We start from the raw sequence: 144179 nt of genomic DNA, 5'->3' as shown, positions 1-144179 counted from the left end.
AGATAATGTATACTGTAGGCATACCGTATTTGATATGAAAGAGGGTGACAAAAAACCGCATTGGCCTACTTTAGGAGATACACGGATGGACATATTTATTGGCAATAACAAACTTTAAATTGGACAGAGAAAAACAAATGTCCACTTAAACTTCTAAAAAACAAATGCAAATGAGACCGGATCACAAGTCTAGTCTCTAACCCCCCTCCATAAAATCAAGCCAAGGGATACCTCTGTGGCTGTTACGAGCCGTCGAAAATAGCAACGGCGGATATTCCAGTTGTTTTAAAGTGACAAGAAGCAATGGAACTTAACAAATAACAAAAGCCTGTGCGACTTCCTTTTGCAAGTGAAGGTGACATTGTGCATAGAATGACATGCAGTCCCACAACAGCGGCATAGCTACCGTGGGAACCGGACGGCTGCAATGCTGTGCGTTGTTCTCGCGCCTTGCTTTTCTCACACGACTCTTGGCGTGGAAACCACACCGTTATAGCTTCACTAGCCTGGGAATCCTACACATATAGATCGATCTGTGATACTCTAACCACCATGTCTTTTCAAAGTGAAGCAGTTTCAGTTTGTCCACAGGTTCCCACACATTCAACTGTACATTTGGTGCATGCACCCACTGTGATGACTCATTATGTTGTGTTCAGTTAAAGGGGCCTATATCTGATACACAGGCATAATTTCTCACTACCAGACTCGCTCAAGGAACATGTATATTGTCTACAAACAATAAAAAACTCATAACTTTATTGGCTATGTTAGTAATTCAGGGCAGGTGGGTCAGAGCGTTATATCTACCGTAGCTTTGATTGGACTGATCATGTCAACAACAAATTTGCCCACAAGAAGGACCGCCAATCCGCCTTCCTGTTCAAGTGAGCACAGCACAACAGTGAGTCCAAAAATGTATTGTATTCTGCTGCATAAATGATGTAATATGCCAGGGAGATATGTATACTGTAGCTAAGAAAGTAATACTAAGTGTATATTGTGTAGTAAGCTGTTAGTAACCCATGTGCCTCACCTAAATAATTTGGTCCCTTTCCCCCTCATAATGTAGCCTACTGTTCTGACTTGGTAGTGCACATGTAGCCTATAACCTGTTTTAGAGAAATGTAATCATTGAATATTGTAAGAGCATTCATTGTCTGCTTATATGCTATGCTTATATGCTATGGTTCTGACTTGGTGTACAGGGAGAATACTGTAAGAATGGCCCATGTTCTGAATTTTGTCGCTGTACATTTCAAAAGTGCTGAACAAATAGTTGTATTGACTACGTCCATCTTAGCTCGCTCATTAATGTCTTAATCAAAATGACGGATTGCCTCTTATCCGCTCATCGTCCCCTTATGCCATAGTTTGTACATCTCAATTGTCAGTAGGAACCACATTTGTTTAAGCAAGGCAGCCATATCAGCTATGTTTTTAAAAAGGCAGTAAATTAGTCTGAATGAACGGTTTCGCTGCCAGACAATAGCCAGGTGTAGCGGAGGTAAGGATTCACTCCATGGTGCTGATAAGAAAGCTCTGCTGTTGGGACAGCTTTATGTAGGCCCTGGCCCTAACAGTGGGCACCGTTTGTCACCATTATCATGCAATTAATGTATTGTTTAGTGTTGTGTTGTGTAGTGGCTTTGCTTGCGTGCATCTAAAACATTTTTGGGGAGTTTGCCCTACCAAGATTTACATGCTACAATCGCCACTGGATATTCTCATAATAACGATTCAGCTGACAATAAATTCACATAACAGAAAAGCCCTAGCTGAATTGTTTAATCATACAACATATGTGTTTACAAGTGTGTGTTACTCGTCACACTGCACACATTTCCATTTACTTGTTCCATTGCTGAGAGAAGCAGAGTGCATTTTGGTAGCACACATCACTAAGGTGCAACCCTTAAAGGCCTTCCTACACTGTATGTCAGATTCAGTCTTTTACGATTATTACATGTCACACTACGCGATGTTACCAAAATAAAATCTTGATATAAACCTGACCAGATTTCTTCAGTTCTGTCGTCACATTCTGCGATTGGCTTGCGAGGCTACGTCAGCGGACATAAGCTACGTAAACTGCAGCTGTGTATTTGATCTGCGGATAGCAGCGCAACCCTGCCAAGTGAGTTCGGAAAGACTGAAAGTATGCAACAATTTCTAAGATTTTACTGAGTTACAGTTCATATAAGCAAATCCGGTGTGACCACCATTTGCCTCATGGAGTGCAATATCTCCTTCACATAGAGTTGATCATGCTGTTGATTGTGGCCTGTGGAATGTTGTCCCACTCCTCTTCAATAGCTGTGCAAAGTTTATAGATATTGGCGGGAACTGGAACAAGCTGTCGTACACGTCGATCCAGAGCATCCCAAACATGCTCAATGGAAGACATGTCTGGTGGGTATACAGGCCATGGAAGAACTGGGACATTTTCAGCTTCCAGGAATTGTGTACAGATCCTTGCGACATGGGCCATGCATTATCATGTCGAAACATGAGATGATGGCGGCGTGTTCCAATGGGCCTCAGGATCTCGTCACAGTATCTCTGTGCATTCAAATTGCCATCAATAAATGCAATTGTGTTCGTTGTCCGTAGCTTATGCCTGCCCATACCATAACCCCACTGCCCCATGGGGGACTCTGTTCACAATATTGACATCAGCAAACCGCTCATCCACCCAACGCCATACATGTGGTGTGCAGTAGTGAGGCCTGTTGGACGTACTGCCAAATTCTATAAAACACTGTTGGAGGCAGCTTATGGTAGACAAATGAACCTTACATTCTCTGGCAACAGCTCTGGTGGACATTCCTGCTGTCGCAAGCCAAGTGCACTCTCTCTCAAAACTTCAGACATCTGTAGCATTGTGTTGTGTGACAAAACTGCACATTTTAGAGTGGGCTTTTATTGTCCCCAGCACAAGGTGCACCTGTGTAATGATCATGCTGTTTAATCACCTTCTTGATACGCCAAACCTGTCAGGTGGATGGATTTTCTTGGAAAGGAGAAATGCTCACTAACAGGGATGTAAACAAATGTGTGTACAACATGTGAGAGTAATACGTTTTTTGTGTGTATGGAACATTTCTGGGATCTTTTATTTCAGCTCATGAAACATGGGGCCAATACGTTACATGTTGCGTTTATATTTTTGTTCAGTGTATATTGGAAATAGTTTTCATATATAAGATTTATATGTTTGAACAGAATCAAATAGGCTTCCCAAAAATAACATGATCACTGTGATAAAATGTTTATTTAGATTGGAAATGTTGTGCATTTATCAAAATCCAGTCAGATGTGTCATGTTAATAAGATTATTAGGGAACTAGTTTTTCTTGCAAAGCATGTAAATGTTTAAATCAAACTATTATATTAATCTGACTATTCATGAAATTCATCTTATTGTGTGCGATCTCAGTGCTGGCCGTGTTCCTATTGTTAAGAAGCCTTTTGGTCCTAGACTCCGTTACCATTTGCCGTGCGGTAGCAGAGAGAACAGTTTATGACTTGGGTGACTGGAGTCTGACAATTTTTTGGGCCTTCCTCTGACACAGCTGCACAGAACATTTCAGGTCTCTCCAGAGATGTTCGATCGGGTTCAAGTCCGGGCTCTGGCTGGGCCACTCAAGGACATTCAGAGACTTGTCCCAAAGCCACCCCAGCGTTGTCTTGGCTGTGTGCTTAAGGTTGTTGTCCTGTTGGAAGGTGAACCTTCGCCCCAGTCTGAGGTCCTGAGCACTCTGGAGCAGGTTTTCATCAAGGATTTCTATCTACTTTGCTCCATTCATCTTTCCCTCAATCTTGACTAGTCTCCCAGTCCCTGCAGCTGAAAAACATCCCCACAGCATGATGCTGCCACCACCATGCTTCACCGTAAGGATGGTGCCAGGTTTCCTCCAGACGTGACACTTGGCATTCAGGCCAAAGAGTTCAATCTTGGTTTCATCAGACCAGAGAATGTTGTTTCCCATGGTCTGAGAGTCTTTAGGGGCCTTTTGGCAAACTCCAAGCGGGCTGTCATGTACCTTTTTACTGAGGAGTGGCTTCTGTCTGGCCACTCTACCATAAAGGCCTGATTAGTGGAGTGCTGCAGAGATGGTTGTCCTTCTAGAAGGCTCTCCAATCTCCACAGAGAAACTCTAGACCTTTGTCAAAGTGACCATCGGGTTCTTGGTCACCTCCCTGACCAAGACCCTTCTCCCTCGATTGCTAATTTTGACTAGGCGGCCAGCTCTAGGAAGAGTCTTGGTGGTTCCAAACTTCTTCCATTTAAGAATGATGGAGGCCACTGTGTTCTTGGGGACCTTCAATGCTGCAGACATCTTTTGGTACCCTTCCCCAGATCTGTTCCTCGACACAATCCTGTCTTGGAGCTCTACGGACAATTCCTTCAACTTCATGGCTTGATTTTTGCTCTGACATGCGTTGTCAACTGTGGGACAAGTCTCTGAAGGCATTTATTAGCCACTATAAATGCTAAATTACACAGTTTCTTCTGATAACAGTCTCCAGTATCAACATTTCCAAGCAAACAAAAACATCTGTAGACATGCTGAGCTAAAATAAAATAACAAGACCACAACACATGCAAATATGTCCCTTTCTGTGCTTTACACCTCCAGCAGAATAATACCCTTTCTGAGTGCATGTTATTTAGTTTCAATGGCATATAGTACGTTCTATGGATGGTCTTAAACTGCAGTCATTAATGTCTGAGATTATATGAACACGACTGGGCATTCTAACATATCTGTTATATCCATTCATCATCATCAATAGCGTCTCCATGTCTTCCTCACATTTTTGTTTTACATGTCATTGAGAAAAGGCTCTACCAACCCTTGATACAGTTTGGAAATCAACTTTGGAGGTTTGTCAGACTGCCTTAAAATAGCATCTGTCTTGTCCAGTGTTTGCTGGACAGAGAGAATAAAGTGTTGTATCTGTAAGAATTCACCTCACCTCTGTCACAGACTGGTCTTCCCATGGCTTCCTGACCCTGCTGAGACCCCTGTCACCATCTGTTCCTCCTAAAATGAGGCATGACAAAGAATTACCTCGGTGTACATTAATACATTATATTATCCAAGAATTGAATCAATGGTTCAATAATTGAAATGACCATTATTCCCAGATCCCAGACTGTAGCTTTAAGCTTAAGCTGATGTCCTATATCTACTGTAGGATTACCCATCAATTTAAGATGGAAAGTTGTTTCATTCACTGAATATACTACCAAATTCTCCTGTGCTCCGTAGACTGGTCTTCCCTGGCTGTCTGAGCCTGATGGGAATTTTCCCACTCCTAAAAGGTAGGCTATAAAAATAGCTCAAGAGTAAGTGCAAGTCTCTCCAACTATGCTCTCTTCAAACTACATCTAGCATATTGGCTAATATAGCCCAGTAATACAATGTAAGGACCATGTGAGAATCTCTGGTAATTTAACCTATTTCTTAAGGTATTTTTAAGCATTTTATATTGCCTATAGGGCACAAAATTGCTGAGACCATGACTGGCAAATTAGCTAAAATGAGCTAAAATAACATTGCAGGACTGCGGTTGGGTTTGGGACCAGTTCTTGCGGTAGCAGGTGAGAGTCGAAGAGAAAGCCAGCGAATGTGGGCGGGAGCGGGCTGAAGAAATTGGTCCCACGCAGACCTCTACTGGGCACCATGACAGTGAAGCTTGTAACATTTGAGCTGTTTATTACTGACCGTGTCAGTGTGAAAAGTATGGAATTAGCTAGGGAAACTGACAGATCAATAAAGTTACATTGCCATACTGACTAATACAACTCACACTGCACTGAAAAAATGTCAGAATATCAATATCAATGGCCGATGGCTTCATCATTTGATTCAGCCTAAGTGATTTCCACCCTGTAGCACTCACGTCTGTAGCCATGAAGTGCTTTGAAAGGCTGGTCATGGCTCACATCAACCCCATCATTCCGGAAACTCTAGACCCACTCCAATTCGCATACCGCCCCAACAGATCCACAGATGACGCAATCTCAATCGCACTCCACACCGCCCTTTCCCACCTGGACAAAAGGAACACCTATGTGAGAATGCTGTTCATTAACTACAGCTCAACGTTCAACACCATAGTGCCCACAAAGCTCATCACTAAGCTAAGGACCCTGGGACTAAACAACTCCCTCTGCAACTGGATCCTGGAATTCCTGATGGGCTGCCCCAAGGTGGTAATGGTAGGCAACAACACAACACATCTGCCGATCCTCAACACTGGGGCCCCTCAGGAGTGTGTTCTTAGTCCCCTCCTGTACTCCCTGTTCACCCACGACAGCTTAGCCAAGCATGACTCCAACACCATCATTAAGTTTGCTGAAGACACAACAGTGGTAGGCCTGATCACCGACAATGATGAGACAGTCTATAGGGAGGAGGTCAGAGACCTGGCAGTGTGGTGCCAGGACAACAACCTCTCCCTCAATGTGGGCAAGACAAAGGAGCTGATCATGGCCTACAGGGAAAGGAAGCCCGAGCAGGCCCCCATTAACATCGACGGGGCTGAAGTTGAGATTTTCAAGTTCCTTGGTGTCCACATCACCAATGAAATATCATGGTCCAAACACACCAAGACAGTTGTGAAGAGGGCAAGAGTCCCCAGATCCTCAAAAACTTCTACAGCTGCACCATCGAGAGCATCCTGACAGGTTGCATCACCACCTGGTATGGCAACTGCTCGGCATCTGACTGTAAGGCGCTACAGAGGGTAGTGCGTACAGCCCAGTACACCACTGGGGCCAAGCTTCCTGACATCCAGGACCTATATAAACTCAGCAAAAAAAGAAATGTCCTCTCACTGTCAACTACATTTATTTTCAGCAAACTTAACATATGTAAATATTTGTATGAACATAACAAGATTCAACATTTGAGACATAAACTGAACAAGTTCCAAAGACATGTGACTAACAGAAATGGAATAATGTGTCCCTGAACAAAGGGGGGGTCAAAATCAAAAGTAACAGTCAGTATCTGGTGTGGCCACCAGCTGCAATAAGTACTGCAATGCATCTCCTCCTCATGGATTGCACCAGACGTGGCAGTTCTTGCTGTGAGATGTTAACCCACTCTTCCACCAAGGCACCTGCCAGTTCCCGGACATTTCTGGGGGGAATGGCCCTAGCCCTCACCCTCCGATCCAGTGAAGAGCGGGCTCTTCACTGGCTATGGCAGAACACTGACATTCCTGTCTTGCAGGAAATCATGCACAAAACGAGCAGTTTGTCTGGTGGCATTGTCATGTCAGGATGAACTCCAAATCGATCCCACTCCAGAGTACAGGCATCGGTGTAACGGTCATTCCTTCAACGATAAACGCGAATCTAACCATCACCCCTGGTGAGACAAAACCGTGACTCGTCAGTGAAGAGCACTTTTTGCCAGTCCTGTCTGGTCCAGTGACGATGGGTTTGTGCCCATAGGCAACGTTGTTGCCAGTGATATCTGGTGAGGACCTGCCTTACAACAGGCCTACAAGCCCTCAGTCCAGCCTCTCTCAGCCTATTGCGGAAAGTCTGAGCACTGATGGAGGGATTGTGCGTTCCTGGTGTAACTCGGGCAGTTGTTATTGCCATCCTGTACCTGTCCCGCAGGTGTGATGTTCGGATGTACCGATCTTGTGCAGGTGTTGTTACACGTGGTCTGCCACTGCGAGGACGATCAGCTGTCCATCCTGTCTCCTTGTAGCGCTGTCTTAAGCGTCTCACAGTACGGACATTGCAATTTATTGCCCTGGCCACATTTGCAGTCCTCATGCCTCCTTGCAGAATTCCTAAGGCACGTTCATGCAGATGAGCAGGGACCCTGGGCATCTTTCTTTTGGTGTTTTTCAGAGTCAGTAGAAAGGCCTCATTAGTGTCCTAAGTTTTCATAATTGTGACCTTAATTGCCTACCGTAAGCTGTTAGTGTCTTAATGACCGTTCCACAGGTGCATGTTCATTAATTGTTTATGGTTCATTGAACAAGCATGGGAAACAGTGTATAAACCCTTTACAATGAAGATCTGTGAAGTTATTTGGATTTTTTATGAATTATCTTTGAAAGACAGGGTCCTGAAAAAGGGGCGTTTCTTTTTTTGCTGAGTTTAGTATGTATAAGATGGAAGTCGAAGCCTAAGTGTTGTTGTCCATTCGTTTACTCCAATTAGGGGAGAGACGGTAGGGTTAGGGGAAAATAATAAAGGAAAATATATTTGGAAAATATATATATATTTACCATAAAATAGATGGGGGGGTTGGAAATTATGCAGACAATTACATTGATGGAAGCCACAATCTTTCTGCAATATTAAAGCTGATCTACTCCCTAAAAAAATATATAATAATATATAATATTTCTTTTTTTTTAATATGTCCCCCCCCACTTCTAAAACTAAACTTGTGCCCCTGGTTCTGTCTCAACAAGAACTAAAAGCCTGCACAGACTGTACCAGTTTAGTCATCTTATGCCACGATTTTGCTGTCCCAGACAAAATGTTTACTTTGTGGGAAAATTCTTAGGTCATAAACGATTGTCGGACGTCTTGGCTCGTTCATGTTTGACAGGGTCTAGGTCTGCCGATTAAGTACCACTAAGTATGGCAGGTAGCCTAGTGACTTGCAACCGAAAGGTTGCAAGATCGAATCCCCGAGCTGACAAGGTAAAAATCTGTCCTTCTGCCCCTGAACAAGGCAGTTAACCCACTGTTCCTAGGCCGTCATTGAAAATAAGAATTTGTTTTTAACTGACTTGCCTAGTTAAATAAAGGTAAAAAAAAAAGTATGGTCGTAGGCTCCGACTAAGTTCTGGCAGTGTCTGAAATGATGAGCATTTATTGAGTAGTGTGGCTGGTGTTACGAGCCGATCGCGGTGACAGACCAATAGGAACACGGCCAGCACTGACATTGCACACAATAAGGTGATTTTCATGAATAGGCAGATTAATATAATAGTTTGATTTAAACATTTACATGCTTTGCAAGAAAAACTAGTTCCCTAATAATCTTGTTAACATGATACATCTGATGGGATTTTGATAAATGCACAACATTTCCAATCTAAATAAACATTCTATCACAGTGAATTATCTTTGAAAGACAGGGTCCTGAAAAAGTTTATTTTTTTGCTGAGTTTACTTGGCGGTGTCAGAGGAAGGCCCAAAAAATTGTCAAAGACTCCAGTCACCCAAGTCATAGACTGTTCTCTCTGCTACCACACGGCAAGCGGTACCAGAGTGGACTATTTACATTGACCCCCCCTCTGTTTTTACACTGCTGTTACTCCCTGTTTATTATCTATGCATAGTCACTTTAAAAATTACCTTGACTAACCTGTACCCCCGCACATTGACTCGGTACAGGTACTCCCTGTATATAGCCTTGTTATTGTTATGTAATTTTACTTTAGTTTATTTAGTAAATATTTTCTCAACTCTATTTCTTGAACTGCCATGTTGGTTGCGGGCTTGTAAGTATGCATTTCACAGTAAGGTCTACCTGTTGTATTCGGCGCATGTGACAAAAATAAAAGCTAATGTAAGCCAACTTTTGGCCAGCTCTCTCTCTCTCTCTAAAGGTACATCAACTGGCGAAAGATTGCCACGTTCATTTACTTCTGAAACGGGACAAAACAAAGGCTACATGACATTTCCATACAGACAACTGCTGTCAGATAGTAATAATAGCCACCTCATATCGCTATCTGACAGAGAACTAGAGGCTAGAGCTGACCTGGCTGTGGTAGCTACTCATTAGCGTAGCTTATTCATTCACCTCAGTCGAGAGGGGATGAAACATTAGCTAACGTTACATGTCAGTTACAATACTAGCTCAGCACTGCGAATAAACACTAGTTTCGTTTTTTTTCTTCTGTTAAGTTAAACAGCAGTTACCTTGCCAGCTACATCAGTCAATTAAAGAGTAGCCAGTTGCTGTTCTGCTACCCTTTACAACTCGGTGAAAGAGCACAACCCTACACACTGAACCATGCTCAACTCTCCCGTGCTGGTCCAGCCAGCATTCCTGAAGTTTTGCCTTCACACAGCCATTCAGCCCGCTCTGTGTAGTGTCCGCATGGTCCTAAATCCAGTCACATAAACACTCCAAACAGCCTACCCAACCGCTCGGTGGCATTCACATGGTCCCAAAGCACACTGTGCTGCATTTTGTATCACATTCCAATGCTAAAACTGGGGGGGAATTATATGCAATTTTAGAATGTGGGGGGGGACATGTCCCCCCCTTCCCCGGTAAAAGTTGTGCCCCTGGACAAAACGAATATCAAAATCAAATGCAGGCAATAATGGTAACCTTGACCTTAGTACTCCTAGTTTTGGAAAATGTGTTACATACGTTACTTTGGGGTGTCTGTGGCATGTAGGGCTATTTTAGCAATATTTAATGCCATGGTACCAAATAGGCAGCCCCCATTAGACAATACTAAACCATTGCCCATGGTCATAGAGCTCCCCAAACTAGCCAGGAGAGATCCTAAACACCGCGGGAACATCTGTCTGCTAATCAGAAAGTGGTGTCTGGCCAGGTGGAAAACGTTTGCAAAGAACCCTGCAGGAGCCTTTCCCTGGCCAAGCTCTCCCAAACTGTGGCATTTGCTCTCTTCTTACTTGGCATGTCTAGGGCCCAGTTGAAGTCTGGAAAATGTTAAAACGTTATTTTCTTTCCATGAAGCCAACTAAAGCACTCGAACAGTAATATTGGATACATGTTTGGATTAAAAAAGTAAGGTAATGTTTTTATCACGCCTTAAAAACGAGTAGTCTCATTGTTTTGCCCACCATATTCTCTAAAATGCTTTGACAAATAACTATTTGTTTTATTCAGAGTCAAATGTTATCTACTGGAATGAAATCTATTCAATCGTTATTTTAACGCACACCGCCATTCCAAAGTTATTAGTAGCATTTCCCCCAACACAAACCCGTGAGCGATCCGTGCGTAAAGTAGAATCAGGGGTCTCCAGAGGATGATCAATAAACAAAAAAAGTGAGAAGAATGTGTCAATGTGTCGGTGATTGTAGCGCACCTCTATCTCCCATATTGGAGGCCCTCCATCATTTCAAGAGGGTGTTGAGCCAGAGCAGCCAAAACAACAAAAGCAGCCTAGTGACCATTCCTCCTTCTCAGACTTCTAAACAGGCAGCATCTGAACAGCCTATAATAAGATGGGTGGGAAATAAATAAATATGTTTTTCAGATAAGAAAACACAAAAGCGTGAGCTGCTATGTGTACAAACTGAAGCCAGCCAGCCAGGCAGGCAGGCCGCCTTGTAGGCTTTTGGCGCCGAGGCCAGGGAGAATAGACAGGACGGGAGGAGCCCCTAGCCTCCACTGACTCACATCACAGGGATTCTGTGGCGCGGGCTGTGACGTTTCAACAGAGGGAGGGGCTTCGGGAATCCAATTCATTACAGCACCACGTGTTCAAGGAGCGTGGGAAAGAGGCGAGCTTTTCTTCCCAGCAAAGAAAGAGCGAGGATCAAATAACAGTGCAGCAAAAGCTCTGCGAGCAGGCAGCTACTATACGCAGCGCGGCCAGGGCTTGATAGAATCCTGCAACCGTACAAATAGCCTACTGCCAGGTGAGGCAGATTATTCCAAGAGGGCTGGAGAGCGCACGCCAACATAACAATATAATACTGTAGTGGGGCTAAATGCTTCAATACTGTATATATACTTTTATATTGTGTTATTGACTGTACGTTTGTTTATCCCATGTGTAACTATGTGTTGTTTGTGTCGCACTGCTTTGCTTTATCTTGGCCAGGTCGCAGTTGTAAATGAGAACTTGTTCTCAACTGGCCTACCTGGTTAAATAAAGGTGAAATAAATAAATAATACGAACCTACTATTCAGGGTTCATTGAAACATTCTTTAAAACATGTCAAAGTTAAAAATAGACAGACTGAATGGGACAGAGACCTCTGTCACAGTCAATTCGGTAAAGCCATGAGAACGCGCCATGCATGCACAGTTTTAGATTATATTCCGATCCAAACACCAGTTCTCTCTACAAAAGAACAAAACCCGATTTGACCTAAATTCTCTCTTTCAACGAGTCTACTTTCTCTCTACTGAATGAGGCTCAGCCAGACATACTGATCACATTTTTCGGGCCAAATTGCCAATGAACAATTATTGCTTCTGTGAAGTAGAGGAAATCGCCTTCTAAAATCTAACGAATAAACTATTGGCCAAACTGTTGCCCGCTTGAAGTGCATTGCATTAACTCCTCTTTCCCCGTGCAAATTGAGTTTATTTCATTATGAGACAACATATTGGATGCACTATTATTATTGCATCTTCAAATTCGGGATTTTAGCATCACCTTCATTGGTTTTATGATGCAACAGTACAAGAATGTTACCTTTTATTTTAGGGTATTTTCATACATATCTGTTTTTACCGTAGAAATGAAAACACTTAATGTAGCCTATATAGTCCCCAAATTCGAAGGTGTCATAAGTACATCATTTTTGTAACCTTTCATTTAAGTAGGCTAGTCAGTTAAGAACAACTACTTACTTACAACGACACATTTTTACCTTGTCAGCTCGGGGATTCGATCTAGCAACCATTTCAGTTACTGGTCCAACACGCTAACCACTCGGCTACCTGCCGCCCGTTCAGATCTAGTAAAGTAGTCAAAAGTTTTGCGTTTTGGTCCCATATTCCTATCACAGAATGACTACAACAAGCTTGTGACGAACTTGTTGGATGCATTTGCAGTTTGTTTTGGTTGTGTTTGGATTATGTTGTGTCCAATATAAATACATTGTAAATAATGAATTGTGTCATTTTGGAGTCACTTTTATAATAGAATATGTTTCTGAACACTTCTACATGAATGTGGATGCTGCCATGATTATGTAAAGCATGAATGATCTTGAATAATGATCAGTAACAGAGTTACAAAATCATGCCACCAAAACATGCTTACCTCACCATTACCAATAACTGGAGGTTAACATTTTTTTGGGGGTGGGGGGTATTCTAACAGAAGTATTGTTGTGTTGCAGTGGGGACACTAATGTGTGCAACACTCGTTCCTACCATGCAACTACAGTGCCCAGCATCTGTATTGATGATGAGATGGTGACCTTTAATAAACAATAGTTAAGCAGCTGAAATTCTTTAACTGTTCAATCTGTATAGTCTAAGATAAGAGACAGAACATATATGAAACAGGTATGATATTTATGCCTAACTTTATGCCTCTAACTTCTAACTCATCATTATTCATGATAAATTCATGATTATCTGTAATCATGGTAGTATCCACATGAATGTATGATTGTTCAGAAACATATTTGATTCTTACTTACAATAAAAGTGACTCCAAAATGACAATTTTTTATTTACCATTCATTTCTATTCAACACAACATCATTTGAAACACAACCAAAGCAAACTGAAAATGCATCCAACAAGTTTGTAGAGTCACAAGCTTGATGGAGTCATTGTGTGCTAGGAATATTGGACCAAAATACTAAACTTTTACTAAACACCTTAAAATGGTGGGATGCATAAAGTGCTTTCATTTATTAATGGTTAAACATTCTGTACTGTTGCCTCAAATAAAACATTTGATCTCAAATCCAAAATGGTGGAGTATAGAGCCAAATTAAACATTTTTGCTTCGCTGTCCATATAAATACGCAGGGGAGTGTAGATCTCTATGATGGCACCATCATCGATTAACAGTTGGTTTACAGAAAAGCACATTTTTACTTTACAGAAGTCAAAACAAGACTATTATGTCCTATAACATTAGTCAACAGAAGCAACAAAAGCCTATATTATCTTGACGCTTGGTTATATAAATTGTGTGAGTTGAGTTCTGTGTTCATTTGTTTAGCATGGAGGGATAAAGCAGCTCATACCGCTGTTCACCAGGGACTGTAAGAGAAAAGGGGGCCAGGGGAGGGTTTGGGTTACCAGGTGACCTTGCCCCGGGGCTTGTGGGAAGAAGGAAAAACCCCTGAGCAGTCAGTCACATTACACCACCAGTCACAGAGGTGGCACCATCACTATCCAAGTATGAGCAATGCCTCCAGTCATCTTAGTTGAGGGATTTTTTATTATAGATGAGCTATTAGTCAAAATCCTCCTGTTTAAATGAACAATAAGATAGGAACAGAAATGGCCAAAACGTTACGCAAAATGAAGAAAAATAAAACGACCTAAAACGTTCTTCTGATTTTTTTCGCTGCACTTCATTTCATTGGTTGTAGCGCTGTCCAATAAAACACAAGTGAAAGAAATCCTTACAATATAATCAACTGTGCAAAATAATAGGGGTGGGAATTGCCAGGGGCCTCACGGTACGATATTATCATGATACTTAGGTGCCAATGCGATATGTATTACCATTCTCACGATTCTATATGTATTGCGATTCAATAGCGCGATTTATAGCGATTTCATGTTCCAAACATATTGCTCCCTATATATCTGCTGCAGAGAGACAAGAGAGAGCCGGAGAAAACACGTTTTGATCAGTCAGGGAAATAAAAGTGCTGAAAACATGTTGGCTTACTATTTAAAAAGAAGATGGAGAACAAGCTATTGGATGAAAAATACCAGAGTTTTGGCGCAAGTACAGCCAACTAGTGCTCGCTAACACTACCTACAGTAGCAAATCGATTCTTGGAATCAAATATCGGGCCCCTGAGTGGCGCAGCAGTCTAAGGCACTGCATCTCAGTGCAAGAGGCATCACTACAGTACCTGGTTCAAATCCAGGCTGAATCACATCCTGATGTGATTAGGTAGTCCCATAGGGTGGTGCACAATTGGCCCGGGGTAGGCTGCCATTGTAAATAAGAATTTGTTCTTAACTGACTTGCCTAGTTAAATCAAACTATTATTATTATTTTTTTTAAATACATCAATATAATATCATCCAAAAATAATATTGTGAAATGTAGCTGTAGGGATTTTTCCCCCCATCACTCCAAAATAATATTGAACGCCATAGTGATGTTCTCTTTTTTTATAAAACAACTTATTTTATATAGTCAACAATAAAATGCAACATTTTCTGCATGAAGGCCACAGAATGCAGAACAGTATGACCCCCCTTGTCACTTAATGGAAAAGTAGTTCAAATCAAATGGGGTTTAAGATGATGTGATAAGAATATAATGATATTTCTTTAAACATATGCCAGTTAAAAAAACTTCCCAGACAGTAGACCACACTCTTAACCTGACCCATTCCCTACGTAAAAAGTATTTAAACTCATAATTTACATTTACATTTAAGTCATTTAGCAGACGCTCTTATCCAGAGCGACTTACAAATTGGTGCATTCACCTATAATATCCAGTAGAACAAACACTTTACAATAGTGCATCTAAATCCTTTAAAGGGGGGGGTTAGAAGGATTACTTTATCCTATCCCAGGTATTCCTTAAAGAGGTGGGGTTTCAGGTGTCTCCGGAAGGTGGTGATTGACTCCGCTGTCCTGGCATCGTGAGGGAGATTGTTCCACCATTGGGGTGCCAGAGCGGCAAACAGTTTTGACTGGGCTGAGCGGGAACTGTGCTTCCTCAGAGGTAGGGAGGCGAGCAGGCCAGAGGTGGATGAACGCAGTGCCCTTGTTTGGGTGTAGGGCCTGATCAGAGCCTGAAGGTACGGAGGTGCCGTTCCCCTCACAGCTCCGTAGGCAAGCACCATGGTCTTGTAGCGGATGCGAGCTTCAACTGGAAGCCAGTGGAGAGAGCGGAGGAGCGGGGTGACGTGAGAGAACTTGGGAAGGTTGAACACCAGACGGGCTGCGGCGTTCTGGATGAGTTGTAGGGGTTTGATGGCACAGGCAGGGAGCCCAGCCAACAGCGAATTGCAGTAATCCAGACGGGAGATGACAAGTGCCTGGATTAGGACCTGCGCCGCTTCCTGTGTGAGGCAGGGTCGTACTCTGCGAATGTTGTAGAGCATGAACCTACAGGATCGGGTCACCGCCTTGATGTTAGTGGAGAACGACAGGGTGTTGTCCAGGATCACGCCAAGGTTCTTAGCACTCTGGGAGGAGGACACAAGGGAGTTGTCAACTGTGATGGCGAGATCATGGAACGGGCAGTCCTTCCCCGGGAGGAAGAGCAGCTCCGTCTTGCCGAGGTTCAGCTTGAGGTGGTGATCCGTCATCCACACTGATATGTCTGCCAGACATGCAGAGATGCGATTCGCCACCTGGTTGTCAGAAGGGGGAAAGGAGAAGATTAATTGTGTGTCGTCTGCATAGCAATGATAGGAGAGACCGTGTGAGGATATGACAGAGCCAAGTGACTTGGTGTATAGCGAGAATAGGAGAGGGCCTAGAACAGAGCCCTGGGGGACACCAGTGGTGAGAGCACGTGGTGCGGAGACAGCTTCTCGCCACGCCACCTGGTAGGAGCGACCTGTCAGGTAGGACGCAATCCAAGCGTGGGCCGCGCCGGAGATGCCCAGCTCGGAGAGGGTGGAGAGGAGGATCTGATGGTTCACAGTATCAAAGGCAGCAGATAGGTCTAGAAGGATGAGAGCAGAGGAGAGAGAGTTAGCTTTAGCAGTGCGGAGAGCCTCCGTGACACAGAGAAGAGCAGTCTCAGTTGAATGCCCAGTCTTGAAACCTGACTGATTAGGATCAAGAAGGTCGTTCTGAGAGAGATAGCAGGAGAGCTGGCCAAGGACGGCACGTTCAAGAGTTTTGGAGAGAAAAGAAAGAAGGGATACTGGTCTGTAGTTGTTGACATCGGAGGGATCGAGTGTAGGTTTTTTCAGAAGGGGTGCAACTCTCGCTCTCTTGAAGACGGAAGGAACGTAGCCAGCGGTCAAGGATGAGTTGATGAGCGAGGTGAGGTAGGGGAGAAGGTCTCCGGAAATGGTCTGGAGAAGAGAGGAGGGGATAGGGTCAAGTGGGCAGGTTGTTGGGCGGCCGGCCGTCACAAGACGCGAGATTTCGTCTGGAGAGAGAGGGGAGAAAGAGGTCAAAGCACAGGGTAGGGCAGTGTGAGCAGGACCAGCGGTGTCGCTTGACTTAGCAAACGAGGATCGGATGTCGTCAACCTTCTTTTCAAAATGGTTGACGAAGTCATCCGCAGTGAGGGAGGAGGGGGGGGGGAGGGGGAGGAGGATTCAGGAGGGAGGAGAAGGTAGCAAAAAGCTTCCTAGGGTTAGAGGCAGATGCTTGGAATTTAGAGTGGTAGAAAGTGGCTTTAGCAGCAGAGACAGAAGAGGAAAATGTAGAGAGGAGGGAGTGAAAGGATGCGAGGTCCGCAGGGAGGCGAGTTTTCCTCCATTTCCGCTCGGCTGCCCGGAGCCCTGCCATAATAACATATGGCTTAAAAACTTTAATTATTTCCATTGTAATAACATAATAAAAGACTCTGTAGAACATTGGGACGTACGAAACAGTCCAACGGAATATTTTTTTGGGGGGGAAATGGAAAAGCAGCAAATTAGGTGTGAAGACAGTCATCAGCAGAGTAGGCCTACTTCAGTCAGTGGCCATTTTGATTCCTACAAGATGGACTGAGAGAGGTCAGGGATCAGAGGTTAGGGGTCAAGCCTTGTTCGATGATGGAGTAGTATCCTCAGTATCCTCAGTGATATACAGCACTTCTTGGAACTGTGACACGGCCCTGCTGAAGTGGGACCATTCCCAGAAGACCTTGCCTCGGCCAGTGCAGATAAAGAAGAAGGGTACCCTAGGAAGCAGGCCAGGGGGCACGGTGTGGAGCTGTAACGCTCCTGAGTGGCGCAGCGGTCTAAGGCAATGCCTCTCAGTGCAAGAGGTGTCACTACAGTCCCTGGTTTGTATCCAGGCTGTATCACATCCAGTCGTGATTGGGAGTCCCATAGGGCAGTGCACAATTGGCCCAGCATCACCCGGGGTAGGCCGTCATTGTAAATAAGAATTTGTTCTTAACTGACTTGCCTGGTTAAATAAATTTCATTTAAAAAAAACACCGCTCACCAAGTGAAGGTGAGTGTGGAAGGTGGAGGGGTCCATGTCTGAACGTGTGGGCCCCTGTGGTCCAGGAAGGGGGCTGGGGTGGTAGACAGGGTGGGAGGGTTGTCCCAGGTCTCACCTTCTGGTGGAACAGGGGCCTGCTGCTACTGTTGTAGAAACCCTGCAGAGAGGAACAGAAAACTCAGCAACTCCATTTACTTTCAAAATGAACATCTCTTCCATTTGAAACCAGAAGGTGTCTGAGGAAGGGACAGGGAATGTACTTCTCTCCTTAAGCATGCGTGTCATGTCTTTCTCGGTAGCTTCAGGTACTGGTCACTGTTACCTTGAAAACTGAAGAATACACAAAATGTAATATTTACCTACTGTATTCACAAGAGACACGCACGCGCCCACACACACACACTCACTCACACACACACACACGCACCCCCCCCCCCATCTTACAGATCCGGGAGACAGAGAGGAACTGTGGAGATACCGTTCGTGCCTGGGTAGCACTCACACTTCTATGGTGCTTTTGTGTTCTCTAGTATAACATTTGATATGGCTGAGCCCTCATCTGTAGCCCCCCTGACAGCAAACTGGTGCTAAGAGCCCTGTCAATACCCCTGGACTCCACCCCTGTAAACAACACGCCACTTTGGAGAGGGCCGTAAATCAACAGACAGTGTAGCAAAACGGATTGCAAAGGAAAAATTAAAGCAAGTGGGTTTTTTTTGGTATAAGTTCAGGTAGTTCCTCCCCGTTTCAGTTCTTTGAACTCAGTTTGGTGTATAATGAATATGACCCAGCTCAGTCCTCTGTGGCCATATTTAAAATGGATGAAAATGGACCCGGTAGCCATCTACACGGGCTATGTTAGACCCTGCCTAGACAATGCCGCACCAGCTTGGCACAGCTCCTTAACTCAAACCCTCTCTGACCAACTCAAACGTATACAGAAGCGTGCTTTGCGGAATCGTCCTCGGGCACAGCATATCCTGGATAAAAGGATGCTCGTGTCTTCACTAATACTGCCCTCACTCCACGAACCCCTTTCAGAGACTGGCTACCCAATTGTCGAGGACAAGTGTTAGGGAGATCCACCTGAAGTTACCCACCTTCTCTCTATCGCACAGGCCAGGACTGAGATATATATAAAGGAACCCATAACCTACCTATGCAAATGAATCAACAAAACTCGTTGAGTGTCCTTAAGGTATTAAACTATAGTCGTGCATTTTACATGGGATTTTACAACTTGAATGTGTTATTGTGTGTCTTACTGTGTATTGTAATATCCATGCGTTTTAGTGTCTTTGACCGCCATGTGGATTTCAGTGAAAGCTTGAACTTAACTATAATAGTGCAGTTTTAATGAATACCTTAGTGTTACAACAGTACTATTCTAAGTGAATAAAACAATTATAGAGGCCTGTGTTTAATGTGTATATGAGATGGGTTTCATCCTTTTCTTGACTGAACATGATCCCTTTCTGTCTGTTACTAAGCAATGTGAGTGTAGTCTGAGGTGTAGTCTGTGGAGGTGTGGGACGTGTGTGTTGGAGTGTCACAGGTGCTAACCTCTGGTTGTCTGAATGGAGACATTGCTCTCATGCCCCTCTGTATTCTACCTAGGCTGATCTCTAACACACACACACACACACACACACACACACACACACACACACATCGCTCAGACAGATAGGCAGGCACGCAGACACACACATCACAGTGCTTCAGCCAGGAAAACAGTGACTATTTACTCAGTTCAAAGTTTCCCATGGTCGAGCAAGTCAAAACCTGCACCGGTAACTCTCCCAGCTTATGCAAGTACTCACACACTCCTTTCTTTCTTTCCATCGGCGTTTGTTACACAGACAGAGACACACACACACACAGTCCTCTCACACACACAGACAGAGAGACTCACGGGCACAAAGTTCTCACACAAATACAGACAGACACAACGTTCTCACAGAAATGCACACAGACACGCCGGCCTCACCACACACACGGACAGAGATACGCACAGACACAAGGTTCTCACACAAATACAGTACAGATAGACACACCATCCTCACCACCAGGGTTGGGGAGTAAGGGATTACATGTAATCCGTTACATGTAAGGGATTACAAAAAAAAAAGGTAACTGTAATCCGTTACGTTACCAGCAAAAATTTTGTAATCAGATTACAGATACTTTTGAAAAACTGGATGATTACTTCGAGGATTACTTTTCAATTCAGAAAGGATATTTGCGAAAAAGAATCTTTGACACTTCTCTATTTTCTTAATGACATTCAAATTACCATTGAAAAAAGGCGCAAGTTTAAGTTTGTTCCGCCTGAGTGAGTCTGACCACAAGTCAGAGACCACTATGATGACACACCAAATGTGTTTGATGGATCGCGGGGAAAGAGCAGGAATGGACTTTTGTAGGCTACAGGCCAAGCTATGTCTTCCAATGGTGCGACTGCTGTTGGCATCCAAAGATTATCCAAGTTGAATAAATGCTTGGAGGTAAGGATGACAGCAGTGGTGTAGTCTGCAGCAATACGGATATCACTTATTATTGATATCTACATAGCACATTGATGGGAATCGCACTGCTGCTCTCATTTAGCTATTTTCTCTTCACGGATTGTTCTTGTTGTGGATGGTTGTTCACAAATCTAAATGTATATTTAAACCCAATAATGGTTGAATTCAAGAAGTTTAAGCTGCTTATCAATCATTGTTTTTGAATCCAGTGGACAGCCAGAGAAAAATGCGCTCTTGCAACAGCTGCATAGTGCGGATCCAAGCCTATGGAATAAAATGAAGGTTTTTCTTGCTCAATCTAATTCATAATGATAAAAATAAAATCCATAGGCCTAATGGACACATGCTCAAACTCGCACACTTTTGATAGACTTAAAAGGGGCAATCTGTAGTTGCTACAACTATTTTTGGACTTAAAAATGATCAGTGGTGTAAAGTAGTTATGTAAAAATACTTTAAAGTACTACTTAAGTAGTTTTATGGGGTATCTGTGCTTTACTACTCATATTTTTGGTAACTTTGACTTTTACTTCACTACATTCCTAAATAATATAATGTACTTTTTACTCCATACATTTTCCCTGACACCCAAAAGTACTCGTTACATTTTGAATTCTTAGCAGCACAGGGAAATGGTCCAATTCACATACTTATCAAGAGAACATCCCTGGTCATCCCTACTTCCTCTGACCTAGCGGACTCGCTAAAGACAGATGTTTTATTTGTAAATGATGTTTGAGTGTTGTATTGTACCCCTGGATATCCTTCAATAAAAACTTTTTTTTTTAATTGTGCGGTCTGGTTTGCTTAATATAAGGAATTTGAAATGATTAATACTTTTACTTTTGCTACTTAAGTACATTTGAGCAATTCCATTTACTTTTGATACTTAAGTATATTTAAAACCAAATACTTTTAGAGTTTTCCTCAAGTAGTATTTTACTGGGTGACTTTCACTTTTACTCAAGTATGAGAATTGAGTACTTTTTCCACCGCTGTAAATTATATATATTAATGTAAAGATACAATTTAATCATATTATTATATGTGTCCAAAAGTGATGGGTTAGTAGAAGCCTACATAAAGTAAAATGTAACATCCATGTATGGCCAGCGATGTAAACTTTAACATTGATTTATCCTGTCCTGCAATAGATGTCGTTCAATTGGTAACATACATTTTTGTCTTCTTCTAATGCCGCTTAAGGGAGAAATTAACTAAAAGTAACTGAATGTAATCAGATTAGGTTACTGAGTTTGGGTAATCCAACAATTACATTACTGATTACAATTTTGGACAGGTAACTAATAACTGTAACGGATTACATTTAGAAAGTAACCTACCCAACCCTGCTGACCACACACACACCGTTCTCTCTCTCTTTGCCACACACACACACACACACACACACACACACACACACACACACACACACACACACACACACACACACACACACACACACACACACACACACACACACACACACACACACACACACACACACAGACACACAGACACACAGACACACACACACAACATGACAAAAGCCACTCCTCCAGCCAAAAACAATCTATAACATGAAATGACACCTTGATGTCATTTCATTGATGCAGTATAACAACTTTTTATTTTGTTATACTGCATCAATGAGTCTTCTTTCTAAAAGTATATGAATAGCATATGAATCATTGTTCAAAACAGTAGAGGCAATGTCTTGTCTAGAGAGAGCAAATTAAGTTGCCTATGTAAAAAAAGGGGAGACACTCTAGACCCAAACTGTTACAGACCTATATCCATCCTACCCTGCCTTTCTAAGGTCTTCGAAAGCCAAGTTAATAAACAGATCACTGACCATTTCAAATCCCACCGTACCTTCTCCTCTGTTCAATCCGGTTTCAGAGCTGGTCACGGGTGCACCTCAGCCACGCTCAAGGTACTAAACGATATCATAACCGCCATCGATAAAAGACAGTACTGTGCAGCCGTCTTCATCGACCTGGCCAAGGCTTTCGACTCTGTCAATCACCGCATTCTTATCGGCAGACTCAACAGCCTTGGTTTCTCAAATGACTGCCTCGCCTGGTTCACCAACTACTTCTCAGATAGAGTCCAGTGTGTCAAATCGGAGGGCCTGTTGTCCGGACCTCTGGCAGTCTCTATGGGGGTACCACAGGGTTCAATTCTCGGGACGACTATTTTCTCTGTATATATCAACAATGTCGCTCTTGCTGCGGGTGATTCCCAGATCCACCTCTACGCAGACGACACCATTCTGTATACATGTGGCCCTTCTTTGGACACTGTGCTAACAAACCTCCAAACGAGCCTCAATGTCATACAACACTCCTTCCGTGGCCTCCAACTGCTCTTAAACGCTAGTAAAACTAAATGCATGCTCTTCAACCGATCGCTGCCCGCACCCGCCCGCCCGCCTAGCATCAGTAATCTGGACGGTTCTGAATTAGAATATGTGGACAACTACAAATACTTAGGTGTCTGGCTAGACTGTAAACTCTCCTTCCAGACTCACATTATACATCTCCAATCCAAAATTAAATCTAGAATCGGCTTCCTATTTCACAACAAAGCCTCCTTCACTCACTCACGCCGCCAAACATACCCTCGTAAAACTGACTATCCTCAACTTCGGCGATGTCATTTACAAAATAGCCTCCAACACTTTACTCAGCAAATTGGATGCAGTCTATCACAGTGCCATCTGTTTTGTCACCAAAGCCCCATATACCACCCACCACTGCGACCAGTATGCTCTCGTCGGCTGACCCTCGCTACATATTCGGCGCTAGACCCACTGGCTCCAGGTCATCTATAAGTCTTTGCTAGGTAAAGCTCCGCCTTATCTCAGCTCACTGGTCACGATAGCAGCACCCACCCATAGCATGCGCTCCCAGCAGGTATATCTCACTGGTCATCCCCAAAGCCAACATCCCCTTTGGCCGCCTTTCCTTACAGTTCTCTGCTGCCAATGACTGGAACGAATTGCAAAAATTGCTGAAGTTGGAGACTTATATTTCCCTCACTAACTTTAAGCATCAGCTTTCTGAGCAGCTAACCGATCGCTGCAGTTGTACACAGCCCATCTGTAAATAGCCCATCCCATCTACCTACCTCATCCCCATATTGTTTTTATTTACTTTTTTGCTCTTTTGCACACCAGTATTTCTACTTGCACATCCTCATCTGCACATCTATCACTCCAGTGTTAATTTGTTAAATTGTAATTACTTCGCTACTACGACCTATTTATTGCCTTACCTCCTCACGCCATTTGCACACACTGTCTAAAGACTTTTTCTATTGTGTTATTGATTGTACGTTTGTTTATCCCATGTGTAAGTCTGTGTTGTTTGTGTCACACTGCTTTGCTTTATCTTGGCCAGGTCACAGTTGTAAATGAGAACTTGTTCTCAACTGGCCTATCTGGTTAAATAAAGGTGAAATAAAAATAAATAAAATAAAATAAAAAATACTAACTACTTAAAAATTATGAAAGTAAGCAAAAATAAACGTAGATTGGTATAAGTTATCCATAGATAGACACAACATTTACAATGTGTAAAGATTTTTATGAGTGTAAGAGACTTGTAAGCTATCTCTTTCCACTCTTTTTACAGTGTCCCGGTATCTCACACTTTGGGACAATGCCAAAGAGAATTCTCCTTGTCGTGACAACAAAGGCTATCAGAATGTGATACTGTGTTTCAAAGGAGAAGAGGTGGCGGAGAAAAGAGAGAAAAGAGGGGGATAGTGAGTGAAGTGAGAGAGGAAAGGAGGGGGTGGGGGGAGAAACTTTCCCCCGATTGAGGAACACACACACAAACACACACAGGCTCAGTCCCACTCTCCTCTCCTCTCCTGGTTGTGCCCATGGGAAAATCCTGGACTGCACACAGGAGGTGGGACTGGCTGGCTGTTGGGTCACATGACCTGAGCCACTAGCCAATAGAGCGCCAGTGACCCAGGCCGCTAGCCAATGGAGCGTTAGTGATTTGATTCAATCTGCAGCTGAGCAGAATGGAGTGAGTCAGGTAAAGATCTGCTAGGGAGGGAGGGAGGTGTAACAGCGTGGGAACTGGGGGTTAGAGAAAGAGAGCGAGACACTCTCCAGGACCAGCTCTCTCTCTCTCTCTGCTACCTAACCTCTCTGCTATGTGGTAGTTGGTATGCTAGGATCTATGGCCAACACATAGATACAGATGCAAAAAAAGCACATTATATGTTAGTTTCATTGAAACTAAAATAATAGTCATGGACAGTGGTAATACATGTGGGTGGATTGTGGTGTATAAACATTATCTGTGCCTAAAATGATTAAATTAACCAAAATAAATATTGTACAGTCCTCTAGGGCAATTCAGGTGGATGTTACAGGGCCTTCTTACTGAAGAATGTGTTTGTTTCATATGATTGTGTTTTGTGTTTGCTTTTCATGTACTGTGTAACTGATGTGCATATAGATATGTTATCGTGTAATTGATGTGTATATAGATATGTATAGTGTAATTGTTGTTAATTGATTTGTTCGTGCAGGGCTCATCTGCGAAAGAGACTGTGGTCTCAGCATGATTATCTGCTTAAATAAAGGTTCAATGAAATAAAAAATGTGGGTTTTCTTGCACATGACATGAAAATCAAACATGTTTATGCAAGCAATGTGTAAACTGAAATGGGAAACAAACAAAACCTTTGAAACCATAAAAAATTCTGCTCTAACTATGACAATCACTTCTTTAGGGGGGTAATGAGTACATTTAGCTGCTTTGCAGTAGAAAGCTCATTGGGTTTGAACTCTCCACTTTCACATCACAGGGCCTGCAGCTCTTTAATTAGTGCATCTGCCTGGGTTAATGTCTAGGCCTGACCTGCGAACTCCGTGAGCCTGAACTCAACTGAACTTGGAACAGCTAGGAGCCTGTTCTGACTAGATATCTAGGCCATTATCAACCTCTGACTAACGTCACAGACAGTCAGACAGGCAGGCAGGTCGCTGTGTCCTCTGACTAACGTCACAGACAGTCAGACAGGCAGGCAGGTCGCTGTGTCCTCTGACTAATGTCACAGACAGTCAGACAGGCAGGCAGGTCGCTGTGTCCTCTGACTAACGTCACAGACAGTCAGACAGGCAGGCAGGTCGCTGTGTCCTCTGACTAACGTCACAGACAGACAGGCAGGCAGGTCGCTGTGTCCTCTGACTAACGTCATAGACAGTCAGACAGGCAGGCAGGTCGCTGTGTCCTCTGACTAACGTCACAGACAGTCAGACAGGCAGGCAGGTCGGCGTGTCCTCTGACTAACGTCACAGACAGTCAGACAGGCAGGCAGGTCGCTGTGTCCTCTGACTAACGTCACAGACAGTCAGACAGGCAGGCAGGCAGGTCGGCGTGTTCTCTGACTAACGTCACAGACAGTCAGACAGGCAGGCAGGCAGGTCGGCGTGTTCTCTGACTAACGTCACAGACAGTCAGACAGGCAGGCAGGTCGGCATGTCAGTCATATATGTTTTTCCCCTTTCTGTTTTCCACTGACATACAGCAATGTGAAGAGAATCTATGTAATTAAGGGTTAAGTTGATAATGTTTGGTTATGTTGAGTATGTAGCCTAGATAATGTTAGGTTGCGGTTGCCTGTTGATTGCTAGTAGGGTTTCTTCAAACGTGTTTTTCCCTTTCCGTTTTCCTCCAACTGTGTGAAGTCAGATAATGTTGGGTTATGTGTTAGATAATGTTAAGTTACGTACCTAGATAATGTTGGGTTATGCTGGGTTATGTAGAAGATAATGTTGGGTTATGTCGCCTAGATAATGTTGGGTTGTGCTGTTGGGTTGTGCTGCGTTTCTTCTTGGCAGGGATGTGATCAGGACAACATAGGAAATCAGGAAAATCTGGATTTTGGCTAGGGGAATGGTCAGTTTCAATTATATATCAATGGAGGATGTCAGAAAAACAGGAATTCCTTGTAATCAAGAAGAATCACCTCTCTGTTCTTGTCAGGGCAGCACTGTGCTAAGGCTACTAGCTTATGGTAGGTGGTTAGAGATAGAATGTAGAAAGCCGGCCTCAGAGAGAGTTACATTTTGGCAGTAAAAATAAATAAATAGAGCAGCACGTCAATCTAATTAACATAAACATTCCCATCAAAATCTGTCTCTTTAAGCTAGAAATATCAGGGGGGTTTTCTATGGGCTGCGTCTTAATCTACTGCATCCGCCTATACCAGCCTTCTGCATCTGTGGTTGAAAGCGATGTTTGTCAAACCAGGAGACATCCCGAAAATCGATCTTCTCACGAAAACATCTGTAGCGTCCAAACGGTTTGGCCTACGAAAACATGATCAGGCACGATGGTGTTCCCTGTTTTTTTTTTTTCCCCCAACCCCCTCAAGCCCCACGGAACTCATCTGAAGTTGGTTCCGCCAGTGTGCCAGCCTCTGTCTATAGCCTCTGAACCAGGTTACAAACTAATATGGAAAGGGGAGACTCTTACGAACACGACGTTGTTCTCGGTTTTTTTCAACGACGCCCACAAGTGTAACGGGGGACTCATCTGAAGGTAGCCCGGTACCTCTTTAAAAAAATACATGGAAGTAGTTTTGTGCACCCCCAAAAAAGGGGGTTAAATATGTGTAAATATATATATTCCCGAGCTGTCCTACAGGACAGACACTTCAAAATCTTATGCCTTATGGCTTATTTTTTGACTGCCTGTTTTGACATTTATGAATGTGTTAATTAATGTGTTTCTATGTCGCTATAGCAGTAAAGGCCAAATTCAATATTTTATCAAATTTGAATATGTATATTTTTCTGATAACTACAGGAGTCCTAAAATTCCAAATCAAATAGCTAAATGATCCATAGTATGAGCATCTTAAAACAATTATTAGGTTGAAGTTAAAGTGCAAAAAAAAGGCCAGTCAACTAGGCAACAGAACAATTGATTGAGAGGAATATTTTTGTCCGTGGCTTAGCCCTCGGCTCCCGGCCAATAGGGGCTTTGTTTGGTAGTGGCTCGGGAACAGCCAGGGGCTACACACACACACACACACACACACACACACACACACACACACCCATTGATTGTGTTGAGAACTCTCTTCAATTACTGGCCAATGAGAGAGGATGCATGTTCCCTTCGCACTATGAGTTCATTCCATTTTCCCTTTCACCTCTCTTTCATTCTGTCCTCTCTTTCCTTCTTTCTTTCGTTCCGTGGCCAGGCCAGACAGGTGAGGCTAACTAACTCCAAATAGCTCAGGAAATGATGTTGAAAAGGTCCTTGGACAAAGGTCCATTGGAGTAAGGCGTTTTGAAGAGGATAGAAACAGTGACTCCCCCATAAACCGGAAGCAACTGTTTTTGGAATATAGATTGAGGGACAAATAGTAGCTAGCAGATTGAAACATGCTGCAACTGGAGCCTAGCATACTAGATGAGGCTTATTACTGTGTTATTAGTGTGCAATTAGTGTGTTACTGTGTTATGACCAACACAGATACTGCTGTAATGACCAATAGAACCACATCTCATCAAACACACTCCCATCGCCATAAAGCGTCAGAGCAGAAGTTCTGATCTAGGATCAGTTCCCATTCAATATGATGCAAGAGACCAAACTGATCCTAAATCAGCACTCCTACTATGAGACGCGTGACACACATACAGCCACAAGGGGTATTTATTCAGCGAGATAAACATTTTCACAATGTCGCAGATAGAAACGGAATGAATAGAGCCAACAGGACTCCTTGCTATTCTGTACCACGACAGACAACCATATCATAACCGTTCCACAAAGCTTCCGTTCCCAAAAGCTACTGTCTGTTATGGCTCCGTCATGGGAGCGCCACCAGATTCCGTTGTGCAACCCCTGCTACCGCAGCCGCATATTTCACACCTTCCTTTTCACACAAGCACACACAAGCATGCACGGAATGTTATTGTAATGCTCCGTGATTCATCACCAACTGTAAATATTGACAGTGGCTGCCTCTCTGCCTGTTCAGCCCCTGAGGAGCCTCTCCCTGAGAAAGATGTGGGCCAGGACTGGGAAGGAGAAGGGAAGGGCATGTGGGTGGTTCAAGGAGAAGGACTGGCAGGGTAGGGCAAGCCAGTTGGGAGACTGAGGCAAGGCGATGTGGGACGGGATGGGGAAGGAGAATGGTGCGTGGGTGGTGCCAGGACGGTGTGATGCCAGGGCTGGGACACTGGGGTGAGGTGCTGGGCATTGCAGGGTAGGGTTTAGGGAGACTGGGATAGAGGTAAAAGGTGTGTGGAGACACAGTAGGATTGGGGCAGGCTCCAGGTAGGTCTACAGTTACAGTCTACTACACCTTTCCTCTAAACACATGATCAGTTCGGAACTTTCTTTCCAAGCATTGCCACTGACAGCCAAACATTCCAATTCCCTGTGATGTGGTTCGTTCCGTGGATGCTCTCTCTGCTCTGTCTCTCTCTGTGTTTTTGTCTACCACCAAGCCTGTATGTGGAATGTAGCTGGAGCTGTGCCAAGGCTGTGGATGCGGGACTAAGCATGTATATTGCTGTAGCGGTGCCAGCTAACATTCCCCGTCAGTCTCACCAGTGATCTCCATAACCCCACAACAAATTCCAAGATAGCGCGAGACACTTTTTTCTGGTACACTATATAAACCAACTTCTGTGTCAACTTCTGAACTAAGCTGGTTCAGTCTTCTTGTCAGTACAATACGTTCATTGGATGTCAATTCATGATTTTAGGAAAACTATTGCTTTTCAATTAGGATTGTCTTAGCAATTTATGAATAGAATTTCAACATACACAAATGGACTTATTTTGAAAATGGTTTTGGTGCCAAACATTTAGCTTTTTAGTCCTCCAGATGTTACTTCCGTCATTTAGGCTTTGGTTGCCAACATCGATTTGTCACAGATTTCTACATTTCGATCTCACGCCTCCTCACGGACAACAATGTACGTGTCTTTCGCGCACCGTTTGGCCGACACTAGGTGTTTACTGGGCATGAAACCGCAGAAGTGTATGATTGAGCTGATGGATAATAAGCACAAATAGGGCTTTCATACCCTAGGGGGAAAAAAATGTATCCATGGGAAAAGTTGTTGGAGCACGCAGGCTGAGATAATAGCAAAGGTTCTATCAGTGTGCGAAATCAATGGATGACACATGACCACTGACAGAGGTAACCATGTGGTCCAGACTAGTCTATAGATAGGACATCTAGCTGGGTTAATAATGTGTGTTTAATCTGAGAACACGCACACACCCACGCTGGGGCGGATAACAGGAAATTAATAGGTCAAACACACACACACACAAGCGTGCGCACATACAGGGTGGGGGAGATAAAGGGAAATTAAAGAGCTGGCAGGATGGCAGGGTTAAGTGGTAATGATGCAGGATAAGGCATCCGTGTGTGTGTGTGTGTGTGTGTGTGTGTGTGTGTGTGTGTGTGTGTGTGTGTGTGTGTGTGTGTGTGTGTGTGTGTGTGTGTGTGTGTGTGTGTGTGTGTGTGTGTGTGTGTGTGTGTGTGTGAGAGAGAGAGAGAGAGACGCAGAGGGACATCAAAGCTCTCAGAGTGTCAGTGTCAACAAGAGACGCAGCGGCCTGAGGAGGTAGAACACTGTGGAGGAAGACAAGAAAGAAAGAAAGAAAGAAGGTTTCAAAAAGGAAGGCGGGAACAAAAGCACAAGGAAAGAAGAGAATGGGGGAGGGGGGAGGGGGGTTAAGAAAAGCAGAGAGGAGGGGGGGGGTTAAGGAGTTGGGGTGGTATGGAAGGAGTAGGGGGAGGAGGGGGGTCACCTCTGCTGCTCTGCTGGTGTGAAAGCAATGAGGTTAAGCCTAAAGAAAGAGCAGAGAGAGTTCCTGTGTCATAGACCCCACTCCCTCCCTCCCTCCCCCGACCGGCCCCAGCTAAATTCCCCAGGGCCAGCGGCAGTCCCTTTCATTCTCCTGTGACACAGTAATTATAAGTGTGGGAACTGAATCTGTCCCTTTTTCAGTGCCCCCTCACCCACTAACCAGCTTTCCCCCCTCCTCTTCCGCCTCGCTCCACCCCACCTCAGACCTCTATTGCAGAGACGGTGCACCCCCCCCACCCACCTCCCCAGCGGTCTCCTCATAGTCCTACACTGCACTGATATTCATGGGAGCTGCACCCCCACTTGCCCCACTTGCCCCACAACCTCCCCTCTTCCATCCCTCCCCCCTCCTCCTCTCCAGCGACAGAGCAGAGGCCGCTACGCTATCTCTCTCACAGCAGCCAGCGCAACGCTGCCGTCTCACCCGCTCTCTGTCACCACCCCCCACCTTGCTCCCACTCCTCGTTCCTCGTCTCCAGCCGTCCCCCCAACCCTCCTCTTCCCCTCCTACCCCCTTCGCTCGCTATCTTCACGCTGATAACCATGGAAACAACACTGTGGGAACCGGCCACAAGTTCACAAAAATAGACAGGGGACGATGGAGGGAAATGAAGGGAAGAGAAAACAAAGAAGAAAATCTGTCCAGGGGGGAGGGGCTTATCTATCAATTAATCAATCAAATGTATTTATAAAGCCCTTTACATCAGTCAACGTCACAAAGTGCTATACAGAAACCCAGCCTGAAACCCCAAACAGCAAGCAATACAGATGTAGAAGCACGGTGGCTAGGAAATGCTCCCTAAAAAGGCAGGAACCTGGGAAGAAACCTAGAGAGGAACCAGGCTCTGAGGGGTGGCCAGACCTCTTCTGGCTGTGTTGGGTGGAGATTATAAGAGTACATGGCCATTTAAGGCCAGATTGTTCTAGGGACAATAGACGGACAGGTACGCGGGTGTCCAATCACCTCGACCCTCATCTCACCCCGACAGACGCTGTGTAATCTCTCACATCAATGGAGCTAATGCTTCGATTCCAATCAGTCGAATCCCTGTCACCCCGGTGATCACACAGACACACTGCCTCTGGGAAGCAGTGGACGACCAAGAGGCCTGGCCCGGGGCTGTCCTACCTCATTAGAATTGGGATGGGAATCATGGGGTCCCCCAGTCCCACACCACAGTAGCAGCGCACTATAGAGTAGCTAACTAGCCTCTGGTAGCCCCCACACTACATACTACAGTACCAGTGGACTACATAGATTAACTAGCTTGGGAAGCAGTGGACTACCCAGAGGTCAGGCCTGTCTATTCCCATTACAATGGAGATGAATGGGGTCCCTTAGTCCCACACCACAGCAGCTAGCTGTGGCCTATGCATAAGCTATAGCTTCTGATCAAGTTCATTCAGGTAGCAATAACAACAAGCACAGCTTATATAGTCGATGTGGGCATTGGGCGGGATAGTGGCACAACACCAGATTTGTTGGTTGGATCCATGCATGGGCCATACTGAACGAGACAGCTCTGGATAAAATCGTCTGTCCAATGACCATATTTACACATACCGTACTGCCACTGCCAGGCCCTCAATCCACCCTCATCGATCCCACACCTGTGCTGGAGGTACGGGATTCCTCTTTTGTCTTTCTCCTACGCCACAAGAGTTCAACCGCTGACGTAGCCTACAGTTTCTGTTCCTGTGAGAAAACCGCTTTTGTTGTGAGGAGAGGAGGGGGAAAAGACGAAGACGCAAGAAACGCATCATCTTTTCTTTTTTACACTGACCGACCCAACTGGGCCTGGCTGACTATTTTTCCATTCCCTTTTTATCCAGTCCCTGTCTTTCAGTACTGGTCCGGGTCTCTCTCTCTCTTTCTCTCCCAGCCCCAGCAGCCCTTTCCCAGGCCAAACTCTTTTGACCTCCTGGGCCTTCTACCTCGGCCATCCCCTGGGGGTGTCTCGTTTCGACCCTTCCCACCCCGGACTGCCCAGCACTCCCAAAGCAAACAGACTCCCAACCCTGATAACATCACGCAGGCAGCATTGCAGGCTGGATGGAAGACCGAGTGGATGACCGGAGGAAACGCTGCCAGGCTCAGGCTGAAGCTGACCTCCAGTCCAACACGCACGCGTACGAGCGTGCGGGCAAACACACACTCGCACATGGATGCACACATACACAAACACGCCCACATAGAGGCCCGCAGCCACATAGACCAACAATATATCACAAGTGATCACTTACAAAAAGTCACACACAAGGGAGCACACAGCCAAACGTACTTACACAAACAGCAATATGTCAAAAACACAATAATTCTAGTCATTCTGACATGCACGTACGCACACGCACACACACACGCACGCGCACGCGCACGCTGGTTCGGTCGGTGCTGGGGGTCTCCTCAGGGATCAGCCTGGAGTCTAAACCCTGGTGCTGCTTACGCAACTAACATTCCCCTGCACTGTATGTGTGTGTGTGTGTGTGTGTGTGAGACATCCACATCTACTCTTAATGCCCCTCTTACACTATGACCGAAGAGCAACTTCTTCAAATGCCTGTGTCATGTTTATACAAGATATATTACCATAGACCATGGAGCTAGGGATCAGAGCACAAGAGCGGGAGACCTAACACATTCACACAGTTCAGAAAAACATGCTATATAGGGGGGGGGGGGGATATCTGCAAGAACACCAGAAGGGTAGCTAGCAATAATAAACCATCAAGAATGAAAAACAGAGCCTACATTGTCTGGTTTGTAAGGTTAAAAGAGTAGTTCAGCCGTTTCACTTCTCATGGTGTGAACTAGTAGAGCCAAATGACTAGACACACTAGTTGAGATGCATCTTTAACATTGAGTCAAGGAGACTAAACATGTCTACGCAAGGTCGCACACACACACACACAGGCGGGCACACACACTGACACACCTCTACTAATAAGTTCCACCACTTCTCCAACTCCGTAATGGGAAAGTGTCTTTCTAGGCACAATGCATCTGGTATCACTTCTGCTAAAGCTGAGTTTCAGTAAGAGGAAAAGCAGTGCAGCATGATTCACTGACCAGAGACAGACGATCACATTTCACCATCACCAGGGAAACCATGTAACCATGACCACTGAGACCGAGCGGGACAAAATTCTTCCTAGTTTCTACAATTAAAAAGTACAAACACTATATTTTAAACAAAAAATACGGTATGGCAGTATTTGACGGTATTTTATGTTTCTGATTATTGCACGATCATATAAAAGGCAACAAATATATTCTGATTTGAATGTGATTCAAAGGGGCTTTCTCCATTCTGATGGTTTGGTACTCAACCAAACTACAACAAAACTGACAGTGAAGTAGTCCAATTAGTAGAACTTTTCATTTAATTTAGCCCTGCATCAAAATATGGTTCTAGACGGTATTGTACACACACACACACGCACACGCACACGCACACACACACGCACACACACACACACACACACACACTGCTCTGCTCTACCTCAATTACCTTGTATCCCTGCTTATCGACTCTGTACTGTTACCCATTGGTGGAAAAAGTACTCAATTGTCATACTTGAGTAAAAGTAAAGATACCTTAATAGAAAATGACTGGAGTAAAAGTGAAAGTCACCCAGTAAAATACTTAAGTATCAAAAGTAAATGTTAAAGTATGAATCATTTCTTATTCCTTATATCAAGCCAACCAGACGGCACCGTTTTCTTGTTTTTGAAATGTATGTAAAGCCAAGGGCACACTCCAACACTCAGACGTCATCCACAAATAAAACATTTGTCTTTAGTGAGTCATCCAGATCAGAGGCAGTGGGGATGACCAGTGATGTTCTCTTGATAAGTCTGTGAATTGGACCATTTCCCTGTGCTGCTAAGAATTCAAAATGTAACGAGTACTTTTAGGTGTCAGGGAAAGTGGATGGAGTAAAAAGTACATACTTTTCTTTAGGAATGTAGTGAAGTAAAAGTCAAAGTTGTCAAAGTTGTAAAGTACAGATACTCAAAAAAACGACTTAAGTAGTACCTTAAAGTATTTTTTACATAAGTACTTTACACCACTGCTGTTACCCACGTACACTGAGTGCACATCATTATGAACACCTGCTCTTTCCATGACATAGACTGACCAGGTGAATCCAGATGAAAGCTATGATCCCTTATTGATGTCATTTGTTAAATCCACTTCAAACAGTTTCCTGTGTGTATCAAGAACGGTCCACCATGCAAAGGACATCCAGCCAACTTGACACAACTGTGGGAAGTATTGGAGTCCACATGGGCCAGCATCGCTGTGGAACGCTTTCGACACCTTATAGAGTCCATGCCCCCACAAATTGAGGCTGTCCTGAGGGCAAAAGTGGGTGCAACTCAATATTAGAAAGGTGTTCCTAATGTTTGTACACTCAGTGTATATAGCCAAGTTGTCATTATCATTATATAGCCAAGTTATCATATAAATGGCAGCAGTCTTTATCGTCCTGTGTGATTCAGTTGGTAGGAACATTTTAACATCTTGACCATGTTCTGTTATAATATCCACCCGGCACAGCCAGAAGAGGACTGGCCACCCCTCATAGCCTGGTTCCTCTCTAGGTTTCTTCCTAGGTTTTTGGCCTTTCTAGGGAGTTTTTCCTAGGGAGTTTTTCCTAGCCACCGTGCCTCTTTCACATGCATTGCTTGCTGTTTGGGGTTTTAGGCTGGGTTTCTGTACAGCACTTTGAGATTTCAGCTGATATACGAAGGGCTATATAAATAAATTTGATTTGATTTGATTAGGAGCATGTTGCTGACAATGCCATGGTTGTGGGTTAGACTCCTGCAGGGATCATATACATACACGGAAAAAATGGATGCACTCACTGAAGTGTGAGTAGCTTTGGATAGTTTGGATACAGTGTAAGTGGCATATTATTATTATTACTATAACAATAGTAAAGAATGCCAGGCATCTCTAAAGGCTTGGTTGGTGGATTTTGCAGGATGTTAAACTGTGCGTTTGGTCATTGTGTGTCACATACACACACACACACACACACGGTCAGACACACTCAGTCACACAACTAGCTAGCATAGACTACATTACTGTCTGAGTGGAAGTGATCATGGTGCTCCCTCTGCACACACACACACACACACACACTGCTCTGCTCTCCCTGTGTGGCGGGCGCAAAAAAGTGGACCCTCTCGCGCCCCTCATCCACCCCCCTCCCTCTCTCCCCTCCCCTCCAGAGCGGTTTCTACACTGGAGAACATAAACAACTCTGTCTGCCCAGGGCCAGTTCTCATGACATCACCACACAGAAGGAATGCTCTCTCTCTCTCTGCTCTGTTCTGCTCTGTTCTGCTCTGTCAAAACCCTCAACCACCAGTTCAGGAGAAAAGTATGAAGAGCCAGGTCTAGCTCTCTCTCTCTCTCATATTTTCTCCCTCTCTGTCTCTCTCCATGTCACCCATTCTTGTGTGTGGTCTCTCATTCTGTCCTTATTTTTTGACCAGTTGAAGGGGAAAGGAAGAAGAGCCAGGTCTACTTCTCTATCCCTCCTATTCTCTCCTTCACGTTCTCTCTCTAACCCACTCTTGCTTGTCGTCCCTCTCCTTATTTTTCACTCTCTATCCATTTCCCATCTAACCCATACATTCTTGCTTGCTATGTCTCTCCCTCTCTCTCGATCTGTCCTTATTTTGCTACTGGCCTCATACAGTCTAGTTAATACATTACAATGTGACTACAACACAGAACACAAGGAACACACACACACACACACACGCACACACAGAACAGTAAATCAGAACACACAGTGTAGATTAGAGAGGAGGGACCAGTCTAAAAATGAAGACTCAACCGGTGGAACACTGAAAATAAGATAAAAGATAGAAGATGTGGGGGTGGGTGTAGTATGGGGGAAATTACGCACTACTTCATTGTATTGGTGTTTGGAGGAAAGCCCCATTGAGGGTCTCTCTCTCTCTCACACACACACACACACACACACACACACACACACACACACACACACATATATATATATATATATATATATATATATATATATATATATATATATATATATATATCTCGGCGAAAGCAGGGGCAGGAAGCAGCTTGGCTCCCAGACAATGGAACACATCAAACCAGCCAGCCCAGGCCCTTTCGCAGGCAGGCTGGCAGTCACACACACACACAAATGCCAGCCAGCCAATCAAAACACATCGTACAAAAGCACGAACAGAGCAAGACAAACAGGACATTCCAGCAGCCGGGTGCTCCGGATTCCTCGCCACGGCTAATCTGAATCGGAGGGACAGAGGGAGACAGAGAGAGAGAGAGAAGGAGCTGGAGGACCCAGTTTGGGGAGGATGGAGGGTAGGGGAGAGGGAGAGGAGGGGTGTGAACAGGAAGCGGCGTCCAGATTATTAACTCTAAAATGATCCCCCGGAACTTTAATGAAGTGACCTTGAGCAAGCCCCCCCTCGGGGTCCGTCCTTTCAGACCAGATGCTTGCTGACAGACAGCTCATCTTATGGCTCATCCAGGGATATCAACATCAGCCTATTGTCTTATAGGATAGACAGCCATGAAAATCTACTTGAACGTGGGACAGAGAAGACCCTCATGATAAGCTGCACAGGTTCAATAACTTTAGCCTGTCTCTCTAAGGGATTTTCCACACTCCTTTGCCACACACACTAGAAGCAGGGACACACATAGATTATCGGTAGACACAAACTCTCTCTCTCTCACACACACACACACCTCTTGATTTTCCCACTGACTCACACACAAGGTCTTTCACACAAACACACCGTCCAGACACACTCTCTGTCCTTCTCTCTCTTGACTTTCACACACTCTCTCTCTGTCTCTCGCTCTCTCTCTCATTCGACTTTCACACACACCAGGCAGAGACACATCAATCATCTGTGGTGCCCCAGGCTTTCCTCAGTTCCCAGACAGCCTGTCAGTCAGTGTGTGTGTGTGTGTTTGTGCATGTGTGTGTGGCTTCGCTCCGAGCCCGGTCTGTAACAGGAGACATGGACCCTTCGCCACACACAGTGGGAAATATTTAGGATGGTTTCCCTCGGAATGTCTTGGCGTGTCTGAGGAATGTCTCTCCCCCTCTAACACCCCCCCCCCCCCCAACCGCAGAGACAGAACACTGATCCTAGCCCTGTTTTTCCACACCAGACAGATTCTGAGAAAACAGAAGTGCAGATAGGACTACCGCCTCAGCATTAATAAAGACGGAAGAGCATGGTGTTTGCAACGTCAGGGTTGTGGGTTCAATTCCCACGGGGGACCAGTATGTTAAAAAAAAATGTATGCATTCACTACTGTAAGTCGCTCTGGATAAGAGCGTCTGCTAAATGACTAAAATGTAAAAAAAAATGTAAATGAAACACACATACAGAAAATAAATTCCTGGAAATTGTTACACTGTGAAAAAGTCTGTGTGTGTGTCCAGTTTCTGACACACAGAAACAGACACCCACCTAGAGAAGGGTAACTTAAAACGTGTCTCCCCCTCTCACATTCTTATTTTTTTCGACTTTTTTTTTCTCAGCCTGTTGCCCCCCTTTGTAGATCAAAGCTCATAGCACAGAGTTCTCCAATCGCCACTCATTCCCTTTCTCTCTCTCTCTTCCTTCCTCCCCCCTCTCCCTATCTCTCTCTTCCCCCCCCCCTCTCTCTCTTTTCTCACTCTCACGGTGTTCCAGTTCCTGTCGCTCTTGTTTTCACTTCCCCACTCTCACTCTACGGCTCGTGGGAACCTCAGTTCTGCAATGCTGTGCGATCTGTCTAGGACTGGGGCTAGGCAGGCGAGCTGATGTTTATCTCACTGACCATCTTCACCGTGGCTGCATCCCAAAGGGCACCCTTTTCCCTACATAGTGCACTACTTTTGACCACAGCACATAGGAATCTGATTAAAAGTAGTGCACTATGAAGGGAATCGGGTGGTACTTGTGACGCAGCCCATCTCACCGCGCCAACAAACAAAAAAAGGCCGGGGCAGACATCTGATGCATGCACTCGACGAAATTGTGCTTTGAAAATATAGATTGGGATGGGCATGGCAGGGCCAGAGTGCCGCGTCCAAAATGGCACCCTATCCCCTATAGGCCCCGGTCAAAAGTAGTGCACTATAAAAGGGAATAGGGTCCCATTTGGGACACACTCGGAGCAGTGGTGGAAAGGGAGTTAGGGAGTGGCGGACTGTGAACCTAACTCTACCACCTATCCCCTCCATGGAATTCACGGAGCGGAAAGATATCAGAGATGAAGTGACATGGGCAAGTCAAGGTTCAATTCTACGCATATCTGAAATGATAAATAGGTCACTGTATAGTTCACCAGAGCAGACGTGAAACCTTAACGCATACAGTATGGATATTACTCATTTAGGGTAAGAACTGTACAGCTCAACCCATGCCTGGAAGGGAGTCCTCAGTCCTCTTCGATGTTACTGAAGGAATCACTGATGATTTCCATGACTCCCCCACCTTGGGAAACTTAGTTGTCATTGTGGTCTGGCACAGATATATACAGAGACCAAAGGCAGGCAGACTGAAACAATGATCTGATCTAAGCTAACATTGTCTTCCCATCACTGCATTCATCTCACAGAAACTGTAACAGATAGCTATCCCCTTTCCCCCATATAATGGCTGTCACATTGGTTGTTTCACAAAATGCTGCAGTCAGAGTTGAGAAGGCAATGATCTCTGGGTTTGTAAGACTGTGGTAAAGGTCAGCTTTTAGAGAAGCAAAATGGAATCCAATCTACAGTATATTGGTATCACTGGTATTTGAATCGCTCTCTCTCACAGACACTCACTCACACAAAAATCAAATCAAATGTATTTGTCACATACACATGGTTAGCAGGTGTTAATGCAAGTGTAGCGAAATGCTTGTGCTTCTAGTTCCGACCATGCAGGAAAGTAGACCAGCGTTTCTTAAAGTATGGGTCGCAACCCAAAGTGGACCTGTTAATGGTGGGTCGCGACGTAAATGTATAATTCTTTCATTAATTACTGGAATTGATTTGGCCAAGTGCAACTGCACTCTCGGTTCACTGTACTCTCTGCTTATCAGCAGTCTCTGCTCAGTTTGGCAGCAGTGCGAGTGGGAGATGCCCATGTGCTTCGCTGTTTACCGGATCTTTTTATCTGCAGTTTTCTTGAAGATCACTCCGCGTGTAACGGTTGTCGTCGGGAATAGAGGACCAAAACGCAGCAGGAATGTGGATACTCATCTTGTATTTATTTTTAAATAAAGAGAACACCAAAATAACAAAAAACGAAGAACTCACGAACAACAAAACAGTCTTGTCAGGCTCACACAGGCAAAACAAGAAACAATCTCCCACAACAGCAAACCAAACAATTACCCATATATAGGACTCTCAGAGGCAACGAGAAAGCACCTGCCTCCAATTGAGAGTCCAACCCCCCATCAACCTAAACATAGAAATACAACAAACCAGAAAGAACATAGAAATACAAAACATAGACCAAAACCCAGAAATAATAAATCAAACACCCTACTGCATACACCACCACCCCGAAACACATAAACAAAATACCCTCTGCCACGTCCTGACCAAACTACAATAGCAAATAATCCCTAAACTGGTCAGGATGTGACATTACCCCCCCCTAAAGGTGCTAACCCCGGATGCACCTTACACAAAAAAAAACATAATTCCCAAAAACAAACAAAAATCCCCCTAAACTAAAGGCAGGGAAGGGAGGGTGGCTGCCGTCACCGACGGCACTTGTGCTACACCCCCCCTCCCCAACCCACCTATACAGGAGATGGTTCTGGCTTCGGCCTACTGTCCTCCAGAATGCAGACAGACTTGCTCAGTTTCGGACCGTAGGCAGACTCCCATCGTTCCGGATCGTAGGCAGACCTCTTCCGTTCCACACTGTAGGCAGACTCATTCGATACACAGTTAATCATATTTAGCTCCGGATTGTCAACAGACTTACTCAGTTCCGGGTTGCTGATCAACTCCCTTGGTCCCGGGTCACAGGCTGACCCCCTCGGTTCCGGGTTGCAGGCTGACCCCTTTGGTTCCGGGTCGCAGGCAGACCCCTTCGGTTCCGGGTCGCAGGCAGACTCCCTCGGTTCCGGGTCGCAGGCAGACTCCCTCGGTTCCGGGTCGCAGGCAGACTCCCTCGGTTCCGGGTTGCAGGCAGACTCCCTCGGTTCCGGACTAGACACTGTTGCCGGATACTCTGGACTGCACACTGGTGCCGGATACTCTGGACTGCACACTGGTGCCGGATACTCTGGACTGCACACTGGTGCCGGATACTCTGGACTGCACACTGGTGCCGGATACTCTGGACTGCACACTGGTGCTGGATACTCTGGACTGCACACTGTTGCCGGATACACTGGACTGCACACTGTTGCCGGATACTCTGGACTGCACACTGTTGCCGGATACTCTGGACTGCACACTGTTGCCGGATACTCTGGACTGCACACTGTTGCCGAACTCTCGAGGCTGGGCTGACGCACTGGAAGCCTGATGCGTGGTACTGGTACTGGATGTGCCAGTCTGGGGACACGCACCTCAGGGCTAGTGCGGGGAGCGGGAACAGGCCGAGTCGGACTGGGTTGACGCACTGGAAGCCTGAGGCGTGGTGCTGGTACTGGAGGTTTCAGCCTGGGAACACGCACCTCAGGGCTAGTGCGGGGAGCGGGAACAGGACGAGTCGGACTGGGCTGACGCACTGGACCGTAGAGGCGTATTGGTGGTCTCGAGCGCAGAACTGGCATCGCTCTTACTGGCTGGATGCCCACTTACCCCTGGCAAATGCGGGGCGCTGGTACTGCACGTACTGGCCTAAAAATACTTGGCCTCACCACAGTACCCATTACCCCAAAGCACGGGATCTGTCCAGTCACTGGTTGCCCAAAAAAGGTACAGGGTTTGGCCTGGGGCTCACTCCTCGCCCAGCCAAACTACCCATGTGCCCCCCCCCAAAAAAATCTTGGGGCTGCCTCTCGGGTTCCCTTAAATCCTCCACAGCCCTGGAAATGCCTCTCCTCAACTCTGCCCATGTCTCCTTTTCCTGACAGTCCATATCATATTCCCATCGCTCCCTTCTCCGCTGCTTGGTCCTTTTGTGGTGGGAGATTTTGTAACGGTTGTCGTCGGGAATAGAGGACCAAAACGCAGCAGGAATGTGGATGCTCATCTTGTATTTATTTTTAAATAAAGAGAACACCAAAATAACAAAAACAAAGAACTCACAAACAACAAAACAGTCTTGTCACACTCACACAGGCAAAACAAGAAACAATCTCCCACAACACCAAACCAAACAATTACCCATATATAGGACTCTCAATCATAGGCAACGAGAAAGCACCTGACTCCAATTGAGAGTCCAACCCCCATCAACCTAAACATAGAAATATAACAAACCAGAAAGAACATAGAAATACAAAACATTGAACATAGACCAAAACCTGGAAATAATAAATCAAACATCCTACTACATACACCACCACCCCGAAACACATAAACAAAATACCCTCTGCCACGTATTGACCAAACTACAATAGCAAATAATCCCTAAACTGGTCAGGACGTGACACCGCGACCCACACGCTGCAGCGCTGTCGTTCAAGCCATTGATTTGTTATTCCCACTCGCCATCACTCACCGCTGTCACGAAATGGACTCATGCTAGCCACAAGTTCTAACTGAGCTCAATCTTCATGAAACGCAAATACAGTGATTACTTTTTGTATCTTTCATACAAACTTTGAGAAATAATAAGGAGCGCCCACAATGTGTTTTGTGCGTAAGTAATGAGTCTCTCAAAACGAACAAATTAATAAAACGACACGTCCTGACCAAACATCTACAGCATGATGGTAAACCCAGGGAGTTCTTTCAGAACAGGGCAGAATGCTTCAGGAAACAGTGCTTCGACAGTGGAAAAGTAAGTCAACTAACAAGGCATTATTGTCATTTTATAACAGGTGATGATAAGCAGAAATAAGGGAGAACTATCTCTCATAGTAGTAGATGTGAGTTTCTCTTTCAAACAATCCCCTGGCCTTGTAACGTTACACAGCTAATAGCTAACATTAGCCAAAGCAAGCTAACTAGCAACCCTAAGAAACAGTACAGATGAAGAATTATCAGGCCTCCTGTACATTTTACTGTAGAAATTGTTGAAAACAAGTCTAGGTTGGAACTGTTGTTGTTACAAGTAATCCTTTTTACTCTGAACTGGAATAAACTGATTGAAGCAAGATGCTTTTTGAGACAACACACACAGTTCTGGGTTGTTCATCTACAACTGGAAGCGGTCTCCTGCCTGACTGAGAAAGCAGTAGATGTTCTGATCCAGTTTGGCACCACATACCTATGCAATTCAGGGTTCTCAAGTACAGAAACAGTGTCAATGCTGAGTATGACCTCAGTGTTGTACTGTCAAAAACGGAGCTAAGAATAGACATGCTTGTAGAAAACTTCAACCAGCCACACACCTCTCATTAGGACTACCTGTTTAAATAAAGGTGAAATAAATAAAAAGGACTGTGTGTATGTGTGTGTTCTGTGTTAGGTGATGTCATAAGCGTCGTAAGGGACAGACCAAGGCGCAGCGGGTATAGTGCTCATCTTCTTTCTTTATTTAGCGTGAACACTCAAACCAAATAAACAAAAGACCAAACAGTTCCGTAAGGCACACGGCTATACAGGAAACAACCACCCACAAACCCAAAGGAAAAAAGGGCTGCCTAAGTATGGCTTCCAATCAGAGACAACAAAAGACACCTGCCTCTGATTGGAAACCATACTCGGCCACACATAGAAAACGAACATAGAAAATTAAAACTAGAACAAATCCCCTCTAAATAAACCAACCCCAAAACACACAAAAACAACACCCCTGCCACGCCCTGACCATACTACAATGACAAATGACCCCTTTTACTGGTCAGGACGTGACAGGTGATCGACTAGTTTATTCCAGTTCAGAATAAAAACAGATGTATTTTAAGAGCAACAGTTCCAACCTAGACTTTCTATCAACAATCATTTCTACAGTAAAATGTACAGTAGGCCAGATCATTTTTTATCTGTACTGTTACTTACGGTTGCACGATCAAAAAGCCTGTGTGTGTGTGTGTGTGTTCCGTTGTACATCTGTGTGATGTGATCAATCCGTTCATTCCAGTTCAGAATGAAATTATTTATTGTATTTTAACAGCAACAGTTTCAACCTAGACAGGTACAGTTGAAGTCGGAAGTTTACATACACTTATGTTGGAGTCATTAAAACTCGTTTTTCAACCACTCCACAAATTTCTTGTTAACAAACTATAGTTTTGGCAAGTCGGTTAGGACATCTACTTTGTGCATGACACAACAAATTTTTCCAACAATTGCTTACAGACAGATTATTTCACTTATAATTCACTGTACCACAATTCCAGTGGGTCAGAAGTTTCCATACACTAAGTTGACTGTGCCTTTAAACAGCTTGGAAAATTCCAGAAAAAGATGTCATGGCTTTAGGAGCTTCTGATAGGCTAAATGACATCATTTGAGTCAATTGGAGGTGTACCTGTGGATGTATTTCAAGGCCTACCTTCAAACTCAGTGCCTCTTTGCTGGGAAAATCAAAATAAATCAGCCAAGACCTCAGAAAAAATTTTGGAGACCTCCACAAGTTTGGTTCATCCTTGAGAGCAATTTCCAAACGCCTGAAGGTACCATGTTCATCTCTACAAACAATAGTACGCAAGTATAAACAAGCTTGGTCGCAAATGGGTCTTCCAAATGAACAATGACCCCAAGCATATTTCCAAAGTTGTGGCAAAATGGCTTAAGGACAATAAAGTCAGATATTGGAGTGGCCATCACAAAGCCCTGACCTCAATCCTATAGAAAATTTGTGGGCAGGGTTGAAAAAGTGTGTGCGAGCAAAGAGGCCTACAAACCTGACTCAGTTACACCAGCTCTGTCAGGAGGAATGGGCCAAAATTCACCTAACTTATTGTGGTAAGCTTGTGGAAGGCTACCCGAAACGTTTGACCCAAGTTAAACAATTTAAAGGCAATGCTACCAAATACTAATTGAGTGTATGTAAACTTCTGACCCACTGGGAATGTGATGAAAGAAGTAAAAGCTGAAATAAATAATTCTCTCTACTATTATTTTGACATTTCACATTCTAAAATGAAGTGGTGATCCTAACTGACCTAAGACAGGGAATTTTTACTAGGATTAAATGTCAGGAATTGTGAAAAACTGAGTTTTATTGTATTTGGCTAAGGTGTATGTAAACTTCCGACTTCAACTGTATGTAAGAGTGTTTTTAATGGGGAAAAATAAACATGAAAATATATTTATGGGTATTTCGTTTTACTGTGGATATAGATACTTTTGTACCTGTTTCCTCCGGCATCTTCACAAGGTCCATAAGGGCAGTGAAATGTACCGATATTTACATATAGTTGCATATTTTTCTAAGCTTGGGTCCCAGGAAAACACAGAATTTCTAATTTGGGTCCCAGGCTGAAAAAGTTTAAGAACCCCTGAAGTAGACACTCACTCTTTCTCACACACACTCAGACACCCAACATGAAATAGCCAAAAGAGAGTGGGAAGGAGAAAGAGATATAGAAGGAGCTAGACAGACAAAGAAAAAGGAGATTACTGAGATAACAGTCTTTTCTCAGGCCGTGGGTCGGCAGTGGAGGGGTTAATCATTGGCCGTGTGTATCAATGGGCCACACAGGGGGTTTAGAGGGGGTCCAGCACCAGGAATGTCCTCAAGTGTCTCCCAGTGAGAGAGAGAGGCTTTCAGGGGGAGGGAGGTCTGGAGCGGGGTCTGAGTTGAGACGGCTGGTCAAGAAAGACACCCATCCACTGTGTGTGTGTGTGTGGGGGGGGGGGGGGGGGGGGGGGGGGGGGGGACAGGGGAGCGGGAAGACAGGGCTCAGTAGGGTTTTGGTGGGGGGTTTGAGTTGAGCTGGGCCTGGTCAAGAGAAAGACACCCATCCACAGCTAATCAAAGGACTTTACAATCAGATAACAAAGGGGTTAACTTCGCCTGGGTGGGCTTCCAACACACCACCAGCCCCAGGGATGCAGCGAGAGCTCTCACAAACACACACCCTTCCCAATATCAGCCCCTCTCCCCCTTTGTATCACGCATTCCTTCACATGACTTGACCTCACTCATCTTAACTTCACTCATTGTTTCACCCCATGACAGTATATATGGTATTTCACCACTGTTTTATATAGTTGAATATCTATTTATCAAGACGATAAAGCTGCTCACTTAGCTTAGTTTATGACAGTGGTTTTGCTATGCAGCTTCTTAGGGGTTAAATTGGATAACCGATGGTGGCAGATCTGTTTCCAAAATGTATTGCTTTTTTTCATGATAGCAAGAATCTGACCACAAAACAACTCTCAGACTAAACTAAGGTCAACTCTCTTCCCAAACGAGCCAGTTACCATATAAGGGGAACAAGCAGTGTGGTCAAAGACAGAACCATTTGAGACAAACAGTCTCTGCCTGGGACAAATGGTGGATGAAGGTATGGGGGGGGGGGTATTTGTGCAGTAGTCAGTAAGTGTCCACCAGCTCAGAAGGCACAGGTGGTTAAAGACAAGTTGACACATTTGAGAGGGAAGGATGAAATCTGTTCTGTCGTCTGACTGACTGAATCCCATTGGCGGAGATTTCTGAGCCATCAGAGCTAAAGGCTCGGACACACAAACAGCGTTTGACGGCCGAGAGTACTTAGCACCTCTGAACAGAGTGTGGGCCGTAATTTAGGAAGCCGAGTGCAAACCAATTTTACATGTAGAATCTTTATTTTGTAAAGTGGATTTCCCCACGCTTAATACACATAAAGTAGAAAACAACAACAATTTATCAACAATTACCACATTTCCAAAGTAAAGCGGTCTAAGGCACTGCATTTCAGTGCAAGTGGCATCACTACAGTCCCTGGTTCAAATCCAGCTCTTCCATTTCATCCTCTCTTTTCTCTATCAATCTCTTTTGGTACGTTCTATCAGCATATTTCACCTTCTTGCTCTGCTCTACATCCATCTCCCTCTCCCCCATCCTCCTCTCTGCCTTCTTCTCCTCTCTGTGGCTGGGCTGTCCGTCCTGTCGGTTCCCAGCAGTCTCCTCCTGTTTACAGCACACAGTAAATATCCCATTGTTCCAGTGATTACCACAGTAGGCACTTCAAACATTATGATTCACAGGATACTGGTCTCCAGCGCAACTATATCTCTCTGCTACTTCCTGATACACTCAGCTCCATTCCACCATTCCAGGACATTACATTTGTCTTAAAGATACTGTACTGGACATCTCCTTGAAGGACAAATGACTGACAAATAATTCTGCTAACACGTCATCCCTAAGAACATGTCTGACTAACAGACATGTGTTATTCATTATATACCATTTAAAAAAAAAAATTGAAATCATGACTAATTAATTAAACATAACTAAACTGAATTACCATGAGCTTTCATGCCTTATTCCATACATATCACCATAGCAACCAATGTTTTTTCTGAGAGAGATTCACACTCTTCATTTTCACATCCTTCTTTAACCCTTAACATGCTTTGGAATCGGCCTATATGGATAGGACTAATTGAAATGTTTCTTACAGAAGAAATATGAAAAGCATATGCATAACCATGGTAGAAATTGAAAGCGAACAGTTTGGAGATTATGGGAAAATGATTACACCAAAGGTGACGACCAAACTACAGTTCAGCTGACACGAGACTGAATCCAAACATTACACTGTTGGTTTTCTGTACATTTTACCCGTACCATACTTTGACGCATTTGTTGATAACGAAATCAAAATACTCTGGAGACATTCAGTAACATGATCAGAATATTCCTGGAGAATGTGGGGTAGGTGAAACATAAGACCAAAAAAAAATCACAAGGGTTTGAGTGAAAGGACTAACTAAGTGGCCACACACCTCTCCAAAGTGTGCAAAGTTCCTAAGTAATTGTTATGCGCTTTTATGACTCAAAGAACAGTCTTCAACTATAATGTGCTTTTTTAAACTCTCCTAGCTGTGCCGTTGAGGAACTAGAGCAAGGACACTTGTAGTTGTTCTGTTTGGAACACAGCCCTGCATCCCCATCATCACACAATTACTGTTGTTGTTTACGCAATCCAAAAACGGCCCATTATAAATCGCTATCTGGGTCAGGTGGGCATCACTTGAAAGCTTGCTCTGTTGCCAATATGACTAGATAAGTTATAAAATACGATATTACAGGAACAGATCAGAATTTTGGTGAGCATAGAAAGGAGTCACGAGTGCGTGTGACGCAGAGAAGTTTCTTCACAACAGACAAACAACAAATCCTGTTCAGAACCCAGCGTATGACGCCATGTCATCTTGCAACTGTATACCAAACATACTGATCATAAACGTTGACACTGTAAATGACCTGAGTTTTATGACATGGGAAATAGGAAGTGCTCACTTGGACTCTCGAGTGTTGGGCTTGCTTGTATTTATTGGAATCCTCAACGTCTCATTTTTCAAAAATTCCTGGTCTTCTTAATTTACAGCATGGAGGGATGGGGGCAACTTTGTGTCGCGTGAGGTGCTCAAGTTCAGAGCGGCTGTCGGTGAAAACCCTTACAGCGCTGTGAAGCGCAGAGACAGAGCTCTGACGTCATGTATGGCATGTTACTGTGTGTGTGTGTGTGTGTGTGTGTGTGTGTGTGTGTGTGTGTGTGTGTGTGTGTGTGTGTGTGTGTGGTGTCTATATGCATGTATGTGTGTGTTTTGTGTGTGTGTGTTTTGTATGTGTGTGTGTGTGTGTGTGTGTGTTTTGTGTGTGTGTGTGTGTGTGTGTGTGTGTGTGTGTGTGTGTGTGTGTGTGTGTGTGTTTTGTGTGTGTGTGTGTGTGTGTGTGTGTGTGTGTGTGTGTGTGTGTGTGTGTGTGTGTGTGTGTGTGTGTGTGTGTGTGTGTGTGTGTGTGTGTGTGTGTTGGAGTGTCAGTGTAGTATGTGTGAGTGTGTGGGTAGAGTCTAGTGGGTGTGCATAGAGCCAGTTCAAGAGAGTCAGTGCAGTAAAAGGGGGTCAATGGAAATAGTCTGAGTAGCCATTTGATTAACGCTTCAGCAGTCTAATGGCTTGGGGGTAGAAGCTGTTCAGCAGCCTTTTTCTTCCAGACTTGCCGCTTGCAGTGCGGTAGCAGAGAGAACAGGCTATGACTTGGGTGGCTTGGGCTAACTGAAGAACAGAAAATGAATATGTTGAAACTCTGTGTGTGTGTGTGCGTGCGTGCGTGCGTGTGTGTGAGCAAGCGTGTGTATTTGTGTCCACAAGTATGTTACTGTTTGTATGAGTTTGTTAGTGTGTGTGTGTGTGCGTATACATACACACACACACATATATATATATGTGTGTGTATGTATACGCACACATATATATATATATATATATATATATATATATATATATATATATATATATATATATATATATATATATATATATATATATATATATATAAACAGTGAGTGACATAGCTTTCACCTGGATTCACCTGGTCAGTCTATGATCCCTTATTGATGTCACTTGTTAAATTTTTACATTTACATTTACGTCATTTAGCAGACGCTCTTATCCAGAGCGACTTACAAATTGGTGCATTCACCTTATGATATCCAGTGGAACAACCACTTTACAATAGTATATATTTTTTTTTTGGGGGGGGGTTAGTGATTACTTTATCCTATCCCAGGTATTCCTTAAAGAGGTGGGGTTTCAGGTTAAATCCACTTCAATCAGTGTAGATGAAGGGGAGGAGACAGGTTATAGAAGGATTTTTAAGCCTTGAGACAATTGAGACATGTATTGTGTATGTGTGCCAGTCAGAGGGTGAATGGGCAAGACAAAGTGCCTTTGAACGGGGTATCGTAGTAAGTGCCAGGAGCACCGGTTTGTGTCAAGATGTGCGGTCTAAGACACTGCATCGCAGTGATGTCCTTGTCCCATCGTGCTCTAGCGACTCCTTGTGGCAGGGCGGGTGCAGATACGCTGACTTCGGTCGCCAGTTGTACGGTGTTTCCTGCGACACATTAGTGCGGCTGGCTTCCGGGTTAACCGAGCAGTGTGTCAAGAAGCAGTGCGAGGCCTCCCGGGTGGTGCAGTGGTCTAAGACACTGCATCGCAGTGTTAGCTGTGCCTTTAGAGATTCTGGGTTCGAGTTCAGCCTATGTCGCAGCCGGCCGCGACCAGGAGACCCATGGGGCAGCATACAATTGGCCCAGCGTCGTCCGGGTTATGGGAGGGTTTAGCCGGCAGGGATATCCTTGTCCCATCGCGCACAAGCGACTCCTGTGACTGGCCGGGCGCAGTGCACGCTGACACGGTCGCCAGGTGTATGGTGTTTCCTCCAACACATTGGTGCGGCTGGCTTCCGGGTTAAGTGGGCATTGTGTCAAGAAGCAGTGCGGCTTGGTTGGGTTGTGTTTCGGAGGACACACGGCTCTTGACCTTCGCCTCTCCCGAGTCCGTACGGGAGTTGCAGCAATGGGACAAGACTGTAACTACCAATTGGATACCATGAAATTGGGGAGAAAACGGGGTAAAAAAAGAAAGGAAGCAGTGCGGCATAGCAGGGTCGTGTTTCGGAGGACGCACGGCTCTCGACCTTTGCCTCTCCCAAGTCCGTACGGGAGTTGCAGCGATGGGACAAGACTGTAACTACCAATTGGATATCACGAAATTGGGGGAAAAAGTGGTCAAAAGTACCAACAATTATAAAAATAAAAGAGGGGGTGCAACTCAGTATTAGGAAGGTGTTCTTAATGTTTTATACACTCAGTGTATGTCTCTATCTGTGTGCCTCTATACTTCTATCCCTCTTGTGCAGCCACCCTGTGGTCGTCAGAATTCTATAGTAGCAGCACGATGACCCCAAGACAGTGCAGGTAGCGCCCCAGACCCTGCAGCATGTTGTCACACACCACACGCAGCTGCTGTGGGGGCATGGGATCCCTGGCTCTCCTCCCCAGGCTGGGGTCTCTTCTCTCGGCCTAGGGTTGGCATTGGACCTTGGGGTGAGGATGGGGCCACTGAGTCCTCCTGACGCCCCTGATAACATGGAGAGAGAAAGAAACCATATTAAACCTGACTAGAAACCCCCAGGTTGTTGTCTATCGGGGACAAAAGACATTCGGTAACACTTTACTTGAAAGGTACCTACATAAGGACTTCATAACACAGACATAAGCCTTACATAACACATTCATATGCCAAAGACTCATATTGCTTTGTTCCATGTTGTAGAATAAGACTATTGAAGTCCTTGGTTGTGTGAATTGTGTTGTAATTTAATTGTATTTGAAGCACCAAAGTGTAAATTTCCCCAGGCCTTCCTATCAAGGGAGTATTCAATTTGTAGCCAGAAAACTGCAGCCATGACAATCCTGGCTCACCCTAAACAAAAACAAAACAGTGGTGTCATGATGTGGAGGAGTAGTAGTTAACCTCTGACCCTCGGCGACTGGCCTGCTTCTTCTCTTCTTTCTTCTATTCTTTACTCTTCTTCATCTGAAGCGAGGAGATGGAGCGGAGGTCTTGTGGCAGCCCAAAGCATGCTGGATACTGGGGAGGGCTGAGTAGACGTCCTGTAAGCATCGACAGCTATAGAGAGATAGAGAAAAGAGAAAGAGGGGGTGGGTGAAAGAGAAAGTGAAATAAACAATAGTAAACAACAGTAAAAAAATTTAAATGAACAGTAAACATTACACTCACAAAAGTTTCAGAGGAATAGAAACATTTTAAATGTCATATTATGGCTATGGCTTTTGTTTGGCAAAAACAAAAAAAGAATCCACAGGGCCATGGGGTGAGACAGGGATGCAGCTTGAGCCCCACCCTCTTCAACATATATATCAACTGGCAAGTGCACTAGAACAGTCTGCAGCACTCTGCCTCACCCTACTAGAATCTGAAGTCAAATGTCTACTGTTCGCTGATGATCTGGTGCTTCTGTCCCCAAGGAAGGAGGGCCTAGTGCACAGATTCTGTCAGACGTGGGCCCTGACAGTAAATCTCAGTAAGATAAAATAATGGTGTTCCAAAAAAGGTCCAGTTGCCAGGACAACAAATACAAATTCCATCTAGACACTGTTTCCCTAGAGCACAAAAAGAACTATACCTACCTCAGCACCACAGGTCATTTCCACAAAGCTGTGAACGATATGAGACAATTATTATTTGTATGTATTTTTTTACCTTTATTTAACTAGACAAGGCAAGATCGGCCTTCTACGCCATCAAAAGGAAAATAAAATTCGACATCCCAATTAGGATCTGGCTAAAATTACTTGAAAGTTATAGAACCCATTGCTCTTCAGGGTTGTGAGGTCTGGGGTCCGCTTACCAACCAAGAATTCACAAACTGGGACAAACACCAAATCGAGACTCTGCATGCAGAATTCTGCAAAAATATCCTCCATGTACAACGTAAAACATCAAATAATGCATGCAGAGCAGAATTAGGCCGATTACCACTAATAATCAAAATCCAGAAAAAAGCTGTTAAATTCTACAACCACCTAAATAGAAGCGATTCCCAAACCTTCTGTAACAAAGCCATCGCCTGCAGAGAGATGAACCTAGAGAAGCAAGCTGGTACTGGGGCTCTGTTAACAAATGCAAACAGACCCCACAGGGCCCCAGCACAGCAACAGCAACACAATTAGACCCAACCAAGTCATGAGAAAACAAAAAGATAATTACTTGACACATTGGAAAGAATTTACAAAAAACAGAGCAAACTGGAATGCTATTTGGCCCAAAATAGAGAGTACAAGGGTGACAGAATACCTGATCACTGTAACTGACCCAAAATTAAGAAAAACGTTGACTATGTACAGACTAATTGAGCATAGTCTTAGGCAGAGGTTGCCGTAGGCAGACCTAACTCTCAGATGACAGACCCACATAGAATTTGAAAACAAATCCAATTTTAATAAACTCATATCTACTGGGTGAAATACCACAGCGTGTCATCACAGCAGCATGATTTGTGACCTGTTGCCACAAGAAAAAGGCAACCAGTGAAGAACAAATACCATTGTAAATGCAACCCATATTTATTTTAGTTTATTTAGTTTATTTTCGTTCCTTTGGAACTTTGAGTGTAATGTTTACTGTTTATTTTACTTTTGTTCATTATCTACTTCACTTGCTTAGGCAATGTAAACATGTGTTCCCATGCCAATAAAGGCATTAGAATTTAATTTAATTGAGAGAGAGAGAGAGAGAGAGAGAGAGAGAGAGAGAGAGAGAGAGAGAGAGCGAGAGCGAGAGCAAGAGAGAGAGAGAGACACTTACTGGTCTGAGGCCAAACCACACGACTAACAACATTGGACACTCTATCCCATCCTGGAATATCCAAGGCCTGAAGTCATCTGCATTTGGCGTAAAGAGCATGAACTTGGACTTCAAAGAAATTATCACGTTTCAGGAGAAGACTCAGATGCAGACATTGCCAAAGTAACAAAAGTTTCTTACTAGAATAGGTGGCAGGCAAAACAACAGGTCAAGGGCAGGCAGAGGTCAGTAATTCAGATCAGAGTCAAACAGTACAGAACGGTAGGCAGTCTCAGGGTCAGGGCAGGGCAGGCAGATGTCAATAATCCAGGTTGGTGTAACCAAGGTACAGAACGGCAGGCAGTCTCAGGGTCAGGGCAGGCAGAGGTCAATAATCCAGGGTGGTGTGACAAGGTACAGAACGGCAGGCAGGCTCAGGGTCAGGGCAGGCAGAAATGGTCAAAACTGGGAAAACTAGAAAACAGGAACTAGAAAAAGACAGGAGCAAGGGGGAAAATGCTGGTAGGCTTGACAAACAAAATGAACTGGCAACAGACAAACTGTAACGACACAAGGTGAGACCCAAATGCAGACACAGAAGGCAGATGGTTCAAGTCTCTGATATTTATTGAAAAATGAGGGGCAGGCAAGAGGCAGGTCTGGGACAGGCAAGAGTTCATAACCAGGCCAGAGTCCAAACGATACAGGGCGGCAGGCAGTCTCGAGGTCAGGGGCAAGCAGAATGGTCAGGCAGGCAGGCTCAGTGTCAGGGAAGGCAAAAGGTCAGAACCAGGAGGATAAAAAAAGAGAGACTAGGTAAAAACAGGAGCTTGGAAAACCGCTGGTTGACTTGGCAAGACAAGGCGAACTGGCAACAGACAAACAGAGAACACAGGTATAAATACACTGAGGATAATGGGGAAGATGGGCAACACCTGGGAGGGGGGAAGACAAGCACAAAGACAGGTGAAACAGATCAGGGAGTTACATAAATCAGAAATACATACATTGTCATCCTACAACAAACATGGTACAGAGGAGATGGACCCACTGGTTGTCCTATAGGTTACAGAGAGCTGGTGGTCCCATCTACCAAACTACCTGGTGTGAAACAGGGAAGGGACTCAAGGGGTATGCTAATTTGGTATAGAGCAGACCTAACTCACTCTATTAAATTAATCAAAACAGGAACATTTTACATTTGGCTAGAAATTCCAAAGGAAATTATGTCAACAGAGAAAAATGTCCTCTTGTTTGCTACCTATATCCCCCCACTAGAATCCCCATACTTTCATGAAGACAGCTTCTCCATCCTGGAGGGGGAAATCAATCATTTCCAGGCCCAGGGACATATACTAGTCTGTGGCAACCTAAATGCCAGAACTGGACAAGAACCTGACACCTTTAGCACACAGGGGGACAAACACCTACCTGGAGGTGACAGCATTCCCTCCCCCATATGCCCCCCTAGGCACAACTACGACTAAATAATCAACAAAAACGGGTCACAACTCCTGCAGCTCTTTTGCACGCTGGGTATGTACATAGTCAATGGTAGGCTTCGAGGGGACTCCTATGGCAGGTACACTTATAGCTCATCTCTTGGCAGTAGGACTGTAGACTACTATATCACTGACCTCAACCCAGAGTCTCTCAGAGCGTTCACAGTCAGCCCACTGACACCCCTATCAGATCACAGCAAAATCACAGTCTACTTGAACAGAGCAATACTTAATCATGAGGCATCAAAGCCAAAGGAACTGAATAATATTAAGAAATGCTATAGATGGAAGGAAAGTAGTGTGGAAACCTACTAAAAAACTTTTGGGCAACAACATATTCTATCCCTTTTAGACAACTTCCTGGACAAAACTTTCCACTGTAACAGTGAAGGTATAAACTTGGCAGTAGAAAACCTAAAAAGTATATTTGACTTCTCAGCTACCCTACCAAATCTAAAAATGTCAAGCAGAAAACCCAAGAAAATTAACAACAATGGCAAATGGTTTGATGAAGAATGCAAAAACCTAAGAAAGAAATTGAGAAACCTATCCAACCAAAAACATAGAGACCCAGAAAACCTGAGCCTTCAATATGGTGAATCACTAAAACAATACAGAAATACACTACGGAAAAAGAAGGAACAGCACATCCGAAATCAGCTCAATGTAATTGAAGAATCCATAGACTCTAACCACTTCTGGGAAAATCGGAAAACACTAAACAAACAACAACACGAAGAGTTATCTATCCAAAATGGAGATGTATGGATAAACCACTTCTCCAATCTTTTTGGTCCTATAACAAAGAACAAACAGCAAAAACATATACATTATCAAATACAAATCATAGAATCAACTATTAAAGACTACCAGAACCCAATGGATTCTCCAATTACATTAAATTAACTGCAGGACAAAATACAAACCCTCCAACCCAAAAAGGCCTGTAATGTTGATTGTATCCTCAATGAAATGATAAAATATACAGACCACAAATTCCAATTGGCTATACTCTTTAACATCATCCTTGGTGCTGGCATCTTCCCCAATTTTTGGAACCAAGGACTGATCATCCCAATCCACAAAAGTGGAGACAACCGTGGGATATGAGTCAACAGCAACCTTGGGAAAATCTGCATTATCATTAACAGCAGACTCGTACATTTCCTCAGTGAAAACAATGTACTGAGCAAATGTCACATTGGCTCTTTACCAAATGACTGTATGACAGACCACGTATTCACCCTGCACACACTAATAGACAAACAAACAAACCAAAACAAAGGTAAAGTCTTCTCATGCTTTGTTGATTTCATAAAAGCTTTCGACTCAATTTGGCACGAGGGTCTGCAATACAAATTGATGGAATGTGGTGTTAGGGGAAAAACATATGACATAATAAAATCCATGTACACAAACAACAAGTGTGCAGTTAAAATTGGCAAAAAACACACACATTTCTTTCCACAGGGCTGTGGAGTGAGACAGGTATGCAGCTTAAGCCTCACCCTCTTCAACATATAAATCAACAAATTGTCGAGGGCACTAGAACAGTCTGCAGCACCTGGCCACACCCTACTAGAACTTGAAGTCAAATGTCTACTGTTTGCTGATGATCTGCTGTTTCTGTCCCCAACCAAGGAGGGCCTACAGCAGCACCTAGATCTTCTGCATAGATTCTGTCAGACGTGGGCTCTGACAGTAAATCTCAGTAAGACAAAAATAATGGTGTTCCAAATAAGGTCCAGTTGCCAGGACCACAAATACAATTCCATCTAGACACCATTGCCCTAGAGCACACAAAAAACTATACATACCTCGGCCTAAACATCAGCGCCACAGGTAACTTCCACAAAGCTGTGAATGAGCTGAGACAAGGCAAGATGGGCCTTTTATGCCATCAAAAGGAATATAAAATTTGACTTCTCAATTAGGATCTGGCTACAAATACTTGAATCATTTATAGAACCCATTGCCCTTCATGGTTGCGAGGTCTGGGGTCCGCTCACCAACCAAGAATTAAAAAAATGGAACAAACACCAAATCGAGATTCAGCATCGAGAATTTGGCTAAAATATCCTCCATGTACAACGTAAAACACCAAATAATGCATGCAGAGTAGAATTAGGCCGATACCCGCTAATTATTAGAATCCAGAAAAGAGACGTTCAATTCCACAACCACCTAAAAGGAAGCGATTCCCAAACCTTCCACAACAAAGCCATCACCTACAGAGAGATGAACCTGGAGAAGAGTCCCCTAAGCAAGCTGGTCCTTCACAAACACAAACAGACCCCACAGAGCCCCATCAACACAATTAGACCCAACCAAATCATGAGAAAACAAAAAGATAATTACTTGACACATTGGAAAGAATTTACAAAAAAACTGAGCAAACTAGAATGCTATTTGGCCCCAAACAGTGAGTGCACAGTGACAGAATACTTGACCACTGTGACTGATCCAATCTTAATGAAAGCTTTGACTATGTACAGACTCAGTGAGCATAGCCTTGCTACTGAGAAAGGCCGCCGTAGGCAGACCTGGCTCTCAAGAGAAGACAGGCTATGCGCACACTGCCCACAAAATGAGGTGGAAACTAAGCTGCACTTCCTAACCTCCTGCCAAATGTATGACCATATTAGAGACACATATTATCCTCAGATTACACAGATACACAAAAAATTTGAAAACAAACCCAATTTTGATAAACTCCCATATCTACTAGGGGAAATACCATAAAAGGGCAACCAGTGAAGAACAAACACCATTGTAAATACAGCCCATATTTATGTTTATTTATTTTCCCTTTTGTACTTTAACTATTTGCACATAATATGAAATGTGTAATGTCTTTATTCTTTTGGAACTTTTGCGAGTGTAATTTTGACTGTTCATTTTTATTGTTTATTCACTTTTGTTTATTATCTAGTTTACTCGCAATTGCAATGTTAACATATGTTTCCCATGCCAATAAAGCCCTTAAATTGAATGAAATTGAGAGAGGGGAGAAAAGAAAGAGGGCTAGAAGGAAGGCGTGAGAAGGCGTGAGAGAAAAACACCACGAAAAAATACAAGATTTAGAGATAAGACAGACACAAAGATAAGACAGAGAACATCAAAAGAGAGAGATAGAGAGATAAAGGGACAGACGATACTATCTCTTCAGAGACAGACAACGTTTCAGTGTCCACACTAGGATACTACTGAAGTATGAGGTCATATACTGTATCGGGCATGCATTCTAAGAGGTATGATAGCAATAATGGACATTGGAACAAGGCTCCAGTTCAGTTAAGTTCACATTCTTGGCCTTTGCAGGAATTATTCTCACATTCTCCAGCACTGAGAGAATGCTAAAGAAGATGACAAAAGGCTGCTCACCTGCGTAGCGGGGCTGGCTGTACCGGAGCAGTCTTCTCTCCCAATTGGTGTGGGTGTGTGTGCCTACGTGTGTACCTGCGTAGCAAAGCTAGTGTGTGTGTGCCTGCGTAGCAAAGCTAGTGTGTGTGTATGTGTGTGTGCCTGCCTGCATGTGTGCGTGTGTGTGTGTCTATACAATGCATTCTGAAAGTATTCAGACCCCTTCCCTTTTTCCACATTTTGTTACATTATAACCTTGTTCTAAAATGTATTAAACAAAATGTTTGCTCATCAAAAAACACATAATACCCCATAATGACAAAGCGAAAACAGGTTTTTAGAAATGTTTGCAACTTTATTAAAAATAAAAACAGAAATACCTTATTTACATAAGTATTCAGACCCTTTGCTATGAGATACGACATTCAAATCAAATCAAATCAAATGTATTTATAAAGCCCTTCTTACATCAGCTGATATAAGACATTGAGCTCAGGTACAGCCTGTTTCCATTGATCATCTTCGAGATGTTTCTACAACTTGATTGGAGTCCACCTGTGGTAAATTCAATTCATTGGACATGATTTGGAAAGGCACACACCTGGCTATATAAGGTCCCACAGTTGACAGTGCATATCATAGCAAAAACCAAGTCATGAGGTTGAAGGAATTGTCCGTAGAGCTCTGAGACAGGATTGTGTCGAGGGAGAGATCTGTGGAAGGGTACGAAAAAATGTCTGCAGCATAAAAGGGCCCCACGAACACAGCGGCCTCCATCATTCTTAAATGGTAGAAGTTTGGAACCACAGAGACTCTTTCTAGAGCTGGCAGCCCGAACAAACTGAGCAATCGGGGGAGAAAAGCCTTGGGCAGGGAGGTGACCAAGAACCCAATGGTCACTCTGACAGAGCTCCAGAGTTCCTCTGTGGAGATGGGAGAACCTTCCAGAAGGACAATCATCTCTGCAGCACTCCACCAATCGGGCCTTTAAGGTAGAGTGGCCAGATGGAAGCCACTCCTCAGTAAAAGGCACATGACAGCCAGCTTGGAGTTTGCCTAAAGGCACCGAAAGGACTCGCAGACCATGAGAAACAAGATTCTCTGGTCTGATGAAACCAAGATTGAACTCTTTGCCCTGAATACCAAGTGTCACGTCTGGAGGAAAACCTGGCACCATCCCTACGGTAAAGCATGGTGGTGGCAGCATCACGCTGTAGGGATGTTTTTCATTGGCAGGGACTGGGAGACGTGTCAGGATCGAGTGAAAGACGAATGGAGCAAAGTACAGAGAGATTCTTGATGAAAACCTGCTCCAGAGCGGACCTCAGACTGGGGCGAAGGTTCACCTTCCAACAGGACAACGACTCTAAGCACACAGCTAAGACAACAAAGGAGTGGCTTCGGGACAAGTCTCTAAATGTCCTTGAGTGGCCCAGCCAGAGCCCTGCAGAGAAGAATGGGATAAACTCCCCAAGTACAGGTGTGCCAAGCTTGTAGTGTCACACCCAAGAAGACTCAAGGTAGTAATCGCTGCCAAAATGTCAAAAAGCCTGTTTTTGCTTTGTCATTATGGGGTATTGTGTGTCGCTTGATGAGGATTAAAAAAAACAATTAAATCCATTTTAGAATAAGGCTGTAACGTAACAAAATGTGGAAAAAGTCAAGGGGTCTGAATACCTTCTGAATGCACTGTACCTACCTTATCGTAGCTGACTCATCGTATGCGGTCGTCTCTCCCAGTTACACAGCTGTTCCATCTCATCCAGGGATTTCCCCAGGACCTGCTGGACCAGTAGACTGAGACCCTTATCTGTTGGGCCCTCCCCAACCAGCATCCAACCAGCACCCCACGAGATCCCCCGCTGTCACCACAACTGCTAACACTATGCTGGATCTGGGGATCACACACATAGGATACAGGCAAATGTTTCGAATATTGTAATAACATTGGTAATAACAGGGCCCATTTTTACTTAATCTTATGACCACAAAGTAAATCCATTCTGCCACCTCTGGTATCTTGGCCCTCCCACCACCCCTACGGGACGTCAGCTCCCGCTCAGCCCAGTCCAAGCTCTTCTCTGTCCTGGCACCCCAATGGTGTAAACAGCTTCCCCCTGAAGCTAGGACAGCAGAAAACATCTGAAACCCTACCTCTTCAAAGAGTATCTTAAATAAACCCAGAGCAGTGCAGCTGAATAACCTTTTGAGGATCTGAGGACCGATGCCAAATCTTTTCGGTCTCCTGAGGGGGAATAGGCTTTGTCGTACCCTCTTCATGACTGTCTTGGTGTGTTTGGACCATGATAGTTTGTTGGTGATTTGGACACCAAGGAACTTGGAAGCTCTCAACCTGCTCCACTGCAGCCCTGTCGATGAGAATGGGGGTGTACTCGGTCCTCCTTTTCCTCTAGTCTATGATAATCTCCTTTGTCTTGACTACGTTGAGGGAGAGGTTGTTGTCCTGGCACCACACTGCCAGGTCTCTGACCTCCTCCCTATAGGCTGTCTCATTGTTGTCGGTGATCAGGCCTACCACCGTTGTGTCGTCAGCAAACTTAATGACGTGTTGGAGTCGTGCCTTGCCACGCAGTCGTGGGTGAACAGGGAGTACAGGGGGGGACTGAGCACGCACCCCTGAGGGGCCCCGTGTTGAGGATCAGCGTGGCGGATGTGTTGTTACCTACCCTTACCACCTGCGGGCGGCCCATCAGGAAGTCCAGGGTCCAGTTGCAGAGGGAGGTGTTTAGTCCCAGGGTCTTTAGCTTAGTGATGAGCTTTGAGGGCACTATGGTGTTGAACGCTGAGCTGTAGTCAATGAATAGCATTCTCATATCGGTGTTCCTTTTGTCCAGGTGGATAAAATGGCACCGGTTGGCCTATAGGTGGCGTTGTTTTAAGCAGTCTCATTTAAACCCTCATATCCGTTTGACCAAGAGCAGGGCTTGACATGAACCTTTTTGGGGGACTGATTTTTGACTTGTCCAAAAGCTCATCATTCGTCCCTCCAAAAATTATAATATGGTCTGTAACACCATTTTTTACATCCTTGTATGATGCAAGGTACCACTTTACAAAATAAAATGTATTGCTATATTATTTACCATAGAGAATCAGACAAAAATGTAGGCTACATTTTGGTTTCTTTGCATATTCAAGCCTGTCTCAAAATATAACACTGCCCCTTTAAGGCTCTTTTGGAGGATGGTTGGCCACCCTTGGTAGCCTATAAAATATTGCAACATTACAAATACAACCAAACTTTTTTATGTCTTTAGAAAATAATTGCCTCCAGGGATCGATATTAAGGGCGTTCCGTCATCCCTGGGACAATAAAAAAGAGACTCTGGGGCCGTTCTGGGACGACAGATCCAAAATTCATACAACCACTGCACATTAAATCATTTAAAAAAGCAATGAGGCTGATGCAACAGATCAGACTGTTGCATCAATGCGCACATGGCTGTAGGCTATGTGTCACGTCTACTCCCGCTCCCCCGCTCCAGCGCTCAATGTCCCCAGTCTACTAACCACCGGTCCTGGCAACCCATAATTATGCACACCTGGCAACCATCATTACGCACACTTGCGCTACATCATGAGGCACACCTGGACTTCATCACTCCCTGATTACATCCCCTTTATCTAGCACCCAGTTATATCCCCCATTAGGTAGTATTGTTTCCTGTTTTCTTGTTTAGACTATACTCCTGGTTTATATTCACTCCATGTTTGTTCCTATTAAACTCACCGACTGCACCTGCTTCCTGACTCCCTGAGTCTCCGTTACAGAATACTACCTCACAGAATGGAAGCAGCAGCCAACCGAGACATCTCCCAGATGGTCGGCGAACCGGGGGACCTACTTCGCCAACACCACAACCAGCTGGCGCAACTGGGGACGGCTATGGATGAGGTCCTCTGCGTTATTCAACATCTAGATCTTCCTCAAAGGACGTCACCCCCAACGAGGATCTTCTACCATGAGTCAACCCAGCGAGCCATCTCCGCAACCCATTCAGCAGTCTTCCCAGGTCAGCGATGCCCGTTTGTCCCTTCCGGACAAATATGACGGGACTACATCCAAATGCTGTGGCTTCCTCCTCCACTGCTCCCTCTATTTTTCTCATCAAACGGGAGCCCCGATCACCGAGAGGTTTAAGGTTGCCATGGTTATTTCCCTGCTGACCAGGCGGGCGTGGGCTACGGCCGTCTGAGAGAGAGGAGAGGAAGAGCTGGGTTCCTATGGGAGGCTCATGACTCTGTTCATCCGTTTCCTGGGGTAGGTGTGAGTATTCCATCATCACTCTCCATCAAACCCTTTTTAATACCGATTTCACTAGCTGGCTGTCCCTCGTGTTGTTTCTACAGCTCTAGTGGACTCTGGTTCCGCGGGGAATTTTATTGACCAGGCCCTTGCCTCCTCCCTGAACATAACATCATACCCGCTCTCCTCTCCGTTTCCGGTTCAAGCACTGGATAACCAACCACTGGGATCTGGGACAATGACACACATCACAGCACCACTCACCATCACCGTGGCACCCCAGCACCAAGAAAACCTTTCCTCATCATCCAGGCACCCGTACACAAACTCCACTCCACGACCCCACCATTTCCTGGTCAAGGATGGAAATCACGGCCTGGGCACCCGGATGTCAGAAGACCTGCTTTCCCTTACCCTGTGGTTCCACGTCGGTTGAGTGTCGTGTGGTTGCCCTCCATGTCTTTATTAAATGTTTTTGTTAAAATAACATGTCTTTGACGATTTTTGAAACACGCATTGTCGTCTCCATGCTGTCCGCGCCTATACCGTGGGTCTCCCATCCTCCTCCATTTTTCAAGTCACCAGCCTCCACTGACACACACACAGGGCCTGACTGTGAAGTTGATGACAGACACACTGTAAATGCATCTCGTTCTCACCGCCTCCAGCTCTTTTCTGGTCCAGAGGACAGAGTTGTTCTTTCAGTGCCGTGGGGTCAGCACCTGTAGGTCACACGTGATATGGGGTTACACGGACCCCTACTGACCTCTCACCCCAACCTGTCAATGGCTATGGGGTTACCAGCCTAATCCTTCACCCAATGCTAGAAAACTCACCCATCCTATTGTGTTTCTCACTTTCCTTTCCCCCCCATTTTCACACACACTAGATATACCTAAATCCTGATGCATGGCAAACTGAACAAATAACATACACACACATTAGCCTATTCCTCACTAACTACTCCGTCACAATGTGTGTCACCACACCTTAATGTTTGTATCACTGCTAAGAATAGCTGGGTTATCATTAACTCAAAAGACTGAGATGGGATAGGATTAACAGCAGTTGTTGAGGGTTACTGATTGATGTTTGGACTAGTTCTGCTTCGCTTTTGGTTTGATTTAAAGCCCTAATACCCACTGAGAAGAAGGGGCACATTTTTGGAAGGCTGGGGTGAGTTTAAAAAAAGGCCTGTTAACAAAAGGGAGACAAGGGCCGGGTATGTTCCTAAACATTCCCAAATGCTCCTGCCTATCTCGCTCTGTCTTTCTCACTCTCTCTCTCTTTCATACTGTGTGGGCTCTGACTCCCCCCTCCACCCCACCCCGTCTCCCTCCTTCCCAGGCCGAGTATTCCTATTCCCCTCTCCCCACCGCTATCTGTTTGTCTCGGATATCCCAAGGAAAGGGCAACGCGGTGGTCAGGGTGTAAAACATCCAGCCTTCCTGACGGACAGCCTGGGAAAGCAGACCAAAGGGCTTCTCTCTCCCTCTCTCGCCACACTTTAGCTCTCAGGTCCTCACAGATCGGAGCTGGCTAATGCATGCCGAACAGCGGAGAGACAGAGCAGTGTTTATTGTAACATAGCTCAGAACAGGTCTGGGAAGCACAGGTATTAATTGCACTAAGGAAAAACACTTTTCACTGACTCCCCAGAGCAAAGCACAGCACAATGCATGGCGGTAGAGCACTGCATACTTCACAGAAATCTTCTTTCTATGTTGCTAATCGACCAGTTATACTCCCCCCCCCCATTCATCCCAGTCCCACAGAAGAAAATAAGGGGGTGGGCTAAGGAATGTGGAACATGTAGCTTCCCAATTGCATGGGTGAGCTACTGTGTGACAGGTAAGCAGAGCTGTATATGGAAGACTCCACCTGGGAGTGAGTTTGTTTGTGTGTAGAGGTCGACCGATTAATCGGAATGGCCGATTAACTAGGGCCGATTTCAAGTTTTCATAATAATCGGCATTTTTGGACACCGATTGTGGCCGATTACATTGCACTCCACGAGGACTACCTGTTACGCGAGTGCAGCAAGAAGCCAAGGTAAGTTGCTAGCTAGCATTAAACTTACCTTATAAAAAAACAATCAATCTTAACATAATCACTAGTTAACTACACATGGTTGATGATATTACTAGTTTATCTAGCTTGTCCTGCGTTGCATATAATCGATGCGGTGCCTGTTAATTTCTCATCGAATCACAGCCTACTTCGCCAAACAGGTAATAATTTAACAAGCGCATTCGCGAAAAAAAGCACTGTCGTTGCACCAATGTGTACCAAACCATAATCATCAATGCCTTTCTTTGAAATCAATACACAAGTATATATTTTTAAACCTGCATATTTAGTTAATATTGCCTGCTAACATGAATTTGTTTTAACTAGGGAAATTGTGTCACTTCTCTTACGTTCCGTGCAAGCAGTCAGGGTAGATGCAGCAGTTTAGGCTGCCTGGCTTGTTGCGAACTGTGTGAAGACCATTTATTCCTAACAAAGACCGTAATTAATTTGCCAGAATTGTACATAATTATGACATAACATTGAAGGTTGTGCAATGTAACAGCAATATTTAGACTTAGGGATGCCACCCGTTAGATAAAATACGGAACGGTTTTTCTCTAAATGATAATTTCCGGATTTTACCATATGTTATGTTATAATTAAGTCTATGATTTGATATTTGATAGAGCCGTCTGACTGAGCGGTGGTAGGCAGCAGCAGGCTCGTAAGCATTCATTCAAACAGCACTTTCGTGCATTTGCCAGCAGCTCTTCGCTGTGCTTCAAGCATTGAGCTGTTTATGACTTCAAGCCTATCAACTCCCGAGATTAGGCTGGTGTAACCGATGTGAAATGGCTAGCTAGTTAGCGGGGTGCGCGCTAATAGTGTTTCAATCGGTGACATAACTCGCTCTAAGACCTTGAAGTAGTTGTTTCCCTTGCTCTGCAAGGGCCGCGGCTTTTGTGGAGCGATGGGTAACGATGCTTCGAGGGTGGCTGTTGTCGATGTGTTCCTGGTTCGAGCCCAGGTGGGAGTGAGGAGAGGGACGGAAGCTATACTGTTAAACTGTCAATACTCAAGTGCCTATAAGAACATCCAATAGTCAAATGTATATGAAATACAAATGGCATAGAGAGAAATAGTCCTATAATTCCTATAATAACTACAGCCTAAAACTTCTTGCCTGGGAATATTGAAGACTCATGTTAAAAGGAACCACCAGCTTTCATATGTTCTCATGTTCTGAGCAAGGAACTTAAACGTTAGCTTTTTTACATGGCACATATTGCACTTTTACTTTCTTCTCCAACACTTTGTTTTTGCATTATTTAAACCAAATTGAACATGTTTAATTATTTATTTGAGGCTAAATTGATTTTATTGATGTATTATATTAAGTTAAAATAAAAGTTTTCATTCAGTATTGCTGTAATTGTCATTATTACAAAAAATAAAATAAAAAATTGGCTGATTAATCGGCATCGGCTTTTTTTGGTCCTCCAATAATCGGTATCGGCGTTGAAAAATCCTAATCAGTCGACCTCTATTTGTGCGTGTCATTCCACTCATAGACCTTTACACCTGTCATGACTATCCTTTCTGTCTCTCCAACATACAAATACATACCAGAACATTGTGTATTTGAGCCTGGTGTCTGACTCTGAACTGATATGTGTAGGTCCCAGACAAGTGTTTGTTTGGCTTTACTAGTACTCACCTACTGGTTGCATAGCCTGGCTCATTCCTCTCCAGTGGGTGGAGCTGCGTTGTCAGCCTGAGGGGTCTCACGCCCCTGAGGGGGAGGAGGGGATACAAAGTCGGGAGGGGGAGACAGTAGTGGGGGGAGACAAGCACGTCAAATTAGAGTTGAATTAGAGTTGTGAAAAAACCCATACCAGTAGTTCGGTTCAGCAAAAGACGGGAACGCTTGCTCTGGTCTGTGGAATACAAACATCCAAGGCAACTGGGGACACACCTTGACTGGCATTTCAGGCAATATTAACCACACCTTATTAGTGGGAATTGTCATAATAATGAGTAGACACTTCCTGACTCCAAGGACTTTTATTTCGTTATGGACTTCAGTTTGGTTATGCATCCCAATCATTTTCACATTTCTGATTGTTTTTTTCATTTAAATCGCATAGTTGCTAGTACAATTCCAGAGCCTCTCAAGAGCTGCATTCACAGTGCAGACCCCTTCACTTTTTCCACATTTTGTTAAGCTACAGCCTTATTATAAAATTGATTAATTCATCAATCTACACACAATACCCCATAATGAAAAAGCAAAAAACTGGTTTTTAGAAATGCTTGCAAATGTATACAAAAAATAACATTTACATAAGTATTCAGAGCCTTTTACTCAGCACTTTGTTAAAGCACCTTTGGCAGCGACTACAGCCTCGAGTCTTCTTGGGTACGACGCTACAAGCTTGGCACACCTGTATTTGTGGAGTTTCTCCCATTCTTCTCTGCAGATCCTCTCAAGCTCTGTCAGGTTGGATGGGGAGCGTCGCTGCACAGCTATTTTCAGGTCTCTCCAGAGATGTCCGATTGTGTTCAAGTCCAGGCTCTGGCTGGGCCACTCAAGGACGTTTAGAGACTTGTCCCGAAGCAACTCCTGTGTTGTCATGGCTGTGTGCTTAGGGTCGTTGTCCTGTTGGAAGGTGAACCTTCACCCCAGTCTGAGGTCCTGAGCGCTCTGGAGAAGGTTTTCATCAAGGATCTTTCTGTACTTTGATCCGTTCATCTTTCCTTCGATCCTGACTAGTCTCCCAGTTCCTGCCGCTGAAAAACATCCCCACAGCATGATGCTGCCACAACAAAGCTTCACCGTAAGGATGGTATTGGCCAGATGACGAGGGTGCTGGTTTCCTCCAGACGTGACACTTGGCATTCAGGCCAAAGAGATCAATCTTAGTTTCATCAGACCAGAGAATATTGTTTCTCATGGTCTGAGAGTCCTTTAGGTGCCTTTAAGCAAACTCAAGCGGGCTGTCATCTGCATTTTACTGAGGAGTGGCTTCCGTCTGGCCACTCTACCATAAAGGCTTGATTGGTTGAATGCTGCAGAGATGGTTGTCCTTCTGGAAGGTTCTCCCATCTCCACATAGGAACTCTGGAGCTCTGTCAGAGTGACCATCGGGTTCTTGGTCACCTCCCTGACCAAGGCCCTTCTCCCCCATTTGCTCAGTTTGGCTGGGCGGCCAGCTCTAGGAAGAGTGTTGGTGGTTCCAAACTTCTTCTATTTAAGAATGATGGAGGCCACTGGGTTCTTGGAGACCTTCAATGCTGCAGAAATGTTTTGGTACCCTTCCCCAGATCTGTGCCTCGACACAATCCTTTCTCTGAGCTCTACAGACAATTTCTTTTACCTCATGGCTTGGTTTTTGCTCTGACATACACTGTCAACCATGGGACCTTATATAGACAGGTGTGTGCCTTTCCAAATCATGTCCAGTCAATTGAATTGACCACAGGTGAATTCCAATCAAGTTGTAGAAACATCTCAAGGATGATCAATGGAAACAGGATGCACCTGAGCTCAATTTAGAGTTTCATAGCAAAGGGTCTGAATACTTATATAAACAAGGTATTCCTGTTTTTTATTTTTAATACATTTGTAAAAAAGAAATGTAACCTGTTTTTGCTTTGTCATTATGGGGTATTGTGTGTAGATTGATGAGGGAAAAAAGGCTGTATAGTAACAAAATGTGGAAAAAGTGAAGAGGTCTGAATACTTTTCGAAAGCACTGTACATGGCTCTGTATAAAATTAAAACACTGACAGACTCATAAAACTCCAAACTTTTATTTATTAACTTAACTCTCATCTTACATATTTCAGAATTTCACTCTTGAGCAAGTTATTAACCGGCGCTGAAGCCTGAAGGTCTAACTCTCTCTCACGCATACACACACGCACACACCCTCCCTGTGGGAACAGCAGCCCAAGAAAGGGCAGGCTGCCAGCTGGCTATGAGACATGCTTTTGAGGCTGAGGATGTTTTTTTAGGTCTGGAGTCTGGACTGTTTCTCTCCCTGGTCCCTGTGGGAGGTTCTTGGCTCTCACTGCTCACTTCTACAGCAGTGGGGGATTCTGCAGGGCGCTCTGCTGTACTCTGCTACCACCTATTGGCGACTATTGAGCAGTACAGCATGGCGAGGCCCTCCTAGGTGAGGTAATAAAGTGTATAATGATGCAGTGCCTTCAGAAAGTATTCATACCCCTTGACTTACTCCACATGTTCTTGTGTTACAGCCTGAATTCAACAACAAAACATCTCACCCATCTACACACACACACAATACCCAATAATGAAAAAGTGAAAACATTTACATTTTTGCTCATAAAAAATAAATACAAAATGAAATACAGAAATATCTAATTTACATATGTTTTCACACCCCTGAGTAAATACTTTATAGAAGCACGTTTGGCGGCGATTACAGCATTGAGTCATCTTGGGTATGTCTGTATCAGCTTTGCACATCTGGATTTGGGGATTTTCTCCCATTCTTCCATGCATATTTTTTCAAGCTCTGTTAAATGAAATGGGGAGCGGTGGTGAACCGCAATCTTCAAGTCTTTCCACAGATTTTCAATGGAATTCAAGTCTGGGCCCCTCAATGACTTTCACATTCTTGTTCTGGAGCCATTCCAGCGTTGCTTTGGCTGTGTGCTTGGGGTCATTGTCCTGTTGGAACTTACATTTTTGCCCAAGTCTATGGTCTTTTGCACTCCGAAGCAGGTTCTCGTCAAGGATTTGCCTGTATTTGGCTCCATTCATTGTTCCCTCTGTCCCGACCAACCCTATTCATTGACGCTAACTGCTTTAGAGCCTATTGACGAAAGTATCTTCTTTGCGGTGGGCTTTTTGTTAAGAGCTCTGGCACTCGGTCTGAAAGTTAAGATGCATCGAATATAAGCGAGAAATAATAATACATTAAAAAAAAAATTAAATTGACACAGCTCGTTAGGGTTAGTGTCCCCACGCGCCACGTCGCCATGGTTACAGCGCTTGTTTGCGGAATACAAGAGACGACAACATATGCTAATTAGCTATCTAGCATACTCCAAACACGTGTGTGTAAACCTAACCCCAGAGAGGAAGAGAGGCCCGACTCTGCGGAAAATCTGTCTCCCTCCAGCAGGTGGCATTTTTTCGTTTTGCCAACCAAGCAATGACTTTTTTTTATGGAGGTCAATGAGAGTGTCTCGAATTTAGTCAACAAAAAAATTAATGGCTTATTTGCTACGTGAGGTTTATTTGATTGAATATAATTTTCGTAATGCTTAAGTTGTTACAACTGTACTGATATTAGTAGGACATGTGACATCCCGGCAACATTGAGAAAAAAACACTTTATTTGTGAGTTGTCTCGAGATGGCTATGCATATTCATGACATCAGGCAAGTAGCATAGTATTTGTCAACAACATTCATCAAATATTTAAAAATCGATTGTAATAATGAGATGTATCCACCAATCCAAAGAAAGGATTTGCGGGCGCTAGATAGCATGCCGTTCTGCTTTGTGGACAATGACTCCCATTGTTAGGGTGGAGAGACATGTAATCTTGTCAGTATATTCATAATCTTCGGTAACTCAGGAAGTGTAGTTTCGTCGGATGGAGGCACCCTAGCTGTATGGATCTGTGCAAAACTGCTACAGTAAGTATCTTTTTTATTTGAAGGATTCTTTCTCGCTGATGAATGTTTCGGAAGCAATTATTATTGACGTTTCTAAATATTAAAACAGCGTTGGGATTGTGGTTCACATGAAGTAGTCATGGGCAAAGCTAACGGCTGAAACTGTAAGAAGGTAGAATGCCACCTAGAGTTTGAGAGCTATCCCCGAACATGTCTAGCTAGATAACTTGTGACCTGCAGCAGGCTGGGCTATCTAACTAGCTACTAGGTAGCGTGTATAGCCTTTATTTCATGCGTGAATGTTAGATCTGACTTGTTTTTACATGGGTTGAACTATTTCCGTTAGGGAACGCTTTCTCTGTGAATTGCGCGTGTGCAATAACTCAATTCTCCTTTGCGCTCTACAAAATGTAGTCCACACTGTTCATAACAGACTATAGTCTTAGGAACAGAACTGTATTGAGATCAAATGTTTGGTATATTGGCTATATACAACCACACCCCTCGGACATTATGTCTTAATTAGGCATTGTTGAATACTGGGTTCTTATTGGCTTGAAGAGCATTCTAGATCGTGGATTATTTCCCTATAACGCACAGTATTTTTGCACTGTAGCATTCAATGGCTATAGGTCATTCTTACACGTTCTATGTTTGAGCTGCTTTTGAACGCAAAAGTCAAATTGAAAACATTATTGGCATTGTTGAATTCGATTTTCATAACGGCAAGCGAGGACTGATTATGGTTTGGTTAGCCTAACTAGCAAGTCTGTTTGTTTGGTTACCACGGCAACTACTGTAGCGATCTAGTAAACGTGCTAGATACTTCAGTGGATGTTTAACACATTTTTATAGCAGCAACTGTGTTAAATTATAGCCATGGTATAAAGGGGATAATCAACTCGGGGCTCCATGCATTCTCTGAAAAATAATGCAATTCCGTGGAAGGTCAATTCCACTCCAATAGCGCGTCATGGAACAAACCTTCCACGTTGTTCATTATTTTCCATGGAACGCATAGCCCCTCGTTGATTATCCCTTACACAATGTATAGTAATCGTGGTCATCAAATACACATTTTAAAAACACCAAAACAGATTTACCACGTGATCAAAGTTCCACAACACGTGGACTTGAATAAAAACATGGAGGATGAAGTCGATTAAAGAGGCTGCTGTATTTTTGTGCTCTGATTTACCCAAATATCACAGCTGTTGGTTTGGCTAGCTCATTGCCTGTCTTGGGAAGAATTAAGGCAATATATTTTCTCTAGTGGCAGGTTCTAGAGCTCAGTGACGGTGTTTTGGGCGGCTCGAGGAGCAGCAGCAGCAGCGATGGAGAGGTTCGGGACAATAAACTTCCCCATGTTAGCAGACGAAGAAGAGAGCTGCAGTGCCTCTGCTGTACCAAGTAACGGTAGCTTTTACAGCACATCACTGCAGGTATGGTGGGGCTAAAGGCCAATACACTTTTACCAATTGATTATTACTAGACGGGTAGCAACGGATCTAACGTTACGTTAGTCATCCAGGAAATAAAGCCTTAGCACGCTAGTTTAGCCCCCCCGTCTCAATTGTTGCTAGTTAGCTTGCTGCTAGCTATTGGACACCCTTGCCGAATGATATCTGATAATAATAGCTGCAGTATGCTGTTAGCTAGTTAACAAGTCAATTTCATTACATAAAGTCAACAATGGAAACGAGTCTGAGTTAGTATTGAGTCCATCTGTAATGACTGCTCTCACAGTACTGTGTCTAGTTAGCTAGCTCTGTCGCTCTGGACCAGTGCAACTGACGTTAGCTAGCTAGCTTGCCTAGTAAATCAGACTGTGTGTGTGATAGCTAACGTTACCTCTGTAGATTTCCACTCTGGGATTCGAAAGAGGCCACTAGCTAGCTCTAGCAGAGTCTGCTAGCTCAGCAGAACGACATATTGCCCGTTTTCGCCAGTTCTTAACTCAGCCAAGATGCTTACCAATATTACACGGCTAATTGGTGCGTAGAACACTAACTAACGTTACGCCATACACTTCTCAAATCTAATTTTATTGGTCACATACACGTTTAGCAGATGTTAGTAGTACTTGCTGTGTTGTTGCTTTAGCTAGGTAGCTAGTTACTGCTTGACTGGCTATCTCAGGTACCATGAATGATATAAGCACCCATAACTAGTATGTGTGTCATCTCTATTCCCTGAAGTATCCATACAGTGTTGTCTTGACAGCTGTAGCTAGTGGGTGGTACATATTGTTGTTATTATTAGCATGTTATACAAAGCTACACAACCTGTGTTTTTACATGTCCGTTTGCACATCCATTGTACACACATCACCCTAACAGAGTTACTGCATTGCATCATCAGGAGGAGGAGATTTCAGCTGCAATGGAGGACAGGCAGTATTGGGAGCCCGGACCCACTTTTCATTCCGACCAGAGCTCGTTTTCATAAAGCATCTCCGACTAGGACTGCTGCTCAAGGTTCAGTTTTGCCTTTAAAATCATAATGAGTAAGATTACAGGGAGGACCATATCTCATATACGCACTCCTACTCTGAGACACTTTTTGAATACAGGCCCTGATGATTGTAGCTTTAATATTCTGCTGCAGAATGTAATGTAACAGATTTTCTGATATCAGTCATAATAAGCTACTTTATTTTTCTCCTCTGTGACCGTTGTGGTGTAGAGTTCATCGCATCTCTGTCCAAGAGCCAGCAGCAGAATATAATATAAAGATAATTGGATATCAATCACATTTATTTATAAAGACCTTTTAACATCAGCCGACGTCACCAAGTGCTATGCAGAAACCCAGCCGAAAACCCCAAACAGCATGAAATGCAGATGTGGAAGCACGGTGGCTAGGAAAAGCTCCCTAGAAAGGCAGGAACCTGGGAAGAAACCGAGAGGAATCGGGCTCTGAGGGGTGGCCAGTCCTCTTCTGGCTGTGCCGGGTGGAGATTATAACAGTACATGGCCAAGAGGGTCAAATAATACTAATCACAGTGGTTGTAGAGGGTGCAACAGATCAGCACCTCGGGCGTAAATGTCAGTTGGCTTTTCAAAGAGTTGAAAACAGCAGGTCAGGGACAGGTAGCACATCCTGTGAACAGGTTAAGGTTCCATAGCCGCAGGCAGTACAGTTGAAACTGGAGCAGCAGCACGACCACTTGGACTAGGGACAGCAAGGAGTCATCAGGCCAGGTAGTCCTGAGGCATGGTCCTAGTGCTCAGGTCCTCCGGTGAGTGAGAGTGAGAGTGAGAGAGTGAGAGAGTGAGAGAGAGAGAGTGAGAGAGTGAGAGAGAGAGAGAGAGAGAGAGAGAGAGAGAGAGAGAGAGAGAGAGAGAGAGAGAGAGAGAGAGAGGAGAGAGAGAGAGAGAGAGAGAGAGAGAGAGAGAGAGAGAGAGAGAGAGAGAGAGAGAGAGAGAGAGAGAGAGAGAGAGAGAGAGAGAGAGAGAGAGAGAAAATATATACTTAAATTCACACCGGATAAGACAGGAGAAATACTCCAGATATAACAGACTGATCCTAGCCCCCCGACACAAACTATTGCAGAATAAATACTGGAGGCTGAGACGGGAAGTGTCGGGAGACACTGTGGCCCCGTCCGACGATACCCCCGAACACGGCCAACCAGGCATGATATAACCCCACCCACTTTGCCAAAGCACAGCCCCCCCCGACCCACACTACTAGAGGAATATCATCTGACTACCAAAATACTACGCTGAGACAAGGTTGAGTATAACCCACGAAGATCTCCCCCCCCCGGCACGAATCCAAGGGAACCCAGACAGGAAGATCACGTCGGTGACTCAACCCACTCAAGTGACGCACCCCTCCTAGGGACGGCATGGAAGAGCACCAGTAAGCCAGTGACTCAGCCCCTGTAATAGGGTCAGAGGCAGAGAATCCCATTGAAGAAAGGGCAACCGGCCAGGCAGAGACAGCAAGGGTGGTTTGTCGCTCCAGTGCCTTTCCGTTCACCTTCACACCCCTGGGTCAGACTACACTCAATCATAGGACCTACTGAAGAGATGAGTCTTCAGTAAAGACTTAAAGGTCGAGACCGAGTCTGCGTCTCACATGGATAGGCAGACCATTCTATAAAAATGGAGCTCTATAGGAGAAAGCCCTCCCTCCAGCTGTTTGCTTAGAAATTCTAGGGACAATAAGGAGGCCTGCGTTTTGTGACCGTAGCGTACGTGTAGGTATATGTAACAGGACCAAATCGGAATGATAGGTAGGAGCAAGCCCATGTAATGCTTTGTAGATTCGCAGTAAAACCTTGAAATCAGCCCTAGCCTTAACAGGAAGCCAGTGTTGAGAAGCTAGCACTAGCATATTTGTTTGTGTTCTAGTCAAGATATCAATTGTTAATGAACTCTTCTCTCCTCTGTGACCCCAGGGTGCAGCTGCATGTCCATGGCATCTCTGTGCCAGAGCCAGCAGCAGTGGGTTAAGGCCTCCATCAGTTGTTCATAACAAACTACTATTTTTCCTCTCTGTGACCAGGGGGGTATTGTTGAAGAGTGCATGGCGTCTGCATCAGAAGACAGTATGGCGTCCCTGTGCCAGAGCCAGCAGCAGTGTGTGAAAGCCTCCATCGTGTCCAGCTGGCAGCTGGTGGAGGCTCAGGACCAGCTGTGTGGGCTGGAGCTGCACGGCTCCGAGAGTGTTGAGCAGGAGCATGCCCGCGCCATTGCCAGCCAATCAGAGCTCTCCCAGACGGAACAAGAGTGGCGCCGGAAGGAGAACATGCTGGGAGGCAGCAGAAGCCCTGTGCTCAGTGCTGACAGCAGCCAGGATGTGTTTGACAAGGTAACTACACCTAAACCTACACACACTCATTGAAACACAAGATAAAAATACAAAGTTGGATGTCCCTGACAATAATAAAAGGGATGCAAACTTGCCACTTCTCAGCGGCATTCGCTGTTTTGATCTCAAAATCGGTAATCTGTGTGAATCGTGTAGATGCGTCTGGGTGTTGAGGGCACCACACTTTTCTGGCTACGATCATACACTACATGACCAAATGTATGTGGAAATCTGCTTCTAATTCCAAAATCATGGGCGTAAATATAGAGTTGGTTCCCTCTTTGCTGCTATAACAGTCTCCACTCTTCTGGGAAGGCTTTCCACTAGATGTTGGAACATTGATGTGGGGATTTGCTTCCATTCAGCCACGAGCATTAGTGAGGTCGGGCACTGATGTTGAGCGGTTAGGCCAGGCTCGCAGTCGGCGTTCCAATTCATCCCAAAGATGTTCGATAGGATTGAGGTCAGGGCTCTGTGCAGACCAGTGAAGTTCTTCCACACCAATCTCAACAAACCATTTCTGTATGGACCTTTCTTTGTGCACAGGGGCATTGTCATTCTGAAACAGGAAAGGGCCTTCTCCAAACTATTGTCACAAAGTTGGAAGCACAGAATCGTCTAGAATATCATTGTATGCTGTAGCGTTAAGATTTCCCTTCACTGGAACTAAGGGGACTAGCCTGAACCATGGAAAAACAGCCCCAGACCATTATTTCTCCTCCACCAAACTTTACAGTTGGCACTGTAAACTATGTTTACTATGCATTCGGGCAGGTAGCGTTCTCCTGGCATCTGTCAAACCCAGATTTGTCCGTCGGACTGCCAGATGGTGAAATGTGATTCATCACTCCAAAGAATGTGTTTCCACCTCTCCAGGCGATGCTTGGCATTGCACATGGTGATCTTAGGCTTGTGTGCATCTGCTCGGCCATGGAAACCCATTTCATGAAGCTCCAGACAAAAAGTTAATGTGCTGACGTTGCTTCCAGAGGCAGTTTGGAACTGTTGCAACCGAGGACAGATGATTTTTATGCGCTACGTGCTTCAGCATTCTGCGGTCCCGTTCTGTGAGCTTGTGTGGTCTACCACTTTGTGGCTGAGCCGTTGTTGCTCCTAGACGTTTCCACTTCACAATAACAGCACTTACAGTTGACCGGGGAAGATTTAGCAGGGCAGAAATGTGTCAAACTGATTTGTTTGAAAGGTGGCATCCTATGACGTTGCGACGTTGAAAGTCACAGAGCTCTTTAGTAAGGTCATTCTATTGCCAATGTTTGTCTATGGAGATTGCATGGCGGTGTGCTCGATTTTATACAACTGTCAGCAACGGGTGTGGCTGAAATAGCAGAATCCACTCATTTGAAGGGGTGTCCACATACTTTTCTAATATATAGTGTACCTCACAAACCGGACCCACTACATTTTCCTCAATGGCCACACCTCAGCTGCAATTATACAGGGTGTCCCCCAGGGCTCTGTGCTGGGTCCCTTACTCTTCATCATCTACATCCTCCTCCTTAATCAGATCCTCCATCACTTCAACCTTGACTTCCACTGCTATGTTGATGACACCCAGATCTACCTCGGCACCAAATCCCTCCTCAACCCACCTCTTACCCAGATTGAATCCTGCCTCCCTGCAATAAAAACATGGATGCAACAAAACTTGAAGATCAGCAGTGATAAAACGGAACTCCTCATAGGCACCAAATCCACCCTCACCAAAGCTGGCAACCTCAACATTGACAACACCCCTGTATGTCTCTCCCTCCCTCCATGCACGCAGCCTTGGCGTCATCCTGGACTCCTCCCTGTCCTTTGACCACCACACAAGAGTGTTAAATCCTCATTTTTCCACCGCCGCAACATTGACAAAGTCAGGTCCTCCCTTTTCCGTCCTGCCGCTGAAACCCTCATACATGAATTAATCTCCTCCCATCTTGACTACTGCAACACGCTCCTCTTCGGCATCAACTCAAGCTCCCTTCATAATCTCCAAATGGTTCAAAACTCTGAAGCCTCTCCTCACCCACATTAAGTTCTGGCAGCACATCGCCCCTGTCTGTCCTCTGTGAACTCTACTGTCTCCCTGTCTCCCAATGCATTGATTACAAGATCCTCCTTCTGACCGACAAAGCCCTTCACCACCCCACCCTTACCTCTCAGACCTTCTCCCCTACCAACCCACACGCTCACTTCGTTCCACCACAGCAGGCCACCTTGTCATCCCCAGTCGAAGTTACAGAGCTTAGGCGACCGGGCCTTCTCCAGGGTTGCTCCTAGGCTCTGGAACTCCCTCCCTCCAGCCATCTGTGACTGAGTCCATCACTATCTTTCAGTCCCTCCTAAAGCCCTGCCTCTTTGACAAGGCCTACCTTTAAGCCCAAAAATACTAAATAGCAGGTTGGCTTAGAATACTGACAACTGCGAATGCAAACAAAACAGTGGCAGCAAGTAGTCCTAGTAAACAAAATATCAGATCGATGAAGGCATGACACGATCTATATTTAGGCTTGTTACATTAACAGTAAACAAATGCAGTAAACAAAAGGTAAATGGAGATCCAAATAACAAACAAAGCCTACTACAGTGAGATGCTGTCTTGCCAAACAAATAGGCCTATAGGCTCGCTTCAAGCATGGAAAACCATGCCGCTCATGAGTACAGCAACACGTTGTGATATGGCACAATACACTTCTGTGGATCAAATTCGACCGACTTAATCAACTAAGCAATGCCTTAATCAACTAAGCAATGCCAGCCTACCCCAAACACGTTTCCAGAGTATTGAGATTGTCCAAATATGTATTATCTACTTGTTATTCTCTGAAAATATGCAACAATAATTTTTTTTCCTTTTTGGACCCTCGCAGGTTTGCATCTCTGATAAAGCTACCTACCTGATTAGTACACATGTAATCTTTCTCCGCGTACTGTGAGGGCGAGTCTCAATTGTATCTCCTTGATTTCTTGTGTGCTCACTTCTTGACACTTTATCAAAACACATTGAAGGAGAAGGTTCTGAGGAGGATGTGAGGAATAGAGTGTTATGGACTCGGTGTTTCTCTTCTTTCTTTTTTACCCCCTATAGAGTATTATTAATTCAAGAAGTAAAAAGGTTGAATTGGAGGATGATGACCAGAGCAAAACCTTTGTACAGAAGTATGAACAAGAATTTAGACATTTCGGTGAGTGAAATGTTTCATCTATAGCTTATCATTGTTCAATATTGCGTTATGCAGATCCATGCATTGCTGGTGTTGTCTCTCTAGTGGGAGCTGGGGGAGGATGTGGTATTGGTCTGATGGTCTGTTGTGACTGGTCAGGCATGTTGCGGAGGTGGGATGACAGCCAGCGGTTCCTGTCTGACCTGCCTCACCTCGTCTGTGAGGAGACTGCCAACTACCTGATCCTCTGGTGCTTCAGACTACAGGCTGAAGAGGTCAGAACAATCACACACGCACACTGTCCTGTTCTGTGTACAATATTTGATACAATATATGTTACCTAACAGCCAATATCACCCTTATGTTTCCTCTTCAGAGATAATGCATAAGCGTTTTTTGTTTGTTTTTACAATTAGCATTTATTTTCAGCATAAGATTTGTATAAATGCCTTAATTGTATGAGGTTTTATCAATAAGGCCCACCAGAGGGGGCTATTCCGTATGTATTCACAGTGAGTTAAGCAGGAGGTCCTGCCTCAAACGCCCCCATCAGTGGAGTGGATCAGGGTTGGAGTTCCGGCTGTCCTCCATTCGTTCTGCCATCTTAATTGCTGCTGTCTTAGTAGGAATGTCTAGCGCCGTTATCGTGGTGTTTTCACCCTACCTCGACAGCTACTCACTGTAATAATGGGGGGGGGGGCAACATGTCAGGAAATTAGGTTGCACTCACTGTCTGCATACAGTCAGTTGTTCCTAATGTATAATAAGCATTCCCTTCTTTTGTCCTCAAGCTCACACGCAGAGTATCTGGATAAGAACTCTATTTGAGACTGCTGATGTGCTTTTCACTCCACTCCCCATAGTGCTATGGGCCTCGGTCAAAAGTAGTGCGCTGTTTAAGGGAATAGGGTGTCACAGAGTCTGGTGAAAGGCCTCATCTCCCCCTACCCTCACCCCCTGCGCTCAAGGGCATATCAACAGATTTTTAACCTAGTCAACTCGTGGATTTGAACCAGCGACCTTTCGGTTTCTGGCCTAACACTGTTATTAACAAGCTAGACTACCTGCCGCCCAATGTTAGAGGTTGTTGTAACAGTGAAAGGTTTCCATCCTGTCCACTTTCCCCTGCCAGAAGAGGCCTTTTAAAAATATATATTTTTACAGTTCAGGTTTACAAACATTTACTTTATAGTATAGCCTACACAGACTGTATTTGTGTTATACAGATTAATTCACTTTTTTTTTCTCTTTCATTGTTTTTATTCAACCACAGAAAGAGGCGTTGATGGAGCAGGTAGCTCACCAGGCTGTTGCTATGCAGTTTATCCTGGAGATGGCCAGCACCTCCCAGCAGGACCCCAGAGGCTGCTTCCGTCAGTTCTTCCACAAAGCCAAAGTAAGCCTCTATCTATCCCGGGCACTGTTTTTGATAGTGATGGAACTTAGGCATACGGGTATTTTTATTTGATTTTATTTAAAAAAATAATAATTTAACGATGCATCGTAAAAAATAACGGCCAAAGAAGTCGCACCAGTTACCCAAAAGACCGCGCAGTACACTCGTTACGAAGTGAAACTTAACTGTGTCGTTACAGGAGCTTTTCTGTGCTGAAAATTATTATAGAATATCGGCGTAAGAGTTTGCTATAGCTATTAAATGGCTATTCAAAGTCATCTTTTAAATTTTTATTTTTTTTTACACAATATAGTTTTCCCCATCAAGAGAAGAAATGTTTTGTAGCTTATTATGTATTTGTTTGTATTATATGTTTGCCTTGTGTTATGTATTTTGTGTATTCTTGTGCTATTTTGTATGCAATATTTATGTAAATTCAGCATTTCTTCCATTTGTGTAAATTGTGAGCCAGAATGAATATAGGCACGTTCGCTATAGAAAATATCAATGTGACCTAAAAATAGGATATGATGACAATGGTTTTGATAATTGCTCAACAAATCATTGTAGCTTAAAATGGCAGGCAAGAATTGAGCTTCAAGTAGGCCTACAGATATTCCACAATTTAAACAATTCAAATAATTAAACCTGAAGTAGCAAGTTAAGCTTTGTCAAATGCGTGAGCTTTTAGTTAATAGTAGCCTATAGGCATAACAGATACGAATATTGAAGCGGCTCAGATGTAGCCTAATGGCTTAATACTAGGTAGGTATATCGATTGCGCATACAGTACCAGTCATAAGTTTGGACAACTACTCATTCAAGGGTTTTACTTTATTACTATAATCCACATTGTAAAATAATAGTGAAGACATCCAAACTATGAAATAACACATGGAATCATGTAGTAACCCAAAAGATTGTTAAACAAATCAGAATATATTTTAGATTCTTCAAAGTAGCCACCCTTTGCATTAATGACAGCTTTGCACACGCATTTTCTCAACCAGTTTCACCTGGAATGCTTTTCCAACAGTCTTGAAGGAGTTCCCACATATGCTGAGCACGTGTTGGCTGCTTTTCTTTCATTCTGCAGTTCAACTCATCCCAAACCATCTCAATTTGGTTGAGGTCAGGTGATTGTGGAGGCCAGGTCATCTGATGCAGCACTCCATCACTCTCCTTCTTGGTCAAATAGCCCTTACACAGCCTGGAGGTGTGTTGGGTCATTGTCCTGTTGAAAAACAAATGATAGTCCCACTAAGTGCAAACCAGATGGGATGGTGAATCGCTGTGGTAGCCCTGCTGGTTAAGTGCCTTGAATTCTAAATAAATCACTGACAGTGTTACCAGCAAAGCACCATCACACCTCCTCCTCCATGCTTCACGGTGGGAACCACACATGCGGGGATCATCCGTTCACCTACTCTGCGTCTTACAAAGACATGGCAGTTGAAACCAAAAATCTGCAATTTGGACTCATCAGACCAAAGGACAGATTTCCACCGGTCTAATGTCCATTGCTCATGTTTCTTGGCCCAAGCAAGTCTCTTCTTATTGGTGTCCTTTAGTAGTGGTTTCTTTGCAGCAATTCGACCATGAAGGCCTGATTCACACAGTCTCCTCTGAACAGTTGATGTTGAGATCTGTCTGTTACTTGAACTCTGAAGCATTTATTTGGGCTGCAATCTGAGGCTGGTAACTCTAATGAACTTATCCTCTGCTGCAGAGGTAACTCTGGGTCTTCCTTTCCTGTGGCGGTCCTCATTAGAGCCAGTTTCATCATCGCGCTTTGTTTTTTGCTACTTCACTTGAAGAAACTTTCAAAGTTACGTTTTTTGGATTGACTGACCTTCATTTGTTATTTCATAGTTTTGATGTCTTCACTATTATTCTACAATGTAGAAAATAGTAAAAATAAATAATAACCCTTGAATGAGTAGGTGTGTCCAAACTTTTGACTGGTACTGTACATCAGGGATGGGCAACTGGTGGCCCACTTTTTGTAGGTCCTTTTTTAAATTATTTTTTATTTTATATTTTGGAAGGGGGGGGGGACTTAGTCGGGTTCTCAACATACATACTGTTGGGATTTAGAATAATAGAATACACAAGGTGCCATTTTGAAATTTGGTTGTGCATCAGCAGTCACTCAATTAGCTCATGTCGGCATTTTGTTGTTGTTGGGATTGGTAAATTAGTCTAGCTGCTAGAAATAAACTTGTAGTAAGCATGGTCGAATTACCGACTGGCATGGGGCCCATTGATCATCAGTTATCATATTAAAAACTGCAAATGTTTGCCTCCACCTTATGGCAAAATGTGTAGAATTAGCTGTAAAACTGCTAATTGTTCTCTCCACCTCCATGGCAGAATTAGTAGAAATGCATGAAATTAGTTATAACATCTTCTCTGCCCCATGGCAAAAGGTGTAGAATTGCAGGAAATGAACTTTTAAAGCACAAGACTGTTCTCTTCGATGTCACAAAGGGGGGCCGCTAAAATATTTTGCTTAGGAACACCTGCTCTTTCCATGACAGACTGACCAGGTGAAAGCGATGATTCCTTATTGATGTCACCTGTTAAATCGACTTCAATCCGTGTAGATGAAGGGGAGGAGACGGTTTTGGGGAAACGTCTTGTAAATCAGCCTTGGTCTGTCTGCTGAGTCACTGTCGAGTCGTCATTATACCACAAAGTCATTTTAAGAAAAACTGTTTACCTACCATCTAACCAGTTGTTATTGATAAGCTAGGCTAAGGAATTATTCAACTTTTTGTATTGTAATTCAATGACCAAACTTGTTTTTCATGGTTTTTTGTTATTATGTAACTAACATGTAAAAACAAATTGCTGAAGGAAGGTGTACGGACAGTGATGTAATGTGGTCAGATGACCACTAGAGTGACAGGAGTCAAGACAAAGATTCCTACAACACAAGGCAATGATATACAGCTACATGATTTCATACCAACACTCTATTGCATTCATGTGAAGACATTGTAAGCATTTCTGTATGATTTCCAGTCTGACATGTTGATATGATTGTAAGTTCCTTCTGTAAACAGTATGGTTTCATGCCAAAATATGTTTCTCATCTGTAAACATTTATAACTGACACTCTTTTAATATATGCCGTTTTAGAAGACATTTGTTGCATCTGTTATGATTCCAAGTTCCTCTTGTCAACAGAGGATGATCAAGTGAATATACTTTAATGCTGTTGCCATTTCTTTCTATGCAAGGCAGGACAAGAGTACTTGGATGTATTTCATACTGAGCTAGAGGCCTTTAAGCAGAGAGTAAAAGAGCACACTGTCAAGTGCAAAGGAGAGACACTCCCCAACTTTACAGAGCACAAGAGCAGCACAGCACGCTGTCGTCCGGACCCCAAAGAAGTTCTAGAATCTTTACCCCCTGTAAGTATTCCAAGCGACATCATTTACATGTGTGGGAAGTTTGAGATTTTATTTAGTAGACCTTAATTCAAATGTATTTTTGAAGCTGTACATTCTGATATGTACTACTATGTGAATATATACGGTACTATAGGTATGATTCTATTCCTATCATTCTGGAACAGGAACTGAAGTCAGGGTTCCAGCTGCAAGACATGCAGATTCTCCAGAATGTTCTCAGCACCATGAATCCACAGGTATTGGCTACACTTCTCACTACAGTTTCCACAGTTTCCACAGAGTCAGACATGTACTGTAGGCCTGTCAGATCTGTTTATTCAGCCACGCTATTTGTTGATTAAAAAAACATTTTCTCACGTAAACATTGATTGAGATAACCGATGGAAATATCCCAAGATACCGTAACTCAAATTCGTGTTCAAGCTGTGCTCTCTGTTTTTGAAACCGAAGGTAAATTAACAGTCGGTGTGTTGGTTTAGAACAGAATGACTTTCTGGAGAGTGAGAGAGGGGGAGGGAGTGAGAGTTAAAGAATGAGATCACCCCCAACTGGCCACCTAAAGTCTGATTTCCTGCCAAATCAACAAATGTCCTCTCCTCCGCAAATTATACTTAGTTAGCAGCAAGCGCTTAGTTGGAAGTCTAGATGTGGGCCAATTTAACTCCTGTTACATAAGCATTATAATCTGCTTGAGCCGCACAGTGCGTTAACCCGTGTGCATCCTAAATGGCACACTTTTCCCTATATAGTGCACGTCAAAAGTAGTGCACTATAGGGGAATAGGGTGTTATTTGTAGATTCACTCAGAGCAGACGGGTCTACTCCCCAACCCTCTCCCCCACATGCTCACTAAACACTGGGCCTGTATTCCCAAAGAGTCTCAGAGTAGGAGTACTGCTGATATAGGATCAGTTTAGCCTCTTGGATCATAATGAATGAGATTACATGGACAGAGGGTTGGACCTGATACTTGAACAGCACGTCTATTCTGAGATGCTTGTTAAATACGGGCCCTGGAGAGTTGTTCACTGGAGTTAGACAAGGCAGACTCCTTTTTAGATTGAGTGCTGCTGAAAGGTGTTACTACAGTGAACTTGGCGATAGGGAGTTATCAATGTTCGTTATCAGATGCCCCACAGAGCAGGTGGATTAGGGTCGCAAACTACACTTCCCAGGGAGCAACGTTTTTGGAACGGGCAACATTTAGCACTAACCCATAGAAATGAACTAGTCATATTGTAGAAGTGTGTCTGCTTTCTTCTTTAGACGAGTTATGCCTACCTGTACTGCAATAATTTTCATGATTATTTTTGAATTCTCTCGGGAGTTGAAGTTGCCCTTTTACGTTCTGTCTCTGTTTGGACCACTAGGTGGCAGAGTACCATGTGAAGCGCTGTCTGGAGGCTGGCTTGTGGACCAACAGAGAAGGGAGGTGGTCCAAGGAGGAGGCTACTTTAGAAACAGACGATCTGCGCATGATGGAGACATAACGAATGTGGAGCAAGCGCCCTCCATCTCCCCATCATCTCCCCATCAGTTCATGACACTCAATAGAAATATTACAAAATGGAGGGAAAAGGGCTTTGCTCCCAGAGACTTATTTTTGTATGCCGCGCTGGAATGTGTCCTGCACTTTTATATTTTGTTCAACACCAAAAAGTATTTAAGGGAAGACGATTGGTAGGTATTTTGAAGCACTTACTGTACCTTTTGCTTATGTCATATCTTGGAGTTTAAAACGGTTTTCATCTACAGTAGGTTTGACTGGACCCGGCCCAGTCCTTCCCTAGCAGGAGGGGGAAAACCTGAGCATTAGAATAAAACATGCTCTCGTTGTAAATAAAAGTACACATTGTTTTTTTTAATTGAAGAAACAAAAGGCCTGTTCCTGGACTCATGGTTCTGCAGTGGACATCTCTGACATGCTGTCTAAAACTGCTATGACACCTAGCACATGTGGTCAGAACTGTCCTAGAAACGTTCATAGAAACTGCTCAGTGCACCTTTATACTCCTGCGTGTCCAGTTCGTCATCATTAGGCCAAACATGGATACTACCACGGTGTAGCTATGACGACATAACTATGCAAAGTGATCAGTTGACTGCTGTGCCGAATTCTTACTTTTGTTTTTGTTACTGCTTGTCACTCCACCTCAACCAACGCTCCAAAAATGTGTCTTGTCTTTCTATGTCCATCACAGAAGAATAAGCTTCTCAACATAAGTGTGTGGCTGCTAAACCTGCTCACGGACTTGATTGTGGAATAGAAACAAATCGTGAAACTTTCTGGCTGACGTAGCGTGATTAACATCCTGTGTTAGGCTCTGTTTGAAATAGGACAGCTTTAAAACAACTGTTCAGGGGAAATGCTTTTCATACTTTTAGGCCTACCAGCCATATTAGGTACTTAGACTTTTGCAGAGCGTCCAAGGTCAACATTAAATGGAAAGCTGTTTGTTGCGTTTCACAATTGTTTTTTATTATATTAGTTTATTTTACATTTTTAAACCGTTTGCCTGAATACAGTCTCTTCCAGCAAGTGAGACTTGATAATAAATAATACTTGTTATGAAATGAAGTTTAAGGTTCATAAAAGTATATTCATACATGTATGCACATTTAAATAAAGTAATTATTCCTTTGATCATCAAAGTACAGATAATGTGCTACAAAAATTCTGCATATAATATGGTGGTAAAACATCCAGCATACATTTTCAGTATAGATTAATCAGATTACAAATCTCAACTCCCAAGGCAAGGCCACAGTCAGAGAAAATATACAAATATCGTAATTAAAACTAGGCATCGGCTAATTACAGCTTTTTTGAGAATATACGTCTCTGTGATAACTTATGAGCCTGGCATCCAAATAGATTTTATGACGTTTCACTTCGCGGGAGTGCAACGTTCACTCTGTTTTAACCAGGCTAACAACTTCAAATGACAGCTATTCTAAACTACTGCATTTCTGGTGACAACTGTTTCACTGAAATCAGTGTCATTGGCATTGTCTTTTTTTTAATCGTGAATTAATTGCATGGTGATTAACTTTTTTTGTATCATTTAAAAGCGACACGATATGTCAACAACAGGCACTTGACCCTAAAGATGAATTCAAGACAACTTCACCTAATATAATGGCACTTTTCCCTTTACCCCATTTATAGTTGTCCTGTACACAGACAGACCAAGGACTGGTATGAATTGGATACAAAACCACATCACCTGGCAACAAGCTACAATACAGATCTGTTTGTGCTGTCCTGCCAACGTCTATGGCCATTGTTTGGCATGATTATAGAAGTTGCCCAGAGCACAAACAGATCTGGGACCAGGCTACATATGGAATGAACAGAGATAGAATGTGACATTTAGTTGAATGAGTGGTCCTCATCCACATATGCTGTAGTAGTAAATGACATGGTCTTATATAGGCACTGAGATACTGTTACATTTTGGACCAAAGAGTTGAGTCCCATTTAAAGTTGTGGTAAACTGATCCATTCTTTTCCCGGGAGTGTATTCTATGCTTTCCCAACAACCTTTTTAATTTTGTGGGGAGAGTTTTTTGGACAGGAAGGCCTGAATGTGAGGCCAGATCTGGTTGGTTTCCGTTCCTGAGAATGTCTCCAACACCCCTTTACTCCTGTTGTCAGAAACAGACATTAGTACCTCATGACAGTCATGAAAGTTATCACAATAAACATAAGCAGTGAAACAGGTCATGTTCAGTAGGTTAAAAAAAATAAAACGTTTTGAAATGGGGAGGTACTACTACTACTACATTTTTCTCCAATAAGAACACATTTCCGCTAAATGTTTTGCTGCCGTATGCTCTACTGAATGCAACCCAGTTCTTAACTACATAATACTTTCAAGGTTGCCAACATAGATCATTCACTGTTTAACAAAGGGAAAGCCATCACTGTCTGGTCTCATTTCTGAACCTGAATCCTGTGTTACAGTCCCAAGATATTTCAGTTCTCAGACTGGCCTCTGAAGTAGGGTTTATTCAGCTTTATCAATTTACCAGTGACGAAGAGCCCCAACATCTATGTTATCAATAACTTGGACGCTATCACATCCTGTTTTCCTTTTTTTAATTGGCCAGTGAAATATGCAGATGTGATTTTTCATCTTGACCTTCACACATGCACTTAGCTATGCATCTCAATTCAAATTTCTAGCTAATTGAGATGAATGTCAGTTTGTTATGCCACCTTATGTCCCAGCTTTGAAAGGGCAGATATACAGTAAGCCTTAATGCCTATGATGACCCGAGAAGGGCCACTGCAATGTTATTATGCAGTTAAAGCTTATATAATTTAATAAGTAATATAACGGTATATCAAATGTGTTGTACTAGACTGGTATGTTTGGAAGAGAAACAAATAGTGTGTATATATACAGTTGAAGTCGGAAGTTTACATACACTTAGGTTGGCGTCCATTAAAATTTGTTTTCCAACCACTCCACAAATTTCTTGTTAACAAACTATAGTTTTGGCAAGTCGGTTAGGACATCTACTTTGTGCATGACACGTACATTTTCTAACAATTGTTTACAGACCCATTATTTCACCTATAATTCACTATCACAATTCCAATGGATCAGAAGTTTACATAACCTAACCTTGCCTTTAAACAGCTTGAAAATTCCAGAAAATTGTGTCATGGCTTTAGAAGCTTCTGATAGGCTAATTGACCTCATTTGAGTCTATTGGAGCTGAACCTGTGGATGTATTTCAAGGCCTACCTTCAAACTCAGTGCCTCTTTGCTTGACATCATGGGAAAATCAAAAGAAATCAGCCAAGACCTCCACAAGTTTGGTTCATCCTTGGGAGCAATTTCCAAACGCCTGAAGGTACCACGTTCATCTGTACAAACAATAGTACGCAAGTATAAACACCATGGGACCACGTAGCCGTCATACCGCTCAGGAAGGAGGCGTGTTCTGTCTCCTAGAGATGAACATACTTTGGTGTGAAAAGTGCAAATCAATCCCAGAACAACAGCAAAGGACCTTGTGAAGATGCTGAAGGAAACGGGTACAAAAGTATCTATATCCACAGTAAAACGAGTCCTATATCGACATAACCTGAAAGGCCGTTCAGCAAGGAAGAAGCCACTGCTCCAAAACCGCCATAAAAAAGCCAGACTACGGTTTGCAACTGCCCATGGGGACAAAGATCGTACTTTTTGGAGTAATGTCCTCTGGTCTGATGAAACAAAAATATAACTGGCCATAATGACCATTGTTATGTTTGGAGGAAAAGGGGGGAGGCTTGCAAGCAGAAAAACACCCAACCGTGAAGCACGGTGGTGGCAGCATCATGTTGTGGGGGTGCTTTGCTGCAGGAGGGACTGGTGCACTTCACAAAATAGATGGCATCATGAGGGAGGAAAATTATGTGGATATATTGGAGCAACATCTCAAGACATCAGTCAGGAAGTTAAAGCTTGGTCGCAAATGGGTCTTCCAAATGGACAATGACCCCAAGCATACTTCCAAAGTTGTGGCAAAATGGTTTAAGAACAACAAAGTCAGATATTGGAGTGGCCATCACAAAGCCCTGACCTCAATCCTATAGAACATTTGTGGGCAGAACTGAAAAAGTGTGTGTGAGCAAAGAGGCCTACAAACCTGACTCAGTTACACCAGCTCTGTCAGGAGGAATGGGCCAAAATTCACCTAACTTATTGTGGTAATCTTGTGGAAGACTACCCTAAAAGTTTGACCCAAGTTAAACAATTTAAAGGCAATGCTACCAAATACTAATTGAGTGTACGTACATTTCTGACCCACTGGGAATGTGATGAAAGAAGTAAAAGCTGAAATAAATAATTCTCTCTACTATTATTTTGACATTTCGAATTCTTAAAATGAAGTGGTGATCCTAACTGACCTAAAACTGGGAATTTTTACTAGGATTAAATGTCAGGAATTGTGAAAAACTGAGTTTAAATATACTTGGCTAAGGTGTATGTAAACTTCTGACTTCAACTGTGTGTGTGTGTGTGTGTGTGTGTGTGTGTATGTATGTATGTATGTATATATCTCAGCAAAAAAAAGAAACGTCCCTTTTTCAGGACCCTGTCTTTCAAAGATAATTTGTAAAAATCCAAATCACTTCACAGATCTTCATTGTAAAGCGTTTAAACACTGTTTCCCATGCTTGTTCAATGAACCATAAACAAGTAATGAACATGCACCTGTGGAACATTGCAATGTCTGTACTGTGAGACGCCTAAGACAGTGCTACAGGCAGACAGGACGGACAGCTGATCGTCCTCGCAGTGGCAGACCACGTAACAACACCTGCACAGGATCGGTACATCCGAACAGGTACAGGATGGCAACATCAACTGCCCAAGTTACACCAGGAACGCACAATCCCTCCATCAGTGCTCAGACTGTCCACAATAGGCTGAGAGAGGCTGGACTGAGGGCTTGTAGGACTGTTGTAAGGCAGGTCTTCACCAGACATCACCGGCAACAACGTCGCCTATGGGCACAAACCCACCGTCGCTGGACCAGACCAGACTGGCAAAAAGTGCTCTTCGCTGATGAGTCGCGGTTCTGTCTCACCAGGGGTGATGGTCGGATTTGCGTTTGTCGTCGAAGGAATGAGCGTTACACCGAGGCCTGTACTCTTGAGCGGGATTGATTTGGAGGTGGAGGGTCCGTCATGGTCTGGGGCGGTGTCACAGCATCGTCGGACTGAGCTTGTTGTCATTGCAGGCAATCTCAACGCTGTGCGTTACAGGGAAGACATCCTCCTCCCTCATGTGGTACCCTTCCTGCAGGCTCATCCTGACATGACCCTCCAGCATGACAATGCCACCAGCCATACTGCTTGTTCTGTGCGTGATTTCCTGCAAGACAGGAATGTCAGTGTTCTGCCATGGCCAGCGAAGAGCCCTTGGATCGGAGGGTGAGGACTAGTGCCATTCTCCCCAGAAATGTCCGGGAACTTGCAGCTGCCTTGGTGGAAGAGTGGGGTAACATCTCACAGCAAGAACTGGCAAATCTGGTGCAGTCCATGAGGAGGAGATGTACGGCAGCACTTAATGCAGCTGATACACCAGATATTGACTGTTACTTCTGATTTTGACCCCCCTTTGTTCAGGGACACATTATTCAATTTCTGTTTGTCACATGTCTGTGGAACTTGTTCAGTTTATGTCTCAGTTGTTGAATCATGTTATGTTCATACAACATGTGTAAATATTTAAGTTTGCTGAAAATAAACGCAGTTAACAGTGAGAGGACGTTTCTTTTTTTGCTGAGTTTATATGGCTCAGGTTTTCGACGGCACCTGTAGTACTCCAGCACAGGTTGTGTCTGGTTCTCGTATGCCTTTAGCCTCCTGGTGACGGTCTCTGGTGTGTCATCATGTCTCTGAATCAGAGGCTCTCCGGTGACGTCATCAAGGCCCTGAAGGCAAACCAAAACATACCAAACAGTCCATGAGTGTGTATAGAAGAGGTATATTGGGCGATTTAGTAGCACAACATAATGCAGTGAAGGTCTGTATTAAAAAAAGATTCAATTATTTTAAGCTTATTTATTAACTTTAGAGGGGACAAGTGCAAGACAAACGATTCGGCCGTGATAAGCCATTGTCAATGTGTCCAATGTACTGCCATAGTATGTAAATTGTAAACCTGTGTTTTGTAAACCCAAGCCTGTGTTGCCTATTATGATACATGCAGGGAGGGGGAATACCTGTATGCCTATAGTTAGTAGCAAAACATGACCTATGATGACCTTGCTTTACCTTGAGAGCTCTCAAAAAAATTGTCACATACTTTAAACTCCTCATTGTGACCATGACGACAAAAACACTCGAACAAGTGATCACATTGTACAAGATTTCTCCCACTCCTCAAAGATGTGAATAGACCCTTGAGAGAGCACACTTTTAAAATAAAAAGTGCTTTGAAACACCAAAACTAGTGGCAACTGAGCTGCCACCAAGGCAAAGGAGACAAAACCTTAACTTTGGAGTATTGAAAGACATCATCCTGAGATGTTTTGAAACATGACGCAGTGTGTCGGTACACCACTTAATCAAGTATTGTGCAACACCTTGCTAGGGACTGGGAGCACTACCGGAAAATGTTGAAAACACTATTTTGGTGTTTCAAGTTCTGTTTAATGCTGAATTAGATACCTTCTTCTGGGGTATTTTCATTGATTTATGTATCTGAGCATTTGCCAGTTGAACCAATTTTGGCAGGATCTGTTGAGCACAATGCTCAATCCACCAGCAGTAACTGGATGTTTAGCAGCAAGCATTGCAGGATACTGTATTTGCCTCTACCATTAAATGTTGGAAATGTGGGAGTGGGTCATCTTCTTATTGAACTTCGTTTTGCCTGACGGTTTTGATATCCATTCATCATGATCCATTACACATCATGGCACAAGTTGCTAATATAGAAGTATACTTTTCTTATTTCATACATGCATATGTAAAGGACGTCACGTTGTTTGCTTAGCGAGTACCCCTTCCTCCCGATTTGGCCCATACCTGGCGCGAACTCGGGACCTCTGCTTTGCTAGCACCTGACCGCCCTAATAAAGCTTCTTACCAGTCACACAAAAAGATAGCTATACGCTTCATGCTGAAGAGTAAGTTTCACACATCCCCATGTGCTAAACATATAACATTGTGTAAAATATATATTTAAAAAAAATGTACTACCCACAATCCTCTAAAAACATATAGGAAGTGGAAGGAAATTAAAACCAGACCTCTAATTAGTTCAATCACAAAATGTTCTCTTTGGTTATCCTCACATAAAATATACTTTCAGTACAATTTGAGAAACATATTAAGTTGGATTTATTCGTGACATTTTTGGTTAAATTAATAAATCATTAAAACAGATTGCGTTATTTATATTAAGTACATGTTGGTTGTTTTTTGAGTCAATTTCAATTCATCCCACAATTATTATTTTTCTTTGTGGTTGAGTGTGTAAAATTCCAATATCATAACACTTACAGTGCATTCAGAAAGTATTCAGACCCCTTCCCTTTTTCCACATTTTGTTACGTTTCAGCCTTATTCTTAAATGGATTAAATACATTTTTTCCTCATCAATCTACATACAATACAACATAACGATGAAGCGAAAACAGGTTTTTAGAAATGTTTGCAAATATGCAAAATAAAAAACTGAAATATCTTATTTACATAAGTATTCATACCCTTTGCTATGAGACTCGAAATTGAGCTCAGGTGCATCCTGTTTCCATTGATCATCCTTGAGATTTTTCTACAAGTTGATTGGAGTCGACCTGTGGTAAATTCAATTGAATGGACATGATTTAGAAAGGCACACACCTGTCTATATAAGGTCCCACAATTGACAGTGCATGTCAGAGAAAAAACCAAGCCACGATGCTGCGAGACAGGATTGTGTCGAGGCACGGATCTGGGGAAGAATGCGAATAAATGTCTGCAGCATTGAAGGTCCCCAAGAACACAGTGACCTCCATCATTCTTAAATGGAAGAACTTTAGAACCACCAAGACTCTTCCTAGAGCTGGCCACCCGGCCAAACTGAGCAATTGTGGGAGAAGGGCCTTGGTCAGGGAGGTGACCAAGAACCCGATGGTCACTCTGACAGAGCTCCACAGTTCTTCTGTGGAGATGGGAGAACCTTCCAGAAGGACAACCATCTCTGCAGCACTCCACCAATCAGGCCTTTATGGTAGAGTGGCCAGGCGGAAGCCACTCCTCAGTAAAAGGCACATGATAGCCCGCTTGGAGTTTGCCAAAAAGTACCTAAAGGACTCACAGACCATGAGAAACAAGATTCTATGGTCTGATGAAACCAAGACTGAACTCTTTAGCCTGAATGCCAAGCATCAAGTCTGAAGGAAACCTGCCACCATCCCTACGGTGAAGCATGGTGTTGGCAGCATCATGCTGTGGGGATGTTTTTCAGCGGCAGGGACTGGGAGACTAGTAAGGATCGAGCGAAAGACGAACGGAGAAAAGTACAGAGATCCTTGATGGAAACCTGCTCCAGAGCACTCAGGACTGCAGACTGGGGCAAAGGTTCACCTTCCAACAGGACAATGACCCTAAGCACACAGCCAGGACAACGCAGGAGTGGCTACGGGACAAGTCTCGGAATGTCCTTGAGTAGCCCAGCCTGAGCCTGGACTTGAACCCGATGAAACATCACTGGAGAAATCTGAAAATAGCTGTGTAGCGATGCTCCCCATCCAACCTGACAGCGCTTGAGAGGATCTGCAGAGAAGAATGGGAGAAACTCCCCACATACAGGTGTGCCAAGCTTGTAGCCAAGAAGATCGAGGCTGTAATTGCTGCCAAAGGTGCTTCAATAAAGTGCTGTCTAAAGGGTCTGAATACTTATGTAAATGTGATATTTCAGTTTCATTAGCTTTGTCATTATGGGGTATTGTATGTAGATTGATGACAAAAAAAACTAAAATAATACATTTTAGAATAAGGCTGTAACATAACAAAATTTGGAAAAAGTCAAGGGGTCTGAATACTTTGAATGCACTGTACATTGGGTTTACATTCAAACACCCTCTAAACACCAGATCTCAGGTTACATGCACTACGTTTCATGGTTTCATTACACAATCATGGTGTTTTGAGGCTTACTATCTTTACAATGTAGACTATGCACCTGCCTCCCAGACCAAGCAGCCTCAAAGTGCAAAGTTAAGAGGCTGTTATCTACTAAAGTTCCATCCTGTTTGCAAAACTCACGTGAAACAGTTGGTCTTGACGAAATGTATAGGCACACAAGCCTAAGATCACCATGCGCATTGCCAGGCATCGGCTGGAGTTGTGTAATGCCATTGGACTCTGGAGCAGTGGAAACACATTCTCTGGAGTGATGAATCACACTTCACCATCTGGCAGTCCGACAGATTAATCTGGGTTTGGCGGATGCCAGGAGAACGCTACCTGCCCCAATGCATAGTGCCAACTGTAAAGTTTGGTGGAGGAGGACTAATGGTGTGTGGCTGTTTTTCATGATTCGGGCTAGGCCCCTTAGTTCTAGTGAAGGGAAATCTTAACGCTACAGCATACAATGACATTCTAGACGATTTTATGCTTCCAACTTTGTGGCAACAGTTTAGGGAAGGCCCCTTTTCTTACTTTAGTTTGTTTAGCAAATATTTCTTTAGCTCTATTTCTTGATCTGTATTGTTGGTTAAGAGCTTGTACAATTGAAGTCGGAAGGTCCCATGGTGTTTATATTTGCGTACTATTGTTTGTACAGATGAACGTGGTACCTTCAGGCATTTGGAAATTGCTCCCAAGGATGAACCATGCTTGTGGAGGTCTACAATTCTTTTTCTGAGGTCTTGGCTGATTTCTTTTGATTTTCCCATGATGTCAAGCAAAGAGACACTGAGTTTGAAGGTAGGCCTTGAAATACATCCAATTGACTCAAATTATGTCAATTAGCCTATCAGAAGCTTCTAAAGCCATGACATCATTTTCTGGAATTTTCCAAGCTGTTAAAAGGCAGAGTCAATTTAGTGTATGTAAACTTCTGACCCACTGGAATTGTGATACAGTGAGTTATAAGTGAAATAATCTATCTGTAAACAATTGTTGGAATAATTAGTTGTGTCATGCACAAAGTAGATGTCCTAACCGACTTGCCAAACCTATAGTTTGTTAACAAGAAATTTGTGGAGTGGTTGAATAAACGAGTTTTAATGACTCCAACCTAAGTGTATGTAAACTTTTGACTTCAACTGTAAGTAAGCATTTCACGGTAAGGTCTATTCGGCATTTAACATGACAGCTGCATGTTCTAAATTCCTCCATTTAAATTGAGACCTCCCACTGTTTTCATTTCTTCACATTCACAACAGTAAGTAAGAAGCTTGCCACAGCCTTCTTGTAAATCATTTGTAAATAAATACCTTGTATTTTCCTGTTATGGTGAATTAAAGTTGGTTGTTTTAGCATGACAATGCCCCCGTGAACAAAGCGAGGTCCATACAGAAATGGTTGGTTGAGATCGGTGTGGAAGAACTTGACTGGCCTGCACGGAGCCCTGACCCCAACTTCATCAAACATCTTCGGGGTGAATTGGAACACTGACTGCGAGCCAGGCCTAATCTCCCACCATCAGTACCCAACCTCACTAATGTCCCCACAGCAATGTTCCAACATAGTGGAAAGCCTTCCCAGAAGAGTGGAGGCTGTTATAGCAGCAAATGGGGACAAACTCCATATTAACGCCCATGATTTTGTAATGAGATGTTCAACGAGCAGGTGTCCACATACTTTCCTTCATGTAGTGTAGCTAGCTAACATGCTAGCAAAATGTTATGATAGGCGTATCTGACAAGGTTTTGAGTAGCCAACTTTAATTCACCATAACAGGAAAATACAAGGTAATTTACAAATGATTTACAAGTAGGCTATGGCAATCTTCTTACTTACTGTTGTGAATGTGAAGAAATTAAAAGAGTGGAAGGTCTCAATTTAAATGGAGGAATTTAGAACACGCAGCTGTCATGTTAAATCAAATCAAATGAAATACAATTTTATTTGTCACCTGTGCTGAATAGACCTTACCGTGAAATGCTTACGTACAAGCCCTTAACCAACAATACAGTTCAAGAAATAGAGTTAAGAAAATATTTACTAAATAAACTAAAGTGAAAAAGTAACACAATAAAATAACAAAAACAAGGCTATATACAGGGGGTACCGGTACCGAGTCCATGTGCAGGTGTACATGTTAGTTGAGGCAATTTGTACATGTAGGTAAGGGTAAAGTGACAATGCATAAGTAAAAAATACTTTAAAGTACTACTTAAGTAGTTTTTGGGGGTATCTGTACTTTAGTATTTATATTTTTGACAACTTTTACTTCACTACATTCCTAAAGAAAATAATGTACTTTTTACTCCATACATTTTCCTTGACACCCAAAAGTACTTGAATGCTTAGCAGGACAGGAAAATGGTCTAATTCACACATTTATCAAGAGAACATCCCTGGTCATCCCCACCGCCTCTTTTCTGTCAGACTCACTAAACACAAATGCTTCGTTTGAAGTGTGCCCCTGGCTATCCATACATTTAAAAAACAAGCAAATTGTCCCGTCTGGTTTTCTTAATATAAGGAATTTTACATTTTACTTTTGATACTTAAGTATATTTTAAGAATTACAGTTACTTTGACACTTAAGAATACTTAAAACCAAACACTTTTAGACTCTTACTCAAGTAGTATTTTACTGGGTGACTTTCACTTTTACCTGAGTCATGTTCTATTAAGGTATCTTTACTTTTACTCAAGTATGACAATTTGTTACTTTTTCCACAATTGAGTAGCAGCAGTGTAAAAACAAAGGGGGGGGGGGGTCAGTGTAAATAGTCCAGGTGGCCATTTGATTAATTGTTCAGCAGTCTTATGGCTTGGGGGTAGAAGCTGTTCAACCTAGACTTGGCGATCCAGTACCACTCGCCGTGTGGTAGCAGAGAGAACAGTCTATGACTTGGTGACCATTTTTGGGGCCTTCCTCTGACACCGCCTAGTATATAGGTCCTGGATGACAGGAAGCTTGGCCCCAGCGATGTACTGGGCTGTATGCACTACACTCTGTAGCGTCTTACGGTTGGATGCCGAGCAGTTGCCATACCAGGCGAGGATGCAACCAGTCAGGATGCTCTCGATGGTGAAGCTGTAGAACGTCTTGAGGATCTGGGGACCTTTGCCAAATATGTTCAGTCTCCTGAGGGGGAAAAGGAATTGTTGTGTTCTCTTCACAACTTTCTTGGTGTGTTTGGACCATGATAGTTTGTTGGTGATGTGGACACCAAGGAACTTGAAATGCTCGACCCGCTCCACTACAGCCCCATCTATGTGAATGGGGGCATGCTCGGCCCTCCTTTTCCTGTAGTCCACGATCATTACCTTTGTCTTGCTCACGTTGAGGAAGAAGTTGTTGTCCTGGCACTACACTGCCAGGTCTCTGATCTCCTCCCTATAGGCTGTCTCATCTAGGTGTCTCACCACTGTTGTGTCGTCAGCAAACTTAATGATGGTGTTGGAGTCGTGCTTGACCACGCAGTTGTGGGTGAACAGGGAGTACAGGAGACTAATCATGTACCCCTGAGGGGCCCCCGTGTTGAGGATCAGCGTGGCAGACGTGTTGTTGCCAACCCTTACCACCTGGGGGTGGCCTGTCAGGAAGTACAGGATCGAATTTCAGAGGGAGGTGTTTAATCCCAGGGTCCTTAGCTAAGTGATGAGCTTTGTGGGCACTATGGTGTTGAACGCTAAGCTGTAGTCAATGAACAGCATTCTCACATAGGTGTTCCTTTTGTCAAAGTGGGAAAGGGCAGTGTGAAGCGCAATCGAGATTGCGTCATCTGTGTTTCTGTTGGGGTGGTATGCAAATTGGACTGGGTCTAGGGTTTACGGGATGATGGTGTTGATGTGAGCCATGACCAGCCCTTCAAAGCACTTCATGGCTACCGACGTGAGTGCTACCAGGCGGTAGACATTTAAACAGAATACATTCGCTTTCTTAGGCACAGGGACTATGGTGGTCTGCTTGAAACATGTACACTACCGGTCAAAAGTTTTAGAACACTTTTCTTTATTTTTACTATTTCATACATGTAGAATAATAGTAGAAATAATGCATACGGAATCATGTAGTAACAAAAAAAGTATTAAACAAATAAAAATAGATTTGAGATTCTTCAAATTGCCACCCTTGCCTTGATGACATATTTGCACACACTTGGCATTCTCTCAACCAGCATCATGTTGTGTTGTGACAATGTAGGGGGATATACAGAAGATAGCCCTATTTGGTAAAAGACCAAGTCCATATTATGGCAAGAACAGCTCAAATAAGCAAAGAGAAACAACAGTCCATTATTACTTTAAGACATGAAGGTCAGTCAATACAGAACATTTCAAGAACTTTGAAAGTTTCTTCAAGTGCAATCGCAAAAACCATCAAGCGCTAACTGGCTCTCATGAGGACCGCCACAGGAATGGAAGACCCAGAGTTACCTCTGCTGCAGAGAATAAGTTCATTAGAGTTACCAGCCTCAGATTGCAGCCCAAATAAATGCTTCACAGAGTTCAAGTAACAGACACATCTCAACACATCAACATCGAAATCCGCCCGAGGGGTTTCAACAGGATCCTCCGTTGCGACGTCCCCTGAAGGTCCATCTGCTAGCCGCGGCCCGCTAACTGTCCAGAGCATATCAGACTGTTAGCTGAAGAGGACCATCAGCCAATTTCTTGGGCTACAATACCTATTTTGCCAATTGGCCTGGACCCTTTTACTGCCTACACGGAGCCCTGCCAATCCAACACGACTGGTCTGCCGACGTAACCGTCCGAGGGGGCTACAACAGACTTCTTCCGTTGCGACGTCCCCCCCAAGGCCCTTCTGCTAGCCTGCTAGCCCCAGCCCGCTAGCTGTCTGAATCGCCGTGTCTCCAGCTCACCTAGCCTCCCACTGGTCCCTATGATCACTAATGTCAATATGTCTTGTCCATTGCTGTTTTGGTTAGTGATTATTGTCTTATTTTACTGTAGAGACTCCAGCCCTGCTCAATATGCCATAGCTAGCCCGTTTGTTTCACCTCCCACACATTCGGTGACCTCACCTGGTCTAAATGATGTCTCTAGAGACAAAACCTCTCTCATCGTCACTCAATGCCTAGGTTTACCTCCACTTGTCTGTATATTATGCCTTGAATCTATTCTTCCACACCCAGAAACCTGTTCCTTTTATTCTCTGTTCCGAACGCACAAGACGACCAGTTCCTATAGCCTTTAGCCGTACCCTTATCCTACTCCTCCTCTGTTCCTCTGGTGATGTAGAGGTTAATCCAGACCCTGCAGCACCTAGCTCCACTCCCATTTCCCAGGCGCTCTCATTTGTTCTGTAACCGTAAAAGCCTTGGTTTCATGCATGTTAACATTAGAAGCCTCCTCCCTAAGTTTGTTTTACTCACTGCTTTAGCACACTCTGCCAACCCGGATGTCCTAGCCGTGTCTGAATCCTGGTTTAGGAAGACCACCAAAAATCCAGAAATTTCCATCCCTAACTATAACATTTTCCGACAAGATAGAACTGCCAAAGGGGGCGGAGTTGCAATCTACTGCAGAGACAGCCTGCAGTGTTCTGTCATACTATCCAGGTCTATGTCCAAACAATTCGAGGTTCTACTTCTAAAAATCCACCTTTCCAGAAGCAAGTCTCTCACCGTTGCCGCTTGTTATAGACCACCTTCTGCCCCCAGCTGTGCCCTGGACACCGTATGTGAATTGATTGCCCCCCATCTATCTTCAGAGCTCATACTGTTAGGTGACCTAAACTGGGACATGCTTAACACCCCGGCCGTCCTACAATCTAAGCTAGATGCCCTCAATCTCACACAAATGATCAATGAACCTACCAGGCATAAACCCCAAATCTGTAAACACGGTCACCGTCATAGATATCATCCTGACCAACCTGCCCTCTAAATACTCCTCTGCTGTCTTCAACCAGGATCTCAGCGATCACTGCCTCAATGCCTGCGTCCATAATGGGTCTGTGGTCAAATGACCACCCCTCATCACTGTCAAACGCTCCCTAATACCTGACCTGGGTATCCTGGAAGGATATTGACCTCATTCCGTCAGTAGAGGATACCTGGTTATTCTTTAAAAGTGCTGTTCTCACCATCTTAAATAAGCATGCCCCATTCAAAAAATGTTGAACCAGGAACAGATATAGCCCTTGGTTCACTCCAGACCGGACTGCCCTTGACCAGCACAAAAACATCCTGTGGCGTACTGCATTAGCATTGAATAGGCCCCGCGATATCCAACATTTCAGGGAAGTTAGGAACCAATATACACAGGCAGTTAGGAAAGCAAAGGCTAGCTTTTTCAAACAGAAATGTGCATCCTGTAGCACAAACTCCAAAAAGTTCAGGGACACTGTAAAGTCCATGGAGAATAAGAGCACCTCCTCCCAGCTGCTCACTGCACTGAGGATAGGAAACACTGCCACCACCGATAAACCGATCATTTCAATAAGCATTTTTCTATGGCTGGCCATGCTTTCCACCTGGCTACCCCTACCCCGGTCAACAGACCTGCACCCCCCACAGCAACTTTCCCAAACCTCCCCCATTTCTCCTTCACCCAAATCCAGATAGCTGATGTTTTGAAAGAGTTGCAAAATCTGGACCCCTACAAATCAGCATGGCTAGACAATCTGGACCCTCTCTTTCTGAAATTAAACACCGAAATTGTTGCAACCCCTAGTACTAGCCTGTTCAACCTCTCTTTCGTATCGTCTGAGATCCCCAAAGATTGGCGTGGTCATCCCCCGCTTCAAAGGGGAGACACTCTAGACCCAAACTGTTACAGACCTATATCTATCCTACCCTGCCTTTCTAAGGTCTTCGAAAGCCAAGTTAACAAACAGATCACCGACCATTTCGAATCCCACCGTACCTTCTTCGCTATGCAATCTGGTTTCCGAGCTGGTCATGGGTGCACCTCAGCCACGCTCAAGGTCCTAAACGATATCATAACCGCCATCGATAAGAGACAATACTGTGCAGCCATATTCATCGACCTGGCCAAGGCTTCCGACTCTTTCAAGCACCACATTCTTATCGGCAGACTCAACAGCCTTGGTTTCTCAAATGACTGCCTCGCCTGGTTCACCAACTAATTCTCAGACAGAGTTCAAATCGGAGGGCCTGTTGATCGGACCTCTGGCAGCCTCTATGGGGGTGCCACAGGGTTCAATTCTCGGGCCGACTCTTTTCTCTGTATACATCAATGATGTCGCTCTTGCTGCTGGTGATTCTCTGATCCACCTCTACGCAGACGACACCATTCTGAACACTTCTGACCCTTCTTTGGACACTGTGTTAACAAACCTCCAGACGAGCTTCAATGCCATACAACTCTCCTTCCGTGGCCTCCAACTGCTCCTAAATGCAAGTAAAACTAAATGCATGCTCTTCAACCGATCGCTGCCCACACCTGCCCGCCCGTCCAGCATCACTACTCTGGACGGTTCTGAATATGTGGACAATTACAAACATACCCTGCTGCCAAACATACCCTTGTAATATACTACCCACCACTGCGACCTGTATGCTCTCGTCGGCTGGCACTCGCTACATATTCGGCGCTAGACCCACTGGCTCCAGATCATCTATAAGTCTTTGCTAGATAAAGCCCTGCCTTATCTCAGCTCACTGGTCACCATAGCAGCACCCACCCATAGCACTCGCTCCAGCAGGTATATTTCACGTATCACCCCCAAAGCCTATTGCTCTTTGGCCTTCCCTTCCAGTTCTCTGCTGCCAATGACTGGAACTAATTCCAAAAATACCTGTTATGGTGTGGGGGTGCTTTGCTGGTGACACTGTCTGTGATTTATTTAGAATTCAAGGCAGACTTAACCAGCATGGCTACCACAGCATTCTGCAGCGATACGCCATCCCATCTGGTTTGAGCTTAGTGGGACTATCATTTGTTTTTCAACAGGACAATGACCCAACACACCTCCAGGCTGTGTAACGACTATTTTACCAAGAAGGAGAGTGATGGAGTGCTGCATCATTTACATTTTAGTCATTTAGCAGATGCTCTTATCCAGAGCGACTTATGTGAATGCATACATTTCATTATTTATTTTTTCCCGTACTGGTCCCCCGTGGGAATCGAACCCACAACCCTGGCGTTGCAAACACCATGCTCTACCAACTGAGCCACACGGGATGACCTGGCTTCCACAATCAACTGACCTCAACCAAATTGAGATAGTTTGGATGAGTCGGACCACAGAGTGAAGGAAAAGCAGCCAACAACTGCTTAGCATGTGGGAACTCCTTCAAGACTGTTGGAAAATCATTCCAGGTGAAGCTGGTTGAGAGAATGCCAAGAGTGTGCAAAGCTGTCATAAAGGCAAAGATCCTCAAATATAAAATATATTTAGTTTAACACTTTTTTGGTTACCTCATGATTCCATATGTGTTATTTCTTCATTTTGATGTCTTCACTATTATTCTACAATGTATAAAATAGCAAAATAAAGAAAACTCTTGAATGAGTAGGTGTTCTAAAACTTTTGACCGGTAGTGTAGGTATTACAGACTCAGTAAGGGAGAGTTTGAAAATGTCAGTGAAGACAGTTGCCAGTTGGTCCGCGCATGCTCTAAGTACACGTCCTGGAAATCCATCTGGCTCCGCGGCCTTGCTCACATCGGCTACAGAGAGCGTAATCACACAGTCATCCGGAACAGCTGATGCTCTCATGCATGCTTCAGTGTTGCTTGCCTCGAAGCGAGCATAAAAGGCATTTAGCCCGTCTGGTAGGCTCGCGTCCCTGGGCAGCTCGCGGCTGGGTTTCCCTTTGTAGTCCGTAACAGTTTGCAAGGCCTGCCACATCCGACGAGCGTCAGAGCCTGTGTAGGAGGATTCAAACTTATCCGTGTCGTTGTTCAGCCACGACTCAGTGAAACATAAGATATTATAGTTTTTAATGTCCCGTTGGTAGGAGCTCATCCAGTTAATTCTACAGTGATTGCATGTTGGCCAATAGAACGGATAGTAAAGGTGGATTACACACTCGCTGACGAATTCTCACAAGGCACCCTGATCTCTGCACCTTGTATATCCTTATTTTCTTCATACGAATGACGGGGATATGGGCCTTGTCTGGGTGCAACATTACAGTTGAAGTCGGAAGTTTACATAAACTTAGGTTGGAGTCATTAAAACTTGTTTTCCAACCCCTCCACAAATTTTTTGTTAACAAACTATAGTTTTGGCAAATCGGTTAGGACATCTACTTTGTGGATCACACAACAAATTTTTCCAACAATTGTTTACAGACATTATTTCACTGTATCACAATTCCAGTGGGTCAGAAGTTTACATACACTAATTTGACTGTGCCTTTTAAACAGCTTGGAAAAATCCAGAAAATTATGTCATGGCTTTAGAAGCTTCTGATAGGCTAAGAGATATAATTTGAGTCAATTGGGGGTGTACCTGTGGATGAATTTCAAGGCCTACCTTCCAAATCAGTGCCTGTTTGCTTGACATCATGGGAAAATCAAAAGAAATCATCCCAAGACCCAAGACCTCCAAAATAAAATTGTTGATCTCCTCAAGTCTGGTTCATCCTTGGGAGCAATTTCCAAATGCCTAAAGGTACCATGTTCATCTGTACAAACAATAGTACGCAAGTATAAACACCATGGGACCACGCAGCTCAGGAAGGAGACGTGTTCTGTCTCCTAGAGATTAATGTACTTTGGTGCGAAAAGTGCAAATCAATCCCAGAACAACGGCAAAGGACCTTGTGAAGATGCTGGAGGAAACAGGTACAAAAGTATCTATATCCACAGTAAAACGAGTCCTATATCGACATAACCTGAAAGGCCACTCAGCAAGGAAGAAGCCACTACTCAAAAACCACCATAAAAAAAATCCAGACTACGGTTTGCAACTGCACATGGGGACAAAGATTGTACTTTTTGGAGAAATGTCCTCTGATGAAACAAAAATAGAACTGTTTTGGCCATAATGACCATTGTTACGGTTGGAGGAAAAAGGGGGAGGCTTGCAAGCTGAAGAACACCATCCCAACCGTGAAGCAGGGGGGTGGCAGCATCATGTTGTGGGGGTGCTTTGCTGCAGGAGGGACTGGTGCACTTCACAAAATAGATGGCATCATGAGGAAGGACAATTATGTGCATATATTGAAGCAACATCTCAAGACATCAGTCAGAAAGTTAAAGCTTGGTCGCAAATGGGTCTTCCAAATGGACAATGACCCAAGCATACTTCCAAACTTGTGGCAAAATGGCTTAAGGACAACAAAGTCAAGGTATTGGAGGGGCCATCCCAAAGCCCTGACCTCAATCCTATAGAACATTTGTGGGCAGAACTGAAAAAGCAAGGAGGCCTGCAAATCTGACTCAGTTACACCAGCTCTGTCAGGAGGAATGTGCCAAAATTCACCCAACTTATTGTTGGAAGCTTGTGGAATGATACCCAAAACGTTTGACCCAAGTTAAACAATTTAAAGGCAATGCTACCAAATACTAATTGAGTGTATGTAAACTTCTGACCCACTGGGAATGTGATGAAAGAAATAAAAGCTGAAATAAATCATTCTCTACTATTGTTCTGACATTTCACATTCTTAAAATGAAGTGGTGATCCTAACTGACCTAAAACAGGGAATTTTTACTAGGATTAAATGTCAGGAATTGTGAAAAACTGAGTTTAAATGTATTTGGCTAAGGTGTATGTAAACTTCCGACTTCAAATGTATATATTTCGCGTCAGACTCATTAAAGAAAAAATATTTGTCCAGTTCGAGGTGAATATTCGCTGTTCTGATGTCCAGAAGCTATTTTTATGTCATAAGATGGTTGCGTGGTGGATTAGGACAATTAAGAGCTTTTAAAGAGCAGCTGTATATTCATATAAAGCTAGCTAACGACAAGAGCAACTGTGTGTTGGGAGAAATGGAACAAGACATAGCTGCCATATCAGTGTTGTTACTATCCTGTTACATGGTTATTACATGTGTAATATCATTCTAATTACAGTGTGATAAGGCCTGTGTAAAAGGTGGCCATACACATTTAGAGCAGAAGCTTCACTATAACTCAGTAGTATCTACATTTCAGTCATTTAGCAGATGCTCTTATGCCTTGCTCAAGGTCATAACGACAGATTCATCACCTTGTTGGCTCAGGGATTCGAACCAGCGCCCTTTCAGTTGCTGGCCCAATGCTCTAATGGCTAGGCTAGCTGCCACCCTTTATCTTGCTGTCAAATACATCTGTGGCTCATTGACCCAACTTACAGCGATCTTGGGTGGGTTGAAGTCTATGTTGTAGACACGTCCGCTGGGCAGATGGAGCCAGCGAGAAGTCAGTCTCTGTTTGATAGTCTGGTAAGGCACGTCCAGGTTGATGACTGTGTCCACACTGTACACGTTGTCCAGAGACTCTGCCTGAGACACAGTACGGGGGAACCCTGCCAGACAGGAGAGACCCAGTCATAACCTTAGAGATATACACCTAGTGTACAAAACATTAAGGACACCTGCTCTTTCCATGATAGACTAACCAGGTGAATCCAGGTGAAAGCTATAAGCCCTTATTGATGTCACTTGTTAAATCCACTTCAATCAGTGTAGATGACGGGGAGGAGACAGGTTAAAGAAGGATTTTTAAGCCTTGAGACAATTGAGACATGGATTGTGTATATGTGCCATTCAGAGGGTGAATGGGCAAGACAAGAGTTAAGTGCCTTTGAATGGGGTATGGCAGTAGGTTTGTGTCAAGAACTGTAACGCTGCTGGGTTTTTCCACACTCAACAGTTCCCCCTGTGTGTCCAAAAGGGTCCACCACCCAAAGACAACCAGCCAACTTGACACAACTGTGGTAAGCATTGGAGTCAACATGGGCCAGCATCCCTGTGGAATGCTTTTGACACCTTGTAGAGTCCATTCTTCCGACGAATGGAGGCTGTTCTGAGGGCAAAAGGGGGGGTGCAACTGAATATTAGGAAGGTGTCCTTAATGTTTTGTACACTCACTGTATAATACACTAGCGTGGCTGATGTTATAGATCTTCATAGTTCGAAAACCCTGACAGGAAAGGAGGAGAGTCAGGCTCTTTTCCAATACATTTTTCCACAATTCTTTGCATCATCTCTCCTCGCCTCCTTCTTAACCATATAGGGTGAGAAGCTCCAAAGTTCCTTCCCTCTGACCTTTTCGTCCAATGCGTAAGAGAAGGAGATGAGATGGAATCCGAGAAGAAAGGAGGCGAGGAATCATGCAAAGATTAATTGAGAGAAGATAGGTCACCTTATAACAGACTACGACCCTACCAGGAGCCTACCAGGCTTAACTGCTAAGGACCATGCATTTACATGTACCACACAACCAAGCTTAGAGTTCCGTTGGTGAGATGCTTTGTAAAAGGTCAAATCATTCTAACTCTTTATAGTACCCTAAACATGATACATGTATGACTGTACAATTTGTCATCATCTCCCACTTGGACCGCCATTTTGAAATGAAAAACCGCCTTGGGCCAGGCTGAACATAAATTGATCCGATAGTCCATGCCCCTTCATCACATACAATATCAGTTGTCATATTAGTGGCCTAAGGTTTTTAACCCATTGAGAGACATTTTTCTACATAGTGGCTTTTTCCCCACAAAAAGCATACATCTATTCATCTATAAAAACATTACAAAGTTGTAATAAATAGCATGAAAGCAATCAAGATCTGTTCAATGTAGATACATCTAAAGCTTATTCTTACTCATCTGAAGGTTTTTGGAGTGTATGCCTTTTTACCTAAGCCTGTGTTGGTGTAACCTAGTCCCCAGTGTGTGTGTGTGTGTGTGTGTGTGTGTGTGTGTGTGTGTGTGTGTGTGTGTGTGTGTGCACGTACGTGCCTAAAGACCAGTAGCCTAATGAATGCAGGTGCTACATACTTCCTGTTAAAGTGCCTTCAGAAAATATTCACACCCCTTTTTCCACATTACAGTCCAAATTTAAAATGGATTAAATAGAGATTTTTGTCACTGGCCTACACACACAATACCCCATAATGTCAAAGTGGAATTGTTTTTCAAAATTTTTACACATTAATTACAAATGAAAAGCTGAAATGTCTTGGGTCAATAAGTATTCAACACCTTGTTTTGACAAGCCTAAATAATAAAATAAAAATGTGCTTAACAAGTCACATAATAAGTTGCATGGACTCACTCTGTGTGCAATAATAGTCCTTAACATGATTTTTTAATGACTACCTCACCTCTGTACCCCACACATACAATTATCTGTAAGGTCCCTCAGTCGAGCAGTGCATTTCAAACACACATTCAACCACAAAGACCAGGGAGGTTTACCAATGTCTCGCAAAGGACACCTATTGGAAGATGGGTAAAGAAAAATAAAAAAAACAGACATTGAATATCCCTTTGAGAATGGTGAAGTTATTAATTACACTTTGGATGATGTATCCATTTTTAAATCCATTTTGCCAGTTTTACTGTGATGCAAACGTAGCTTGATTGAATCTTGTAGGCTAATATTTTCTTTATCATTATTTCTCTCTCTCATTAGTCCTCTCTAGCCACTTTGAACATGATCCTCCATTGACCCTACCTTCTCACAGGGGAGTGACCGCAACAGGTTGTAACGGTATTGTTTATTGTTGTTCTTAAAATTCTACATTGCGCCAAATTTGCACGCATGTTCATGTGTCACGCCCTGACCGGGTGAACTCAGGTGTTTTGGGTCAGGGTGGTTTATGTTGGGTGGTTTTCCTGTGTTTGTTTTCTGTTTTGCGTTGGAGCCTTGTGTTGGCTCTATTGGGGAGTATTTCTATGTTGGTTTCTGTCTTCCCAATCAGAGACAGCTGTTGCTAGTTGTCTCTGATTGGGATCTCATTTAAGTTCATTTTCCCCCACGCTGTTCGTGGGGAATTGTAGTTTGCACTGTGTTTCGTTTCTCCTGTGAAACTGTCACCATCTGTCGTGTTTATTGTTTTTTCGTGTACATCATGGAGCACGCAACCCGCTGCGTATTGGTCTGACAGTGATTTCGAGATATCTTCCGATGAGGGAGAATACGAGGAACGTGACAGAATTACCCACCAACAACGGACCAAGCAGCAGAGGAAGGAGCAGCACAAGGAGAGGCACCAGGAGAAAAGCTATCTGGAGTCATGGACTTGGGAGGAAATCCTGGATGGGAAAGGACCATGGGCTCAAGCTGGGGAGTATCGCCGCCCGCAGTGGGAGATCGAGGCGGCGAGAGCTGAGAGGCGCTGGTACGAGGCAAGGGAGCTCAACGGACACGGGAGGCAGCCCCACAATTTTTTTGGGGGGGGGCACACGGGGAGATTGGCAGAGTCAGGTGGTAGACCTAAGCCAACTCCCCGTGCTTACCGGAAGCAGCGTGGTACTGGTAGGACACCGTGTTATGCTGTGGAGCGCACGGTGTCCCCAGTGCGCGTTCAAAGCCCGGTGCGCTACATACCAGCCCCCCGCAAGTGCCATGCGAGTGCAGGCATCGAGCCAGGGCGGATGGTGCCAGCTCAGCGCGTCTGGTCTCCAGTGCGCCTCCTCGGTCCAGGTTATCCTGCGCCGGCGTTGCGCACTGTGTCTCCAGAGCGCTGGGAGGGTCCAGTTCGCCCAATGCCTGCTCTCCGCCTGTGCCGGGCCAAAGTGGGCTTTCAGCCTGGAGTGTGGGTAAAGAGTGTCCGTACCAGAACTCCAGTGCTCCCCCACAGCCCGGTTTATCCTGTGCCTCCTCCTCGGACCAGGCCTCCAGTGGGTCTCCCCATCCTGGTCCATCCTGTGCCACCTCCCAGGACCAGGCCTCCAGTGGGTCTCCCCATCCTGGTCCATCCTGTGCCACCTCCCAGGACTAGGCCTCCAGTGGGTCTCCCCATCCTGGTCCGTCCTGTGCCACCTCCCAGGACTAGGCCTCCAGTGGGTCTCAACTGTCCTGAACTGCCAGAGTGGCCAGGGACGCCCGCCAGCCCGGTGAGTCCTGTGCCTACGCCTAGGGCCAGGCCTCTGTCATGTCTCCCCAGCCTGGTGAATCCTGGGTCAGTGCCGTCGGAGCAGCCAGGGTCGCCCGCCAGCCGGGCGCAGCCAGGGTCGCCCGCCAGCCGGGCGCAACCATCGCCGGCCGCCAGCCGGGCGCAACAAGGGTCGCCCGCCAGCCGGGCGCAACCATCGCCGCCCGCCAGCCGGGCGCAACCATCGCCGCCCGCCAGCCGGGCGCAGCCAGGGTCGCCCGCCAGCCGGGCGCAGTCAGGGTCGCCCGCCAGCCGGGCGCAGTCAGCGTCGCCCACCAGACCTTCGGCGCGGCCAGGTGCGCCACCTAAGAGGGCGACGTCAAGGGTGGAGCAGAGGCCACGTCCCGCACCTGAGCCGCCGCCGTAAGAAGGCCCACCCGGACCCTCCCCTTCAGAGTCAGGTTTTGCGGCCGGAGTCCGCACCTTTGGGGGGGGGTACTGTAACGCCCTGGCCATAGAGGGGTTTTTTGTTCTTTATTTTGGTTAGGCCAGGGTGTTACATTGGGTGGGCGTTCTATGTTCCTTTTTCTATGTTTTGGTATTTCTTTGTTTTGGGCCGTGTGTGTGGCTCCCAATCAGGCACAGCTGAAGCTCGTTGCTGCTGATTGGGAGTCACACATAAGGAGCATGTTTTTCCTTTGGGTTTTGTGGGTAATTGTTTCTGTTTGAGTATTTTCCTAACAGGACTGTTTGCTGTCGTTTTGGTCTTTTTGTAGTGTTCTCTTGTTTATTTGAATTAAAATTCTAATGATGAGCACATCCTCTGCTGCACCTTGGTTCCCTCTTACAGACAGCTGTGACAGAATTCCCCACCGAACCAGGACCAAGCAGCGGGAGGAAAAGGAGCGCGAGAGATGGGCTCGCGAGGGAAAGGAGTTCTGGACCTGGGAGGAGATCATGTCGGGGAAAGGACCCTGGCGGACGGACTCCCAGGTCGAGGAGGAAAAGCCAGCCGGTAGACGGAGTCGCAGGCGGCGGTCGAGGAAGCCCGGAAAACAGCCCCAAGAAAATTTTGGGGGGGGGGCTAATGGGGTGGTCCGGTAGGGCAGAGGAAGAGCCCAGACCACTGCTCTCGTGGGGGATGACGGCGGAGGAAGAGACGAGGATGAGGCAGTTGAATGAGGACCTGCAGAGGGAAGATCTGGAGGAGGAGCCCTGGTATGCGGAGTTGCGCGCTGTGTCGCCAGTGCGCCCGCACAGCCCAGTGCGTCCGGTGGACAGACCCAGCACATGCCGTGCTAAGATGGGAATCCAGCCGGGACGAGTGGCTAAACCAGCTCCACGCTACAGGTCACCTATACGTGTTCACAGTCCTGTCTGGCCCGTCCCTGCTCCCCGCACCAAGCCCACGGTGCGTGTCCCCAGTCCTGTCCGGCCCGTTCCTGCTCCCCGCACCAGGTTAGTGGTGCGTGTCCCCAGTCCTGTCCGGCCCGTCCCTGCTCCCCGCACCAGGTTAGTGGTGCGTGTCCCCAGTCCTGTCCGGCCCGTTCCAGCTCCCCGCACCAAGTCAGAGGTGCGTGTTCCCAGTCCTGTCCGGCCCGTTCCTGCTCCCCGCACCAGGTTAGTGGTACGTGTCCCCAGTCCTGTCCGGCCCGTCCCTGCTCCCCGCACCAGGTTAGTGGTGCGTGTCCCCAGTCCTGTCCGGCCCGTCCCTGCTCCCCGCACCAGGTTAGTGGTGCGTGTCCCCAGTCCTGTCCGGCCCGTCCCTGCTCCCCACACCAGGTTAGTGGTGCGTGTCCCCAGTCCTGTCCGGCCCGTCCCTGCTCCCCGCACCAGGTTAGTGGTGCGTGTCCCCAGTCCTGTCCGGCCCGTCCCTGCTCCCCACACCAGGTTAGTGGTGCGTGTCCCCAGTCCTGTCCGGCCCGTCCCTGCTCCCCGCACCAGGTTGGTGGTGCGTGTCCCCAGTCCTGTCCGGCCCGTTCCTGCTCCCCGCACCAAGTCAGTGGTGCGTGTTCCCAGTCCGGCACGGCCCGGGTCCGGTCCACCGGTGCCCAATCCTGTTCCGGGCGACAGCTCCGCTCCAGAGCCTGGGCATGCCTCTCCACAGTGGTCCAGTCCGGGCCAGAGGGGTAGGGCTAAGGGGGAGGCGGGGGGGAGAACACGCCCGGGGCCAGAGCCTCCACCGAGGGTGAGGCGCCCACCCGGATTCCCCCCCCTAATAGACTTAAGTTTGGTGCGCCGGGAGTACGCACCGTTGAGGGGGGGGTACTGTCACGCCCTGACCGGGTGAACTCAGGTGTTTTGGGTCAGGGTGGTTTATGTTGGGTGGTTTTCCTGTGTTTGTTTTCTGTTTTGCGTTGGAGCCTTGTGTTGGCTCTATTGGGGAGTATTTCTATGTTGGTTTCTGTCTTCCCAATCAGAGACAGCTGTTGCTAGTTGTCTCTGATTGGGATCTCATTTAAGTTCATTTTCCCCCACGCTGTTCGTGGGGAATTGTAGTTTGCACTGTGTTTCGTTTCTCCTGTGAAACTGTCACCATCTGTCGTGTTTATTGTTTTTTCGTGTACATCATATTTAAATAAAATGATGTGGAGCACGCAACCCGCTGCGTATTGGTCTGACAGTGATTTCGAGATATCTTCCGATGAGGGAGAATACGAGGAACGTGACATCATGTTTAACATTAATGTTTCTAACTACCAATCAGCAACTGTGCCGTAAATCCAGTTCATTTGCCAAAGAGGCCAGTCTCTTTGGCAAATGACAGGAGTGGCAAGGAGTGGAACATTAGCTAAAAGAACTGTTACCCAGACTTAGTTTGAGAAAATCTAAGGGATTTAAACCACTGTAAATCCACTCCACAGTGGCCTATCAACTTGAAGCTTGTCATCGCTATCATGGATGTGTCACGTCCTGACCATAGTAAGAGGTTATTTTCTATGGTAGAGTAGGTCAGGGCGTGACAGGTTTTTTGTGTGTTTTTCTATGTTTTGTATTTCTATGTTTAAGTTCTAGTTTTTCTATTTCTATGTTGTTGTTTTTTTGGGTTGATCTCCAATTGGAGGCAGCTGGTCCTCGTTGTCTCTAATTGGAGATCATATTTAAGTAGGGGTTTTTCTTCCTGGGTTTTTGTGGGTTATTATACATTTTGAGTAGTGTTTGTTTCTCTCTGCGTCACGGTTTGTTGTTTTGTCATATTCAGTTATTTATGTATTGCAAAGTTTCACTGATTAAATAAAATGTGGAACTACGACCACGCTGCACTTTGGTCCGCTCCTTTCGACAGCCGTGACAGGATGTCCTTAAGATGAACCTCACTGAATTTGGTATTGATATCTCAAAAAACAAGGAATCTATTAACAACTCATTCTTTGCATGTGTAACGCTAATGCTCAAAATCATCTGCAATAATCTTCTCCTCATGAACCATACATCAGATTCACTCCAGATTTTGCATTAAGACTCATTACATCAGTCTTTAATGGTTTACATATTTTTTTGTTTGTTGCTGCACTCAAATATGGCTGCATTGTATCTATAGATGCATGTTACCACATATGCTACTGCTTAAAAATCTTCTTCTCATGAACCATAAGTCAGATTTGGTATATAGACTCAATTAATTAGCCTCTAAGGAATTGGATAATGATTAGTTGCTGCATTCAAAGGTAACCAACCTACAGTACTAGTCAAACTTCACTTGTGTCAACCTTGTGGTATTGAGAGATAAACATGGTAATGCTTTCACATAATAGAGTGCTTGCTTTGTTATCCACCCGATCTTGTGTACTTTCTGTAATCCTGTGAAGCCTGTTCATTGGTGCTCAGAGCTATATTTATTATTATAACCTTTTTCTATATTTCCCCAGTTTTATCCCCTCTATCTGTCGGTGTAATGAGTGTGGTGCAGGTGCTTACTGCTTACCATCCAGCAGCCAGCTGCTCTGGTCTATGTTCCTCATCTCTGTCAGGATGAGACGGGAGATGACGTCATCAGGTACCAGCTGACCCTGGTCAATGCATGACTTCATCAGAAGACCCAGCTCTGCAAGGAGAGGAGACACAGTGGAAGATAACGCTCAGAGCTGTGATCTTTACTATTTAAACATGTGCACATTATGCACTTCATCAGAAGACTCAGCTCTGCCAGGAGAGGAGACATGGAGGAAGTTAAAGCGCAGAGCTGTGATCTTCACTATTTACACATATACACATTATGCACTTCATCAGAAGACCCAGCTCTGCAGGAGTCCGGAGAAGAGACAGAAAACACAAGGATCAGAGCTGTGATCTTTACTATTTATTATCTCAGAAGACCCAATTCTGCAAGGATAAAACAGAAAGCTGTCATGGGCAATGCCACGGTAAAGGAATTGCGATGAGACTCAAGATTTGCCAAACAAAAACCATTGATTTCAAAGTTTAACAAACCATAGTCTAACACAAACACAGTTTCTGGAAGAACTGTGCCGATGCAAGGTTTGGTAACAGAATTTCGGTAAAATCTCCCTTAGTTTTTTTATGTGTGCGGTAACGGAATTTCTTCATGAGTCCCTGATCTGTACTACACAGAAATGCATAATTATGGATATGAATGTCACTCTCTTCATGGTGATGTATTCTAAATAGGTACACAAAGGTAGAAATATGCAATATCCTCCTTTGCATATTTGGGTATAATTCTACACAATGGTTAATATTTTAATGAGCTCTGCCACCAAACAAGACAACATTTTATAATTGTGTAGGTGTTTACTGCTCCAGAGCGAAGGTTCACCTTCCAACAGGACAACGATCCAAAGCACACAGTCAAGACAACGCAGGAGTGGCTTCAGGACAAGTCTCTAAATGTCCTTGAGTGGCCCAGCCAGAGCCCGGACTTGAACCCGATCGAACATCTCTGGAGAGACCTGAAAATAGCTGTGCAGCGACGCTCCCCATCCAACCTGACAGAGCTTGAGAGGATCTGCACAGAAGAGTAGGAGAAGCTCCCCAAATACAGTTGTGCCAAGCTTGTAGCATCATACCCAAGAAGACTCAAGGTTGTAATCGCTGCCAAAGGTGCATCATCAATGTACTGAGTAAAGAGTCTGAATACTTATGTAAATGTGATATCAGTTTTTTTTATATACATTTGCAAAATATAGATATTCATCTGATGGTCACAGATACCTTCAAAAAAAAGATGGGGGCATGGATCAGAAAACCAGTCAGAATCTGGTGTGACCACCATTTTCCTCATGCAACGCGACTCACTTCCTTCACAAAGAGGCTGTTGATTGTGGCCTGTGGAATGTTGTCCCACTCCTCTTCAAAAACTGCAAAGTTGTTGGATATTATGCTGTTGTACACGTCGATCCAGAGCATCCCAAACATGCTCCATGGGTGACATGTCTGGTGAGTATGCAGGCCATGGACATTTTTAGGTTCCAGAAATTGTGTACAGATCTTTGCAACAATGGCACGACAATGGGCCTCAGGATCCCGTCACGGTGCATTCAAATTGCCATAGATTAAATGCAATTGTGTTCATTGTCTGTAGCTTATGCCTGACGATACCATAACCACACCGCCACCATGGGGCACTCTGTTCATAACATTGACATCAGCAAACCTCTCACCCACACGATGCCATACACACTGTCTGCCATCTGCCCTGTACAGTTGAAACCAGGATTCATCCGTGAATAGCATACTTTTCCAGCGGGCCAGTGGCCATCGAAGGGGACCATTTCCCAGAGCTGCATCGTAACTGAAGTCGGTTACGATGCCGAACTACAGTCAGGTCAAGACCCTGGTGAGGATGATAAGCACGCAGATGAGCTACCCTGAAACAATTTCTTACAGTTTGTACTTAAATTCTACGGATGTGCAAACCCACAGTTTCCTCAGTTGTAAGGGTGGCTGGTCTCAGACGATGCCGCAGATGAAGAAGCCTGATGTGGAGGTCCTGGGCTGGCATAGTTACATGTGGTCTGCGGTTGTGAGGCCGGTTGGACGTACTGCCAAATTCTCTAAAACAACGTTGGAGGCGGATTATGGTAGAGAAATGAACATTCAATAGTCTGGGAACAGCTCTGGTGGACATTCCTGCAGTCAGCATGCCAATTGCAAACTCTCTCAAAACTAGAGGCATCTGTGGCATTTAGCTGTGTGACAAAACTGCATCTTATATTTCAGCGCATGAAACATGGGACCAACTCTTTACATGTTCTGCCAAAAGAAGAGACACAGGAACACACACAGCTCAGAGCTGTCATCTTTACTGTGCATTCTCTACTAAGAACATATTCTACCAAATCCTATCTTGTCCAGAATAGAGTTATACATCTTACATAACCTGTACATTAGGACAAAAACATCCTGTATCTTTACCAAGTCGAGAAAAGACAAAATCTCCCCAATTGATTACGATATGTACTGTACTCAAAGAAACTACAGGTAACTGCCCAAATAAAGGAAACGCCAACATAAAGTGTCTCAATAGGGTGCACCAGAACAGCTTCAATTCGCCTTGGCATAGACTCTACAAGTGTCTGGAACTCTATTGAAGGGATGCGACACTATGCTTCCATGAGAAATTCCATAATTTGGTCTTTTGTTGATGGTGGTGGTAAACCTTGTCTCAGGCACCGCTCCAGAATCTCCCATAAGTGTTCAATTGGGTTGGGTTCTGGTGACTGAGACACACACTTTAAACCCCCTATGCTCCTTTGAGACCCCTTTTTCAAAGTCACTGAAATCTTCTAGCCATGGTAAGTCACTGAGATCTCTTATTCTAGCCATGGTAGCCAAAATAATGGGCAACTGGGCATTTTTAAACCTGACCCTTAGCATGGGATGCTTAATTAACTCAGGAACCACACCTGTGTGGAAGCACCTGCTTTCAATATACTTTCTATCCCTCATTTACTCAAGTGTTTCCTTTATTTTGGCAGTTACCTATATATTTCTAATAGGATTAGAAAAACTTGAGTAGATCCTTTCCTATTTAGGCCGGAATACATTTCCCCCTCGGCCTTTCACTTAATTGGTCTTTGTCTAACAGCAGAAAGGAATTTCCTGACAGTCAGGGCAGGGGGTAGGGCAGGGGGTTGTGCAGGGCCATAGACGGTGCAGCAGGACCCATATGCATGCTAATATAGCCTACTGTGGATCTCATCTCAGTCTAGAGCAGAGAGGCTGCACACTCCACACTGAAGATATGTGTTTTGGATATACAGGAATGCATTCTGTGAACTATTGGCCTTCTTTGAGGACTTGGCACATGGCTTGCTGTGCTTGTGTGTACTTACAAAATGTACAATTTAACTGCTAACTAGATCACAGATTTATGGAAGATGGTATGGGCAATAAAACGGAGTCTTTTCGTCCTGCTTTCACTTGGGTGTTCTGAAATAAAACTCTATTGCCTTTTATGTCCTTCATATCATTCCAGTGTGATACAAAGGTGCTAGGGAGAGTGCGAATGAAGTCCTTGAAGTCAGTTGTCCCCTATAGGCTACTCTTCAGTTTATGATGTCCTCATATCTGATGGGACTTCAGCCAAGGTAAGAGCTGGAGCAATGTGATAGCATGTTGCGGTTACATACAGAACTACCTTGAACTTCACTGTAGAAAGCTCAGGTACCAGCTTGTTTATATATCAGGTTACCTGTGCACAGGTTTACATTAGCTGTAGGTCTATGTGAAATACAGGTGTGTCTAATTGTTTCAAACTAAAGCGGTTCTTTGTCACAATGACTCTTCTTTCCACGTAATGATATGTGATGGGGGTCTTGTCACTCCTCTTCAGGTTCGACCTAACTGCAGTAAGATACCAGTATGATTGTGGAACTGGACTGAACTGTTTCTCTTATCATAGTCTGACCAGAAACACACTATTGGCTACTGTAGGGGGGAGTATTTTATTTGCAAGGTGTTGGTCTATTGTTATCTCTGTAATAGTTGTCAAGAGCAACTTCAACAAAACAACAAGTAGTTAGACAGGAAATCCAGGGGTTTAGGCCAGGGGTCATTAGAAAAACTTTGGTGAACTTTTTTGAACTCTTGACCTGCATCTTTCTCCCCAGGGGTCAGTTGATCAGCAACCACCACACCATAATAGAAGGAGTGTGAGAAATCAGAGATTTTTTCAGGACTTTCATTTCATGCTTCATTGCATCATCTTGTGGATAACAGTTTCTTTATTTTTTCTCTTTCTCTGTATGTTGCATTTTGTGCTTTCATAGAAAATAACTTGATCGCATCACTATTAAAGTGGCAGACGCCACATTCATTTTTAGACTTATAAATGTATGATATATACCCAATATTCTTGAAGAATATAACTTAGCTATTGAAGCATTTCTTAGTTCAACTGCCATCCCCAGGGCTCTAAATTAAAAAAAATATTGGTAGCACTGGTGCTCCCAAATTAAAAAAAGTTAGGAGCACAACATAAAATCTAGGAGCACCAGAAGATATAGATTTTTTTCATTGATTGAGATATAGCATATTGGGCCTATATAAAGGTACTATTGAAGCACATGTTGTGCTCATAGATATTAAAACCAGTAGATAGTGATAGGTGGATGACATCCGCTCTATTCCGATGGAAAACTCTCGATCGCACATGAAGCCGGAAGTATTTGAATAAGAAGCTGAATGGGGCTGAATGGCACAAAAAAATGCTAAAGATCATGGTGAAAGTGGCCGTAACTAGCAAAGGATCATGGTCGATGTAGTCGTTTTCATCCTGCCTGAGAGAGTCAATCAGGAGCCTCCTCCTAGCCTGCTGGCCCCTGATTGGTATGTGTCAGCACGTGGTCCTGTGTGACAACAAATGTAGTAGTCAGATTAGATCACTATTTAATTAAATATCTAGATTTGTAGAAAACTTTTAAATAATTCATCGTTGGATTCAAACCTGATCATAACAAACTAATTTGAGAGCCCAAAACAGAATTTCGAGGGCAGACCAGGGCTTTTGGCACCACTAGGTCGCAGTTGCCGATCAGCAGAGCTCATGACTTGGGGCCCTGGTTGTGCTCTAGAAACTAATACTTAAACCTGTAAATACATTTGTTTATTATAAAAAGCTAAAATGTTGATACAAAAACCTGTAATTACAATTACAAAGTAATTTGTGGAATATTAGGTGGTTTCTACATTGTGTAAAAGCACTACCTGAGATGCATTACACTGAAAATTCTACACTGTCTCAAATGTGTGAGTGAAGACATGCAAAGGATAAGTCATTCATTGCTATGATTATTGATCTTCTAAAGAAGCTATCCCTTTTCCTTTCTTTCTGTGCTCCCAAAGGTTTAGATAGAGAGCTAATGAAGTAAAATGACTGAACAAGGTGTAAACAAATGTCTGGTTTTGGAACGACCTGTGACATGGTTTACGAACATGGCCTAAAAACAAACTTGTTGGTCCAGCAGCCACTGTGGCAGGTAGATGAAACAATTTGCCAGCCACTCACAATTCTTACCAGCCAAAACATTTATTTCGTTTTTCCAGGTTCCTGATTTCCCCTAGTGTTTTTCAGGTTTTCACACTCAAAATCTCACTTTTTTTTTTTAAATAGAAAAACAACTACATTTGAAGTTCTAAGTCCACAACCATGCTTAAACCACATCAAGAGTCTGGAAGAAAAAAAATATATATATTTTCATTTGCACACCTCAATAGACTGGTGTTTGGCTGGCGGTGTTTCTGTACTGCATGCGCAATAGCATAGATTACAAAACAAAAGACCACCTGATTAATACAAATCATCATGATATCATATTCTGTCAGGTAAGCCTACTTTGCAGTTAACATTTCATTTGGAAAGTTTTATGGGAAAGCCTTTAGAAATGACTGTTTTGGCATCGCTAACTGGCGACACAAAGTGGTAGACACAGGCATTCCCATACCATTAAGTATTCCGAAAGTTGCAAGTAACACAAATCATTCTTTAATATTCTTTACATGTAGTATTTGGGTTGAACAAATTTGCACTCACTTTTTTTCTCTTGGCACAACTGCACAGGAGCACAACATAACATTATCTCACAACATTATCATCTGGGTGATTTTTTTCCCTCTGGTTGCACTGCTGCTCCCAAAATAACATGTCAGGTCACACGGCAAAATATCTAGGAGCATATGGCCAAACTTTAGGGTCCTGGTCGTACCCCATCAGAACACAAAATATAGGATTGTTTTACTCCAATGTTTGTAAACAAAGTAAATGTAAACATTATAGCCTCAAAACATGGCTTAAGCTATAATAGATGGTCAGTCCTTGCATCCATACAGGGCTGGCCCCTAGCTATAAGTGACATAAGTGTCTCCTGAACCCTCCTGTCTCAGCCTCCAGTATATATGCTGCAATAGTTTGTGTCGGGGGGCTAGGGTCAGTCTGTTATATCTGGAGTACTTCTCCTGTCTTATCCGGTGTCCTGTATGAATTTAAGTATGCTCCCTCTAATTCTCTCTCTCCCTCCCCTCTCGGAGGACCTGACCCCCGGGACCATGCCTCAGTACTACCTGGCCTGATGACTCCTTGCTGTACCCAGTCCACCTGGTCGTGCTGCTGCTCCCCTTTCAACTGTTCTGCCTGCGGCTATGGAACCCTGACCTGTTCACCGGACATGCTACTTGTCCCAGACCTGCTGTTTTTGACTCTCTCTCTCTCTCTCTGTACCGCACCTGCTGTCTCTAACTGAATGCTCAGCTATGAAAAGCCAATTGACATTGGCTCCTGAGGTGTTGACCTGTTGCACCCTCTACAACCACTGTGATTATTATTATTTGACCCTGCTGGTCATCTATGAACATTTGAACATCTTGGCCATGTACTGTTATAATCTCCACCCGGCACAGCCAGAAGAGGACTGGCCACCCCTCAAAGCCTGATTCCTCTCCAAGTTTCTTCCTAGGTTCCTGCCCTTCTAGGGAGTTTTTCCTAGTGCTTCTACATCTGCATTGCTTGCTGTTTGGGGTTTTAGGCTGGGTTTCTGTATAGCACTTTGTGACATCTGCTGATGTAAAAAGGGCTATATAAATACATTTGATTGATTGATAAGCGGTTGCTTAGGGCCCCTGGGCACTAGGGTGCCCCCGACCATTTATCTATATTAGGGTCTTTCTATAAAAGAGGGTAACAGTGAGGATTTCCTACATTGGACAACTTGTTACAACGGTTGTTAAGTCATTAATTATAATCTGCCATTTTGTTTGTCATTACATTAAGATAGTGTTGATAATAGCCAATGGGGTCAGTGCCGTTTAAGATGAGGACAATAATTTTTTTTCCCATGAGCATGGCCTTATTTCTATTACAGCATATTGCATAACTGTCATTCATATTCCATTCACCCAGTTCAATGTAACAGTGATAGGTTTAGGCTACTAAATTATACTTTCCCTATACCCATGAGCTTGCTACAACCTAGCCTATGAATGAAAGTTTACAACGTAGGTGACACAGTTCAAAAAATGTTTTTGAGGCGACAGAGACGTGGACAGAGTGACACATTCAATACCATCTTGCATACTCTTGCCTGCATCTAGCTGATATAGGGTGTAATCATTAGTCTGTTGCAAACAAGAATTTCTATTGGACAAATTCACGTATGTTTATCATGCTTTGTTCTGTTTGCTACCATTAAAGAAACGTTTTTTTTTTTTAACATAATCGGCAGAATGAATACACCGCTGATCACGAAAAAACACAGTTCACTTTCATAGCAGCCAAGTTGTATTCCTTCTCGCAGCTATGCACTCTCCTCCTCTCACCTTTTCCCTTCGCTTGTTGACTTCAATGCACAACACAGCTGTATGTGACCAGGCAAAAAAAAAAAAAAAAAAAAAAAAAAAAATATTCCAAGCCAAAACATATAACCGCTACACACAGCCTATACACCATTGTCACCATATTAGCTAAAGTAACGTCATAGTTATCATAGCTAATAGAACTAACACTTTAGTAAACCCACTTCAATCATGCAGTATCGTTACAGTGTACAGTCAGTAAGCAGTTTAGTACTTACACCGGCGGTTAAATTATACATTGAACTTGAACCCTGTAAGAATCCTGGATCTAGCTGCCAGACAGTTTTTTGTATAGAGATCTCAGAAATGCAGTGTAACTACGTAACATTTGTCTCCTGATGTTATGGGGTGAAAACAGATTTCATGGGCACACAAATCCAAAATAATTTATGCATTGCAAAATTGAATGCTTCTAACTGAAAGAGTCACCTTACCTTGATACTTAAAACCTAAATCGATAGTGTCATGAACATGGTTCTTCAATAATGCATAATACTTGCTGGTGTCCAGCTGATTAGCTACGCCATGATATTTTCACACATCTGATCCGGGAAGAAATTTGCCAAATGACAGTCAAGTGATGAACAGCTTTGGTGATAGCTAATGCAATGCAACAACAGCCCAAGTGCTGGAAAAAAGGTGTTGTTTTTGTGCCTCGGATTGGACAGTCTACCATGCGCAATTGTGTAGGAAAGATTATTGTGCAACACCCAATGCTATTCCTATTAATTATTCTGGATATGAGAAATTACAGCCTAGTGGGCTTCTTCATAATATGATTTGGTAATGAAATAACATGACAAATACATTTTGGTTGTCCATGTTACACCTGCAATTTTAAACAATACAAGGGGCTTCAAGTAACCTACTTGAACTTGGAGCTCAGAAATACAAGCACTGGAATAGGCGTACCTTGAAATCAGACATTTCCTCAATCTGGTGCTTGAAAAGTTATTGTAATTATTGTAGCCAATGTATAAATTCTCCTGCTCCCATAAAATAATCTGTGGTTTCATTTTTTATCCATTTTTGTAAGATATTTGTCCACTTTCGTTTGTGTCCCGACACGTCAATTGAAGGGTTCTTTTAATCATTCTATTAAAAAAAATAACCAGTTTTTTGGCCACTTTCTCATCATAAAAACAGCAATGGTGAGAGTCAAACGGTGAGATTAATGCTACGACTATTCATGGTTTGTGTGTGCCTGAGTTGGCCACAAAGGCTACAACATTTTTTTTTAAATAGTCGGCATGCATACAATCTATTTAGTCAGGTAAAACAATGTCCACATTATTTGTTTCAAACCATTTTCAAATGTTGATCCTAATGTCACACATCGGCCCAATTATTTATAGAAAGACCCATGTACAGTGCCTTCAGAAAGTATTCACTCCCCTTGACTTTCTCCACATTGTTGTGTTACAAAGTGGGATTAAAATTGATTTAATTGTAATTTGTCAACAATTTACACAAAACAATCGAATGTGAAAGAAAATGTTTAACATTCAGAAAAAATAAATATAAAACACTAATATATCTTCATTAGAAAAGTACTCAAACCTCTGAGTCAATACATGTTAGAATCCCCTTTGGCAGCAATTACAGATGTGAGTGTGACTTGGTCAAATCAAATGTTATTGTTCATATACACATGGCTAGCAGATGTTATTGCGAGTGCAGTGAAATGCTCATGCTTCTAGATCTGACAGTGCAGCAATATCTAACAGGTAATATCTAACAATTCCACAGCAAAACAATACACAATCTAGTAAAAGAATGGGATAAGAATATAAAATATACGGATGAGCAGTGACAGAGCGTAGGATACAGTATACACATATGAGATAAGTAATGCGAGATAAGTGGCATTACTAAAGTGGCCAATGATATCAAGTCTGTAAGTAGGCAGCCGCCTCTGTGCTAGTGATGGCTGTTTAACAATGATGGCCTTGAGATAGAAGCCGTTTTTCATTCTCTGTCCCAGCTTTGATGCACCTGTACTGACCTGGCCTTCTGGATGGAAGCGGGGTGAACAGGCAGTGGCGGTTATTGTCCTGGATCTTTTTGGCCTTCCTGTGACGGCGAGTGTTGTAGGTGTCCTGGAGCGCAGGTAATTTGCCCCGTGATGCGTTGTGCAGACCGCACCACCCTCTGGAGAGCCCTGCGGTTGTGGGCAGTGCAGTTGCCATACCAGGCGGTGATACAGCCCGACAAGATGCTCTCGATTGTGCACCTGTAAATGTTAGTGAGGGTTTTCGGTGACATGCCAACTTGAAGGCGCTGTTGCACCTTCACCACAATGTCTGTGTGCGTGGACCATTTCAGTTTGTCGGTGGTATGTACACCGAGGAACTTAAAAATAATAACTTTCCACCTTCTCCACTGCTGTCCCGTTGATGTGGATAGGGGGCGCATCTCTTGTTTTCCTGACCTTGAGTCAGAGGTTATTTTCCATGACACCACACTCCGAGGGCCCTCACCCCCACCCTGTAGGCTGTCTCGTCATTGTTGGTAATCAAGCCTACCACTGTTGCATCGTCCGCAAAGATGGAGTTGGAGGCATGCATGGCCACACAGTCGTGGGTGAACAGGGAGTACAGGAGGGGGCTGAGAACGCACCCTTGTGGGGTCCCAGTGTTGAGGATCAGCAGAGTGGAGAGGTTGTTTCCCCATCTTCACCACCTGGGGGCGGCATGTCAGGAAGTCCAGGACCCAGTTGCACAGGGCAGGGTCAAGACCCAGGGACTCAAGCTTAAATTTGTATTTTATTTAACTAGGCAAGTCAGCTAAAAACTAATTCTTACTTACGACGCTGGGACAATTGTGCACCGCCCTATTGGATGATGAGTTGAGGTGTTGAATGCTGAGCTGTAGTCAATGAACAGTATGCTTACATAGGCATTCCTCTTGTCCAGATGGGATAGGGCAGTGTGATGGCGATTGCATCATCTGTGGACCTATTGGGGCCGTAAGTAAATTGAGGGTGACAGGTAGGGTGGAGGTGATATGGTCCTTGACTAGTCTCTCAAAGCACTTCATGATGACAGAAGTGAGTGCCACGGGGCACTAGTCATTTAGCTGCGAGGGTTAACACGTTTAAATGTTTTACTCACGGCAACGGAGAAGGAGAGCTCACAGTCTTTGGTAGTGGGCCGCATCGGTGGCATTGTATTGTCTTCAAAGCACGCAAAGAAGTTGTTTAATTTGTCTGGAAGTTGTGAGGTTGGATCCAGGTGCAGAGAAGAGACCAGACAAGGAATCAGTGGTTAAGGATAAACATAATACTTTACTGAGAAACAGTCGCCACAGGATCACAGTACACTTGAAAAACAACAAACACTCAGTCTCAAAAACTGACTCAGGATACGACCGCACATGGTAAACAATTCATGCTTCTGCCAAGGACAACAGAAAACACACCTCTTTTAACAGGGAAATCATCATGAGTAAATAGGACACACCTGAGTGTCGTTAATGTCTCTAGGACGGTCTCTGCCGCCCTCTGGTGGAACCATGTCAGTGAGTCTTTCTGGGTAAGTCTCTAAGAGCTTTCCACACCTGTATTGTGCAACATTTGCCCATTATTCTTTCCAAAATCATTCAATCTCTGTCAAATTGGTTGCTGATCATTCTAGACAAATATTTTCAGGTTTTGCCATAGATTCTCAAGTTGATTTATGTCAGAACTGTAACTAGGCCACTCAGGAACATTCAATGACGTCTTGGTAAGCAACTCCAGTGTATATTTGTGTCACACCCTCATCTGTTTCACATGTCTTTGTAATTGTCTCCACCCCCCTCCAGGTGTCACCCATCTTCCCCATTATCCCATGTGTATTTATACCGGTGTTCTCTGTTTGTCTGTTGGCAGGTCGTCTTGTTTGTCAAGTCAACCAGCAGTTTTTGTATCAGCGCCTGCTTTCCCAAAGTCTCTCTTTTCTGGTCCTCCTGGTTTTGACCCTGAGCCCGCCCGCCTGACCCCTCTGCCTGACCCTGCCTGCCGTCCTGTACCTTTGCCCAGTTTCTGGATTACTGACCTCTGCCTGACCTGAGCCTGCCTGCCGTCCTGTACCTTTGCCCCTGTTTCTGTAATAAACATTGTTACTTCGACACGGTCTACACCCTGGTCTTATCCTGAAAATTTGGCCTTGTGTTTTAGGTTTTGTCCTGCTGAAAGGTTCATTTGTATTCCAGTGTCTGTTGGAAAGCAGACTGAACCAGCTTTTAGTATAGGATTTTGCCTGTGATTAGCTCTATTCCGTTTCTTTTTATCATAAATACCTCCCTAGTGATAAGCATACCCATAACATGATGCAGCCATACCCATGTCAGCTTTTTTTTCTCCTACGCATCTACCAATAGGTGCCCTTCTTTGCTAGGCATTGGAAAACCTCCCTGGTCTTTGTGGTTGAATCTGTGTTCAATGCTCGACTGAGGGACCTTACAGATAATTGTATGTGTGGGGTACAGAGATGAGGCAGTCATTCAAAAATCCTGTTAAACACTACTATTGCACACAGAGCAACTTATTATGTGACTTGTTAAGCAAATTTGTACTCCTGAACTTATTTAGGCTTGCCATAACAAAGGGTTTAATACTTGTCTCAAGACATTTCAGCTTTTCGTTTTTTATTAATTCATAAAAAATGATGGGCTATTGTGAACTTATTTAGGCTTGCCTTAAAGGGGTTGGATACTTATTGTCTCAAGACATTTCAGGTTTTCATTTTTAATTAATTGAAATTTCAAAAGACATAATTCACTTTGACATTTTGGCATTAATTTTTTACATTATATGGTATATATTATGGGGTATATACTGTATCTGTATATTATGGGGTATTGCCAGTGACAAAAAGGGGCACGTGCCCAGGGCCTGACCTCCAGGGGGCCCCCATTGATTGTCACCACTCAGATCATATTAACATGGCATAAATCATGGCAAAATGTGTAGAATTTCAGAAAAATTGCTTTAAACGGCTCAAATGTATCTCCACCCCATGCTAAAATGCAGAAAACTCCAACATTTTCTCAACCCCCATGTCAAAATGTGTAGAATTGAAGGAAATTTACTTTAAAACAAAAAATATATATATTCGCCTTATGGCCCCCAAAAGGCTAGTGCCGGCCCTGCATCGATGGCTCTTGGTTAAATTTCTCCAGCCCCAATCCCTCAGCTTTTTACTGAAACGGGCGATAAAACGCGTTACAGTTTCTACTGTTGCTTGCGGCTTTAAACCATACATTCATATTCATTTTGATTTATGATTTGGGTTATTGAAAGTAACCCTAATTAATAGCCAATCACACAAACGTAAGAACATGATAGCACCATCTATCCTTTCTAATGTGACAACTGCTGCGGTCATGCATGAGAAAGACACAAGCAATTTGGAACATTCTGACTACGTCGAGGAAACTGCATTATAATGCATTACTTCAAAATCAGCCATAGCAGCCATTTCCGTTATCTGTGTAGGTGGGTTGGTTTAGAACTGCACCCTGATCTAATCTTACCTGTTTTGGCTTTAATGTTGGCCCTCAAAAGGTCCCCACTTGAAAGGTGCATTAATCCGAAACTTTTTACTATGCGCCCCGACACAGTGCCTTTCCCCGAGCCCGGAGGTCCCATGATAACCGCCCGGAATATCCTTTGTAGAAGCATTTTCCAATGTTGTTGTTAAGGTTGTAACCACCACGTAAAGAAAAGTATTGTCCTAACCATGAAACAGTTATTTGTGCATTTACACAAGGAAACTTCCGTTCAAGCGGCCTTGGATGTCTAAGTCTATATCCACTGTGCGCAGTCGTGCAATCGCCTACTGTGGGCGTCTCCTGTTACAGTCTTAGCTTGTCCCTTCAAATGATCCTTTTTTCCCCTGAAAACCTTGACGCGGATAGAGGAGGAGGTAGTTCCTAATGAGAAAACAGCTTCGGCTGGCTGCATGGCTCGCTGCGCTGCACCGAGGGCACATGAGGACGCTTAAATCCACACATCACATCCATCAAGACCCACGATGCATAATATGAATGGCGATTAACAATAATAAATATAAACCAATGACCGTGATATAAACCCTGGATTCATAGCCGCAGAAAGGAAGGGTGCTGAGGGTGCTGCAGCAACCACTGATAAATCAAATCAAATATATATTTATTAAAGATAAAGTGATTTTATTTTATAAAAATTAAGAAAAAAATCTGCAAAGTTAGTGCACTAGGCCTTTATTACTCCTGCATTAGCAGAGGCAAATACTCATCAGACAAAAATGTTCTGCAGCAGTGCAGTTAAAGATAAAGAAAAAATATTTAATAGAAATGCGGAATAGGCCTAAATACACAGTGAATGGCGATTAACAATAACGAGTAAAAATAACATGGCTATATACAGGGAGTACCAGTACAGAGTCGATGTGCAGGGGTACGAGGTAATTGAGGTAGCTATGTACATATAGGTAGGGGTAGACAACAGTGACTAGACAACATGACAGATAATAGACAGTAGCAGCAGCGTATGTGGTGAGTGTGAAAGTGTGTGTGTGTGTCTGTGTGTGTGAACGTGTGTGTAGCATCAGTATGCATGTGTGCACTTATGTGTGTGTGGGTGTATGTAGTATGTGTGTGTTGGGGTGTCAGTGTAAGTATGTGGGAGTGTGTGGATAGAGTTCAGTGTGTGTGCATAGTCAGTACAAGCGAGTTAGTGCAAAAAAGGGTCAATGCAGGTAGTCCGGGTAACCATTTCATTAGCTATTTAGCGGTCTTAATTAGCAGTCTTATGCCCTGGGGGGGTAGAAGATGTTCAGGGTCCTGTTGGTTCCAGACTTAGTGTACTGTTACCGCTTGCCGTGCGGTAGCAGAGAGAACAGTCTATGGCTTGGGTGGATGGAGTCTTTTACATTTTTTGGGGGCCTTTCTCTGACACCAGGGAGCTCGACCCGCATAGATGGAAAGAGAGCCTTTTGGGTAAAACATTGGGGTAAATCTAGGTCATTCATAGAAGCTAACTACCTTTAGCATCTATTCCTGATGGTATCTTCTGGTCGGGGGAGTTTTGTTCTGAACATTAACACGCATCGCTTGCGGTACGGTTAAGAAACATATTTCATATCAGCGAGAAATAATAATCAAAAATTTCAAAAAGTTAAATTACAACACACCTTTATAGGGTTAGTGTTCCCACACGGTGATATCTCCATGTTACAGCGCTTGTTTACGGAAGACAGAGGCGACTTACCTGTGCTAATTACCTGTGCTAATTACCTATCTAACGTGCTTGAAGTGTAGTTTGTCGGCTGGAGGCACACAACCGTATGGATCTGTGCAAACCTGCTACAGTAAGTGTATATGTTTTATTTTTACAGATTTTTTGTTGATATGAAAGATAAGTTCCATATGTTTCAAAAACCGTATCGCAACCGATGATTATTGAAGTTTCTAAATGTTAAAACAGTGCTTAAAGCTGAGAACCCTTGGCATAAGGCAGAATGCCTTGTTTAATGTCTTGGGTTCTCGAGAACAATGGTATATCCTGTATGGAAATGTGCCATAAGGGTATGTGTTTTTTACATGGGCTTTTATTTGGACCAAAGACCATTTGGACAGAGAATAAATAAATTAATGAATAATTACTGATATTTACCCATGGTCAATGTTTCTCATCGTGGTGTGATGTATTTCTGTCACCGTGTGAGCCATTAAAACCCTCTCTGACTGAACTTTGTGTCCTGTGCTGTTTGATAAAGCTCGAGATAACGGGTTTAAAGCAGTAGGGCGCCATCTGGTGGTTGATATGAATACTCCGTTTAAAATGCCCTTTTTGTCCCTCGTGTCGTCCCGTACTTAACTCTTTACTCTCTCGACTCCCCATATTGAAAACACGTGTGGAAATAACAACAGCATGGCCAGCCAGGGACTCACTTACGATGGTTGTAATTTTTTTAGACAACGACTAGTGTTATCAACTCTAAGTGGCAAAAGAGTCAAAATCAGAAACATACGATCTAAAGATGATAACCCAGGACTTAGAGGTAAGTGGACTGAAAAACACCAATGTGGCGTCGCATTATTACACATGGCTAGCATTGCCTAGCTAGCTGTTACTACGCAGTTAAAGTTAATCCATTCCAGCACGCCCAAGTAGACTGAATTGTTGCTTTTTGGCCAAATGCCATATAAATTAATCAACCAGCTAAGTTATTGGACAACATTTAATGCAGGGTACAGTAGGACCATAGCTACATAACAATGAATATTCATGTGATCCTTTATGAGGATTTTGTTAGCTAACATTAGCTAGGCAGCAGTCACTACCCAGCTAGCATTTGTGTTCAACCAAAGACACTCTCCTTTGGTTTAGCTCTATAGAAGATCATGCTTCTATAAACACACACCCTTAATTCTTCAAAATATCCCATAGCTGTTTGTAGACAGTCAAGTAAATGCTGCATATGCCTAATAAATAGATAAGGTTGTTATTGGGGTTGAGCTACACTTTTACTGACATTTTTAAAATATTTTTCTAGATTTTGAAGCCAGCTTCATCAGGCTTCTGGACAAGGTAACCAATGGGACCAGAATAGAAATCAACCAAACAGGTAAAAACCATGGGAGGATGCATACACAGACCACAGCGTCTGTCATGCTCACTACTGAATTCCAATGTCATTGGGTTTATTTGTACTCTGCAGCCACCTAATTTTTGGATGCATGCATATACACCAAACTGTCCTTGGCAGGACCTCAGTTTTACACACACACACTTCACTCGTTGTCACACACACACACACACACACACACACACACACACACACACACACAGGTCAGCACGTGTTTAAAGGGGTAAGTTATTGCTCTGTCACGGTTGACAGTGGGATAACGGGAAGGAACTCATCAGCCCTTCAAGGAGAATGAACATGGTATTACCAAAACGGGTCATATTTTGTCATCCTGAACCTGATTTTCATTTTCTTCTTGTTGTAACATGACTGTTGCAGTTCAGCTCTTGAATGTTTTTTTTATGTTGGGAAATGTTTCCATATGTTTTGGAGACCTTGGTGCTGCGGCACCCCCCAACAGTGTCATCGATTTTCCTTTATTTAACTATGCAGATCAGTTAAGAACAAATTCTTATTTTCAATGACGGCCTAGGAACAGCGGGTTAACTGCCTTGTTCAGGGGCAGAACGACAGATTTGTACCTTGTCAGCTCGGGGATTTGAACTTGCAACCTTTCGGTTACTAGTCCAACGCTCTAACCACTAGGCTAGGCTACGCAGCATTTGCAAGGCGTGATATGCACATGCTAGCGTGGGTGTAGTTGCATTTGTTTACATGCACCGAATGTCTGCTTTTGATGTTGTTCCTAGGTGTTTCTGCGTACATTTTTTCTACTCCTCGACCCAGAGACCAGGCAGGCCAGACTGATATCCCTGTCCTGGGCCATGTTCATAAGGGCACATCGTAGTGGGACATACTGCAACAGAAAACAACAACAATCTGTGCTTTCATTGGACAACTGTATGTACTACCATCCAGTTTGAAAATATTCTTTCCTCACTGAAAACAACCCTCTCCTCTCTCTGCCCTGTAGGTACGGTGCTGTTCTACCAGCCGGGCCTGCTGTATGGCGGTGTGGTGGAACATGAATGTAACACACAGCGGTCTGTGGGTTACTACCTGGAAGCTCTACTCATGCTGGCTCCCTTCATGAAGAATCCTCTGAAGGCTGTGCTGAAGGGGGTCACCAACGACCCTACAGACCCCTCGGTTAGACCCATGTTCCCTTTTTTATATATACATGTGTAGCGGCTGGCTAAGGGGCAGTTCAAAGATTTGTGGGGTGGGGGAGTGGTCCAAAAGTGGTCCAAAATACAAACGTATTTATTTATTTTTGCTTTGGGAAGGTAATGTGTGTTTTCCCTGATTTACATTCACCTTTTCGCAAGTTTTTCCATATTATTTCTTCCATCCTAGCCACATTTCCTCATCTGCTTGCAGATCGAGGTGTTTTGGTACTTCCCTTATGCACTACGCTTTCCCTCGCGCTAACAATACCACAGGTCAATATAGTCTACCAGTCTGACTGTCTATCCTGCTCTCTATCCACCATTCATAGTGACAATAGTGGTAGGTGGATAATTTGTCCAGAACTGCAATAGGCTAATTAGCAATCTTACCTCGCATACAATAATTCAAAGCTGCAGCAATTTTCAATATAAATCCACAATCACAAAGACTAATGGCTGATAGGCAGCAGAGAGGCCAGGTGCGTCATTGCGCATGAAAGAACAGTGAAGACACGAGACACACAGCTTAAAAAGCTCCCCTATTGATCTTGTTTAGACCATACAATTATCCTACCTAGACTAGCCTCCAACACCACAATACAATGAATAATTGCATTCTTGTTTTCAAGTGAGTACAAAATTCCACATAATGCTGTGAACTGCAGTGAAAATGACATTTGAATAACTTCACACAAGCGTCGCGATTTGAACGTTTCATTCCATTTGGATCAGTTGTGGGTCTACTCTCGACAGTTTAAAAGGTCTAGAAAGACACAGTAGCAGGCCCAGTCTGGCTTTGTTTTTACTTCTGGTACTGAGACGCGCTGTCTGTTGCGGGTCATCATTCTCTCAAGTCGTCCTTTCCAGCAGCCTACTCCCTGCATCCCACTGCTGGCTTGCTTCTGATGCTATGTAGGGTTGGTCCTGGTCAGTCCCTGGATGGAAGCTCAGATGCTACTGGAAGTAGTGTTGGAGGGCCAGTAGGAGGCACCCTTTCTTCTGGTCTAAAAAAAAACATATCCCAATGCCCCAGGGCAGAGATTGGGGACATTGCCCTGTGTAGGGTGCCGTCTTTCGGATGGGACGTTAAACGGGTGTTTCCTAAATATGTGGTCACTAAATATCCCGTGGCACTTATCGTAAGATTAGGGACATTAACCTCGGTGTCCTGGCTAAATTCCCAATCTTTCCCTCATACCTTTTATTGATTTTTTTTTCACTACTGCTACTCGCTGTTTATTATCTACGCATAGTCCCTTTACCCCTACCTACAGTACATGTACAAATGACCTTGACTAACCTGTACCCCCGCACATTGACTCAGTACCCCCTGTATATATCCTCATTATTGTTACTTTTTATTAAAAAAAATTACTTTAGTGTATTTAGTAAATATTTCCTTAACTCTATTTCTTTAAACTGCATTTTGGTTAAGGGCTCGTAAGTAAGCATTTCACGGTAAAGTCTACATCTGTTGTATTCGGTGCATGTGACATAAAATTTGATTGGATTTGATACCATCATGGCCACCTAATCATGCCCAGCTTCCAATTGGTTCATCCATCCCCCCTTCCTCTCCCCTGTAACTATTCCCCTGGTCATTGCTATAAATGAGTGTTTTCTCAGTCAACTTATCTGGTAAAATATATAATAATATGGCCACATACGCTCCCAGTAACACGCACTCTGCCTCCTCTACCATCCGAGCAGCTATTCCTCGCACTTCTAGAACATTTCAATATAGTCAAAATATTTAACATTTTTAAATGTATTACCTTTTTTATGTTTGGCATAAACACAACCAGTCACAATGTTTTAATGTGGTTAGGCTACTTCATAATATGGATTAAAACGTTCAGGTTTCAAACAATTAAGTGTGTGTTTTCAAAATGCATACTGCCTCCAGTTCATTGCAAAGTGGTGTGTGACGTGCTGATGAAGCCTGCCTTCCATGTCCGTTTAATGCAGCGTTCAAAAGAACTCTGAACTCTCCGGCTTCAGTGTATTCAAGACAACTGGGGGGAAAACGAGCTCCGACTGGGGAAAAATCGCTTTGAACCGTCATCCAACTCAGAATTCCAACTCAGGCCTCTTTCTAAAAGGTCTGACTTTTCTACCTGAAGATCACTGACTTCATGATTTGAGTTCCCAGTTGGCATGAAAGCACCACAAGATGCTGCCGATTTTTTTATTTATTTATTTTTTTTTTTATTACAATTTTTTTTTTTTTATTATTATTTTTTAAATAAATACTTACATTAAATTAAAAGAAAATAGGATTTCCCCTAGCTGATCATTGTCTGCAGCCGGCTTTGGTCGTAAAATAATGAAACGGGTAGGGAGAGTGAGCTTGTCCGGTGGTCGGCAATTCCTCAACCTTCTTGCCCTGCGTGGCATCGACTGTGCCACAAGTGAATTCAATAAGGGGGGCGCATTGTTTTTGTTTGTAAAACAGAGTTGGAAAAGTGGCTGAATTGTCCTTTAAATTGTTATGGTGCAGGGGGTTGTTAAATTGTTATGATGCAGGGAGTTGTGATTTCCACTCGGTCACACATGCTTAATGGAAACATGCTTGTAAACGTTGTATAAGTGGAAAACCAAACCTCTTATCTCGCCCTTTCTTCCAGGTGGACCAACTCAAGTATACGTCCATTCCTGTGATGAAGAAGTTTGGGATTGATGGAGAGGGGCTGGAGCTGAAGGTGAGGCTTTTAGAGCACATTCCTAGCATTACTTTGTAGGGGTTTACCTGTCTTCATATGATATACAGTATAACTGCTATCTTTGTCTGGGACTCTTCGTTGGTATGTGGTGGAATGTGTTATTGGTATGTTTTAGAGCGTTTTTTTTTTGTTGACTTTTTTTGCAACTTGCCAGGCTGTTGGAAGAATTGATTCTGAATGATTTTACCTGGTTAAATAAATAAAGATGATTGTGTTTCCTGTGTCCAGGTAGTGAAAAGGGGGATGGCTCCAGGTGGGGGAGGCGAGGTACTGTTTACGTGTCCCGTTCGCAAGACTCTCCGTCCCGTCCAACTGTCAGAGCCTGGCAAGATCAAGCGGATCAGAGGGATAGCGTATCCTTTTCATTCTCTTAATTAAACGTTTTGAATGTTTTGTCCTTTCTCTTACGGTGTTGTCGAGAGTCTTGACACCAGCAAAATGTATGGCAGTTAGGTCTTTGTTTACATTCTTGTATTTTTCTGTCATTGCCACCTTGCTTTACCTGGCTCATATAACACAACTTTATTGATCCGTTATACGGAGACAACGGGAATTGTTGCACACCTTGACATTGGCCGTACAGATACTCTGTTAGAGTCTCTCCACAGATGGCCAACAGAATAGTGGACTCTGCCAGAAGCATTCTGAATAAATTCATTCCTGATATCTACATCTACACAGACCACATGAAGGGGGACAAGTCTGGAAAGTAAGTCATCTCCCAGCCTGTGTCATATTCATTAGTCCATAGCGTAGGAAAACGAGGTAAACCCTCTCCGTTTCAGTCAGCCATGGTTTTTCTCTGGTGCTGTGACTTTGGCCACTAGATGGGGATAGAGTTAAGAAACGCTGGAAGATTTACTTTTCAAGACAGGAGGCGGCAAACTGTACTCGACTAGGGATGTTAATCGGTTAGCTGCCGAAACCGGTCACGCTTATTGGTCTATAGGTTAATATGCAAAATTTAGTGGAATGAAATTGGACCGTGGGTATTTTTGTTAGTTCGTCTTGTATCTTATTTATCACATGCACACCAGACGGAGCATAGTTTTGAGTGGAATAATATCACCTGTCGGAGAGCGAGAGCTGCTGCTGGAGTGAAACGTGTTCTTATAAGCCCAGTCATTGAGCAACATTTCAAGTAGTTTTGATGGCCTTGATGGAAAGGAGGATCCCAGCTTTCTATTGATACTAGTTTTATTTCTCAACTCCTAATTGAAGTCCTCCATTTGAGTGCATAGGCAATACGTTTGGCAGGCTATCGGCATGTTATCCGCCACCGTGCAATTAGAGGCAGTATGCATTTTGAAAACATATATTTCACTGTTTGAAACCTGGATGTTTTACTTCAAATTGAGACAATGTCTTACCCGCTTCAAAGTAGCCTAGCCAAAATCTGACCATAGAAACAGAGGAAAGGATTTTATAAAGACTTTCTCTAATGCCATTGAAAACAGGATTTCTCTCCTGTTCTATTGGTTTTCATATCAACTTTCTTTCGTTGTCCAGAAGCCAAAGGCACAATCCTAGTCATATTATCAACCCATCCTAGTTGTTGCATCTTTAGATTCCCCCTCTAAGTTCCTAACAGAGCTTTTCATCTCTGTCACATGTGGAACCACTCGCATCAGGTGTGCTGTTTAGAGCTGTGTTTTACAATGAATTGCATTTTGGCAAATGTTTTACATTGCCTGCATCATTAGTAGTTGTTAAATATACACTACATGACCAAAAGTATGTGGACACCTGCTCATTCCAAAATCATGGGCATTAATATTGAGTTGGTCCCCCCCCTTTGCTGCTTTAACAGCCTCCACTCTTCTGGGAAGTCTTTCCACTAGATGTTGAAAGATTGCTGCGGGGACTTGCTTTCATTCAGCATTAGTGAGGTTGGGCGACTATTCCTGGCATGCAGTCGGCATTCCAATTTATCCCAAAGGTGTTCGAGGGGGTTGAGGTGAGGGCAATGTCATTGTATGCTGTAGCGTTAAGATTTCACTCACTGGAACTAAGGGTCCTAGCCCGAACCATGGAAAATGAACCCCAGATTCCTCCACCAAACTTTACAGTTGGCAGTATGCATTGGGGCAAGGTAGCGTTCTCCTGGCATACGTCAAACCCAGATTTATCCGTCAGATGGTGAAGCGCGATTAATCACTCCAGAGAATGTTTCCACTGCTCCAGAGTCCAATGGCGGCGAGCTTTACACCACTTCAGCCGACACTTGGCATTGCGCTTGGTGATCTTAGGCTTGTGTGCGGCTGCTCGGCCATGGAAACCCATTTCATGAAGCTCCTGACGAACAGTTCTTGTGCTGATGTTGCTTCGAGGCTGTTTGGAACTCGCCTAGTGAGTGTTGCAACAGACTATTTTTTGACGCTACACACTTCAGCACTCGGCAGTCCCGTTCTGTAATCTTGTGTGGCCTGCCACTTTGCGGCTGAGCCGTTGGTTTCCCTAGACGTTTCACTTCACATAAACAGCACTTACAATTGACCGAAATGTGCATCCCTAATCAAAACCGATTAACAATGTTCCCTTTTGATGTTCTTAGTTTTCACTGCTTAATCAACAGCCAAAGCATACATTTCTGATGAGGCACAATCTGTTTATCATAGGAAACGTTTGTCATCAGTCATGACGATCACTAGTGCTGAGCGATTTATAATTGTTTTTTGATTTAGGTTATATTTTTTTTTACATTAAATGCATTGTGGGTTGAATTCTGTAACAACACAGAATAAAACAATTCAATAAGTCCCATGATAGCAGTGACTGCCCATTACTGCTTATCACTTATTAACCATCATTTGTTCACTTTACTTTAATAAAATATTTTAGTTGTGTATATTACATTTGTTTTAGGCCTAGTTGATGACTTTATTCATTCGTTCCAAGACGTCTCATCTCTATAGAGCTGCTGACTAGGCTGTCTGACAAAACCACTATTTTAGTAGTTCGACGTAAATAAGGCATACGTTTATGACCGCTGAATACCAACTATCGATCTTCGATCATGTATTTTCAGGTAGATGCACCTCACGAAACAACTGCTCTCTCTCTCGATTGTGCATTTTTTTCAGGCCCTTCGCTCAGACCAGCAGGCGCGCAATGGATTATTGTAGGTCACTAAACTATGTAGAAAGTTGTAGGATCTGATGTATCTAGAGAAACTGCGCATTGCGCTCAGAAAAAGATGGAACGAAATGGAATTCCAATAATGGAACAGACGTCGGTCAATTCGTTTTTAAAAATGTAAAAATCACATGTTGGTTAATCGCTCAGCGCTAATGATCACACTAACCAAAGTTGTTCTAGGCTACTTCAAGGTTAAAGGGTACTGTTTCGAGTAGCAAATAGTAGCTAGTATTTCACTTAGTAACGCAATCGCTTATTGATAAGGTTGTTTCCCCTGAAAACCGTTCTATCATGGCTGATTTCTCTCCCTCAGGTCTCCAGGCTTTGGCCTGACCTTGGTGGCTGAGACCCTGAACGGGACGTTCCTTAGTGCAGAGCAGGTGTCCACCCCCCAGGGGCAGGGAGACCCTGTGCTGCCTGAGGACCTGGGAAGAAACTGTGCCAAGCTACTCCTGGAGGAGATCTACAGGGTGGGTGACACACATACACGCGCACACCATCAATCGAAACCCAAGCCACAGGGCTTGGTGCACTTATAAAATTATATATATATAAGTGCACCAAGCCCTGTGGCTTGGGTTTCGATATATATATATGTATATGCGCTTTAGTAATTTAGCCGACGCTCTTATCCTGAGCTACTTAGAGTGGTGAGTACATACATTTTTTGTACTGGTCCCACCCGGGAATCGAACCCACAACCCTGGCATTGCAAGCGCCACGCTCTACCAACTGAGCCACACAGGACTCCTGTCAAACGTGTTATAAATCGAGTTGAAGCTCTTGTTGACTTTAAATGTACTATTTAACCTTTTTTTAACCATAAAGTCCCGTGGAGATCAGAAGACCTTTTCCCCAAGGGACACCTGGACTATCATGTCTAACTGTCATTACAGCTGTTGAGTACATACCAGACGTTAAGTGTCTGGACTTGTTAATTCACACATTCAAATCACCATCTGTTTTAAGGTTAAATGTTTGCCATTCTCAGTGTGTGGTATTTACCATCAGTGGTGCACAGAGAGAGTGAGACAGCCGTCTCTCAGAGCTCAGACTCAGCTCATGGTTACAGGGAATGTGGGTAAACAGGCAGGACACTGTTTGTTTACATGTTGTGATTGAGTCAAGCCCTCAACTGTGTTACAGAGACTTATGTGTCTGACAGACCCTAATGTGCTGTGGACATCTGGGCCCTTATTTGCAAAGCGTCTCAAGAGTAGGAGTGCTCATCTTGGATCAGGTCTCTTATTCATTAAGACAAAACTGATCTTAGATCAACACTCCTTCAAGAGGCTTTGTGAAAATGAGCCCTGAGTTGTGAGATTACCAAAGCCTGGTTGGTTTTCTCACAAGTTAGAGACACAATAAAGCCCCGTGATGTTAAGACATTTTCAGACTGTTATGATGTCAGTCTGTCTATAAAGTGACTGTACCAATCTAGACAACATTACACTGCAGTGCTTTATGTAGAGAGTGTTTTATGGTTGATAGTTTCATGAAGAAATATGTTTAATGTGTTTAATGTTGGTTAAGTGGTTTTAAGGCGATGGATTCTAAATTGAAGTTAATGCAATGTCATTGCGAATGTTATCTATAAGTGGTAATATGATAACGATGTGATGCAAAACTCGCCTCAAGTCTTTGAAAATGCACAACTCTTCCCAAAGAAAGAGGCACTTTATCAAAACATTTTTATAAATTAGCCGCTGAGTCTGTGGCTTCACTTTTCTCCTCCTGACTCACACTGGTCACCCCCTTTCATAAGAGCATGTGAATCCAGTTAGCCAGGAGAATTTGATGATTTGTTTTGAGTGGTGAATATTGTTGCTCACTTCTCTACTAAGCTAGGCCTGTGGAGAGCGACTGCTTCAATCTCCTCATTGGCCAAGAAGAGGGAAGGGGAAGACTAGGAGATAGGAGACACCAGTGACTCTGGGAATGGTTGTTTTGAAGCATGTAAGGGTGGTTGAGTTTCTTTTGGAGGACATGCGATGCAAATCTGTGTTTGTTCAGTGGCTAATCAGTAGTGCTGGCTGGCAGGCAGCAAGCGTAGTAAACGGGAGATATGTTTTGGAGCGCCTGGTGAGATGAGGGACAAGGAGAGCGGATGTAAGTAGTGGTCTTTATATTTTAATAGTTATTCATCTCTTTTAGAGTTAAAATCAATACAATGGATTTGGGCAAATTGTTAAATATGAAATGAAGTAGGTAAACTTGAACTTTTCGATTTTCGGTTATTTGATAGTATTCGTCCAATATGTTACCTTAATGTCAGAATGTCTTGCGCTTTGGTGGTTTTCTATGCATGATGATGACAGACGAGCATAATGTCAGCCTTTTAAACTTCGTATTCTGTGTGGTTCAGAGGCAGGCTACGCCTATGCATCTTAGACAGGGGATTGTACCGCTCCCTTTGGCTTCTTCAAAATATTAGGCAAAATCATTCAAGGTATTTTTCTGGACCTAGGTTACGATGGCTTTCAATGTGGGTTAATTCAATTTGACCATGTTCTTTTCCACCAGTTGATGAGATGCCAAATACACTGAGGTCTGAAATTATTGACACGGTTGATAAAGATGGGTAAAATGACTAAAATAAATAATACAAATGCTGAGCTATATTGTATGCTTAAAATAAAGGGAAATGTATATTTTATACTAATACAATTGCTCTGAGAAATATATTTTGTTCATTTAATGAAAACATTTCTCAAATGTAGGGACTAAAATTGACAAGTGTTTTCAATCACCATGCGAGGATAATGGCACAGCCTTTTTCTTCCCAATTACAATCTTGTCTCATCGCTGCGACTCTCCAACGGGCTCGGGAGAGGCGAAGGTTGAGTCATGCGTCCTCCGAAATATGACTCGCCAAACCGTGCTCCTTAACACCCACCCGCTTAACCCGGAAGCCAGCCGCACCAATGTGTCGGAGGAAACACTCTTCAACTGACGACCAAAGTCAGCCTGCAGACGCCTGGCCTGCCACAAGTAGTCGCCAGAGCGCGATGTGAAACAAGAAAACAACATGCTCCAGAGCACTCAGGACCTCAGACTGGGGCGAAGGTTCACCTTCTAACAGGACAGTGACCCTAAGCACACAGCCAAGACAACGCAGGAGTGGCTTCGGGACATGTCTATGAATGTCCTTGAGAGTCCCAGCCAGAGCCCAGACTTGAACCTGATCGAAAATCTCTTGAGAGACCTGAAAATAGCTGCGCGCTTCCTTTGGAGAAAATATCATTTATATTTTATTTAGCTATGTTCATTTGTATTCTTAATAATAAAAAATAATAATGACACGGAATTCTAAGCAAATCTTGCCTTCTAAATGAACTAGTGTAGCCCACAGCCATATGGCATGGCCAAACATAAGGACAACTCAAGAGTATGCTTTTCTGTTCTTCTGAAATATACATTTTCTTCATGTGGTGTTACTTTTAGACCTGTCTAAAATAAATTATGGATTTGTTGTGATTTGTGTAGGTTATATTAAATGGATTTATTAGACTTTTTAAAATGTGGAAGCCGGGAGATGCTAAACGTGTTTAGGTTAATTAACATTCAGTTACCGTGAGACCGGCAGTTATTTGCTTGACAATCACCGGCTGACAATGTTATGACCGCCCCAGCCCTTCTCATGATGCAATGTTACTGTTTGAATTGTGAAAAATTACTGTTTTAAATGGTAGGTTCCAGACCATGCGTAATGTGATTTTAAACATTTATCTTATGTCCTTATTCTGTTACATTTTTCATCAGGAGTCAGGACGTACCTTTTCCTAGACAGATCATCGGGTCAGACTGACGGTCTGGAGATTACAAACAGTGAATTGTTTGGAATCCCAGTAGTATCATGGAACACGTAATGACTGGAGACAATGTTGCCTTAGTTATTTGAAAAACGGATTTTAAGTGATTGAATCATATTCATGCTGATGACCAGATGTTGGGCATAAAGAAGGCCACTGACACTGCATGCTCACATAGCACGGGATACACAGCCAGACTAGCCTCTGTCTACCAGACTAACCTCTGTGCTCTTCAGTAAATCTAAGATGTTGGGTTGGGCAACTCTTTAAATATATATAATTTTTTTATTTTTTATTATTTTATTTTTTTCAGGGTTGGGCAGCCCTGCTGTGTGCCCTGCAAGACTTTTACTGTGCGGCGCCAGTCAAGTTCAAACCATCTGTCACATCGATGATGGCTGTCAATTATCGTCGATAGACAATGCTATCGCCCAACCTTACTAAAATATCATATGTCGAAGCCACAAGGGGATTGACAGAGATGATTGGACTGTAACCCTGTCTGTCTGAGTACACTTCAATATTAGAGTCGGTGTATTTGCTGTCTCTACCATCTTAAGATTGTTCATGTTCCTGGTTGGGTTGTGTCAAATGTTTATTTTTGAATACCAGAATGATCAGTCTAATCTGCTTTTTGTTATCTTTTAAGTGAGGCCATGATGCCACATGCGGTCTTATCTTAGAGGGGATTGAGCTTTTCGGGACCTCTCCCCTTGTGACGTCGGTGTTTTATGTTGTTGTTGTTTCTGGCGCACTGACACCCCCCACTCTGCTCTTTGTCTTTCAGGGCGGCTGCATCGACTCAGCCAATCAAAGCCTGGCTCTCGTGTACATGACCTTGGGTCAACAAGATGTATCTAAAGCGCTGCTCGGCCACCTTTCTCCATACACGCAAGTTATTTATATATATATTTTTTTACAGTAAGCTGTTTGGCAGGACCTGCCATCCAAAGTTCTCTCCAATAGCAGGAATTTTAAACCGGCTGTGGTCAAACAAAAAGGGACTAACCTGACAGTGGAAAGAGAACAAGTTGTCATTTACGATAATTGTTGTCATTTACGGTAAACCTTTGGCCACATTTTTGTTTAATCTTTTGTTTGACAATTTGTGCAAAACATTTAGGGTGAATACTTCTGCTTCTTCTACGAACATCAAAATAATGTTTTATTAGCACATCTGTTTTTAATCTTGTATTTAATTATTTTATGAGAACATATTTTTGAGAAATGAAATCCAATCCATTAATATCCTACAGATGCGGTCGAAAATATTGACACCCTTACACTTTAGAATGGAGCAACATTTTCTGATTTCTCTTTTCAAAACTGGTTGAATGGCTATTTTTTTTACCCTGTAGGCACCTGCAATTTACCACAGATGAGAAATTACACAGTAAACTAGAATTTGCCTCCAACCAAATTAGTGTTGAATGATTTAGTCCAGGCCATTTTTACTTTAAAGTGAAAATACTACGTTTGTTTGGATCAAAAAAAAAAAAAAAAAAAAAAAAAAAAAAAAAAAATATATATATATATATATATATATATATATATATATATATATATATATATATATATATATATATATATATATATATATATATATATATATATATATCAAATACACATGCGAACACAGTTTTACATTTGTTTTAGAAGAAAAAGCTAATCGTGCAAGGGTGACTATATTTGACTGCACCTGTAATAGAAAGTTAAGACTAAGCCATAAAGGTAAATAACTGGTATCCTTCTGTCTAACATTTGTACATGTATGTCGGTGTGTGTTTGGGCATTTTTAACCCCTGATAGCATGGCAGTGATAATGTGGCTGTCGGGGACAACGGGTTCATCACTCCTCTTAGCTCTCTCAAACCCTTCTCCGCACGTAGGGTTTTTACCGGTTACTTTGGCCCACGGTTGGCTCCATGTGAACTACAATTCCGACAATGTTTTTCCGTTTAGAAATGTCAATCATCGCTTTCAAAACGGTTTTCGAAAACATGCTGATATGCCCGTTATCAAAATCAAATCAACTTTTATTTGTCACATGCGCCGAATACAACAGATGTGGACCTTACAGTGAAATGCTTACTTACAAGCCCTTAACCAACAATGCAGTTTGTAAGAAGATAACTTAAAAAAACAGTAAGCGTTAAGAATAACAAATGATTAAAGGGCAGCAGTGAATAACAATAGTGCGACTATATACAGGGGGTACCGGTACAGAGTCAATGTGCGGGGGCACCGGTGTCGAGGTAATATGTACATGTAGGTAGAGTTATTAAAGTGACTATGCATAGATAATAACAGAGTAGCATCAGCATAGGAGGGGGGGGACAATGCAAATAGTCTGGGTAGCCATTTGATTAATGTTCAGGAGTCTTATGGCTTGGGGGTAGAAGCTATTTAGGAACCTCTTGGACCTAGATTTGTCGCTCCGGTACCGCTTGCCGTGTGGTAGCAGAGAGAGCAGTCTATGACTAGGGTGCTGGAGTCTTTGACAATTTTTAGGGCTTTCCTCTGACACCGCCTGGTATTGAGGTCCTGGATGGCAGGAAGCTTGGCCCCAGTGATGAACTGGGCCGTATGCACTACCCTTTCCTATCAGCAAGAAAGAATCTTTCAAATAAAAAGGATGCACATTCTGTCACGGTTTTGCACCTTCAGTTGACGAAACACACTTCCTCCCCAGTTACGCTTACACACGTGTTCAGAGCAAGCTCAATAGCTAATCAACCATTTGTTTCCATGGCAAAAATGAAAATATGAAGCAGACCAAATTCTTTCCAGGGTAGGCCATCATTGTAAATAAGATTTGTTCTTAACTGACTTGCCAAGTTAAATAAAGGTTTCCAAAACCGTACCGCAAGCGACGCATTTTAACATTCAGAACGAGCATCGGGGATCTTAAAAAAAAAAACTCCCCTGAACCGAAGATACTATTGTCAATATGAATGGGTTCCAGTCCTCTCAGAGTCAGACTATGAACTGTCCATTTTCAGTTATCATGGTACCGGTGCTGTGTCCCTGTCAAGTACAGTACTATGATAACTGAAGATTGGCAGTGCCATCTCAATGGTTCTCTGAGCACCTTCTGAGGCAGAGTGTGGATCATCCATTTTTGGATTCTGAGTTCTCAGTATTGATGTTCTACAGTATGTTTGGACGGTCCATCCATTTCCTGATTTGTGTGTGTATATGTTGTTGTGTATGGGTGATCATAAAGACCTTTGAGCTGCTGTTTTGGTGTTTTGAAGGCATTCCAAAGCACACACTGTCCTTGGTCAGTGCTTGTCCCCGGTCATCTACTCTGACATCACACACAGGGTCAGGGGTAAGGTTGCAAAATTTCAGGAATGTTTTGTTCCAGAAATCCTGGTTGGAGGATTCCAGATTTCCTGCTTATTCCCTCCTAATTTCGGGAATCCTCCAACAGGGATTTTGGGAAAACAAGGGAATTTATTAAAAGTTCCTGGAATTCTGCCACCCTAGTCAGGGGTCACAGTGCTTCTCAGTATTCCAGTGTTTGATGTTCCCTCTGGCCTTTACAGCCTTTTTCTAGGATGCTCTGGTGTTTTGTATTTGACTCTGTTGTAAAATAACAAATAATCTCCATGAGGGTTAGCCTGTCTTGTGTTGTACTGCTGTATTTGAGTAGCCAAGCCACCCACCTAAACTCTCGCTCTCCTCTCAGGATTGAGTTCCTCAGACACACGAGAGACTTCTTCCAGATGATGTTCAAGATCGAGACTCAGAAACCATCGGAGGACGAGAGGAAAGGAGGAGACAAAGTACTGATGACCTGTGTTGGAGCCGGCTATACCAACATCAGCAAATCAATCAAATAAAGACTGTACAGTATTTTTCGACCTGTCATTCTTGAATTGTGGTGTTTTGGATTTTTTTTAATCTAGATTTTTATTTAAATGTATTTGGGCACATTCTAAATCAACTGTCAGCTTAAGTATTTTAAATAATTTGTGCCATTGGGATAACATTGTGCAGTAGGAGTAGTAACACCAATAAGACATTTTATGTTGAGGATATTTGTAAATGGAGGTCACGTGCTCAAATCTAAGGTCACTATTAACCCTTAAATGATGATGATCAATAATGTTGCTCACAATGTTATTTCCCTTCATTTAAATTGACTAACACCAAGTGAGTTTTTGGATTTAAACACCAAATGATCAATGGTATCCTCATTGATGACATACTAAAAGGGTTTCTTTAATAGACCCCTCCCCTGATAAATTTGCTACTGGTGGGAATACTCTGGGAATACTCAAGGAACTTAACTTAGAATTTCAAGGCAGTAATCCCAATTACATAAAACTGAGGGACAGACATACAATAAGTATTTTAATAGTCTGTTTTTATTGATCTATACAATATATTAAATACATTTGTTCACTTTCTAGCATTCAAAATAATAGATATCCCGAAATCACTAGAACTTTACTCATCACTACTGGAACAAGCCAATTTGCATACTCAAAGTAGATTTAAACAATACAAAAACTATGTTTTGCATGATGTTGATCATTGATAAATAGTTCAATATAAACAAAAGCATGTATGATGTGTAACTATTTGTAATTTGTGTTTTTGTATGGTTGCAAGGGATCTAATTAAAATAGGTTTCTCATTGAAATACGGGAATCTGTAGGATTTCCTCTTGAGCATGAATTTTGACTGCATTTCCACTATGTTCATAAATTCAGTATTCATTCTATATAGCTGAGCGTCTCAAATAGAACTCTTATCGTCTTTAAATCTATACCATGTTGAACAAACGTGCTTCATTGACAAATCATTTTAATTTGTGTCTTGTAACTGTTGCCAAATGATATCAGAGAGCACAAAACATTAAGAACACCTTAATTTTGAGTTGCCCCTCC

The 144179-nt window shown here is 43.7% G+C and overlaps 3 protein-coding genes and 2 long non-coding RNA genes across 9 annotated transcripts; 2 read left to right on the top strand and 3 right to left on the bottom strand.

Moving 5' to 3' along the window:
* Positions 1-46273: 46273 nt before the first annotated feature.
* LOC115159128 (uncharacterized) lies at positions 46274-53214 on the bottom strand. Of its 2 annotated transcripts, XR_003868851.1 has the most exons (4): positions 52833-53214; positions 50986-51134; positions 50456-50582; positions 46274-46617 (listed from the first exon to the last, which is right to left on the bottom strand). It is a non-coding gene; the product is annotated as an uncharacterized LOC115159128 (long non-coding RNA). The 2 variants fall into 2 exon arrangements; XR_003868850.1 differs by lacking the exon at positions 46274-46617 and having other exon boundaries at positions 50278-50582.
* Positions 53215-62415: 9201 nt separating this feature from the next.
* On the bottom strand, positions 62416-65921 carry LOC115159129 (uncharacterized). Its single transcript, XR_003868852.1, has 3 exons — positions 65852-65921; positions 65674-65748; positions 62416-62665 (listed from the first exon to the last, which is right to left on the bottom strand). It is a non-coding gene; the product is annotated as an uncharacterized LOC115159129 (long non-coding RNA).
* Positions 65922-69299: 3378 nt separating this feature from the next.
* LOC115159126 (hsp90 co-chaperone Cdc37-like 1) lies at positions 69300-84869 on the top strand. Of its 4 annotated transcripts, none has more exons than XM_029708560.1 (9): positions 69302-69632; positions 70885-71053; positions 74127-74432; positions 77524-77620; positions 77759-77874; positions 78873-78995; positions 82241-82414; positions 82579-82650; positions 83785-84869. In XM_029708560.1, the coding sequence occupies exons 2-9, from the start codon at positions 70946-70948 to the stop codon at positions 83902-83904; spliced, it is 1116 nt and encodes a 371-aa protein (XP_029564420.1). In that variant the 5' UTR covers positions 69302-69632; positions 70885-70945; the 3' UTR covers positions 83905-84869. The 4 variants fall into 4 exon arrangements, with proteins under 4 accessions (XP_029564421.1, XP_029564420.1, XP_029564422.1 ...); XM_029708562.1 differs by lacking the exon at positions 69302-69632 and adding an exon at positions 71973-72088 and having other exon boundaries at positions 70968-71053; XM_029708561.1 differs by lacking the exon at positions 70885-71053 and having other exon boundaries at positions 69300-69632.
* A 2-nt stretch (positions 84870-84871) lies between these two features.
* Positions 84872-125728, bottom strand: LOC115159127 (GTP:AMP phosphotransferase AK3, mitochondrial). Its single transcript, XM_029708564.1, has 5 exons — positions 125339-125728; positions 111939-112058; positions 104320-104492; positions 89736-89854; positions 84872-86062 (listed from the first exon to the last, which is right to left on the bottom strand). Exons 1-5 carry the CDS (start codon positions 125484-125486, stop codon positions 85963-85965), a joined length of 660 nt encoding a protein of 219 aa, XP_029564424.1. The 5' UTR covers positions 125487-125728; the 3' UTR covers positions 84872-85962.
* A 1936-nt stretch (positions 125729-127664) lies between these two features.
* rcl1 (RNA terminal phosphate cyclase-like 1) lies at positions 127665-143932 on the top strand (the record flags this gene model as incomplete). Its single annotated transcript, XM_029710627.1, has 9 exons — positions 127665-127848; positions 128344-128415; positions 129410-129585; positions 132233-132307; positions 132557-132681; positions 132912-133037; positions 135780-135936; positions 140066-140169; positions 142973-143932. Coding segments are annotated over 9 exons (1173 nt in total), but the record flags the coding sequence as incomplete, so codon positions are not given.
* Between the last annotated feature and the right edge of the window lie 247 nt (positions 143933-144179).

This window comes from Salmo trutta, chromosome 23 (assembly GCF_901001165.1).
Source record: "Salmo trutta chromosome 23, fSalTru1.1, whole genome shotgun sequence".
NCBI lineage: Eukaryota > Metazoa > Chordata > Actinopteri > Salmoniformes > Salmonidae > Salmo > Salmo trutta.
The sequence above is the reverse complement of the archived record's forward strand: the minus strand, read 5'-3'. Positions and strand labels throughout refer to the sequence as shown.

Bases quoted from the DNA above. Each gene is read 5' to 3' on its own strand.
- LOC115159126 (XM_029708560.1), top strand. From the start codon at position 70,946: ATGGAGAGGTTCGGGACAATAAACTTCCCCATGTTAGCAGACGAAGAA. The intron at 74,433-77,523 runs GTAACTACACCT...TACCCCCTATAG, and splicing joins GCCAGGATGTGTTTGACAAG to AGTATTATTAATTCAAGAAG. The intron at 82,415-82,578 runs GTAAGTATTCCA...ATTCTGGAACAG, and splicing joins TTCTAGAATCTTTACCCCCT to GAACTGAAGTCAGGGTTCCA.
- LOC115159127 (XM_029708564.1), bottom strand. From the start codon at position 125,486: ATGCTTCTACAAAGGATATTCCGGGCGGTTATCATGGGACCTCCGGGC. The intron at 89,855-104,319 runs GTAAGTTGGGTC...GTTTGCCTTCAG, and splicing joins TCAACCCACCCAAGATCGCT to GGCCTTGATGACGTCACCGG. The intron at 86,063-89,735 runs GTGCCGTCGAAA...TTCTGACAACAG, and splicing joins CCTGTGCTGGAGTACTACAG to GAGTAAAGGGGTGTTGGAGA.